At 36.2% G+C, this 103,337-nt stretch overlaps 2 protein-coding genes and 1 long non-coding RNA gene across 10 annotated transcripts; 2 read left to right on the forward strand and 1 right to left on the reverse strand.

The window, feature by feature from the left end:
• Positions 1 to 4,468: 4,468 nt before the first annotated feature.
• On the forward strand, positions 4,469 to 7,240 carry LOC121415726. The gene is made up of 2 exons (XR_005970038.1): positions 4,469 to 4,775; positions 5,348 to 7,240. It is a non-coding gene; the product is annotated as an uncharacterized LOC121415726 (long non-coding RNA).
• Positions 7,241 to 9,404: 2,164 nt separating this feature from the next.
• Positions 9,405 to 35,771, reverse strand: LOC121415727 (heterogeneous nuclear ribonucleoproteins A2/B1-like). Of its 4 annotated transcripts, none has more exons than XM_041609049.1 (13): positions 35,589 to 35,771; positions 29,822 to 29,862; positions 28,372 to 28,547; positions 27,080 to 27,226; positions 23,464 to 23,512; positions 21,800 to 21,882; positions 18,930 to 19,113; positions 17,802 to 17,996; positions 17,107 to 17,157; positions 14,774 to 14,875; positions 13,376 to 13,462; positions 11,369 to 11,398; positions 9,405 to 10,522 (listed from the first exon to the last, which is right to left on the reverse strand). In XM_041609049.1, the coding sequence occupies exons 1-12, from the start codon at positions 35,645 to 35,647 to the stop codon at positions 11,373 to 11,375; spliced, it is 1,200 nt and encodes a 399-aa protein (XP_041464983.1). In that variant the 5' UTR covers positions 35,648 to 35,771; the 3' UTR covers positions 9,405 to 10,522; positions 11,369 to 11,372. The 4 variants fall into 4 exon arrangements, with proteins under 4 accessions (XP_041464983.1, XP_041464981.1, XP_041464982.1 ...); XM_041609050.1 differs by having other exon boundaries at positions 10,483 to 10,542; XM_041609047.1 differs by lacking the exon at positions 11,369 to 11,398.
• An 8,551-nt stretch (positions 35,772 to 44,322) lies between these two features.
• On the forward strand, positions 44,323 to 100,630 carry LOC121415728 (myosin-11-like). 5 transcript variants are annotated; one of them, XM_041609051.1, is made up of 37 exons: positions 44,323 to 44,391; positions 52,378 to 52,611; positions 54,847 to 55,019; positions 55,575 to 55,911; positions 56,645 to 56,728; positions 57,225 to 57,322; positions 58,511 to 58,655; positions 58,990 to 59,103; positions 59,650 to 59,775; positions 60,106 to 60,273; positions 60,940 to 61,065; positions 61,540 to 61,707; positions 63,012 to 63,149; positions 65,833 to 65,994; positions 66,839 to 67,018; positions 67,449 to 67,528; positions 68,849 to 69,014; positions 69,596 to 69,804; positions 70,411 to 70,580; positions 71,325 to 71,447; positions 74,401 to 74,421; positions 77,385 to 77,436; positions 77,818 to 78,073; positions 78,500 to 78,652; positions 79,568 to 79,795; positions 80,177 to 80,308; positions 80,702 to 80,917; positions 81,517 to 81,648; positions 82,698 to 82,762; positions 83,601 to 83,694; positions 85,872 to 85,900; positions 87,806 to 87,942; positions 92,951 to 93,107; positions 93,992 to 94,349; positions 94,706 to 94,866; positions 95,784 to 95,798; positions 96,225 to 100,630. In XM_041609051.1, the coding sequence occupies exons 2-37, from the start codon at positions 52,465 to 52,467 to the stop codon at positions 96,250 to 96,252; spliced, it is 5,148 nt and encodes a 1,715-aa protein (XP_041464985.1). In that variant the 5' UTR covers positions 44,323 to 44,391; positions 52,378 to 52,464; the 3' UTR covers positions 96,253 to 100,630. The 5 variants fall into 5 exon arrangements, with proteins under 5 accessions (XP_041464985.1, XP_041464986.1, XP_041464987.1 ...); XM_041609052.1 differs by having other exon boundaries at positions 70,411 to 70,571; XM_041609053.1 differs by lacking the exon at positions 95,784 to 95,798.
• The last annotated feature ends 2,707 nt before the right edge of the window (positions 100,631 to 103,337 follow it).

The raw sequence follows: 103,337 nt of genomic DNA on the forward strand, positions 1-103,337 counted from the left end.
CGGAGAAGTTTGGATATGCAAAAAAAAAACCTCACCTCGGGTGGAAAGAGCACGACCCCAATACTAATTTCGATCTAGATGACAATAATAAATAATGGTAATATCTTACATCTCATGCCACTTTATATGTCTTTCCATAATATCCTCATGCACAAGGCAGATCCTGTCATGTCATTGTCACCCCTCGTTATAACTTGAACAAATGGGCGTCTGTCACTCCACTTCTATGACGATCAATATTTTCCTTTACCGGTATATTGTTTCTATGATGGTTCTATTGTCACTTGAAACTAATTGTCAATGACCGTGGACCACAGGTCCAGATCAGGGGTTCTATGAGAAAGAGAACAAACACGAAAGAAATGGTGGAAGTTCCAAAGAGTTCGTGAATCCAGGCTATACCACTGATCTCTCCCCTATATACACGCAACAGGAAGAGATTTAGATTCTCTTTGATAAGAGCAAAATGCACTATTTATAGCATCTAACAATTATCACAGAAGTCGATAAAATTGTTTGTCGTATCAGTTCACATTTATGAATCAAAAGCAAGAATGTCATAGATGAGTGATAAAAAATAATGCAACGAATAACATGAATATAACAGCTCCACGTGAAAGCATTTCGAGGGGAAAACCTAACATCGTATTGCACAGGGGCGGATCCAGGATCTTTCGAAGGGGAGGGCACATTTTCCCCGCGAGCAAAAAATTGACAAGCAGGCAAGAAGAAAAAAAAGAAAAGAAAAGGGTTTCAACTAAAAATTAAAGGGATTACGTCAACTAAAAAATTTGACAAGCAAAAAAAAAGAGGCCTCCACATAAAAGGGCAGGGGCACACTTTTGCTTCAACGGTATTTTTACATTACAAAATTTGATTGTGCCTCTCAAGGGGGGGGGGGGTGTGGTGGGGCACGAGCCGGTTGTGCCCCTGAATCCGCCACTGGTATTGTATATGAAGGGGACTTAAGATGTATACAATTCTAAAAAAGATATGACGCATTGATTAGCAGCTATCCAGTATTTATTTTTCATTAGATCAATACAAGTGTTAAGCAAGGTAATAGAACACAGAAAAACCATAGCAAATGTTAAAAATGAGAGAGAAACAGAGGGACTCATCTGAAAGACACACGCCTGCCTGCCCCAGGACGCCTGCATAATATTTATGGTCCGATAGCTCGCAAAGAGGAAATAAAATCGCATTAATCATTTTGCAAATACGTACAAATGTTTAAATAGACATATTATTTTGGTAATCCATGCACCAAAATATAAGAAAAAAATGAAACCATTGCACCGTTGACTCGCGATTTGCTATTGGGAAGCACATGGGTGGGGCCAGTATATTTTGATATAGGGAGAGGGGTGGGATGGGGGTATTAAGACTACCACCAAGTGACGTCTTTTTTTTCAACGGAATTATTGGGATATTATTGAGTTAGACGGCCAAGATCTCACCTTTTTTATACACTTTCTTCCCACTTCTCCCTATTGTCTTTTTTCTTTTCTCCCTTTTTTCATTAATAATTCATTTCATTCTTGAAAAATCAAGTTGTACCTGACATGCCTAAGGAAGCATATACCAATCTTACAATTTAGATTTGTCTTTGATTATCGTTGTATCTTGGAGGCTTTAGGGGGGAGGGGAATAAATCCTCACGATGCCCTGATTCTGTTTCCAAAAAAAAATAGTACGCAGTGCTATTTTTTTTAACTTATTGCCTCGCTTGTGTAGTTCACTCTACAAACCGCCTATTTACGGGGGGGGGGGGACTTGCCTTGTACCATAGAATGATACGTTATGTTTCATATGCAAATTACGAACTAAAAAACATACTTGCTTAAAAAAGGCATCGTTGGTGTTGATAAAGCACGTCAAAGTCTTTCCTTTTTTCTTTCATATAAACATTTCTTAAGTCCAGTTTAACACATTTTCGACATTGATTCATACAAAATAAATGTTGTGCTTTATAAGTTTATATACTTGAGCATCGTCTAATGTTTCGATCAGGATCTGCGAATTATGATATGAATCAGGGGGGGGGACACCGTTATCTACCTCCATATGTTTCAATGGTCATTTAGCAAGATAATTTGCGACGTTGTGTGAGTGAGCGAAGCAAACAAACCGAAACATTTTGCAAAACATTATTTGAAAGAGGTAAATTGTCATCGAAATTAGAAATCTTATTCTAAGAGATTTGGCTAACTTTGGAATGTTTGCTCAAAACAGAAAATGCTTAAACCTTAAAATTATTGGTTATGTACGACACAAAAAAAAAGTTCGAAAAGAACTCTCACTCATATTCTTTCAATAATTCCACGCAATGTGGTCCGGCTTGCGAAAATAAATTTTACCATTTATGTACAACCATTCTACCCCAGTTAACCTGCTTGGTTAATCGACCCCCCCTCCATCACCTTAATCTTCGGAGCTTAAAATATGTCGAGACGGATACTATTTATGTCCCAGTTAAGTCCCCTTTTTTACTCTGTTGCTAGGAGGAAGCCCCTGCATGCACCAACAAATAAAGAATCGAGTGAGAGGGCAAATTTACTATTCTTTGTCAAAATTCACATTGAATAGATTGTTGTAGAACACTACAGTGGGTCATTTATACAGTTTGGAATGTCGAGGAACACTACTGTTGAAAAGGATTTGCAATTCGCGGAAATCTTATCTTTAAATTGCCTCTTCTTTGCATATTCAATCGCATAAATTTGGTTGAAGTTTGCATTGGTTATAGCAAATGCATATAGGTGTCCGATTTCTTGTGATGATCAGTGTCCGAGTCCCGGTGGGTGAGGGTGTGGGAGGAGGGTCCCTACCATGGTATTTAGGGACTTTTTAAGAAATTGACATGCGAAAATAGCATTTTAGCTTACTAAAATCACTTTTTAGGCCACTGTAGTCTACTTGCACTATTAAATTACCCAACATTGTAACACACGACAAGTTTCAAATTTACAAGTAGTCTATTTCAAGAAGAAAAAACCCCCTCAAAACATTAACAGTAAAATGAAAGCATGCCTCCTTGTATACGAAATAGCATTAGTAACGCTTAAAACAACCAAGAATAGATTTATTTATCATAAGGTAAACCATGAAAACCAGTTCTGTGTAAGGTAAATGTCATTTTTATGAGATAACTACATGATTTTTTTTATCTCGTGTCAGATTCTGACATATTGTTAAAGGACAAGTCTACCTCAACAAAAAGTTAATTTGAATGAAAAGAGAAAACCTCAAAAGCATAACACTAATAAAAATGGATGTAAAATAAGAAATTTTGACACTTAAGTTTCGCTTAATTTCACAAGAGTTATATGCATATCCTGGTCGGTATGCAGATGAAAACTCCTGATGACGTCATCCACTCTCTATTTCTTTTGTATTTCATATGACATTTGAAATATTCTAATTTACTCCTCATTGTTAGGTGAAACAAAGATTATTTCCTCCCTGAACATGAGGAATCCGCATTATATAGGTCAGTCAGGTTGATCTTTGTCAAATCTGTAAAAAAAGAAGAAATATTGTATATTTTTTTTATGTCTTAATAAATTAATCGTTTTTTTTCTGGAGAAATACATTTTTTTTCATGCCCTTGAAATATGGGGGGGGGGGGGAGATTGTACAAGCCCCCCCCCCTGAACTTTTTTTGGATATTATTCCTCTATCCCCGGGGATCGACCCTCATGAGCCAATATCAATTTTGAAATAGCAAGTAGAATTGGTAATGGCGCAGTCTCATTTCCCCACGGCGAGCAGAAAGCAGCCGTTAACATTTTTTTGTAATAGCTACATATATGAGGTGGTTTGAATAAAAATGAATAAACGGGCCTTTTTCGACTCGCCATACAGCCGCCGGAGGGTAAATGTGACTGCCATAATAAAAGTGTACAGGCCCGTCTCTCTCTTCAAATCCTCTTTCTTTTCCCTCTCTATCGCCACCAATCTTCTCTTTTCTCTCAACCGAACTTCGCCTTCTCTCTTGCATCCCTTTGAGATAAGCTCTTGCACTCGCAAGTTGAACTCACAACTTAAGGAGTTGATTTCACAATTTTAAGGAGTTGTTCTCACATATTCAAGGAGTTGATATCATAAATCTAAGGAGTTGATTGATCTCACAAATTTAAGGAGTTGATCTCATACATTTAAGGAGTTGATTTAAAAGTCTTGGTTTAAGTATACAGATAGCCAATTTTGATTCTAAACAGTAGGCCTATAGCTTCAATTTTTCATCACATTTGGTACACAATGCATTCCTTAACGGGAAACTAAACTAATTCTCTTCACCGTTAAAAAATGAAAACACAGACAAGAAAAATATAATATGAACAAATTTTGGTTCCCCATAATTTTACCAGACTTAAGACCTTGGCCTGGACCATAGCTTGGACCTATATCTGAAGACCAATCCTCCACTTTCTATGAAATTTATGGCTACTGAAGAATGCACAATAAACCAATGCATAATGTAATATAGGTTTAAAAACAGGTGGAATCTTTAATCAATATTCTCTTTTAAAAATATATCACATGAAAATAAAGTGAAATAGAATCTTACTTTTTTTGGCAAACTGATAAACAAATATGAACTAACCAACAGTTGTTTTGTAAAGCACAATGACAACAACCATCTATATATTTAAAAAAAACTCTTTAACAAACCCAAATCGACATCCGTAATCTTTTCTAATCTGTAATTCTTGTATTAACAAATATGTTGAAATGCCGACCCATTAAACAATGTTTACCTTAAAGGGATGGTCCGGGCTGAAAATATTTATATCTTAATACATAGAGTAGAATTCACTGAGCAAAATGCCGAAAATTTAATCAAAATCGGATGACAAATGATAAAGTTATTGAAGTTTAAAGTTTCGCAGTATATTGTGAAAACAGTCATCATGAATATTCATTAGGTGGGCTGATGTCACATCTCCACTTTCCGTTTTCTTATGTTATTACATAATTGTTATTTCATTATTTCATACTTGTGTGAATAATATGTCTCCTTTATAATGAAATAAGTTGCAGCAATAAATGTCTCATGCACTAAATCAGTTGTCAATCCAATTTTTCTAGTTCTTGGAGGAAAAAAATTGAATAAACCTCATTTCATATAATACAAAATAAAAAGTGGAGATGTGACATCATCCGCCCGCCTAATGAATATTCATGACGTCTGTTTTCACAAAATATTGCTTAACTTTAAAATTCAATAACTTTGTGATTTGTTATCCGATTTTGATGAAATTTTCGTCATTTTGCTCAGTGAATTCTACTCTACTTAATAAGTTTTAAATACTTTCAGCCCGGACCATCCCTTTAACTGCAGATTATAGGGATTTTATTGGAAATTTGACACCATTTGAATATAAATCACTGATAATAGAACAAGATGTATGACCAGCAAAGGTTATGTAATGGCACTTTAAGTCACTGTCTCATGTTTCCCTGGCCTGACAGGCTTGGCTGAGGAATTTCTCAATGGTACACCAAATTTGCCCCCCCCCCCCCCCGGACGTCTCTGTTACAGGCATTTCTAATGATTTGCACAAATCTGAGGTAATATGACTTTAAAAGCCCTTCCGTATATCTTCCTCAAAGCAAGTAGACAACTAATCTCAAATCTAAGCCATTCTAGCTGTCCAATTGGATTGTAACATGGGGAGTCAACTCTAGATAACATTCAAGGCCCTGTTGCATAAAAGATATTATAACTTCAGTAACTACCATGGTAAAATATTCACCAACCAATCAAAATCAAGGATTCCATGGAAGTAACAATTGGATGATGTCAAAGCTATCATAACAACATATTTTATGCAACAGGATCTTAGGTAACCCTGGCCAAGTCACATCTCCTGGGAGTACCACGACTTAGAATAACATGTTTCACATGATCAAACAGCCCATTGTAGAATGAAAGAGTGGTGTTTACACAATTCATCAAAACAAGTCCCAAATGCAAATTTCTGATTAGTTGAAATATGAATTGTATTGATTTTAACAATTATATCTGCTTGCAAGTCTTTTTGCGATTAGCCCAAGAAAAATTATTTTGACTTAATTTATGAAGGATTCATTTGCACACTCAATTGTGCAATGAGGGTTGATTTTTTTTCTTTTAATTAAAATTTGTGTTTACTTAATTTCCAACAGAATTATAAGAGCACAAGCAAATCAAGAGGAACAAAATCGTATTTCCATGATCCTTTGCACCATATCAAGCAACTCCCTTGACATGTAAATCATTAAAGAAAAAATATAACATCAGACTACTAAAGAATGAATTTCAGAAGTCTGCATCAATTTGCAAAGTCAAATAATCAAGGCAAAGGAATTTTCAGATAAAATTTGGGCAAATTTACCTGCATACGAAGAGCTAGGGCCTTGTTTCACATTATAGTTATGCATAATAATGCTGACAAAATCGTTCTTATCCAATCAAATGACACCATATCAGAATTAAAGCATCTTGTAACCAAGCTAAAATTTCTCTTCTGATTGATAATAATCTCTTGTAACGATAGAAATTAGTTAGTCGGCAAAATATACATGCATATACAACTCTTCACATTATATACATGATATTTAATATGTATAGATTTTACAGCATAAGTTTTAGTACTATAAAAAGAAAAGGGAACCATGTTAATATGATTCTCTGACATTATATCATAATCAAATAATTCTACAGGACAATTGATGACAGCAATGAATGCCAAAGTGAATATACAAATCATATGAAACTACTTGTGATAAAAATGTTGGCAAGTTTCATAAAAACATGACAATTTTTTTAGTGTGATGTGACGCCGAGGTGATCAAACCCCCATAGCAAAACATTCACTTCATAATCTAAACTCGACAGAAAATATGCAACAAAATGGTACAAATACCACAAAGATCTCATTTGATGAGTCTTACGTGCATGGACGTCTTACAGCCAGGAAAAAAAAATCAAGTCAGCTCTTTATCCAAGTTTGAGTTTAAATAAGTTTTTACAAGGATAATACTTCCTCCAAGAATATATTACTGAGTAAAAGAAAACTTCTCATTCATGATTAAAAACTTCGGATAACCCCCCCCCACAATTGCCACAGTTGTTATAAGTTCGAACAGAATCCAATTAAATGACCATCCATGTATTTGTACGTATATGTATAAACAAAGATAAAGAATTTGTGCCAAACGATTTGGTACAAAATGTTGGAATTGCTGAGAACAAGAAATAAAAAAAATAAGCCTGGCATTCAATCCTGGTTGGTGATATTTTTCCAACCAAAAATAATACACTACATGTATGACTATCCCACATGTATTTATCTTTGTTAGGGATCTTCAGCATGTCTGTTTTCAGCTCTAATTTGATATTTTCACAAAATGAAATGTATCAGATTCATATATTCATGATATGGTAAGAATTAGTCTTGATTTAAAAGCTTGATAATGAATTCATTGTCTGCTGGCGGCAATTACTTTAATTCAACTTCAATACACTGTATGAATTAAACTACATACATGTCCATGAATAGCTTAATATCCCTACTGAATTTCCAACCATATTGGCACAATAACCTTTTCATTCAGAATCTTAGAATTTAACATACATGCACACACTTCACAAGAAAGATAATAAAATAAACCCCAACAGTGCCTAGTTTAAATGCATAAGTATACAACATTGAATAAAAAAGAATAATGAAGAGATCTCTTAAATATTCAAATTGGAAATGCCACGGCCCACAGATACATTGATATTGCCGTTTTTCACATGAAAACTTGCAAACTCTAAACTTGTATCAAAATATCCACTATCAATCTCTTTTTATTTCCAATACTATACTTTATCACAAAAATGAATCAGTGATATAAAAATCCAAACGTTGCCAATTTGAATTTGAGGAATAAAAGCTTATCAAATAGGGATCCATATAATTAATTGTCCTGGAGAACATTTCATGAAACTAATAGTAAATTTTGGTTGGGTTTTTCCAAAAAATTGTCACTATGCTACTCCGTGTCCATCAAATGTGACATTCAGCGGACACCATGCTGCATAGAAGTGATTAGTGACAAATTTTCTTGTAAATGATAGAACTATGCATAGAAAATCTGCAGTATTTGGCTCCCTGACCTTAACAGGTAAATGTGCATACTGTTTCAAGTTTTGGTCAACTTATAATTGCCATAATTTCACTTTTAGGACCATTAATGTAAAAACCCTGATGCTACATGTACACCGTGTCTACATAACAGCATTTTGCCGTTTTGCTCAATACACGGTACCTTCAAAGAAATTGGGTCTAATGGCACAAAATATCAAGTAAAACATATGGTCTACAAATGTAGAGCATACAAACAATGAATGTACAATACATTTGTATTGATTTATGCAGAAATGTTACAATTTGTGCCCCATATTCATGTGAAAGACCCGATTGTCAATGACAATTGTTATAAGCTACTGAAATCCTTGCTTCAGATTGGCTCAGAACAAATTAGTTTGTAAAAATCACTATTTGCTTCATGAAATACACCTTCCAATTAACAGCTGCATGCTTGTCTGATCAACATAATGAGATTTCTCAATCAAGAGCCACACATACAAACGATGAAAAAATATAACATGTAAAAAGGCATGCCTTGGGCATTAATTATTTCTGACAAGAAAACACGCACATTACATTTCAGTGACAAACAAAAGTAGCCTCTTGCCATGCAAGAGAGACTCCACTTGAGGACTGAAGTGGAAAACCTTCTGAAAATAATAATTTGTGTCTAAAGGCTAAAATTTGGGGAAGGAACTTGAAGTATCTAATATTTGTTATATGTTTAAATGGTACAAAGAACAGAGGCATGATAGCTCAGATTGGAAAGTGGGGGTTTCTGGATTCCGGTGAACTGGGTTCAATTCCCACTTGCAGACCTGCCAACCTCTGGGAATGAAAAATTGTATTCTGTGATAAAAAACCTGTATTTTTCCAAAAAAAAGTGTATTTCATAATAAAATGCGTGGCGCATTCACTCATCGCGGTGCTCAAGCTGCATGCAAGCTAAAATGCGCACTGCTCTTGCAGATGAAAAAAAAAACATTGAAACATGTGTATATCTCACCCTGGTTTTAACAAAATGAATGAAAAAAATACAAATTACCTGAAATTACAATGTACATTGATCTAATAATCATATTTGTGTAAGTTTTATGAACTAGAGACATGAAGAGATGATTTTTTTTTTATTTACAAAAAACATAGTTTTTTAAGAAAAAAAGTACTGCTATATTTTGGTTGCAAAAACGTACTAAATACGCCAAAAATGTACTGGTTGGCAGGTCTGCACTTGGTGCGCTAGTGCCCTTTGGTAAGGCATTTATCCTCATTACTAGGTCCCTCAGAAAGGACTTTAAGCTTTCGGTCCTATGGTTAATTGTTTATAAGCATTAATGCTTTCTTAGCAAGCAGGTAAAAAATTGCAAACATCCATCGACAGCATTTAAGTGCTCTATTACAGCAATGCTCGAAGTATTAAATAATAATATTCATTTATATAATAGCATTGCAAAAGGATGTGGGGGTGTTTCACAAAGATCTGAGAGTGACTATTCATTAATTTATTTTGACAAATAGCATCCCATGTAATGTTATTTTCATAACAAACAGTGGACAATTTTTTTCTATTGGCATGAATGTTCACAAAAAGACCGCTTTCTTTGCTAAAACCTGTACAAAAAGGCAATCAGTGAAGGAACAATATCATTTTCCTTTTTTTATTTTTAACAATTAATATATTTACATAATAGTCTATATTATATAGTTCATAAAATAGAACCAGCATCTTGGCGAAATGTAGATATAAAACAAAGTGCCGATATATATACATTGATCGTGAATTCATCCACTTTTCAACAAGAGGAATAATCATAACATGTTAATAAATGTTTCTGGTATTTCTGTAAGACTGTTTCTTTAATTCTTGTATTTCAATTATACATTTCCTTCAGTGAAAGTTTGAAGAGATTGGTTAAACCTTTAGTACAAACAGCAGCTGCCTACATAAGAACAAATAGTCATACCATACATAGCAGCCAGCATCAACAATTGCATGAAAATAAATACAGAGAGCACAGCCCCTTACGTCAATAAACATGTGAAATGGCTTGAGACAAGAAATGACACCCACATTAAGGTAACCTACTATTTTATAGCAATGAGAACATTCCCTTGGGGGCGAAACACTCGCTCCTATGACAAAGCAAAGGAACGTTTCCATTGCCAGCGTTACTGAACCTGATTGCCTTGGAATCGTCTGTACGGATGGAACTGGTTCCCTCCTCCCAAGTTGCCTCTTCCGTAGTTGTTGTTGCCGTACATGTCGGGGCCCCCTTCAACCGGTTGCCCGTACCCTTGTGGTGGTTGCTGTTGCTGTGGTGGCTGTGGTGGTGGTGGTTGCTGCTGCTGCTGAGGTGGACCAAAGTTCTGACCTGGCATGTCGTTACCGAATTGTCCTGCAGGGGAAATTAAGGAGCTACTACAAGTCACACTTTCATTTTGAGCTTAAACAATCATAGCAGGTTGAAGTACTGGAGAATAGTGCACTGAATAGAGCAAAATGAAAGGGGAAAAAGGGAATTTATAAAAGAGCCATTTGCATCATGAACAATTAATCTTTCCTATTGACTCAGTGGTGTAATAAGACATAGTCGGTTTATAGGCAAAAATGTGTTTTGCACAAATGAGAAGTAGACAACATGGTAAAATGGTTTTGTGGTACTTATAGTTAGTGGCACAATGGGAAAAGGCCATCTAGGATGAGACTAAATGGAATGAAGACAGAGAGTGTGTACATACTACATAGAGTGGCAATTTACCACTATAACATTGCAGTAGCACGTTCAAAATAGCATATTCATTCAAGATTTTTGACTAGAGGGGGAGATTCTGGGACCCTTCAACCATTGTGAGATGGGTCCAATTTACCCAGCTCTTTTATCTATCAGGGGTAACTATACAAATAAACATCCTATCAAGCAAATTGGGTATATTCCAGTAAACATGAAGAAAAATTGTTGGGAAATCGCACATTCATATTTTATTCAATATATCAAATCTAAATGCAGATCTGAGAGAAAACACGTCAGAAGAATTATTCAGGAACATCAACAAAGGAAGCCTATTTAATATTGCAAAAAAAAAATGAAATAAAAATAAGCCGGCATGTATACATTAGGGTGACTGTCACATTAAAAGTTAAGAGATTGAGCTTTTAAAGTCCATGTACAGTATCTTGAAGTACAAAACGATCAATTTGTTAGTTCTCTCAAAATTTAGTAATAAAATAGGAGGATACTCACAATGTTAAAAGGCCGGGTAGTTTAGGGATTCTGAAGTGGGGTAAATAAACAAATTACATGAAAATGAATCACAGCCATACACAAAGTTTGGGTTTTCAATTTCAATATTGAAACTTTCATACCTTGAAGAGTTAAAATTTGTTAGTAAAATGAAAATTTGGGAGGGCTATTTGCGGAATTTTAAAATCAATTCCAATGAAGAGGGCATATTACTGTACATGGCCTTTAAATTTGCAGGTCCATCAGTTTCTAGCAATATTCATACACAAAACAAAACAAAAGCATACTGAAAGGAAACATACATACTGTACATTCAAAAGAGCAAATTTTTTTAAGTTGTAACATCTTGTTAAAAGTCTATGTTAGAAAACATTTTGGCAAATAAATATGTACATATATGGCATGTCTTACAAACATGGCCGTGCACAGCAGGGGGGCAGTTGCCCCCCCCCCCCAAAAAATTTTTTTTTGAAAACTTACATATTTACAGAAAATTTTCACAAAATTCACCCAAAGTATGCAAGAAATCCTTCAATTCTACTTTAAAAGGGCAAATGCGACCCAATGACAAGCTCGGTCGCTTTGCTGCCTCACTTTTGAGTTTCTTCGAAAAAGTTTATGCGTGCTCCCCCTCACCCAGCAAAAAATTTCTGCGTACGGCCATGCTTACAAACGGGAAAGTTAAGCGAAAATAAAAATTTATGTACAAATATATGAATATGAATACACCTGCTTTAAAAGCACCAATAGTCAACAAAATATTTTAAGGGTTATTAAATGGAGATGAAGAAAGCGAAAATCAAATTCAAACTGAGAGTTGTGGGTTTGAATCCCAGCCATGGCGTAATTTCTTTCAGCAAGAAATTGATTCACAATATGCTACACTCAACCCAGGTGAAGTAAATAGGTACCAGCAGGAAGAATTTTTTTAAAAAGCTGTTAGCACCGGAACTGGTAGCCTAGCATAGCAGGGTAAATATGGGAGCACTTCAAGCACCTAATAAGGTGGAAATGTGCACAATATTGAATTATTAGTTGTAGTCCACAGATTGTATAGAAGTCCACTGTGAGCTCTGTGCTACCTTGATTAGAATATAATTTTCTGCTTAAATAGGTGTCATTGCTAGTATGTTCAATAAAAAAATACTACAATTTAAAGTAATAATCACTTCTACAAGTCATTCCATTCACTATGATAAAAATATTACAATAATAATGATTGATAATGAAATTGGTAAAAACAGTAATAATGATAACAATATTACTCATAAAGCTACTACTCAAAATAAAAATCATAATAGATATAATAAGAGAAAAGTAATCAAATTAAAAAAATTGAAAATGACTATCAACAGCAATAAAAATAATGGACATTCATTTAATGCACACGTCCACCAAACATGGCACTCACCGTACTCGAAAAATTACTCTGCTAATCTAGGCTATCTATTACAGTGCTTAAAGCATTCAAGGAATCTTTTTCCCGGCCAGTATCCATTTTCACCTGGGTCGAGAGTGGCAAGTGGGAAAATGTTTCTTGGCAAATAAAACTTGATGTACTGGAAGTACATGCAACATATACCAAATCAAAGTTACTTATATTGGGCCTTGTTGCACAAACCTAGCCAATTGCTTGTCCAGTTGATTTGTAAAATTGATCATGAATGCTGATCAATCGTACAAGTCAGTCCTGGGGCCCGTCTTACAAAGAGTTGCGATTGATCCGATCAATCGCAACTACGGAAAGCCGGCAAAAACAACATATACAATGCATGTTTGCTCAAATTTTTTTCTAGATATAAATGTATATCGATGAATTCATTGATTTCTTGACAGTTCAGTGTGTTCTCCTTAGTTTACAAAGGACATTACGAGTTACGATTGATTGGATCAATCGTAACTCTTTGTAAAACGGGCCCTGCAATCATTGGCGAAGGTTAATGTTACAGGGCACTGGTGATCGGCAACGCATTAAAATATATTGTTGTTTTTGTGGGTTGGACTGACCTTGATTGTAGCCTTGTTGTTGTTGGTTGTAGTTCACTCGCTGAGGACCATACCCTGATGCTTCTTGGGGATAGTTACCCATTGAACCTAGTGTATCATCAAACAAACAAATAAAAAAAGAAACAATGATTTTACTCTTTAGGAGAGTTAAACCCAGACCTATAACCAGTACATGTCAGAACTATAAACCCCACATATGGATGTAGACGAGGTTTTTTTTTTAAAGATTCAAAGAAGGAAACATGGAATTCAAGTGAAAGTTCCTCTCAATTATGAGGCAGGCAAAATGTGCATGATCAGTCAAACCCTCAAAAGTCCAAATAAATTTGATATTTTGACAGGTTAGCAAAGAGCAAACATTTTCCTAAATTTCGATAGCCCAGCCCGAAATTACTATTATGACTTCACACGTACATGTAGAGCCCAGCTGAGTTTGAAATACTATGGTATATTGGCCATGTGGTCAGGTGTGAGAGGCTGGGAAGGGAAGGAGACTGACATATAACAGTTGCAAAGAAACTAAATCTATTTTCAAGTCCCTGTATTAAACCTAAATCTTAGCACATAAACTTGGGTCTGATATTTTTATGTCATATCTATCTATCTACATTATCTATCTATCTATCTATTCATTCTTTCATTTATTTAATAGTTCATTTATTCATTTATTTATCTATTTATCACATATTATTCAAACAGGGTAATGCCATCAGTAGTCAAATACTGTTGTACTTGGGGCCCTGTATAACATAGAACAAAACAAAATACAAGCATAAAACAATACAAATGGAAAATACAAATCCCAAACATAAACAGATGGAAATGTCAGGTTTACATCTAATAACGGAAAATTGTATACGAGATTGAGAACAATAATAAACAAAACACATATAATTATAAAAAATAATAATGCAGTGTGCCACATAACTTTTTAGAAGCACTTGCCCAGTCGGGCAAGTAAATCTTTAAATAGTTGGAATATACTTGCTCTAAATATTATTCACTTGCCCGAAAATCCTTGAAAAAAAGTTTTACCTCTTCAAAGGAAAGTTTTGCGGTTATTTAAACCATTGACCCTTTTTCTCTCTTTTGACATGAACTGATCTACCTTGTTATTGCATTTCTTTTTCCAAAGTGATTTTATCTTGCCTGCCATGAACAAAAATAGGGTCAATATCATATCATATTGACCCCAATTTTGGTCATTCTACTGTGAAAATTTTGCTTGCCCAATATGGGCAAGTAGTTTTGGTCTTTACTTCAAATCACTTGCCCGACTCTAACTTTTACTTGCCCCGGGCAATCTGGCAAGTGCTTTAACATGTAGCACCCTAATGAATGTAATCCATCCCCACAATAAACTTAGGTTATGGGCCCTGACCAAGGAGAAATACAGACCTTGGTTTCCATATTGCTGTTGCTGTTGTTGTTGTTGTCCATACGGGTCCTGTTGAGATTGTCCATATCCACCTCCTCCATAATTACTATAGCCCTGTCCACCTACATGAATAATGATTCATAAATATAATAAAGTCATAATAGGGAAGCTCCACTTCTGTTACATTTAGAGAAAGAGTTATTCCAATTACAAAAAATGTGCATCATTTGTTTTATATAATGGTTTGGCAGATAAATAACTTGTTATGGAAAGTTTGTTTCTCAGGGCCCTCAAGGACAGCAGTTTGTTAACTGATGAGGCCACCCTGATTAAATAAATAAACACTTTTCCTATTTGAACTTATTCCAGATAGTCAATGCTTTTGACGTACTGTGAGTTATGAACTGGATGTCCTCATAGAAATAATGCTATGTACACTGTGTGTCATACAAATAATGCACAGTTTGAGTGTGTTGTGGCGATTGTGACAATATTTACAATATGTAACACGCAAAAGGCATTCGAGCCAAGTGATTTTAGCATAATGTTATTAATACCTGAAATGCCTGCATCATCACAAATCTAAAAATGTGCATCATTTGTTTTATATGGTTTGCCAGAATGAGCTTGTTATGGGAAAGTTTGTTTCTAAGATAACACAGACAAAGAGTATGGACTCATGGCCTTTTCTTTGAAAGAGCATGTATTTTAGACGGCATCTCAGTTTTCAAGTGATATGAGATAAATGATGCACCCAAAATGCAGTGCTGCACCCAAAACTGCAAGGCTAGTGTTGCATACATATAATTAAAGCATTAACTTGTGACCTGCATACACACTTTCTATTGGCTACATCATTGAACCTCTTTTTTACAAAGAACTCTAGAATATTGTAAAGAAAACATCAACAAGAACATTACATGGTAAAAACAGAAAAAGCCTAAATAGACTTTGGTTCAACACTTAAAACAAAAACCAAATTAGAGGACAGCAACACGAACTTATAGTGAATTTCAAACAAGACAAAAACAAAGTATAAGTCCTATCAGCCAGTCATTCTTCCCTTCTTCAACACTAATACCCTTTTCATATAGTTGTGGATGCAAACTGGATGAAAGGTCAAGGACCAGGATAATTAAGATAATGAGTGCTACTGTGAGGACTACTAAATCCACACTCCATCTCAACTGCGATTGTACGTCACTCATTTCTTGCGCAACGCGGCACAAATATGTGTGCATATGAACAACAACCGAACAACAATACTGTGTGCCTTATCACTAGTGGTTACCATGACGATAATTTGCAATAAATAATACAGACTATTGATGTATTTAAACACAAAATTGTTATTACCGATCCACATTCACTATGAATTTAGGGGTGAATTCATATAAGGGGTATTATCTTTACTCCATAGGAATGGGAGAGGAAAGTGGTGGTTGAAGAGATAATTAACAGATAATTCTGAACTCTGGTTACAATATCAACAAAGAAGGAACATAATAGAGTATGCAAGTAAAAAAATATGATAATTCCACTTTACATTACAAAACAGAAAGTTGCATCCTTGGGATTTAAATTAAATGAAATATGCAGCCTCAACGTATCAGGGGAAGATTGGGGTGATGGTGGGTAAGGTTGAATCAATCCCCCTTTAACATTTCCCGTTACCATTCTGCCGTGCAATTTTTTCCACCGCACTATTCACTGACAATTAACTTTCAGGACTTGTGCATCTTTTGAGACCAAATTTGCAATGCCCTGGTATTACCCAATATCTTGTAAATTCATTTCACTCCCAACATTGCTCAAAAAGGTGTTTCAGTCTACAAAGTCAATGTAAATGGAATTTTCTTATCTTATTTATCAAGACATGATTACCTTAATATTCATCAGCTGAAATAAATAGATTTTAGCATAATAATGCCTGAAAAAGGTTCTGCAAGAATTTTGGTGAAAAACCAAGAAAAACAAAAGGACGAAAAAGAAATGCACAAGAAATTCATTAAAAAAAAAAATCATAAGAAATTGATTTTCAAACCAAAATCTTCTTTTTTTACACACAATTGTTAGGAATGCTAAATATTTCCAACAAAATAAGTATTTTAGGAGTGAGTGAATTAGAGAAAAAAGTATGATATATGTATAAATTAGTATAACAAATTCAGATAAACTAAAATAAATTATTTCAGAAAATAAAAAAGATATAGCAGCTGAGATCTCAAGGGGGAGATGGGTTGTTGATTCAACCACCCCTCTTTCCTCCCCCTAAGAGAAAACCAAAAAGCCCAACATGGTTAGGATGAATTAAGACTGTCTGAATTAAAACAACTTCTAACGATAATGTTACCAAGGCGAGGATTTTTGGTTCCATAATTATCACCTCCTGCACTGGGCTTCCCTGTTGGATAGGACATTTTACAATCTGAACAAAATCAAACATTCTACGCAAACCTAGTTATAGGCAACAAATATTACAAAGCTTCCATACGGATTGACATAAAATAAGTGAATATTTTTTGTGCAAAGTTCAATAAGAGAAATTCATAATTTCAATGAAAATTGATGCACAAGAAGCAATATAGCTTGGCACGTTTTGTATTAAGCTGAATGTTTTAGTTTCGATTCAAATGCAGGAATTGGCAATTAATTGGAAGAAATTAAAGTTGTATAGTCAAGCAGAGCATGCAAGCTTATTCAAAAGAATTTGGGGCTGTTGATATATAGCTACATGTACATTTCTGCTTAATTGTTGACAAATAATAATTTGCAACAGAAACAGTTCTTTAAGTGCTGAATATTATCATCCAAGCTGTAGCATAGCTGCCAAAAGGGCACTTTTCACCAGACACCCATTTGAGCACAGCAAGATGCATCAAAGGAGGTTTGTACCGAGGCGGGTATTGAATTCCAAACAATGTGATCTACAGTCCGGAGACATAACCACTAGACCACCGTTTCTCCATCAAGCTGCCACACGCACATGCAGCACTCTGAATCAATTTGAATCTATTCTAGTAGCAAGCCACCCCCCACTCATCTTACCTCCATAGTTATGTTGCTGCTGTGGCTGTTGTTGCTGCTGCTGCCCCGCATAACCTCCTCCTTGTTGACCGTATTGTGGTCCCCCCTGACCTTGTTGCCGGTAGCCATTGTTGTACCCTTGTTGCTGGCTGCCGTACCCCTGGCCTGGGCCACCTCTCTGCTGAAACCCTCCTTGCTGCTGCTGCCCAAATTGGCCTACAGCAAAGTAACAATGAAATAAGTTTGTCACAAAGAATATTGTCAGACAAATTTGTCCTTAAGCCAAGTAGATTTATGGATTTCACAAGCTTAAAAGAAGTAACAAACAGTCAGTGAATTTTTTTTCATGAAATGCTACCCAGTTTTAACCTCATAGTCATTGAAATCAATCACTGATATCAACTGAGACCCATTTCTTGTTTTACAAACATGGGTGATACTGGTATTCCCATAATATTGATTAATCAAACCCTGGGTCTATGGAATGCCAGTTACCCTCTCTTTCAGTAATTTTATCATTTTATTCCTGTGCAAAGCGAGTAAATAACATCTAGAAATAAATCTACAATGAAATAAGAAATTTGTGAGTTTTAATGAATTCTTGAATCCTAAATCTTTGTGAATATTGAACTTTTATTACACTTAGTATTCTACAGACGTGTGTGGTATTATAATTTTTTCACTTGAATGGGTTCACTTTTTTCATTTAAAAATTATGGTTTATTGTAAATGAAAGGCCGACATGCCATGTTGTAAGGGTGAGGAAAATGTAATAATTCAAAGAAAGATTTTGATGGATAAATGTGCTAATAGTAAGAACCACCACAATAAGATATATCTGTTCCATTTGACTATCCAAAGTCAAACCCTAACATTAGATGATAATTACACCTGAAGTCGAGTCAGGCAAAGTTTCAAGACAAGTGTTGTTGACTTTCATTGCATATGTTATACCGGTAAGCTACCACAAATCCTTGCCTCTGATTGGCTGTAAGCTCAATATTCAATGAAAATTACTGACAAAACTTTTCATGAAATGCCCCCCCAATACTTTTCACAGTGTCTCAACTATTAGGGCCTGGGATACTATAGAAATGATACCAAATCTTTATTAAAAGTACGATTTTCTTTTTTTTAAATCCAGCCTACCCATGGGTTGACCCATGTTCCACTGGCTGCCCCCTCCGAATCCACCAAAGCCTGGCTGCCCCCCTTGGTTCCAGCTACCACCTCCTTGTGGGAAGCCTCCTCCTCCTCCACCCATAGGTCCTCCTGGTCCACCTGGCCCTCCGAACCCTCTGTTCATCTTCGGCTGGGCCTTTTTAATCTCCATCTAAAGGTTGGGCAAATGCATGAAAACACTGAATTAACAGGGAGATATCACTGAAGGAGCAGACTGGTTAATAAATGGTCTACCATGGAAGCGTTTCATGAAACAGGTTAATTTCTTCTAAGCTACTGAGATCCTTGCATCTGATTGGCTAAGAGCGAAATTGCCATTGAAAATCACTGTTTGCTTCATGAAATTCCCCCCAAACAAGCAAGCCCCATTAACCCATTTTTACCATACATGAGTATGACCTAGAGAGCCCAGGGAAACTATATTGTGCCCAAGTCGAATAAAATGACCTAGCTGCGTTTATCCTTTTCAGCATAAGATCTACATACAGCCAAAGGAGACTATTACGATATTGAGCCCCATCTCAAAGCCTTTAAATATGAAGCCTGCCCTAGGATCGTTCAAACAAGAAAAATCAGCATCTTTATGTCAATTGAAGAAAAATGATTTGATTCCATTTTTCCATCAAATAACAAAAAATTTAAAGGCTAGTAAGATCATCTAAAAGTATTTGTAAATTTACTCCTGGGATTTTGCTTCTTTAATAATTCATTTCCAATTTAAATAATATGCTTATGTGGCATGTTATGGTGTCAATTATGCACAAATACATATTAAATACTTTTTATCAATAAAGGAATTTTTAAATAAAGAAAAATTAAAGTAAAATTAATTTCTATTTTGCTTATCAACAGAAAAAGAAACATTCTCAATTATGAAATTCTAACAAATCAAACATGAAAGTATTATTCTGCATCTGAGATAATAATTATAAGGTGCAAAATTGCAAAATTTTAAATTAGTTGAAAATAAGTAAAACAAAACATATTCTTCTATATAAAAGAAAGAAAAACAGGATACAATTGAATCAATCAGTTTGATTGATTTAAAAGGACAAGAAATTAAAAAGTTAAATTTCAAAATAGATGAACTTTATGACAACGATAAGTGAATATTATATCAATATGTCATCAAAATGATGAAATTTGCATTTTTATGATAAGTGTGAGTAGAATAGCACAGCCCAGTATCACAAGGGTTTGCAGTCAATTACAAAAGACCAATCACAGTCAGTATTGCATGCACACATGGTGCAGCACATACTCACTATCAATCGATTACTATTCTTGATTGGAAAATGCAATTGATCACAAATCTTCGTTTAACATGGCCCAGATGATCTGGATTTTGCAAGTTTTGTTCTCTCCATAATATATCTAAGCAATATAATCTTTAAATTGTAAGGAAATGAAAGAAGAAATGTATCATTGGATGGAATAGCTTATGAGGCCCACCCCCTTTAATAGTGAATGTGGTGACCCATCATTTGCTCCAGTGACATTTGCTCAGGACTGTTTTCTTTTATATCTCATGAAGCATAGCGATAGAGGGTTTCTGGTTAAGATTAAGGGCTACATGTTACATTCTAAGTTAAATTTCAAATGTACAGATTTCCATCAGAGCAAATATCACGGAACCGTAAATGTTGGCACTTAATACCAGAATATAGCAATCACTCAATAAACATACAATAAATGCAATAAATGACATAGCTAACACATAAGAATTCTTGATAATCTTAACACTTTAAAAGGGTTAGTTAAAAGTTGCTAGAGGCATACAAGGCATGGACAATGATTTGAAAATAAGTTGAAAGGAAAGCTGTGTTTTTAGGACAAGGTGGATGTTCAACTACATGTACAATACCCTAATTAAATAAGCCTTTTTTTTAAGTTGAACGGTTTTGTGATCATGAGCTTTTACTATCTAAGCTTGTTATTCTGAAACTCGTGATGATATGCATCTATGTACTTTTTGAGCAATGTACATTTCATATTCGAGTTTACAACATCCACCTTGTCTTCATTTTAATATGAAATGGAATGCAAATTCTTTTAAAAATAAATTAAACTACTTGGAGCATGCCGAGAGTACAATTACTTTGTCCAATATGGTACTTAATTTATGTCTGGAAACTATAAGATTTTAGTTACACATTGTCATAACTAACATAATTGTATAAAGCACACATATACACTTCAAATTCTTTGAAGTTGGAGTACATACTTGTCCATAAAAAAGTGACAATAGCCCTAGTACACATACTGAAGTTAAAGTTACACTCTTTTTCACATGCATTAAGCAAATTCAGATTGTTATTTCTGTGATAAATACACACTTCAACTTAAAATGAGTACTGTGATGCAACTTACACTTACAGTGATAAGTTATTTGCTTATTCAATAAGTACTGCTTAAAATTACAGCTTACTTTGCTCCAAGTACTTTAACTTATCAATAACATTAGCTGCCCGGTGCCAGAATAAATTCGAACTCGCACATGCATATCACTCTCTCTCTCAACAGTTTGAATAATTGAAAATAAAAGATTAAAAAATAATGGCATCTAAGAAAAGAACACATTTTCTAATCTCTTCTGTGATTTGGCATAAGAATTTCTTAGTCTTTAGAAAAATGAAAGCTTAACGATTGATCAATCACTATGCCTGGTTGTATTATCCCTCAAGGGAAAAAAAGATAACCTCTACACTGCCCCACAAACCAGTCTTCACCACTCAAAACTTAAAACCCAATTTCTGTATGCCTCTACTTTACGTTATTCTCTCTCGTCTCATACACATTGCAAAAGAAATAGTTAAGATAATAGCTTAAAACTCTACCGATTTTCCCTTCAGCTCCAGATGGCGTATTTGGACCAATTTCTCTACGGCTTCTTCACTATCCAACGTCACAAAGCCGAAGCCTAGAATACATGGTAGGTAGGTAGGTACGTAGATAGGTAGATACATGCCATTCCATAATAATGTAAACATTACGCTTACTGGTACAAGTACGAAGGCTCTATCATTTCTACAGTGCATGCAATCAAGGGTTTTTTCTTTGATATCATTCTGAAGTTATCTGAACTTTCTTCTTTAATTAATACAAGGCATATTCATATCCCTAAATGTATTCCATTCTAAATGAAATTTACTGCACACATACCAGCCAAGATTGAAATTTTTTGGCAGTACAATCACATCATGGTCACCTTAATGCCATCTTAATTTCAAATTATCTGCCACTACAAATCTTAATGGTGTTGTCTTCTTTGGAAAATGATTTTTGCGATGCACTGTAGAAAAAAGTATAAAGTCTTACTGCTTACTCTCCCAATACCTACATGAAAACAGAAAACTTAGGAAAGAATACATTACAGTTAAGATAATTAGAATAAAAATCTACTTTAATGACAAAATAAGAATAATGATAGCTCAATACAGTCAATCTTGTAAAAATCAACACTTGTTAAAATATCTAATCTAAGTACTCATAGAGCTGTTTCTCATTAAATTGTGACTTTATAAAATTCATGCTTAAATACCAGTGTGGTACCCATAACCTTGAATTTCTTAATTGATGACTGCACTGTAGAAATATTCTCCGGAGCAATACAGAGCAACTTGAAATTATACTTAAATCTTGATGAAAACTCCCCAGTTTTTAAGAATGTAAATCCCAAGTCCTTTTTCTCTGTTGCAATAACTTAACTCTAAGACTAATTTTCATAAAAGCCATTGGTTGATTCAAGGTTGACTGTATAGTTTTAAGAAGATCTCATATTCAAACTACAATCCAGCAAACACCTGTGAGAATACATTATATTCCAGATATCTTAGATTAATCTTATTCATATCTTTGAACTTTACATTTGGACAGTTTTCTATTCCATGCTCATTCAAATGGATTTTCATAAAACTAAGCCCTGACGGAATGGTTTGATGGTACGATAATTTTCACAATACACATTCAGTGCCTAGTAAACAGAAAAAAAAGAATATCCAAACTTTGATATTCCTCTTTCTACACCAAATTACCATTTTAATATAGTAGATAATATTCCATAATATAGTAGTAGGAGAGCAGTAATGAAATAAAAACAGTAAATTATTACTAAATTAAGATTGAAAGAAATGTAATATGAAGGAACAACCTCTAAACCATCTCTGGGGCTGTTTCAAAAAACTATTTGTACGTTACAAATGACTTTGTGCATGACTGGTGAACCTTCTTGTGCTGCATGATCTATCCCTATGTAGTTTACTTCATATGTAAGAACATGTTCCAGTCACGCATAAAGTCACTCGTAACGTTACAATCAGCTTTATGAAACACCCGCCCTGGTGGTATCATTGATTCATTAGCCATTTTAATTCCTACTTCAGAGAGGGTAAAAACATGCAAATGGTTATGACACAGTACATGTACATTGCATTCTTACCAGAAAGTCTTACTTCTGGGATCATAGTCATTAATAACTTTAGAAAAAAGTCTCCCAACATACCTCTGTGCTTTCCTGTGGCATTGTCTGTCATAATGTGCACATCTTCTACCTGGAAGTAAAAAAAAGTATTGAAAAGGAAATAAAAACAGTCATAGCTATTCAAGAGTATGTAAATACTATATACACATCATTGACACACAACAATCCAACACTGCAAGTCCATAAATAGGGACGGAGGATTGCAAAACTTATCTTTAACAAGTTGAGCACCCCTGGCAGTCTCGCCTGCATTACATGATTCAATATAGCAGCAGTGCTGACTTTGAAAATTATGAAATGATTATTAAAAAGACCCTCACAATTCATATAATAGAATAATACTATATATGTTCACTGACCCTAAATGACATTTGACCGTAATTATTTGACCTAAGACTTGTGCAAGATGATCCGTGATATTTGATTACCCCTATCTTCACATTTCAAAGTTATGAAGGCAATTCAATGATTACCCCAAACATTGCCGAAGTTCATTGACCTTAAATATTTGACTTTGGTCATGTGACTTGAAACTCGTGCAGGATGTTCAGTGATATTTTATTACTTGTATGTCCATGTTTTATGAACTAGATACATAAACTTTAAAAGCTATGGTAATTCAACAAGTACCCCAACATGACCAAATTTCATTAACCATAAGTGACCATGTGACCTGAAATGCATACAGGATGTTCGATGATACTTGATTTCTTTTATGTCCAAGTTTTATGAACTAGACCAATAAACTTTTAAAGTTATAGGCCTAATGGTAATTCAACAAATACCCTCAATTTGGCCAAATTTCATAGACCATAAATGACCTTTGACCTTATTCATGTGACCTGAAACTTGCACAGGATGTTCAGTGATACTTGATTTCTCTTATGTCCAAGTTCCATGAATCAGATCCATAAACTTTCAAAGTTATGATGGTAATTCAACAGATACCCCCAATTTGGCCAAAGTTCATTGACCCTAAATGACCTTTGACCTTGGTCATGTGACATGAAACTCAAGCAGGATGTTCAGTAATACTTGATTAACCTTATGTCCAAGTTTCATGAACTAGGTCCATATATTTTCTAAGTTTTGATTACTTTTCAAAAACTTAACCTTGGGTTAAGATTTTGATGTTGATTGTCCCATCATAGTCTAAGTTCATTGACCTCAAATGACCTTTGACCTTGGTCATGTGACCTGAAAATCAGGCAGGGTATTCAGTAACACTTTATTACCCTCATGTCCAAGTTTCATGAATTAGGTCCAAGTACTCTCTAAGTTATGCTGTCATTTCAAAAACTTAACTTTCTGTTAAAATTTGGTGTTGACGCCGCCGCGCCGCCATCGGAAAAGCGGCGCCTATAGTCTCACTCTGCTATATTTGCAGGTGAGACAAAAATGGAAATAGACAAAAGCTCATTTTATCCATCACAGACTGATCACCTTCCTGACGTAAAGGTCGGAATGGAAGAAATAAGCGAGAGTGGCGGCCGCTACAGTACGTTATTCTAGTCACCTGCTCTATGGAATTTCTGCATCCAGCTATGTAAGGCATGCTTACATACACTGTAATATCTTGCTTTGAAACTTGCCTATCATATAATACTAGTAATGCAGGGCTCCACAGTCCACACTAACCCATTTTTTCTACTGGTCCAACCTATTCATGTCGGACCAGTAGATACCCAGTTTTTCAAATTTTTACTGGTCCGAACCTAAAATCTACTGGTCCCAAAAAGTAAAGAAAACATTTAAAAAAAGGCGCAAGTTTATTTTTCTAGCCTTTCGTGACCCCCCCCTCCCGTAAAACAAAGGAATGAAGGACAAAAAGAAAGCAAGACAGAAACGAAGAGAGTAAGAAAGAAAGAAAGAAGGAAAGAAGGAAGGAAGGAAAGTCAGAAAGAAAGAAAGGATGGAAGGAAAGAAGGAAGGAAAGAAGTAAGGAAAGAAGGAAGGAAGGAAAGTAAGAAAGAAAGGATGGAAGGAAGGAAAGTAAGAAAGAAAGGATGGAAGGAAGGAGGGAGGAAGGAAGGGAGGAAAGAAGGGAGGAAAGAAGGAAGGAAAGAAGGAAGGAAGGAAAGTAAGAAAGGATGGAAGGAAAGAAGGAAGGAAAGAAGGAAGGAAGGAAGGAAAGAAAGAAGGAAGGAAAGAAGGAAGGAAAGTCAGAAAGGAAGGAAGGAAAGAAGGAAGGAAGGAAGGAAGGAAAGAAGGAAGGAAAGAAGTAAGGAAAGAAGGAAGGAAGGAAAGTAAGAAAGAAAGAAAGGATGGAAGGAAGGAGGGAGGGAGGAAGGAAGGAAGGAAGGAAGGAAGGAGGGAGGAAGGAAGGAAAGAAGGAAGGAAAGGAGGAAGGAAGGAAAGAAGGAAGGAAGGAAAGAAGGAAGGAAAGAAGGAAGGAAAGAAGGAAGGAAGGAAGGAAAGAAGGAAGGAAAGAAGGAAGGAAAGAAGGAAGGAAGGAAAGAAGGAAGGAAAGAAGGAAGGAAAGTAAGAAAGAAAGAAAGGATGGAAGGAAGGAAGGAGGAAGGAAGGGAGGAAAGAAGGGAGGAAAGAAGGAAGGAAAGAAGGAAGGAAAGAAGGAAAGAAAGGATGGAAGGAAAGAAGGAATGAAAGAAGGAAGGAAAGAAGGAAGGAAAGAAGGAAGGAAAGAAGGAAGGAAAGAAGGAAGGAAGGAAAGAAGGAAGGAAAGAAGGAAGGAAAAAAGGAAGGAAAGGAAGGAAAAAAGGAAGGAAAGAAGGAAGGAAAGAAGGAAAGAAGGAAGGAAGGAAAGAAATAGAGAAAAAAAATCAAAGATTGAAAAGAAAGGAAAGAAAACAGGAAGAAAACAGAGGAAGAAAGCTAAAACTATTATCATAAATAATTTATGTTTCTTTTTTGGCTCAATTAAAATAGCTACGAAAGAAAGTCAGAAACCAAGTGTATCAACACACATAAATGCATATGTGGGGCTAATATGTATTCAGACGATACCACCCGAGACCCGATCTGTTTGAACCAAACAGAAGTGAAAATTTACCCTTTTACTGCTTACAGATGACAGAGTTACTCCAATTTTTAGGAAATATGGACATTATAAGAGCCTTTCATGAGTACGGAACCGTGAATTTTGACAGTTCTGTGAGAGATTTCTGCCAGAGTTTAGCCAGGCTTCGTTCGTGCGGCCAGTGGAGAATTCACCATGTGGATTGTGTGGCTGACTACATGTACACTGTATGCATGCTGTATAGTACTCTAGTAACACGTGCGATTCATTCTGTGTGTATTCTGTGTGTGAATTGCAGAATTTAACGGGGGGGCAATGGTTTGCTGTGAATTTGACCATTTCTGGAAAAGTTATTGGCCCAACAATGGTTTTTATTACTGGTCATGTCGGACCCTTAAATCTTGCTATTTTTGGAAAAATTACTAGCCCAACAATGATATTTTTTACTGGTCATGTCGGACCAGTAAATCTTCCAATTTCTGAAAATCTACTGGCCCAACAGCGATTTTTACCGGTCTGGGACCGTCGCTAGTGTCGAGCCCTGAGTAATGACAGAAAAGGTTGTTTGACCAAAACTGCCCATGAGATAAATACAAACTGGTCTATTATTACCCCACACCCCCCCCCAAAAAAAAAAAAAATCACAATCCTGTTTCTCACCATTCCAAAGGGTTTGAAGACATCATAAAGATCCTGCTTGCCTGCCTGCTGTGAGATACCCCCAACAAAGATTTTCTTGGTTCTGTTATCGTCAGGTATGCCACCTCTTGGTCTAGATCCTCGGGCATTGCAAGGTTTTGTGTCCAGCTGCAACAGAGAGGAAACCCGTAAGGGTAATGTTTACCACGACATAAAAATTGTGAAAATTCCACACACTAATCAAATGACCAACTTCAACCCCGGGTTTAGCACTAAAACCTACCCTAAACCTAACATAAAACCTAATTGTATCCCTGACCTACATCTTAGATAAGATCAAACCCGCAACAATTGTCGCAGTCTGAGCAAATGTTGTGTCACCAAAATTTTTAGGAAATCTATCTACAGGTGAATCAGCTCCAGTCGACCCTCTTATGACCACAATATTCTGTTTGATTTTGGAGAAATTTTACTTAGAGGGCATAACTATTGCATGATTGGCTTTTTCTGGGGCCCTTTAAATGCAACTCAAATGTCAAGTGAAGTCCTAATTACAGTTTTTTTTTATTAGGTGAGAATCAAGTTGCTTTGATTTCTAGTGTTGCTTTCTGCAAAGGGCACCAGGTTGAAAATTGCAAACATATTTCTTACAGTATCACACTCTTGCTAATTTTAGAAACATTTTGAATTGTAATATTTTAAAGCAGCTATTACTTCAGTTACCTAAAAGCTCTCTAAACTCTTTCCCTGACACAGCAACAAGGGGATTTCAAGAAGTTTCATTAGTTCACTAGAAAATGCATTGGCCTACTGAAAGAACGCCTGAGCCCATATTCATAAAACCTGAAGAAATCTAATTATCCTAATTGCACAAAAGTCCATATCATAAAATTTTAGGTGATTCCTAAACTTTTAGGCCGGTATTCAGAAGTTGGGTTTAAATCAAACCCTGGTTTAAAGTTGTGGTTTAACTACAGAGAGCCAATTGGGGCAAAAAACCCTAACAGTACACATCCAATTTATTAACTCATTTGACACTAATTTTGTCCATGATTGTCTCTGAATGATACCTGAAGTATTTTTCTTCACTATGAAAGCAAAAGGAAACTAAATAGTCAACATAAGAAATATTCAAAATAACAAGAAATTTTTAATCATGGCTCCCCATAATTTTAGTACAGGGTTAGACTGAGGTCTATTAAGTTAAACCTGCCTTCAGAATACGGGCCATAAGGATTAATATGGGCCCAAAGGTCCAAAACATTTATGGATTAGACTAGAGTAAAAGTAAACTAGTTGGACATGGAACTGACCTCTTTGCCATCAAGTTTATGCTGGCCTTTCTTTAAAATGACATCATCTGCACAGCGTGGATCATCATATTTCACAAAGCCATAGCCCTTATTCATGCCATTGTTGTTGTCCTTATCCATCATCAAAACGATATCGTTGATCTTTCCAAATGACTCAAAATATGCCCGGAATGCATCTAAAGATTTTGAAAAATAAGACATTTTCTTCTGATAAATATAAAATATTTTTTATGATTCAATTTCTGTGTACCGGTAGCTTATAATTTGAAATGTATTTCTTTCTGTTGAATAATTTTTATAAACAATAAGGGAAACAAAGCAATATCTATATGCTGTCACCACTTATCTTTATCTTATGAATGTCATGGTAAAAAAAAGAATAAATATATAAAGATTATGAACAGTAAGGGCAAGTCCCAATTAACATTCATTTTAAATGGCTGAATAGAAAATTTGTTGTAGAGACAATGGAGCAATTACAATTAATGAAAGGATTTGAGCACCCTATGAAACAAACAGTCCAATCCAATGACAAACAGTTTCATGAAATCCTCCCTGGATTGTATGAAAAAGAAATTAAGAACATTGGCTATCCGAGGATGGCAACTCAAACAGCCAGATTACTGACTTCCAGAAACATACAAATTTTTTTGTTTGTTTACATCTAGCTTCAAATCAGTGTCAGTTTGCCATCACACGATCATACAATGTAGCTGCAAGGGTCATGATCGTTATATTAGATTTCTGACGTCACCTGGAATTTATTTTCATAGTCATTAGGTGGCAACATTTACCAGGGTCTCGTACAATAAATTAAATGCTATAATCTCATTGGTAATTACTACTAGGTGGTTCGTAACCACAAGTCTCGCCTGATTTCATGGTCAATGAAAGATGTAATAAGATTCTTTGACCCTGAGATGACCTTTGACCCCATCATCCTCAACAGCACACATGTGGTATTATCCAAGGATCAAATTTGCACCAAGTGTGAACATAACTGGTGAAGATAAAGATAATAAGAGCAAGTTCAACAAAAAATTGAAAAAAGGAGTAACATGTTCAGATGACCTCACGTCGTGACCTTTTGACCCCCAGATGACCTTGACTCCATCATTCTCATGAGGTCACATGTGCTATTACCTAAGGATCATATGTACTTGTATGAAACATAATTGATGCAAAAATTAAAATGAGAGCAAGTTTAACAAAATCTTTTGCATTTTCGAACAGACCAACACAAAAAGTGATAACTAGGTCTCTTCCGAACTTCATTCAGCCGAGACAAAAAGATGATTACAACCATCACTGTTGTGTTGAAACTTGGAATCTAAGTGTGATTTTGTTTAGATGCATGAAATAAATTGCAAAATAACCCCCCCCCCTTCCCCTCTCAGGCCCATCCCAACACAAAGTACCAGATACGCTAACTGTTCTTGGATTCACTTACCTATAGTAGTTTCCCGGTTCACGCCACCAACAAATATTTTTCTAAAAGAAGGTATAAAAAGATAATTTGGTTAAATCATATGATGGAATTCAGATAAATGAATTCAGAGTTTTTGTATAATCATGATTGGTATTCATATCTGCTCATATAAAACACATACACTGACAAAGCAAAACTCAAGTTGGTTTAGCTGCTTAGTGCTTACGAATCAGTTATGTATCATTCATTCAACAAAATTCAAATATTTGATCAAGTTCATCAACCCCACTCAAAACATCAAAACTGGAGAAAAAATTTGACTTTGAAAAGTGAAAAGTAAATAGTGCCCATGATGTCATGACAAAATGTCCCAGGGGGGCCAGTCAAATATATTGCTGTACACACGCGTGGCCAAATTATTTCCAAACACCCCCTAACCAGTTTTTCGCAGGCTTTATTTACACATTTTGGCCCCTAACAAGTTGCCGCCAGAATATGACCCCGGGTAAAAAGCTTGGGGGGAAAAACATACCCTAATCGTGTTTGGCTAATCTGGAAAAAGAGCTTTGGAAAAAATACCTACATATATTTGACCCTGCGATTGACCATCTGTATTACATGCCCTCATATAGATTTATAGATGAATAAGACGACATGATCTAGAATCTACCGTCAATATACAGTAGAGCCTCGAGGTGCATGGCCAATATGCAATAAGCATATAGTATTAAAAAAATGCTCATTCCACATGTTCAGGGAGGAATTAATCATCATTCTACTCGACATTAGGCAGTTTCAAACCGCCTCGATCACAAGAATCCCCGTTAAATTACGAGAACTTTCTTAGGCTGAAAAATACCCGTTAATTATTCCTGCATTCACACCGCCCTGAAACATACCCTTCGGGATAAGTTCCTGAAGTTACGAGCATGCGCAGTATGGTCTGATAAGCAGGCAAGGCGCGAGATTCAAAATCACTAGCCCAGCAGCCACCCACAGCTCCCGCGCCCAACGACGACCAACGACACGCTGGGCTAAAAGTTCCCGTAATTTGCTTTCACATCGCCAAAATACCTGCGACCTTGGAAAAATCCCCGCGAAAGTTCTCGTAATTTCGCCAAGTACCTACTATTTAGCGGGTATTTTCTTTCGGGGAGATTACGCGTAGTTTGCTTTCACATTACCAAAATACCTGGTATTTTCTGATCGGGGTAAATTTCCCGATCAGAGAATACCTGGAACTGGCGAACTTCAAGTGAGAAGATTAGAATATTTTTTATTTCATATATTGAAATACAAAGAAATAGTGAGTGGATTCAATTCAATTCAATTCAATTTTATTTATTTCACTTCCATCAAACAAAAACAAATTGTATACCATACATATAAAAATAAGTATTTGTATCCATTGCAAAGAACCAAAATAATACATATGTTGTGGAAAAAAACTTACACGATGACATCATCAGTCTCCTCATTTGCATACAGACCAGGATGTGCATATAACTGTTTTGTGGAATTAAGCGAAACTTTAAAATGTCATAACTTTCTTATTTTACATCCAATTTTGATGAAATTTTCAGTGTTGTGCTTGTTGGATTTTTCTCTTCATATTCAAATAAATTATTTGTTTGGGGGGGACTTGTCCTATAAGTGAAATAAACAAAAAGTAATAATGTTGTTCACACGTGACACCACAAACTGGACCCTCAAAAAAAAGGAAAAGTTAGAGTTAGACCTTTATGTTGCGTTCATTCTCGGTAACGATCGGCCATTTTTGTTTCAATTTTGATAGAAAAACAAACGAGACAGAACTTTTCCTTTTTTGAGGGTCCAGTTTGTGCCTCAATGTCAGGTCTCTGTGACTGTGTCACGATTGACCCGGGTGGGGTCACTCTCCACATGGACTGCTACCCACCCATGTCCGACAACCTCAGAAATGCACCCTAAACGGCGTAACTACAATAACTAAATTTGCAATTGCAACCCTAAATGGCGATAGACCTTCATCCATTATAATCAAGTATGTGCAAGTAAGCACGCATTTGTAACGCTGGCGAAGAACAATCATAGGAAACAAGATGGCAGCGTAAACATCGGGCAAGTCTCTTCCTTCTTTTCACAAACAATATTTTTCTCATTTTTTGATGAATTCTTGTTCAAAAATAACGAGAGCGTAGAAATGTCGGAATGAAGTTTTATCCCCTTTAAATTATTTAGGGCTAGATCTTTTAGAAGGAAAGTAGAAATCTCAGACAGGGGTGACAGTTTCAGGTTTTGGCGTCCTCCGTGTACGGTGTAGGTGAATGAGAAGGAAGACCTGGCTTCATTGAGAGTAAGTAAGCCTATGTTAGTAAATGATTTTTCAGCATTATCGTGATATAGGGAACCACCGTTCACTTCATACAGCAGCGCTTTATTCAGTCACACGCACGGTTCCCTATTTCCACCTCCATTCACTTTGTACACAAGTGCACGTACACAAATCTAAGAGTGGTTCCCAAAACCACGATTTGGCCGATTTTTCCTCTCAAGAAGCCGCCTGGCTAGGGAGGCGTAAGAGAGAACAAGGTGGCCATATCGTGAATACTGACTCTGGAGCCATAAAGTATACAGTACCTGAATTTCACTAAGCACGACTACGCCTCGTTGACTTTCAATAGATTTATTTCGTTCAATGCAAGCTCACTCGGCTCGCTCTCCGCGGACAAGACTCTCGCATGTGGGACAATTTCTCCGTTGACACGACATTGCATGATAACTCTCGCATCATCACACCCCCAAATCATAATGGATCATCCCAGATGATATGATATCATACACAGTCACACACAATAATTTTCAGCGTACTATTACTTTATCTTCCTTTTTGACTCCAGCGCGTGTTATTGTGTTGCCAAAACCCATTGACGGAGCCAAAAAGGAGGATAAAACCTAGAATCTTAGTTTTATCGTTCTTTTTGGCTCCGTCTATGGGTTTTGGCCACGCGATAACACGCGCTGGAGTCAAAAAGGAAGATAAATAATAAGCTTGTTGAAATTGTAGTGGATGGATAGCCAACTGTCTAAAAGTGGCAGAGTGGTTTTGAAGAGAAGGGAAAAGAGGGGTTGATGGAATATATACAGGTTAATTACCGTGCGTATCATTAAAAAAGTGGAGTCAAAAAGGAGGATAAAGATATAGACAGTTTGAATTGATTTATTTAGTGGATAGCCTACTGTCTAAAAGTGGCAGAGTGGTTTTGAAGAGAAGGGAAAAGAGGGGTTGATGGAATATATACAGGTTAATTACCGTGCGTATCATTAAAAAAGTGGAGTCAAAAAGGAGGATAAAGATATAGACAGTTTGAATTGATTTATTTAGTGGATAGCCTACTGTCTAAAAGTGGCAGAGTGGTTTTGAAGAGAAGGGGTTGACGGAATAAACAGGTTAATTACCGTGCGTATCGTTAAAAAAGTGGAGTCAAAAAGGAGGATAAAGATATAGACAGTTTGAATTGATTTATTTAGTGGATAGCCTACTGTCTAAAAGTGGCAGAGTGGTTTTGAAGAGAAGGGAAAAGAGGGGTTGATGGAATATATACAGGTTAATTACCGTGCGTATCATTAAAAAAGTGGAGTCAAAAAGGAGGATAAAGATATAGACAGTTTGAATTGATTTATTTAGTTGATAGCCTACTGTCTAAAAGTGGCAGAGTGGTTTTGAAGAGAAGGGAAAAGAGGGGTTGATGGAATATATACAGGTTAATTACCGTGCGTATCATTAAAAAAGTGGAGTCAAAAAGGAGGATAAAGATATAGACAGTTTGAATTGATTTATTTAGTGGATAGCCTACTGTCTAAAAGTGGCAGAGTGGTTTTGAAGAGAAGGGAAAAGAGGGGTTGATGGAATATATACAGGTTAATTACCGTGCGTATCATTAAAAAAGTGGAGTCAAAAAGGAGGATAAAGATATAGACAGTTTGAATTGATTTATTTAGTGGATAGCCTACTGTCTAAAAGTGGCAGAGTGGTTTTGAAGAGAAGGGAAAAGAGGGGTTGGTGGAATATATACAGGTTAATTACCGTGCGTATCGTTAAAAAAAGTGGAGTCAAAAAGGAGGATAAAGATATAGACAGTTTGAATTGATTTATTTAGTGGATAGCCCACTGTCTAAAAGTGGCAGAGTGGTTTTGAAGAGAAGGGGTTGACGGAATAAACAGGTTAATTACCGTGCGTATCGTTAAAAAAGTGGAGTCAAAAAGGAGGATAAAGATATAGACAGTTTGAATTGATTTATTTAGTGGATAGCCTACTGTCTAAAAGTGGCAGAGTGGTTTTGAAGAGAAGGGAAAAGAGGGGTTGATGGAATATATACAGGGCGTGCGTATCGTTAAAAAAGTGGAGTCAAAAAGGAGGATAAAGATATAGACAGTTTGAATTGATTTATTTAGTGGATAGCTCACTGTCTAAAAGTGGCAGAGTGGTTTTGAAGAGAAGGGAAAAGAGGGGTTGATGGAATATATACAGGTTAATTACCGTGCGTATTTAGTTGGAAAAGTGGAGCCAAATAGAACGATAAATATATAGACAGTTGATATACTGTGACTTATAAAAAGTTGAAGAGTGAAGAAGAAAAAAACGATGGGTTAATTAAATGACAGTGAAATTTCTATGAATAGCGGAGTAAAAATGTAAACTTGGCTTAATTATCGCTGACTAAATAAAATGTAAGATTGCATATGATAGGGTTATTTTATAATTCGATTTTTTTTCCCTTTCCTACATTTAAGATAGATTGTTAGTAGGTTAATAAAATTTGTGGCACTGACTAAATAAATAGGCCGATCATTTTATTCAGTCAGTCAATTAAGTCAGTCAGTCATGAGGCCTGACTTGGCTGACAAAATAAGACAGAACTATGAATTGGGAAGATCATCAATGTGATTTTTGCTGACTAAATAAATTTAGGACGATTTTGATTTTATCAACTTTTAGTAGACAACTGTAAATTCTGCTTTCTGTCAATCAACAGGTGTGCATGAGAAATTAACAAGCATGCATGTGGCACAAGCACTTCAAGCCGTGAAATTTACATGTCTATTGAATTAGGCATTCCTGCACACTTGTAATATACATATCATGTAAATATCATTTTTGGTGAAGTAATTATTTTGTGAAAGCTGTGTATCGAGCTGCAGGGATTATTGATATTCATTTAGTTTGTTGAAAGTCAGAAATGATTTGACAAAGTGTGAGGTATATTCCTAAACACGAATTTTACTTTTAGTCAGTATTATCCCGTCAGTGAAAACAACGTTCTGAAAAAAAGAGCAGAATCAAACAAACAACTTTCCAATATGTTTTTCTTTATTTTAGTCCAAGCCAACACTCGAAAAGCGAAGAAGAAAATGAGATATTTGAGAGAGAGAGGATAAGAAAGTATAGCCTCGATCGTGCGGACGCACATATTTTGATGACTCTATGATCGTGAGCCAACTCGAGCGCGGATGGAACTTCAGACCCTTTGTCGAGACTATAGTATAGGCGTTGTAAGAAATTTTGGACCCTAGATCTTTTTTGTCTCCGGAGTCAGAAAGCACGATAATGCCACCAACGTTATATCATAACCTTGTTCATAGAATGAGCCCCCCCCCCCCCCCATGACTGCACACAATTCACAAACATCTGAACAGCTACACAATGCAGTCCCACTCGTTGTGTTTCTTGCCCTTTTTAAAAAGTTCAGCCATTTCACTTTTCAGCCTCACGCATACCGGCATTTGCCGAGTTTTCGCGTTTCTTACCCCACTTCTTCGCCCATTCTCTTCCCAATGTTAGTTGGAGGATTAAGGACAATGTTCATCAGTCTCCTTGACGCGACACTGAATCGGCTTGTTCAAACACCTTTTGGAAAAGAAAACGAAATTCCTACGAGTTCACGAACACATCGACGACGTGGAAAGGTGACGGGTTTCTGCGCCAGCTGTACTATATACTGTACGTACGGTACGTACAGAAATGTGCGATCGGCGCGGCGCATGGATATGCATGCATCGCTGATCATCACGCCTTCACTTCACGGCCCCTCCCCCTCCTCTAGTCCCACCGTACCAGGGTACGGTGCGGTGGTGGGGGCAGGTCCCGGGGCAGGTGGGGGTACCTACCACAATGACCTACCACCACCACCACCTAGTCTGCTGTGCAAACCCTTCACTCGAATTAATTGGGGATAGAGGTATAAACGTGCAGCCTACTCATATGCCTTGTGTACTTGTGTAGTGAATTGAAATCCCTGAGCACGTGCTAGTCTCAGGGCTAGTCTTTAAATGGACACACTGTTAAGGGACAAGTCCATCCCAACAAAAACTTGATTTGAATAAAAAGAGAAAAATTCAACAAGCATAACACTGAAAATTTCATCAAAATCGGATGTAAAATAAGAAAGTTATGGCATTTTAAAGTTTCGCTTCATTTCACAAAACAGTTATATGCACATCTCGGTCGGGATGCAAATGAGGAATTGATGACATCACTCACTCACTATTTCTTTTGTATTTTATTACATGAAATATGAAATATTTTTATTTTCTCGTCGTTGTCATGTGAAATGAAGTTTCATTCCTCCCTGAACACGTGGAATTCCATTATTTTAACATTTTGTGCTTCAGGCAAGGAGGTTCTAATTGTCAAATTCGTAAAAATTGAAATATTGTATAATTCAAACAATAAAAAACAAAAGAAATAGTGAGTGAGTGACATCATCAACTCTCTCATTTGGATGTAACTGGCTCGTTCATATAACTATTTTGTTAAAAATAAGCGAAACTTTGAAATGTCATAACTTTCTTATTTTACATCCGATTTTGATGAAATTTTCAGCATTGTGCTTGTCTGATTTTTCTCTATTGATTCAAATCAACATTTTTCTGAGGTGGACTTGACCTTTAAGTTTCATGCAAGGTCTGTGCCTGCAGATTAACTACCACCTGTCCAGTACACCTCCATCTATTCTCTCTCTATATAGGCCTATCGTTCTCTATGAGGATTTTCTGGTATTTTTTGTTTGCTTTAAAAGTGATACTCCAGGCTGAAGATATTTATAATTCAATAAATAAAGTAAAATTCACAAAGCAAAATGAAAAAAAAGATTGATCAAAATCGGATAAGATTTGCATTATTCGGGTGAAACATTTCTAGGCCTTTCATTCAGGTGGCCTGATGATCTGGCCACCACCATCATCACCAAGAATCACTCTCAGCATTATTATTTATTCCATCATAAGGGGTACACATATTTACACATGCATGGAAAAATTAAACAAATATGATTTCATGTAAAAAGAAAAGGAATTTTGGGATGTGCATCGATCAGCTCACGTAATGACTCATGACGACGTGCATAATAACTGTTTTCACAATTTATGCAAAACTTAAAAATTCAATAGCTTCTTTATTTGTTATCCGATAGCATTTTGCTCTGTAAATTTTACTCTATTTATTCAGATATAAATATATTCTCAGCCCGGAGCATCCCAAGGGGGGTTAACAAGTTTAATGAGCTAAGATTTTTTTCGGAGGCCAGACGGCGCGGGGTAATTCATTTTCATTATGTGAGCGAAAGAAACGCCGGGAAAATAAAAAGAAAACGGGAAGGGAAAACTGAAGAAAAATGAAGGAAAATGTAGGAGAGAAGAAGTGTGAGAAAGAATATATCACCCCGAAGAAAGGCTGGAGAAATGAATTAAAATTGTGGCAAAATCCGGGCAAAAGGAACGAGAAAGCTAAGATGAAGGCGCCACGGGAGAGAAAAGAGAAAAAGGAAGGGAGAAATGAGGATAGAATGGGATGAGATAAAATGCTAAGGGAAATTCAATCTGAATTTCTAAATGAAGAAAAAAGACAAGAAACCAAAAATAATAAAGCATATAGGGCCTATAAGAAGGAAGAATTAATGGGATATGGCTATTTAATAGTCCGGGAGCAAGGCCCATCAGTGAAAGATGAGTTACAACCCACACCACAGCAAAGGTTTGATACCATAGGTAGCATATAGTGATCCTTTTCACTGCTAGGTATGTAGTCTCAAATTGTGGTATCACTTTTTAACACAGCAAAAACTGTGGTGTTAAACGGTGTACATATAGAGGACCACGTGTTCACCAGTTATTTTACACCGGTGTTAAATTGGTGGTGTTAGTTTTACACCTATAGGTGTTATTACAACACCTTTGTTACATTTACACTCTTTGGTGTTATGCTTAATCTCCAGTCTAGGGTGTAATTTTAACACCGCATGCAGTTTTTACAGTGTACTAAAATAGCAAAAAGATGAGAGAAAAAAATCAGTAACTTTAAGGGGAAGGTGAAATGTATAACTGCCATATCTCCGCTTGTATAAATACGTCATTCATGTGTCAAAATGACGCTGGGTGACAACTCTAACGTTACAGCAACATTCAAAAGTGAAAGTGAGATATCGAACCTTCAAAATAGGAACACACCAATGGCCAGTGACCATTTCCATCTCAAGTAGATATGAAAAAATTGGGACGATAAATTGATTTTTGTGTTCACATATTATATGGCGCTCTATATAAATCTATACTTGAATTAAATGTTATTCACAACAACATGAAGATTTTTAAACATTTTCAGATATGTCCTAAAGAGCCTGCGGGCTACTATTTACAATCTTATAGTGTCGTTAGTTTGGGATTCAACGCTGTTTAAATCAATTAGATTTACTTTTCACTGGCGATATAATCTGATCTAAACCAAATGTATTACCACTGGCGTAGGACTCCGCCCTCAAAAATTAAGATGATGGGGCCAGACATGGAGTTTGGAGCAAAACGTCTAAGGAACTGCGCGAGACCGAAGCGATTGAGACAAAAATTACGTTTTTAATACACCAATATTTGTTTTACAGATTATGACATATCATCCAGAAAATATTCTATTTCCTCCTTTTCCTTTCTTCCAACTTCATTTTGTGGAGCATTGTGGCCCAGTGGATTAGTCTTCGGACTTTGAAACAGAGGGTCGTGGGTTCGAATCCCAGCCATGGCATAATTTCCTTCAGCAAGAAACTGATCCACAATATGGTGGACTCAACCCAGGTGAGGTAAATGGGTACCGGTAGGAAATAATTCTTTAAAAACCTGTGTGCGCTATATGAACGCCTAGCTTAGCCGGGAAAATAGAAGCGCCTTGAGCACCTAACATTATTATTTTTTATCTTGACATTTTTTAGGGGTCAACGGCCCCAAGCTCCCTTTTCTCACAGCAGTATTTATTATTGAACATCATAAAATGTAAATATTTTCAAGTCGACCCCCCCCCCTCATATAGTCTTTGTTCATATCAAATCCCCCCCCATATGATGATCTCCGCTACCCGATAACAAGTATCAAAATGATACTGAATGACAGGTCCAATGATACGACAAACATTTTGGAAGTGAAAATCTCTATTTCGTGATAATTTTCAAACAAAGTTTACATGCAAATTCTGATGATCAGGTTCAATTCTCAGATGAATGTTACTATACTCAGTATTCCAATTCATTTGAATTGAATAAAGTAATTGAAGAAAATGTCGCAGGTTTTTGTTGTATTATTTGACTTTATTTCATTTCAGTTAAACATCTATTTTATTCTAATTGATATTTAATTAATTTTCATGTATACACATCGATAATATCATTAATATAGTAGAGAAAACAATGAATGTAAAATGCAGTATGTAAATTGTACATGGAAGAAAATCCCAGAAAGCAGGTGCCTTTGTCGGACTTCGGGATACCTCTAAACCATGAGTAAACAATTAACAATTAAAAAAGAAAGGGCTAAGAGAAGGAAAATGAAAACAAGAGAGAAGAGCATACAATAATATAGAGGCGAGCAAGCATGCAGTATAATAAGAAAGGGCATGAACTAATGACCCAGGAGTAGATTTAACGCATACTTTAATGAAGCAGCTTTTTTTATCTTTATTGATCCCCAGCAAATTATTGAGATATTTGCTCAAAATATTATTATCCGGCATAATAAACAATATTTTACCGGACCTGTTGAAATTTACCTCACCCTTTTTCATACTTGACATGTATTTGGAAATATCGTCTTTTGGCATCGGAAATTGGAGCAAAATGGCATTTTTGCTGTATCGAAAACAGCGGTAGTATCTTTTTTGCCTCAATAGGGGCTCCAAAATGGCAGATTTTCCCCATGGTAAATAGAAAAGGGGTGGGTAGCTTCGGCAGTCCCCCGGGAGGGGTATTTAATTCCCTAGAAATTCTCTATTATGTAACTATAATATCAACTCTTTTATCTCCAAGTAATTTTAAGACGATTTAGGGTGTTGCTCATAGCGGAAACAGCTTTTTGCATATAGGTGCTCCAAAATGGCAGAGTTTCCCATAAATAGGCAAAATACGGAATAGGGGTGAGTAATTCTGGCAGCCCTCTGAGTATAACCTCCATTCCCTTGCACTTCTCAAGTTTATAAAATGTATCATGTATATGTACCTGATAGAGAAAAGATTACTCTTTTATCTCCATATAGTTTCAGACGATGTGGCGGCTTGCTTTACAGCGGGAACAGCTTTTTGTCGGCTCAATATGGGGGCTCCAAACTAAAGATTTTCCCATGAGGCAAAATACGAAAAAGGCCGGGGGTGTGCAACTTCGTCAGCCCCTCTGTGTGGTAGAGGCTTCGATGTCCCAGCACTTCTTTATATGTATATAGCTAATAGAGAAATACTGTTTTGTCCCCAAGTGATTTCATGACGATAAAAGTGGCTTTACTACGTAGCAGAAACGTTCTTTTTACCTTAATGGGGCCTCGTGCAAAATGGCAGATTTTTACATAAATAGACAATACTGAAAATGGCTGGGTGACTTTGGCAGTCTTCCTGGGCGAGAAGGTTGCCAGCACCTCTTCATTAATAACATATAGATAAAAGGTTACTCCTTAAAGTGGTTTCAAATGAATAAAAGAGGGTTTAATACAATTTTTATATAGTAGAATAATTGCTAGCTGCCTCAATAGGGACTTCAAAATGACAAATTTTCCAAGCTATATATAGACAAACTTCGGAAAAGGATGGGGTAATCGACTTTGGCAGCCCCACCCCCTCCCCTTGGGGAAGGCCTTTCGGCCAATGCACCCTATAAAAGAATTTACAATTTAAAGAAATTAGAAAAATATCGGAGTCTGAAGAAAGAAAATGGAATATTGTTTGCATCAGATTATATCCCCAGTGAACAAGAAATGCTAATTGATTCATGCAGCGTTTGATCTCAAACTAACGACACTACAAGATTGCAAATAGTAGCCCACAAATGCTAGTTAGAATGAAATGTTTAAAAATATTGCCAAAATATTTATTTTGTTATGAATAACGCATATTTAGTTCCACTGTAGTTATATATACATAAAATTGATACGATAAAACAAAATTACTTTATCGTATCAATTTTGTTTATATCTACTTGAGATGGAAGTGGATATTGGCCATGAGTGTATTAATATCTTATTGGTTTGTTATCTATATTTCACTCTTAAATGTTACTGTTATATTGGAGCTGTCACCCAGCAACAGTTTGATACATGAATGACGTATTTATGGCATATACATACATTTCATTTTACCCTTAAAGGTTATTGATTTTTTTTTATGGTTGTTGCTATTTTACATCGCTCCTTGAATTCTACTATCCACAAATTGAGACTACTATATACCTGTAGCGGTCCACCCCAAGCCTCCTACCCCTATACGGTGTGAAAGTTGTACGAACTTCTTAAAGGTATTGTTTAACTTTGTGAGCAGCAGATTAAAAAAATTCTCAAACCAAGATGAAACATGTGTACAAGTGCATGTATTAGAACTAATAAACACTGAAAACAACCATTATTGAGAATGAAAAGCTAAAACTACAAGGCAAACCCCGATTTTGTAAATAGGTGTCTTATAGACACCTAAATAGTACACATAAGTGTATGGGATGAAATTAAGATGGTGTTTCTGGTCACTTTATATTTCAATTTTTGAAGCACTAAATAATTATTTTTGAACGCAATTTTTTCTGGGCTTCATTTTTGTAACATATCACAGACACAGGTGACAAGTGTGAACTTCTAGCTCAGATTTTTTAAAAGTCAAACCAATGTTAACCAATCACTTTAAATAGGACCCCTATATGAGATTTTGCTCCCGGACACCCCGGGGGGCCGGGGGGCACTTCCATTGACGAGTGGATAAATAGGCCTACCATGTGCGACCATGGGGTTTCGAAAAGCATCCTCACGTATTTTCCAATAGTAAAAATGCACCCCTGAAACCGTATACCCTAATTCACAAATATTGGAAACAAAACTCTTGGCAATTAAGTATTCCCTGAAATTAACCCCTAAACAAGTACAGCGATATTTCATTGTTATGTCCGTCGGTCGTCGGCCGCACACCATTTTAGTCCGGGGGCTAGCTGGGAGAGTTTATTCAGCTGATCGGGCACAAAAGGTTTGATGGCCCCCAAGATGTTGGCATGATATCAGTGGTCAAGAAAATGTGTTGCTGCCGGGTCATATCCTGTACGGAAGGCCCAGAGGACCCCATTTTTGCCGACCATCTTGAATTTTTCATGAAAATCAATTATTTTCATATTTTTGCACAAAAAAAAAGAAAAATATTAAATGAATACGCATTTCCAATTGATTTAGACAGTAGAAATCGATTGCAAGTGTTTTCATGACAGTCCGGTTAATATTTTTTGAAAAATATAAGAATTTATGCCAAAATTTTCATGTCCCCTTAGGCAAAAATTTGCATGTGCATTGATATCTTTCTGTTTTGTCATTAATATCAGCAATCAATGCAAAATATCAACATTCAACACGAAAGAGAATATATTTACGAGAGCATTGATATGCTTCATGATATAGTATTAAAGGAGAATGAAACCATTGGAACAAGATAGCTTGTGTGAAAACAGAAAAATCAAAGAAACAGATCAACAAAAGTTTGAGAAAAATCGGACAAATAATGAGAAAGTTATGAGCATTTGAATATTGCGATCACTATTGCTATGGAGATAGCAAATTGGCAATGCGACAAAGATGTGTGATGTCACTGATGAACAACTCTCCCCATTACTTTAGTATATATTTCACTTGAATTGCCTCTTTTATCACATCTATCCATAGATCATGTGTTCTTTCTACATGAGGGCATGTAATACATATTTTTTAAGAATACATAATGGATAAAGAGTTTGTATCATCGTAAGAAAAAGCAAAAAGAGACATTTTGAGGGTATTTTATAGTCCACCAAAGGGAAAGTTGTTCATCAGTGACATCACACATCCTTGTCGCATTGCCAATGGGAGGATCTCCATAGCATTAGTGATTGCAATATTCAAATGCTCATAACTTTCTCACTATTAGTCCGATTTTTCTCAAACTTTATTTATTCTTATTCTTTGATTTTTAATTCTGTTTCTACACAAGCCAATTTGTTCCAAAGGTTTCATTCCCCTTTGATTATATAGGGAAAATACCTGCAAATGCATTCCCCGATATTGCGATAAAATGGCACCAAAAAGCAACCTCCGTCACTAGTCACACTAGTGATACCGACTTCAATGCACTCGCTAGCTTGCCTTTCAAAAGAGTACAATAGACTCAATCGGTCTTGCCTGCCTTTGTTGTTGGTGTGACTAGCACGCATTAACGCATGTAATGAGCGTCGCGATAGAAAAGTGAATGTTACATAATTATGATGGGTATGAGGACAAAAGGCGTTTATTTATTACATGTTTAAGCAACTTTTATGTTCATGAAACCTCTTGGAAAAGTTAGAGGAGGAATGCTCTGCATGTCGCAAGCAATTACATTTGGACACCTTAAAACATAGTCCCGCAAGAGCCTGTCGAAGGTATTTAAACAACTTTTATTGTTTTAAACCACTTGAAGACAAAAGAGTAGACTTTCTTCTATCTGTTACATAAAGAATTACTGGAAAATGGAAACCACCCCCGTCAGTGGGATGCCAATATTTTTTATTATTTTTTCTGCTATTTTTACAATAAACTTAGTTTTTGTCAGGGTGAACTTCCCCTTTAAATAAAGAGGGGGGAAATCTACTTTCCACATTTTAAGACCGCTGTTGATGGATTTTTAAAGGGAATTTGTTCTCGAAATGCTTGACTGCTACTTGGAGTTGAAAGCAGCTAAGCCGCTGCATTTTTCGTAGTGAGAATTAGAAGAATAACGCATCATCGATACATTTTCAATCACTTAATCATCAACGCCCGTTCGAACAAGGAAGAGTTTATTTTAGCTATCGGTTTCAATGTAATATTTTAAGCAATCATTTCACCTCAAATTTTATTTAATTAAATATTTTGATATTGTTATTAAAAAAACATAATAATTTTAGGTAGTATTTTGATAAGAAGTATCTTCATTTGTATTTATCAGCAGGAAATCCAAAGAAAATGAATTTTGATTCCCCTCCAGACAAATAGAATATTCCAAATCTAGTTTACAAACATTACAATATGGCGACGCGTCCCTAGTTCCCAGAAAAATGAGCCGAGTGTTAGGTTTGTAATATTTTCTACATTTTATTGACTTTAATCTTATGAATTCTTAATGATCATTGTCTAAATTAATTCTTCTTCGAATTGTTCAGTTTGCTGCTTGTCTTAATGAAGTTTGTCAATGTTGTATTGATTCTTGTACTGGCTGTAGTCTAGATTTATGTTGTAACTTGTAAGTTGTAGTCTACGCCAGTACCGTACGGTACGACAAGTTAGGCATAGGCCTACATGTAGCAGCGGCCAGCGCGGCGGGGGCCCGCATGCCCGCATGTATATGCTGAACCAAAGCAAGGAGCTGGAACGAAGGCAGCTTCTTGGCTGAACGTAGACAGCTGGCAGCCGTCTGTTTCGAGGAGTTTTTTAACATTTTTTTAAAAATTTCTCCTCGTACACAGACGGCTCGCTATTGTGCAGCCACCATTAGGCATTAGGGGACTTGCAATGCAAAATCCCCCCGTCGCCGTCGGGGCTCTTCTACATGTATTTTTGTCTTTAATGAATAAAAATTTTGAAAATTAATGCGACCAAAATGCAAATTAATATTCCCTCTTGGCATTAATTGCCAAAAAAAGGAGAAAAATCAAGTTGAAAGGAACAAAAACAGTGACTTACCTCGGCTGTCGCGCAAATTCACTTCCCCGTTTTATCCGATCTTAAGTACCGTACATACATGACATAAACATATGGCCGTTGAGTCCCCTGTACAGATCGCGCTAGAACTTCAGTCTCTGTATTTGGTGAGTGAAGCCAACAGAGTTCAGATGAACAACCAAAGTAACAGAGACCGAAGCTTTTGGTCTAGGCTGAACGTAGAACCCACCGGCCACCCGCTCGCCGCTCACCAGACCATGTCCATGGTCACTGTTTCTGGCAGAAATAATTTTGGGGGGTGGCTAAAGCCTAAGCTGGCCTAAGCAGAATTTAAAAAAAAATTCAGCTTAGCCTTAGGCCAGCTTAGCCACCCCCCAAAAATTGTTGTATTGGCATAACCTGCCATACACTAAAAATTAGCTGCCACTAGTGCCAGGCTATAGTAGTAGAACTTAGAAAAGTAACTTAGAAGATGGTCATTCATGCCAGTCAATGTCTGTTGGCATCAGTGCGTCATGTCGGTATCCACTCACACTAGTACGAGGTTAGTATTGTACATGTATACTAACCTCGTAGTACACCGGACTGCGTTTGACCCTGGATTTCGAAGTAGTCGGCAAACATCGCTTCATAGCTGAAGTAATATTTGCTGAAACTCTTTCTCACTACTCACTGGGGCTCTTTCCGGTAAGTAGCAATCCAAAAGTATACACTAAAAAATTGAAATTTAATTTGGAAATAATAATCGTACAAAAAGAGCAAACTCGCTTACCTCGGCCTGGAAAGTGACTTCGCTTGTCTCTCCTACGGAAATACAAAAAAGCCCGATGGTGGCGCTAATAAACTTCACAACCTTGATTCAGCTCCTCGGTAATTTTATAACTGTGTCTAAATTCTTTGAATGCGCAATTCTTATGATTAATTGACTAAGTATGGGCACCAATAAATGAAATACCTTCAAAACATAATTCAAGATTATTATTGGCGATGATAACACTTTTTTGCAAATAAGTTAAAATGATGACTAATAAAAAATTGAAAAAAAATATACGTGCCTGGAACGAAACCAGTGGTACAGGCTTTAACGACTTTAACAACTGGGCGTTGTGGCGTGTGCCTGTAATCCAAGCTGTGGGGAAGTTACAAATTGATGCAGAGGTTCGAGCCCTGGTCACGTCTTTCGGATGGTGACGTTAAAGGTCGGTCCCAGACGTAAATAATCATATCTGATTGATACACGTCTGACAAAACTCAAATACACACACACACACACACACAAATGTCAATAATACGTTATACCAAAGTCTATACAATGAAAAGTTTAGGTGCCTAGTCTTTCCCTTGTCGTATCTTTGATATGAATATAAATCGCACGCCCTCTTTTGGCCAAAAATTGATATCATTGCTGATCAATTTTTATCTCTGTGAAATTTTCACTGAAGATCAAGAAAAAAATACATATTTTTTAAAAGAAACTTCAAGGAGAAGTCACCAAAGGATCTAAATAGTTCGGTAGTGTCATAGCAGAATGTGAAATCCCAAATTATGTGTTATGTTTTATTTGGGCAAAAGCCCATTAATATTTGCATGTGTCGTGTTTGTTGCGTGCATATGAATGATATTCCTTCGCACGCAAGATGAAAGGAATCCATGGGTGGTCAGTATCTTGACTGGATTACTGTGGACAGCTGGCAGACGTCTGTTTCAAGGAGTTTTTTAAACATTTTAATCTTTTTTATTTCTACTTGTACACAGTCACAGATGGCTTGCGATCATGTCGCCGCCATACAATGCAAAATCCCCCTGATGGGGCTTATCGATTTTTGTCTTTATTTCATAGAAATAGATCTAGATTTTTCTACAAAAAGAACTGGACCAAAATAAAGATTTTGATTCTGTTTTGACCTGAAATGCACCAAAACAGGAATAAAGTAAGTGCAGAGGCAGTATCATTGTCTTTGACCTTGGGGTAAAAGATTTCAGAATTTTCTAACAGGAGGGAAGCATTTTGTGCAAGTTTAAAGAAAATCAAAGAGGGTTGAACCTTGAAGAGTAATCCCTTTCAGCAGCTTCAAAGCTATCTAGGGATCCCGGTTGAGTGACAAGTTTTCTGGAAATTGTTTGATTTGAACTTTTGAAGTGGATAGACCCATGGTTTCAATTTTCTCCCTGATTGATCAGCCCATAGATTACACAATTTCTTTCCTAGATAAAAGGAATCGCTTGGAAATTTGGGCAGGCCAAGGCAGGATTCAATAACATAAGTGCATAAGATTATATTTATGCCAAATGTTCCTCTTTTTTTATACATTTAGTTGGATTGGAGGAGATTTTTAGACACATGGGCCCGAATTCACAAAGGTGGTTTTGAAAACTATGAGTCCATGGTTTATGCAGATTTCCTGTATAAATTACACTCAATTTATTGCGTATCTGGCGCATGTATAAAAAATGGCCAATATTGATGCATGCTTTTGTCACAGTGCGCCAAATTGACACCTGTGCAATTCCATGATAAAGTGGACATGACCATCAAATTTTAGAAATGGTCAAACCTGAACAAGTTTGGTATCATATTAAAGCTAAAAGACTGAATTTTTCAATTCTGTCCATAATAACGAAAAATTTGGTCCTTAAGATGCCAAATATGCAAATTAAATTAGCATAATTAATTTTTGTTTAAATGTGTGAAAAATGCATTAAAATTAAATATGTGTAGCAAGTGTTCCATTGAAAGATTCATAAAAATCTAAATGTGTTTTTCTGTGTTTTAGGGCTGAATTTCATAACAGGTTCACCAAAGTTCAAAATTTTCTTTGCGTTATGCTTCAGCGAACATTTAAACTCTCATGATAAATAATGTCACGGTGTTACAGTAAAAACTGATGTTTTTTAAATTTTATGAAAACTATAACTATAAGGATCTTTTAGTGCCCAAATCATTCTCACATATAACTATCATATACAAGTACTTACAAGTTAATTAGTCAGTTTGTTAATTAATTAAAAGTTACTTAAATCATGTCACGGTGTTACAATAACTGTAACACCGTGACTATAACACCGTGACCTACATTGCTATTGCACAGAAAGCATAGTAGGTTCCTGCCAAATGATGTTTGTTGAAGTGACCAGCTGATTTCTGTCAGTTGGGATGGAGGCTTGGCTGTTTCCAGGAAAGGTATAAACAAAGAGACCATGGAGAAAACCACAAGAAGATGAAACCCATGCTTTTATTGCAGGTTTGGATTCGGGGGGGGGGGGCACTTACATTGACGAGTGGATACCATGCGCGACCAAAAAAACACGTAAAAAGGATGTCCTTTTCACGATAGGGCACGTTACGTACGTAACGTGATAAGGGTGTCAAAAACACGAAAATTATGAAAAAAGGGTATCTATTTCGCTAGGAAAATTACGTGTTAAGGGTCGAATTTACGGGGATGATTAACATGTTTTATAAATTAACATGTTTTATAAAGGATGTCCTTTTTGCCCCAACACTTCGTGTTTAGAGTCCGATTTGCGCGAGGTGTAAAAGGTGGGGTCGTACTAAACCAAATAAGGTAAAGCCGACGACCGAAGGACCCGTAACAATAAAACATTCCTGTACTTGTTTAGGGGTTCATTTCAGGAATATTTGCCAAGAGTATCGATTTGTTTCCTATACTTGTTAAGGGTAGGGTTTCATACGCCAATACTTGTTAAGGGGTGCATTTTCAGAATATGGAAATTACGTGTTTAGGGTGCTTTTCGAGACCCCATGGTCGCGCATGGTATCCACTCGTAAATGGAAGTGGCCCCCCTGGGGTTTGGATACATCAAAGACAAGAATGACTGATGCACCACCATCTGAGGATGCAATCAAGATCGGAGACTGCATCTTGGTGCAGTATGAAGGTGCTCGGCAGAAATCGCTCAAATATGTGGCACAATTGATTGATATCCAAGACGGTGAATTTCATGTCATACACTATCATAAGAGTGATGAAAGGGGTACTCTTTTTGTTGCAAAGGATGTCACTGACAAGTATGGTTGGGTTGAAGAAAAACAAATAGTTTTGGATAACAGAGAGCGGTACCACTTTGCAATGCCAATCCAGGAAGCAAACTAAAAAAGACTTCAAGAAATCTTACAAATTTCTATAACATCTTGGAAATTGAGCGAATATCTACATGCAAGTCTGTAGATGCTGTGTGTTAATTTTTCTTCCTGTAATTGTTATGGGCTCAACTTATCTTTGTATACGTACATGTACATGCATAATTACCATAAAGTTGCAATTAAAAGTATAAATCAGTTTGCTGAGTGTTTCTATTAAGCTTTTTTTCTTTGTCTTCTTGTAAAATTGTATTTCAATTAATCTGCATATTTACATTAAAGTTTTTCTGCATTAGAGAGAGTTCATAACTTTTTTGAGTAAAACTTTTCCCATATCTTATGAATGAAACATGGGGGCCTACAAGAACCGTCACAGTGTTACAGTGTATATAGTTTTATTTTTTGTTGTTTTTGTTAGTGAAATTTTTAACTAGATTTTTCATCCTCATTAATTACATGTACTCTGATGTATGACATAAATTTTATTGATAAAAGATTGCTCAATGATACCTTTTAGATTACTATAGGTTAAAGTAGAAATATATTGAAAATCGTAAAACTGGAGAATCATATATCACAATAAAGGAGAAAATAAGGAGAACACGATGGTGTACATCATTTATCATGGAGACGGATGAAACTCAGTTAATTAATAGTTTGAAGTTCTCTCTCTCTGAATGCTTCAAACACGCAGAATTTCGTCCGCGAAATTGGGGATTTTTTATGACGTCACTGTCTGTACGAGAGGCGTGATTGGCTCTCCCACATGAAGCTCCACTTGCATGCAAAACCTGTTGCAAGGGTAGATTTTCTCCACATTGTCACTGAATATTTCGATCCCGAAATGATCGAAAGAAAACCCAGAATTTTATCTAGATTTGGATTTTCAAATTGATGATTTTGAGATGAAGAGAATGATGATGAAGTGAAACAACACAGTGACGTAGTTGGAGGTAAATTGGGGGAATTACGCCGATTATGAGGATGAAAATTCAACTTGCAACACAATCACAAGTAAAGTCATGTACATGCCGATTCGCTACCAATTCATGCTGCTGGAAGTGCTAGCTACACCGCGCGGGCCAAATTGAATTCATGCTGAACATGAATAACCACATCCAAACAGAGTCTATCATAAGAAGGAAAATGATATAACTGTACTTACAAACAAGTGAATAATCCGAACCTGAAGGCAAATCAACTCAACTAATAGTAGCAGACGATATGGCAAATGCACTGACGATAAACTTCGTGTGGCTGGATAGATTGTCACTCGTTCTGTTAGATGTAACTTTTTTCTCATTAATTTGACAAAATTACGAAACTCGTGGAATTATTTATCTATGTAAAAATAAAGTAACATCTCTTATTATTTTTTGAATTACGATAAAACCTGTTTTGAAGGAAAACGTTGAGGTAAATTAAAATTAGATGTAAAAGATCATCCCATCATGCGTAGCATTATGTGATCGTAAACAAACCATCACAACAACACATGCCGTATTGTTTGCTCGCCTTGGCTGAGACTGAGAGAATAGATCTATGCACGTGTTGCACAGCTCTCAATCAGCAAGGAAGGAATACGTGCATGTTTGCGATGGTTTGTTTGCAATGACATACAAGCTACGCATGTTGGGGGTGATCTTTTACATGTAATTTTAGTTTACCTCAACGTTTTCCTTCAAAACAGGTTTTATCGTAATACAAAAAATAATAAGAGATGTTACTATATTTTTATATATATAAATAATTCCCAGAGTTTCGTAATTTTGTCAAATTTATGAGTTACAAATTGCATCTAACAGAACGAGTGACGATCTATCCCAGCCACATGAAGTTTATCGTCGGTGCATATCGTCTGCTGCTATTCGTTGAGTTGATTTGCTTTCAGGTTCGAATTATTCACTTGTTTGTAAGTACAGTTATATCATTATTTTCCTTCTTATGATAGACTCTGTCTGGATGTGGTTATTCATTTTCATGGATTTAATTTGGCCCGCGCGGTGTACGTAGCTACCACTTGTAGCAGCAGCTGAGTTGGTAGCGAATCGGCATGTACATGACTTGTGATCGTCAGGCAAGTTGAATTTTCATCATAATCACCGGCATTGTTCCCCCATTATTTACCTCCAACTACCTCACTGTGTTGTTCACTTCATCATCATTCTCTTCATCTTTAAAATCATCAATTTGAGATGAAATTCTGGGTTTTCTTTCATTTCATGATAGAAGTATTCAGTGACAGTGTGGAGAAAACGTACCCACGCAACAGGTTTTGCATGCAAGTGGAGCTTCACGTGGGAGAGCCAATCACGCCTCTCGTACAGACAGTGACGTCATCAAATTCCAGTCAATTCAGAGACCGATGCGAGGCATATTTCGGAGGGGCATTTTAGCGTTTTTTAATCGGCGATTTTCACCTTTTTGTATTATTTTCGGATTTTTTGAATGACCCACTGATGATCCCCACATCATTACCTTTCCATTGATATATAAAAAGACCACATTCATAATCAATATATTTCTCCTTTAAGTAAGAATTTTGTGATAATTCTACATACGTTTTGTACATGCAGTTCAGAAGTCACGGTGTTACAGTCATGGTGTTACAGTGCATTTGTTTATAATATGTATCATCATTGTCATGTTTATTGATTATTTTTCTATAAACTACTTGGTTATTACTGTCAAGTCTCTACTGTATCTCAACAACATAATCTCTTTTTAAAATGTTCAGTAACGTCACAGAGTTTATTAAATGAATCAAGTACGAGAAAATGCATGTCCATTTTGAGTCACGGTGTTACAGTTGTAATTAATTATGCATAATTCATTAATTAGCATTAAGTTAAAGAGTTTTGTTGTTGTTGTAGGTTACTTGTGATTAGAGTCATAGTTACATAATCCAATTTTTTTCAAAAGATAAATAGTTTGTTGGTATTCCACATTTAATGAGTAAATACCGTAGGTGTTCCAAAATGTCACAGTGTTATCGTGGAATTGCCCACCTGTTACCATGGTTAGATATGCTATTTTATTCATGACTCCACTGTTTTTATTCATGCGTCCACACTGAGACAAAAGCGCGCATCAACATTGGAATTTTTTATACACGCGTCAGATACGCGCTAAATCAAGCGTAATTCATACAGGAAATATGCATACATGTAAACCATGGACTCAACTGTGTGTTTTCAAAACCACCTTTGTGAAATTGGGCCATGTGGTCTTGAAATCATTCAGATTAATTGTTTCTAGATCTAGACTGACAGTTTTTTACGTTTTATTTTCTCCAGATTTTGCAACAGGGATGTTTGATTATCATGGCACACAGATGAAAGTATAGAAAGTAAAGGTCTGAAACGCCTATATAGGAAGAGACAATGGATATGAGAGTTCGGGATCCAGGGATAATTACCTCATCACCAGTGAATTATGAGGTAGAGTCAAGTGTTGGGTTTGGTTCCAATGCTAATTTGGATACAAGTTTTGAGCTGATGTCTGCCAGCCAATTACGGGATCAACTTAGGGTAAGTGATGAAATCAATAACATCTTCTTTTTCTTTTTTCTCCTTTGTCTTTCTTTTTTTTCTTCATTTTGTTCTCTTTCTCTTCCTGATTTTCTCTCTCCTCATTCCCATTCTCTTTAATCATTGTTCTTTTCCTTCTTAATCCCTCAATGTTTTCCTCCTTCTAAGGATTGCCTTCTGTTTTCATGGGGAATTTGATGCCATTCAGATATAAATCACACACTATGGTATGTTGAGATTTATGACTAGTTTACATTGGATAATGCCGTGCTGGAATATATGGTCAAGTTCCCTAGGCTGGCAGTTGCCCAAGGCTAACCTGGCTTGACCAAATAATTTCTTCTGGAACACATGAGTTTCTCCCCCCCGGGCCCCAGATTCCTCTGAATAGATATATTTCATATGTTTTTTACATGTACACTGTAGTCTAGGATAGGTCAGCAAATGATAATCTATTCCCAATGGAAGCTGATTAATGGATAACTGACTTTAATCTCTCCTCCTCTGACTTCCTCTTTTTTTTAATATAAATTTACAGCTTTGAACAGTAGTAGTGAATATAAGTCAATTTCTTTAAGAAATAGATACATCACCATATACTGCACCAATTCTAGGTCTAACACCTACATGTACTTTGTTGAAGGGGTCTTATTTAAGCTCTTTTTGTTCTGTAAATTTTTAATATATATTTTTTTAACTGTCGGAATATCAGAATTTAAAGAAAAATCAAGAAATTGTTCCAAATTTTCTGTGGAGCTGTGGAGCTCCAGTTATGGGTAAAAAGCTTAATCTGTTGGCCAATGTGTACACTTCGAAGTCAAAGTTAGGGAAGGAAACAGCAAAAAATGTGCATACATATATAAGTAACAATCCAGGCATTTTATTTGATGTGTGTGGGTGGGGAGGGGGGGGGGGTAATTGTACTGATTGTTGATCATTTTGTTTGAAAAATACATGATTTTCCAAGTCATGTGTGCTCTTCTCAGATTGAAACTCCCCAAATTCAAACCAAATAACAATAACTTACTAAAGGATGTCAACACTTAGCCCTTGTCAGTTGTGCCCCCCCTGTCCTATATTGGACTTCACCTTGGGCTTGATGTCACCTTTGGCCCTGTACATATGAGGGACTTAATCACAAGTTTACATAACAAACAAAGGACATGTACAAGATTAATCAGCAACACCGTTTGCTCAAACTTTAATGCACATTTTTGGACTTCAGTATAAAGCCTCCATAGCAAACTGTATGATATGATACAATATGATCATAATTTTTTGTTATATCAATTTTTTTACTTTTCAAATATTGAAAACTGCTTAAAGGATAGTTTGAATATAATCATCTTTCTTTAAATAGTTGTAAATGAAGAATTTCCCTAATTCTTAGTTAGGTGTAGAAGCTGGTTTACACTGGAACTGATCATGAGATTCAACATTGCTTCTAGACATTGCAAGATGACTTCGGTTTTATGAATCCAAAAGTGCAGACAGTTGCTCGTTTTAAAAGACTTAGAAGTATTGTCTGTATCCAAATTATCCACCAGATCAGAAATTTGGGGAGTATGATTTGCAATAAAAAGTTAAAGACTTGTATCTTTCAAATTCAATATTTCATTCTTGGAGAACTATGAAGCACATGGAAGAGTTTTTTTTATTGGTGGACTTATGCACTATATCATTTTATTGCTATAGCTCATCCAGCCTGAAATAATCACTATAAGCATAGCAGTTTACGGTACAGTTGATTACAATTAATTGCACGTAATGATGAATTATATCATTTATAAACTAAAAATGAGCCCTGCAATCACATATTAAGTTTGTGTTGATAGGTTCCACCCTATTTATTATTTATTTATTCACATCCATTAAAATACATTGAGCATACAAAAAACATCAAAAATACATTAAAAAAAACAAGGAAACAAAGACACATAGCAAGATGCAAGAAAGATTTTAGAAAAGGGCTAAGATTGTATAAGGATAATTACAGTACATTTATAAAAAATGAACATGAAATTGGAAACTGCAAAAGAACAAAGCAAATGTTCTGTCGAGGCAGTCCCTATGGACAGTAAAATATAAAATTCAAGACTTGTACTGATAAAATAAACATAATAATTAGGAAATATGATGGGATAAATTAAATTAAGATGTCTGTGATGTGTTAGCAGGTTTGTCATGTGAAAGTGACTAATCAATATATGTTGTTCATTTAATTTCCAATCACAGAGAGAGCAAGGTAAAAGAAGAGAGAAGGAAGCAGAGATAGACGTTTTGAAAAGAACGACTGGCTCAAGTCTTTATGGAGGGAGCTCCACCCCTAAATCTTCCTCGCCTATCCATAGTAGAACCTATGGGGATCATGTACCAAGTAATAGCCAAGACTCAGACTCGGGAATAAGGTAATATATTTTTTTCTTTTTTTTTTTAATTGGTACATATATAAAAGATATAATGAATAACATGAATTCATGTATAGAAATAAAAGCTAAATTAACTAATGTCCACTCTTTCCCCTGAAAGAGAAAGAACTTATTACCGGTATGTCACAAGAAAATAACTTGCCTGGCTCAATCTAGTTTATGAAAACATGGGATGCAATGCCTTGTTTGTCTTTTTTATGCATTGTATGTACACTAAGTATCCTGTCCAATTATTTATCAAAGCATGGGCAGTGCTAACTTTTTTGTGAATAATTTCAGTATACTTCTGGATGTTTTAACCTGTCCATGATTTTAATTCATATTTGTGACGTTCACCCACAGTGGAAAATCATTATATTCTATGACAATTTTGTTTCTAGTCCCCCCTTCACACCCTCCCCCCAAAAAAAAAATTGTTTTCATAGTCTTCAGAAAAAAAGTACCGGTAAAGACTTTTTACAGCTAACAATTTTTTTTGTAAAATTGTGTTATTAGTTAAATGTATAAATGAATGAATTTTTTGCTTCTTTCTAGCCATGGTGGGTCAAGGAAATCCCCCTACCACCATTTGACCCCGCCCCATCAATCAAGCTCGCTCCCCCAAGTCTCCAGTCACACTGCCTATGGAAGCCACTCATCTGCTGCACCTACCATGCCCCGCACCGTCCGGTCGTCCCCCTATCTTTCCTCAGGCTATGATGGCATAGGAGGAGGAGGGGTGTTGCCAGGGGGTAATACCAGCACAAGTGGGGCGGAGTTCTGGAATACGTCCCCGTCGTCGATGAAAAACATGAAAGATGCTATGTACGAGAGTGAGCAGAGGAGACTGGCGTTGGTTGAGAAACTGAGAGAAGCTCATGACACATTGCAGGTTTGATTTTATTGGATTTAATAATAAATAATAATAATAGGCATTTATATAGCGTCATCTATCTAGAAATATTCTATTCCGAGGCGCGTTGTTATTATTACCCCGGCTTTAGCTCGAGCTGCCTCTCAGCGCTCATGCATTCAAGGAATTAATCCTGCCGGGTACCCATTGACCTCACCTGGGTCGAGTGCAGCACAATGTGGATAAATTTCTTGCTAAAGGGGATTAGGCCATGGCTGGGATTCGAACCCACGACCCTCTGTTTCAAAGTCAGAAGACTTATTCACTGGGCCACAACGCTCCACTTAATTTGATTTGATTTTTTTTCTCTTTCTTTTGTCTCTCTCTCACTCTCCTCCATCACAAACATATTCACATTGTACATGGCATATGTATTGAATTCCTTCATTGTCATGATAAGACAAGTGCTAATATAAAAACAAAGTTTTTAGCAATATTTAGAGTGACATAAATTTACAATTGTATTATCTTTTAAACAGCATATCAGAAACTTGATCTCAAATTGATTGACAATTCTCCAGCTCTCTCTCCTTGTTTTTCTTCCCTGTCTTGTATCATTATCATTATTATTTCCATAGAACAAGACAAACATCTATTTGAAATATGTAATCATTGTTAGGAAATGGGGTGTGGGCATGATTCCTGAAGAGTGAATCCTTATTATCTACCTTTAAAATACTCAGACTTTACATTTTATGATTTCATTTGACAGAATCAGACAGAGAAATTATGTAACAGTGAAGGATTGCTGAACGATACTCATCATACGTTATCAAGTCTATCGGCTACAAATGAGGTAAGTTCACTTTGACAATAAGTTGGTTTTTATAAAAGCAGAATAGTTATGGGAAAAATGTTGGTGAAGGTTTGATGAAATTCAGAATTTCAAAGTTTGACATCCTAGATGAGTAGGTCCTCCATATGTTGTTTGATATAAATTCGCCAAAATATATTTTCTCTAAAATTTTATAGTGATCTTATTTGGGACGTGGATATATCATCAGACACATCATTTCATACTCCCTTCAATAAGAAAAATATATATATTCATTATTTTCCATAACAAAATAGAAATTTATGGAATTATTAGTATAATGATATATTGGGGAGCTGCTCCCATATGACGTCACAAATTCAAATTTTCACATCTGAAGATTCATAACTCTCTTTTTCTGTATTGTATTTTCATGCAAGTGCTTAGAATCGAGCCCCAACCTTGTGATTCATAGTCTGGAGGAATATTCAGAAGACAACAATTTTACAATGGTGCTTTGCTTTTTTTTAAATCTTAGGCCCTTCAGAAGAGATTAGTAGAAGTCCAGAAAGAGAGAGACGGGTCTGTGACAGACAAGATGGATGCCTTGAGACAACAAGGTCTTCTTCAACAAAGGTTTGTATTTTCTGTTCTCTTACCATTATCTCATTCTAATACATGTAGTGAGAAAAATACATGTACGCCCTTCTTGCAATAAATGGACAATAACCTATATACCTAGTTCAGCTGTCGCGATTTTTGCCATGATTCGAACAGCGTACTTATTCATGAAGTATTTGTAGTGATCTTATTATCAGCTCAGTCGTGGGAGTCATATTGATATTAGAAAAAATGTTAATGGTTCAAAACTTTGCAAACTTTTAGTTCTTTGCAATCTAGACAACAAGGTCTCCTTCAACAAAGGTTTGTATTTTCTGTTCTCTTATTATCTCATTCTAATAGCAGTACATGCAGTGAGAAAAATACATTTACGCCCTTCTTGCAATAAATGGACAATAACCTATTTACCTAGTTCAGCTGTCGCGATTTTTGCCATGATTCGAACAGCGTACTTATTCATGAAGTATTTGTAGTGATCTTATTATCAGCTCAGTCGTGGGAGTCATATTGATATTAGAAAAAATGTTAATGGTTCAAAACTTTGCAATCAGTTACAAAAGGCCAATAGTGGCTTTCACAAAGGATTGCACAGCAGTGGAAGCGAGGTAGTACACATGTTTGGATGTGAAAAGAAGCAAACAATCAAATTCTTTTATACATGGGGGGGGGAATAATCTGTTGGGTAGGTTAACTAGTAAGTACCAGAGAAAATGAGTTACCGGACATAGACCTACCGGTATGCATATTTTTATTCTTTCTATTTTCTTATTTTTCCCTCCTATTTTAGAAGAAGCGTTGTAAAAAACAACAGAAGATGCATGGTTCTATTTGTCCATTATATGACCTGCCCACTCTCGTCCAGACTTTGTTCAACTCATTTCTTGCATATTTTGAACAGATCCTGAGTGAGGATAGATCACAGAATTCATTCATGTGCTGACATATTATACCCATTAGCCATTTCCCAAGCCCTTTACTCATTATCCAATGAATATTCCTGTTATAATGCCCATTATCCATTGTCAATTTCCTTACCCATTACCAATTAACCCATTACTAATCACCTTTACCAATTACCCATTACGAGATGTCTTATTACCTGTTATCAAATACCCAGTTTCCAATATCCATCATTTACAGTGTTAGATTTTTCTTCTAGATTTTGAAAGCCAACTTAAAGATAATTGTTCTGTTCCTTTGCAGGGTGGTTGATCTGGAGCAAGAACTAAAAAGCCTACGGGCTTCTAACTCTGCTCTCCAGGCCGAGAACCGGAAACGGGACGTCCTGGTAGATCAGACGTCTCGAGCCATGAGTCTCTTGGATGAAGAAAACAAGACATTTCAGCAGGTGGGTCCTGCAATGAATCTTCAGTCACATAGACCAGTGCTGCGTCTCAGTCACGCCAATGAAACCAACTCCACACCAACCGATTGTATATCTTTGAAAATATCTTTTTTTTTTCTCAGTCTGGAGATGGTTTCTTCAGGGAGGCTGCGACATAACCTCTCCACTTTCCAGGAGAGTCTTGGTGAATAATTCTTTACTGCATCTTGGTCTTAAAGAAAATATTTATATTTTTACGTCTTATGGTCTTATTGTACATCATTGTAGAGCTGTATTGTATGAAAATAGTGTGCCGTGGATATGAAAATTGATATTCATTTCTTGTTCCCATCTGTAGACAAAGGACACTATGTTGAAGGAAGCCCTTGCCCTGAAAGAATCCATCATGATAGCTAAGGCCAAGAACGAGAAACTGGAATCCGAAGTGAGAGAATTAGAAAAACTCAATGAGGTAAGCAAGAATCCTGAGAATCGTCAAATTAAAGTTATCATTATTTGTGACTCTGCCACTAGAGTCAAATGTTATACCAAACCAGCTCAACTACCAATGAAAGCCAAGGATTCTATGGTTGGCATCAGTGATGCTAAATACGTCATCAATGGCATTTTTTTTCGGCAACAAGTCCTTAGAGTTTTTTTTAAGCTTTTGTATGTTTTAATTTTTTCTGGATTGTGAATACATGGTCTAAAACCACTTGGTCTAAGTTCAAGATATTCTGTCTACATTTGTGTTTAACTGTTTTGATCCATGTTCTATTTTTGTCTAACTTTTTGTAATTACCAGAAAGTTAGATAATGATTTTGGTGTATTATCACTTTTAATGCCACAAATGATGATGAAATAATATAAAGAACACTACCTTTCTATCAAAATAAAAACTATGAAACTATGAAATAGAAATCCTGTTGCACCTGTATGCATTAAAGTAGAATGTAAAGTTGAAAGATAATATTTTATATTTATATTCTGTTTTATATTAATCTTTTTGGTTGGCAGAGCCGTGAGATGCTTGCAGCGCGAAACACAGAGCTTAACGCCTACCTGATGGATGAGAGACGGCAGGTAGCTGAGCTCATGCATCAGGTTGATCTACTTAAAGGAGATTTCATGAGAGCCAGTGAGGTCAGTCTCAATCTTCACATACTCTTTGTCATGGTCTAGTGGTTTGGGCATGTTTTAGGGTCTAAAACCTTTTGGTCTACTTTTTTTCTAGATGGGCTATTCAAAGATGAAAATGTAAGATTTCAAAGTTCACTAACTCCGTACCACAGTCAAGTGGTTTTTGGATGTTATGTCAAGGTGACAGTTTTGCAGTGAATGGCTAATTTGTGGGTGTAAGCAAATTTGTTTTGTGATGCACTGTATATATAGGATATATAAGGAATATACTAACTGAAATTTGTGAGAATTTGTAAGTGACTTCTTTACATTGTGCTAATTTGTTCTCTTTAGGAGAGAGATGTTTTCCAGAGTAGAGCTATAGATCTGGAGGATAAATGCTCGGATCTGAATGCTAGGTGTGTCAGTTCATCGGCCTCCAAGGAAAGACTGATGCAAGAGAAGTTAGACCTCCAGCAATCACTTAATCAAACCATGCATGAGAAAGAAGATCTCATTAAGGTAAATGAAATTAGACTTAGATTTCAGCAAAAAGCACTTAGATGGTGCTCCATAAAACATTTCTGTGGTCATGAGATTGCTTTTTGCTTGATAAATGTTTCAAAGTGATTGGAAAAAACCTGACAACCAAACCATGCATGAGTAAAAAGACATCATTAAGGTGAAGAAATTCTGACACCTTTGACCTAAAGGTAAACCCAAGTTCTTGGGAGTATTTTATGAAATTAATAATGGTGATCTTCACTAACTTTATTTATAAACTACTGCAAATCCTTGCATCTGATTGTCTGAGAGTAGATTAGTCAGTGAAATAAACTGACTAAACTTGTCATGAAATATTTCACTGGAGTCCCTCCGAGTCAACAGTCAATTAAAAGTACTCTTTTTTGTACTTTGTGATAAAAACACCTTGTGATGAAAATATTATCATTTTTTAAGCACATCTGCTACTGACTCTGCCTGAATTGACAGTCTTATTTAAAAATGTAGTGTTTGAGTTCTGCTGTTTCTATACATCAGTGTAATTTCCTCCAAATCCAAGAGCTGTTTCTGATGTCTATTTCAATTCAACCCATTACCTTATCACAGACATGCCTGTCAAAGCCCTTCCGCACCTCCTTCAGCCTTTATAGGGAATAATCATATCTTTTATGTTTCACTCCTCAGATCAAACAAGACATCGATAGCCAGCTAACCCAGGCCCAGCTATCAGTCACTCAACATAAGCTTATGGTGGATAAGAAGGATGAAGAATTAGAAAAACTGGAAGAGGAGCTTAATGCAACTAAAAAGGTATGGTAGCTTGGAATGAGGATATCACATGTGTGTTTGTAAGGGAAATTCCAGGATCTTTAAGTTTTTACTATGTGGTAGTCAAATCAGCCCCTGAATCATTCTTTATGACTTTTTTTTTATCTGGCTAGGGATTTATAACTTTGCAAAGAGTTTGCAAACATTGTATAAAGTTTGCAAAGGTCCTGCATACGTGACTGGGCTTATGAGAAATGTTTGCAAACAAAACACAAAGAAAAGCATCCCATGATGCAGGAAATATTCAGGAGATTTTTGAAAATGAAAAGAATAATTTATATTATTTATTTTGCCATGTTAAATGTGAATGTAAGACTATGCCAATGTTTGACAATTGTGTCATTGTAAAATGTTCATGAGCCTATTGAAAAACGCACTGAAAGAAATGACAATATACACTTTCATAGCAACATGAGCTGTATCATTATTAACGGATGATTTGTATTTTTGTGATAGGTAAGCGAGGTATTGTCAACAGAGCTTTCGCTGGTAAAGAACAATCAGGAAAGACTCCAGGAAGAATTCAAACAGCTGAACGCTGACAAGAGAGCCGTAACTCAGCAGCAGTCTTACTGGGAAGGGGAGGCAAGGAGGATAGCAGGGGAAAGGGATATCCTTACGAAGGTATGTATTATAGCAAGGGTAGAAATCTTGGCCCCATCGTACAAAGAGTTACGATTGATCCGATCATTCACAACTATGGACGGCCAGCAATGTCAATATCTAAAATGCAAATTTGTTCAAAATATTTTCTCGGTAATAATGTATATTCATACATTTGTCATTCTCTTGAAGATTCAATGTGATTTTCCTTGTTTACTAGGGAGATTGTGCAAATTTCCTGCAGAAAAAAATTACGGTATGGATGGATTTCCATACAGTTGAGATTGATGGAATCAATTGTAACTCTTTGTTAGAGTGGGCCCTGACTGGCTTATTTACTGGTATTACAGTTACACCAATGAACTTGACCCCAGATTGATAAAAGCTATTACATTAATTTTGAATGGCATACCCTTGGTTGGTTTGGAGTCAGTTTCATTTGTATGACTGTAGCGTTAGATATATATGATAGAACTTTATGTGCTATTGATTGAAGTATTGTGTGCTATTATTGATGGGTGGGTGCGGGGTTAAGTTAGGAGTCTAAACAGGGAGAAGTGAGTGGAGTTTGGGAGGTTTTCTTCGGAGGAAGAGAACAAAGGTGTTTAGAAGAGAGAAAGAGAAAGAGGGGGAAAGAAGAAGTGGGATAAGAAAGAAGGAATATGAATATAAAGGAAGAAAAGAGGGATAGGCGGAAGGAAGAATGAAAGGGGAGAAAGGAAGAGAAAAAAGCACAAATGTTTTCAGTGAGAATAAGGGAAAATGAAGAAAGGAAGGAAGTGGGATAAGAAAAGGAGGAATGTAAATATGAAGGAAGATAAGAGCAAGAGAGGGGGGGTAGAGAAAGATAATAAAGGTGTTTAGAGCGATAAAGAAAGAGGGGTAAAGAGAAAGGAAGTAAGTGGGATAAGAAAAGAAGGAATATGAATATAAAGGAAGAAAATAGGGGGAGGAGGAAGAAGAATGAAAGAGGGGGAAGGAAAAGGAGGAGAGCAAAGGTTTTCAGAGAGAAAGAAAGATGGGAAAAGGGACAAGAAAAGAAGGATTTAGAGGAATATGAAGGAAGAGAAGAGGAGGGGGAAGGCAGAATGAAAGATAAGAAAGGAAGAGCACAGGAGGGAAGAGGAGGAGGAGGAAAAAGGAAGGGGAGAACAAGAATACAGACTGAAAAAGATGAAACAAAGGAAGAACTGTTAGAAGATGTGATATGCTCCACAAGTGTACAGTGTCTTTAAATCATATTATTTCTCATTTTCCCTATGCTCTTTACAGTGTACAGTGTCTTTAAATCATATTATTTCTCATTTTCCCTATGCTCTTTACAGGCCATGGAACAATTGAAATCTGATTTCATGAAGGAGAAAGATCAGTTTGAAGAACAGCTCCAGTCTCACAGGGAGGGTACCAGGGAAGCCAGGAGTGAGAAGACAAAGGCATCAGCTAGGGTCCAGGAACTAGAAACAGTAAGTGGTTCTTGAGAATATTATCTTTAAGAAGACTTTGTCTTGCCTTTCAATAAGTAAATAGGGAGTTTAAGATTTGAAAGTTGACCTAGTCTGCCATGAAGTGACATCAATTCAGAACATTGTCCATGAGCCACAATTTTTCCCTCCAGTATCAAAATTGTGAAAATAAAATAGGATATAATGTGAAAATGAATGGAAAGATAATGAAAACTTTGTACCGTATTTGCCGGCGTAAAGGCCGCGGCGGCGTATAAGCCGCACCCCCGATTTTGCGAATCATCTTTGAAAAAAAAAAAAAATGCATGACAGAATTCCCGGCGAAGTCGGACCAAAAATTTGGTTGGAAAATTGTTCAACAATTGCCGCGGAATGGGAAATAATGAACACGCATGCTTTAATTCTTCTTACCACCGGTATTTCATCTTTCCCGGAAGGCGACGCAAGGAAAATAATCCACCATCGGCGTGAAGAAGCGGCCGAGGTAATCAAGCGCTGCGGAGGTAAACAAGAGCTGCGGAGGTAAACAAGCGCTGCGGAGGTAAACAAGTGCTGCGGAGGTAAACAAGCGCTGCGGAGGTAAACAAGCGTGGCGGAGATAAACAAGCGCTGCGGAGGTAAACAAGAGCTGCGGAGCTCGGAGGTAAACAAGCGTGGCGGAGATAAACAAGCGCGGCGAATATTTTATTTCTTTCAATTAACGTCTTAATTCTTTTCTTACAAATAAAGTTGAATAAATACACAAGCACGGGCATGACGGGCGGTGTTTCAATGTTTTTTTTATTGAAGTCGGCGATGTCATATGAGAGAAATAAAGACTGAGAGGTAAAGACCAAGTGAAATAAAGACGAACACTGATTCTTTCTTGGAGGTTTGTGGTCTTGAAAAAGACCGTTATTAATTCACGCACAAAGCAATTTCAAATTACATACCTTGTCATGGTTCCGGGACAGCCCGACCACCGGACAGCCCGACCCTGGACAGCCCGACCCGCTGCCCTGGACAACTCGTTCCGGACCCCCCTTGGGATGTTCCCTCGATCTCTTCCTGAGCGGGAAAATATTGAAGGCGGCATGATTCTTTTTCAATACTTACGCTATTTTTCCACCTGCAATAAACTATTAAATTGCATGCAAACATCGTGTATCACCGTGTCATCATTATTATCGCACGCAAATCGTGCATCATCATTTACTGTTGTCAACATAAACACGCTCTATCATCATCCTCGTCGTCATCATCATCATAATCCATAATGCCTAACATCACTCATCTCAATGTTGTAACTTTAATTATCATTTTCAAATAGCAATTCATTGACACATTGGCGGCGGAAGCCAACAAAATTAGGAGGGTCCACATGAAATTTTGTGATGGACACAGGTAAAAAATTGGACAAGGAAAAAAAAGGGGGGGGGGTCATCAACCTAAATTTTAGGGGGGGCAAACACATTTTAGGGGGGGGTCCATATGAATTTAGGGGGGGGCGCAGGAAACAAAATTGACAAGCAAAAAAAAAAGGTTATCAGCTAACATTTTAGCTATGCATTGACACAATCGTACTTATATCATTATTGTTACCATTATCATCACATAATTCATCCAAAATATTTGTATTCACAACCAACCAGCCTATATGTATTTAATAAATCATCACCACTACCGCCATTTCCCGCAGCAGACCACAGCACACATCGCAAGGTAGGTTTTTATTATTATTTATTGGCCGATGAGACTTGGAGATGCAAAACAAAAGAAAAGATCAAAAGGTAAATATTTTCATTTTATTTTCCATTACGATCGATGACGATGTAAAAATAAATTTAAAAAATGTAGAGCGAGGTGCTGCTAATCTTCCTGGCTCCTGCAAGGAAGATAGAAATGAAAACATGTTAAATCAATGTTCCACATAATTTCATAAATAAATAGTAATGACAATAATGACATTCATTACAATTACATAGCTTTTTGCCGACAAAAGTCTACTAGTACATGTCTTGTTAGCGCGCATGAAATAATTGCCGCGAACAAGCTGCCTGCGATTGGCAATTACCCCGGTGCGCGGTACGGTGACGTGACCGGTGCGAGCGGTAGCCATTGCATACACATACCATTGCCGGCCCCAAACAGAGTCAGATCGCTGGCACGGTCTCTGAGCTCTGCTGCGTTAATGGAAACAAATATAGACCTAAAAAGAATTCAAGTTTGAAAAGTAAGTTATCATGTATCGGTACTGAAAATGTTTTCTTATATAGGAATTAATAATTTCATCCTATAAACGCGCTGTTTTAACTACCATTACAATGGAAGCGTCACTGTAGTCCCATACGTACGCATACGTGCTGTTTTGACCACGTATTCAGCGTTCGCGGGACACGGCTTTTGACTATCGTCACGTATAGGCCGCACCCCGACTTTGCTTCATTTTCTCATCAAAAAATAGTGCGGCCTATACGCCGGCAAATACGGTACTTGTTTTTTAATTCCTAAATTAAGTGACTGCAAAGTTTATGGGGGGAGGGGGTGACCTTGACTTGAAGCTTGTGCTTTCGTTAGAGACCTCAAAACTTGTTATAAGGGAATGAAGATATGTTCAACCTGGCAAAGAAAAACAAAAATGTCATTTTTCAGATTAATTATTAGTTCAGGATTTTTTTTCTTTCCTTGATGTCATGAATTTCAGATGCTACACAGAGCTAATGAAGATCTGAAGGAAGCCACCCTAAAGCAGCAGGAAGAGATGGAGGAATGGAAGGGCTCCTGTGATAGGCTGTCTAGCAGTGTGGCTCGCAAGGAGAACGAATCAGCAGCCCTGAAAGAAAAGCTCAGGGAGGCCAGTGATCAGGTAAAGTAGATGCTACAGTGATGGCCTGTGTTTACTGACATGTGTTGTGTTATAGTGATGACATGTATCATATTACACGATGTGAGATATCATCACCTAAGTTATCATTGAGGATGTTATTTATGATAATGATATAGTCAAACCTTTATTTAAAGACAGCCCAAGGGAGAAAACAATATCAGAATTTGATGTATGTAGACACCTACAATGCATATTTCAGAGGGGAATACGATTCATGGGAAACCAAAATCATGATCTTTTTAGAAATAGTGATAGGTGTAGATTGTGGTTACCATTTAGACCCGGTGGGTGTTTCATAGGCTGTTCGTGATTTACGAGCGACTTTATGAATGATCCTTTCTTGTGGTAAATGATATAAACCAAAGTTTCATTGATATTGAGTAAGCACCTAAAAAAGGATCACCAGTCTCTGAAAACTTACAAATAGCTTGATGAAACACCTACCAGAACCAATAATACTTGGTTTTCAAACAGCCAATGTCATAATCTTCTAGTATGATACTGACTGGCCTTAGGGGGAGGGGGGATTAGTGAATGTTGTCTATAAAAGAATCATTTTTTCCCAAGTTTGATAAAGGCAGTATGGTTCTAAGGACAATATCATAAATCTCACAGCTCATTCTATCCAGGAAGAAGTTTTTGACCTGCATTGATCAGTAGGCTTCTCATGATGATGAGCATTGATGTGCAATTGAAATGCTATAATTGCCATCATCTACATCTCTTTCTTATTCAATCTCTCTATCCGTGTTTCCTTTCCCCCCTCTCTCTATCCCTTGCTGTCCTCTCTGTGTCCCATGATACTTTCCCCTTCCTCTCCTAGATCTCTGAGATGCGAGCCCAGATCCAGTCCCTGGAGAATTCTGTGGAGGAGCTGAGCCGTTTCAAGGAGACGGCCAGTGAGCTGGAGGAGGAGAACAAGAGACTTGCCCAGGAGCATGGCGAGGATCAACAGGTCATCCAACTCCTGGAGATGCAGAAGACTATCCTGTCTAAACATCAGGTGACGTTTTTTGTTTGTGCAATAATTATATAATGGCTTTTTAGAAGAAAATATATGGTGCGGCGTAACCGGGCTCTGCCTGGGTAGCGTTCAGTTGTTTTGCAGCCTTGCAAGAACCCGGTCTCTTACCGAAGTCCGCTGAGCATAGTTAGCAAATATGTCAATCTGCAAATTTGGAAGATATCAACTAAGACTAGATTACCAAGATCTATTGTTCTAAATTAAAGAATGGAATTAAACCAAATATACCAGAATGCTAGAAAGTATAGTGGAAATTTTCTTCATTCTCTGATAGAGTGACAATATACTATTTAAACCTGCAGAAAAAAAGTAATCGCCAGACAAAGATAGATAATTTCTCACTATGATTTCTCACAGTGTGGTGTATTTTGTAAAATGAGAATTAACTTTGTTTCCCCCTTTAATCTAGACTACTGGAGTACCCAAACAAGCAGCTGAGAAGCTCCAAGCTGAAATAGATCATCTGAAAGCAGAACTTGGTTTATCTGAGTAAGTAAAAACATTATTGTTTTCTTGGTTTTCTCCTTGTTTTTCTCTTCTTATTTGGTTCTTGACAGATGTGCTGAAAATGTTGTGTTAACAATACATCAGTGATGAGAAAGAGTAAACCTTTGCCCCCTCCCTTCCTCATTGCTTATTGATTTAAACATACTTTTCTGTTCATTATTTGGTGGTGGGGGAAGGGAATCCCGGGGGGGGGCACTCAGTATATAACGCATAGTGGGTATGTGCCGCGGAGGGGACCCCCATTTTTACACTCAAATTTCCGTTCCAAGGCATAGCATTTTTGCCTTGTTGAGAAAAAGAACAAAGAAAGCCGCTCCAAGGCATAGCATTTTCTTCTTATCGAGAAAAAAGAAGAGAGAAATCCGCTCCAAAGCTTCGCATATTTTTTGTTACGCCGCTCCGATCGCGTTGAATGAGCTGCAATTTTGGTGAAAAGCAGCCGCAGAGCTCCCCGGCGGAGGCCGCGCTAGCTGCATCATGCACGCATGACCGTTCCGTAGGGATGCATACGCGCTCACACGCTGGCGATCCGTTCCAAGGACCCCCGTTTTCACAAACATTTGTCGTTCCGAAGCCCGTTCCAAGGACCCTCCTTTTTACAATAAGCCCGCTCCAAGGCCCCCGTTTTTTGTCTCGCCCGCGGCACACCCCCACCACTTTTTTGGTCGAGTGCCCCCCCGGAAGGGAATACACAATGTTCTTTACACTATAAAGTATTATATTTCGGATCTTATCCTTGAAATATAGCATAGTTATGTATTATAAAAATATTTAAATGTAATGATAATGATATGGCATGATAATGAAAATGATGGAAATAATAACAGTGATAATTGTATGAAATAATTTGTATGGCACCACATTTCATTTTAGAAATGATAAGGATGCTGAAAACAAAAAGGAAAGCATGAGGAAGGAGAAAAGGAAGACGAAAAATAAGATAAGATAAGAAGACAACGAGGAACAAGAAGACGGGGAAGGGTGGGGGTTGAGGGAGGAAAGGGGGAGGAAGAAGAAGAGGAAGAAATAGTAGAATTAGGAATACATTTGACCCGATATGGGAGACATTCCTAAAATTATTTGTCTATGTTTCGTATTTCATATGAATAGTTGTAATATTCTCAGATTATAGCAATACATTCAGTGAAGAAGAATGGAGATAAATGGGGGTCTGACATACCAAAAAGAGGTTGATTGCTTCACTAGGATAAGAAAATGGACGGGAAGAAGTACTGAACCATAGATAGAAAACCAAACAAATTCAAAACCCTTCATATTTGAAATATTCTATCTCCTATGCAGAGACAAGATAGAGGAGTTGAAGGAGGAGTTATCTCGGGAGAGAACGCCGGGTGGCTATCGATCAGCACGGGCCACACCCATTGCCTTTGACCGAAGCGCTGACCAAGATGATCATATCAAGAACCTGAAAGAGATGAACAAACTCCTGCAAGAGAAGATTAGCAAGGTAAGAATTTCTATTCATTTGGATTGACTTTTATGCTATCTCTACCATTTAGTCAATCCTTGCGCTCATGTTGCACCCCTATTGTGATGTCACTCTTTTGCGTTCATCCTGAAAGATTGGTTGGTAGCAGTGTACTAAACCATGCAATGGCTCATACATCAGTATTTCTCTCATATTCTGATTGATTACAAATCTCATGTAATCACTACAGTTTCATGGGATCTCACTGCTTTATCGCTGGTGGGCTGATAAAACCTCATACCTAAAAATTTGAATATTTTGATGACAGCTCAGAATTAGCTAGATTTCAAAGTTATTAACATTGTTAGTAACCTTCTTTTGCCTCAAAAGAGTCCTTCACAGTTTATAAGGAGACTGTTTTCAGGCAATAAGAGACTGTCACCATTGCTATATATATATTTATATGCAGCCTTTCTAAGCTACAAGGTTTTATCAGCCCACCAGCAATATGTTCATTCTTTCCTGCGCTTGAAATTCATCATTCAGTTAGATATTTGATTTTCTCATTCTTACTAAGACCTACTAGACTATTGATTGATGCCATATATTTTGTCCTCCAGCTTGAAGCAAGCCTTCTGCAGCAATCCCTGCGGGCCAAGGCAGCCGATGACACGGAGGTCAGGAATCGTGACCTTGATGAACAGGTCAGGTCAATGAATGACCTTAATCAGATGCTAGGCGAGAAAGTGAGCCGACTTGAGAAGGACAACGCAGAGCTCATGATCAGGACACCAAAAGAAGATTGGGTGCCCAAGTTCGATTATGATACGTAAGTTGATCTCTGCACCTGCTCATACACATTGATTCATAATCTAGCATATCTTGGTGTAGTGGTTCTGGCTTTTGCCTTTCAATCGAGGGGCTTAAGTTCAAATCATAATCAAAACATTAATTTTGTTCGGCAAGAAATCTATCCAACATTTTTCTGCACTCAACCAAGATGAGGTGAATGGGTAATACCATGAAGAAATTATGTTTTAAAATATACAATAAGTAGATATCAGTATGTAATTTTGTTACATTATTATCAGTAAATTTAGATTGGTTTGAATGATGGTGATAAGGTTGTGCTAATGCTATAGCCCATCCTCAACACATTATTAATTATTTCTAATACAACATTTGCATTATTTGAACCACTTTTAACCCTTATATATTTGAAATACTCCAATTCTTTGTTTCACATGTTTGTTTGCAAATACCATATTTTTCTGCTAGTATTTTGTATGTTCAAAATAGGAAATAGATGAAGAGTTGGTGAGGTGTTAAGCAATGAACCTTTCAAATTTATACAGGATGATTGAATAATACTCTTGAACTCCTCTTGATTTTTTTTGTAAATACCCAAATCTCTTTATAATGGTTTTACTTGTAGGATTGAGAAAGATAAGATCAAACTTGAAGCAGACTATGAGATCTTGAAGGCTGAGTATGCTGAGCTTGAGGCCAGACATCAAAAGTTCCTTCAGGACCATCTCTCTAGGACTCTGGACTCTTCAGGTCTAGGACTATCCCTCAGCAACCTCGATAGGAGAGGTGAGTCATGTGACACCCACTTCATTTTACCTTCTGTTGTCTGGAAGTGTCTTCCTACATGGTCTAGTCCTATTTCGTCAGTTCGTCTACTAACCGTTTGGTCTAATTGCCATGTAGCCCATTTGCTATGTTGTCTATTATATGACACCTAGATAGATCCTTGTTATTTGATGGGTTGTTTGATATCGATCATTCAGCCCATTTTACAATGATGTCATTCACTGCAATTTTGGATCCATTCACAATTTTGGATCCTTACGATTTTGTCCATTGCACGTGCACACTGAGACTGCTGCATACTGTACGCGACAATCAACAGACTGAGCTCGCACTGCATGAACATATTTTGTATCGAAATTCATAAATGTCATATGAAAAGGAATCAATTTTAGGTGTCATATAAACCAAATAATGAATATTCATATCATTCGTGCAATGGACACAATACTTCATTTGGTGAAAGATGAAATTTATGATCCATTCAATGAGGCGTAGCCGAGTTGAATGGATCATTTCATCTTTCACCTCGTGAAGTATTCTGTCCATTGCACTCATAAATATTAATTATTTGTATATAGTGGATAGGTTATACCCCTGTAATCTAATGTCCGCTTGGTCCATCTCCACTTAGTCTATATGGTCAGTTGCACTGTTTTTAACCAATATTTTTTTACCTTACAGGTTGCATTATTTAAAGTCAGAACAATGCCATGAGCTTTTTCTCTCTCTTTGCCTCTCATTCTTCCTGTTTAGATGACTTAGGTGAGCTTCACAAACTTCGGCGGGACAACAGCTCCTTGGAGCGACAGGTGGAGGTGCTTCGGGGACAGAGCAACCTGGCTGAGAATGGCAAAAAGAGGGCCGAGGATCGATTGCGTAAGAACCTTAGATTTAATTTGGCGACCTAACTGACCACAGGGACTTGCAGGGTTGAGGGTCAAAACACAAAATAACACAGGAAAATAGTACAAGTGAAATTTGTGCATTGTTCCATTTTGTAAGAAGGAATATTTCACCTGTCAGGGTTAAGGGTCAGAGATGGTCTTGTAATACAAAAGAGCACAGAAGAAACTTAACAGTGAAATATGTGCATTGTTTCATTTTGGAAGAAGGAATGTATCACTTGCAGTGTGAGGGTCAAAGAAGGTATTGTCAAAATTCAAAATAACACAGAAAAATAAGCTGTAAAATTTGTGATTTGTCCAATTAAAAAAAAATCGCAAGATGAAAAGCAACTTAAATTTGTTGTAAACTTATGAATTAGCCCATTTCCTGTACTCTGTTTACAAACATCATTCTAGGAAGACCTTAAGTCTTTCTGTTTATATTCATTTTCACAGTCATAACGGTTAAATTATGACAGTCTTGAGACAATTATATTTTGTACATCTTACTTTCTTAAAATAAAGCTGATGGCTTCAAGAAACAGTATTCTTTTCAAATCTCTGCAAGTCTCTTTAACTGTGATGCGCATGGCATGTTTGTGGTTTACTAATTCAATTGGATTCTACCCTCTAACATTGGTTTAATATATGAAATGTTTCCAACAGTATTTACATGTTATATGTGAATGTAAATCATGTCTAGTTTAGGATGCAGATATCATGGCTCTGTGCCATGAAAGGTAAATTAATTACAATTGTGCGAAGCTGTATCTGAGTTAATGGCAAACCGTTTGAAAGTTACGGTACACTCAATTATTGAGTTAATTTGATTATCTTACAGGCCCCAGAACTAATAACCTTGATCTCAAAATTTGATTTGATAGGAATTCAAATCATTGTACAGTAAAATTTAGGTACTAGGTAACATTATTTTAAACAAAACAAGGTGGCAATTTAGAAAGGATAATGTTTTTTTTCTGTGCAAATTTGAAGAACACTCTTTTCGATCAGCTCAGAGCAGTTGCATATCTGTTAATCTCATATTTTCTTTCAACCATGACTGTTGGTATTAATCAAAATAAAAATATTTCAAGATAATAATTGATCAAATGGATGAATATTTGGTCTGTTGCAGGTGATAGTTTTTATCTTTCTTGTTCTACATGTATATCTGATAAAATAATCTTTATCCTGCAAAATGTACAATATGTTCATGAAATTTTGGGAAGATTTTTCTTAAAAGCAAAACATGAACTTGATAGAAATATTTTGAACTAATTGATGACATGACAACTCTTAGTAATTTTTTACCGTCTTTCACAATCATATTACATTTCAATTAATATGAAAAAGAAAATAATAATTCTGTACCATAAACTGAAATGAATTATATATTCACTTAGATAAAAAATTACTTCATTACTCAATCCTTTAATTATCACCCAAAACACTTAAAATGGAACATCAGTGCAATGTAGTGATGGTACACATTTTATTGTTATTTTCTTTCTTCTGAAGGTTTCCATGGTAAAGGAAGAATTAGTGTAGAGGTGTCTTTGGTACACCATTATAATCTTTTGGGATGTGTTGGTTCTGAAAAGGACCACCCAAACTCGACATTTCAACAGGTATTTTTTGGTCGTCTTCAGTAGAATGAGCAAAAGTTGTTGGCAATTACCATTTTTGCTGAATTGCAAGCCACCCATATGTGTCATCACTGACTTCCCCAACTCTGTCACTTGGTCCGCACATGTGAACGTCCATGTGACTTCTCTAGCCAATCAGAGACACGCACCCTGCAGGGTACCCTGATACATGTACAACACCCTGACTTAGTATATGTATATAGCTTGCTTTTACAACTTTTGCTCAATCTCTTGAAGAGGATAAGAACATACTTGTTGAAAAGTCATATTTAGATGGTCCTTTCAGGACCAACACATGCCCTCAAAAGTATGCCAGTTGTACCGTGAAGCCTGTACTCTCAGTCCTTTTTGTTTTGTTTTGTGGTGACAGGAATATTCATTATTTATTATGTCAGTGATCATTGCAATTATAGTTAACTAGAGACTATAGGTATTTAGCATATTTCTAATGAAGGAATTGAAAGGCAACGTCAATGTTATGTTTTATATATTCGAATTATATGATTATGAAAAAAGTCAAGTCCACCCCAACAAAATGTTGAGTTGAATAAGTAAAGAAAATTAAAGGAGCATAATACTGAAAATTCCATGTAAATCGGATGTAAAATAGGAAAGCACAATCATGATATTTTCTATTTTCCCTTGTTTTCACAAAGCAGTGATATGTACATCATTTGCAATGTGCAAATGGGAGAGCCTACATTGTTACACACTTTCTTTATATGGAGTATTTTATTATTTAGAATATCAAATATTTTCATTTTTTCCTCCATTAATGTAAAACTTGTTTTGATTCCTAATGTAACATGTTAAGCTACATTATTCATTTTATTATGCATCACTGAAGAGCTTCTCTATGACCAAAGCCATGAATAATGAAATACTTGATATAACATAAAAGATACATAAAAATAGTGGGTGTGTGACATCATCACTTCCCTCATTGCCTAAAGGCCAATATGTACGTATAAATGTGTAGTGAAATTATAAAGACAAACCTTATATCATAACTTAACTATTTTATATTCAATTCTGATGAAATTCAGTGTTATGCTTGTTTTTACTTTTCCCCAATTTATTCAAATTAGATATTTGTTTGGATGAACTTGGCCTTTCATTTTGATTTTTGCATCGTGGCACTCAACATTTGTATATTGAATACCTCCATTCCCCTATGTACATTGTATACCCCTCCCTCACACACATCTATGCATGCACAGTGCAAGATAACAATTTTTCTGATCTCATATATTCATGTCTGCTGTATATATTCATTCATGCCCTCATTGCATGCCACAGGCCCCAATACATCTCAGGATCGTAAGTAATTATCCACATTTGCACCAAATAACAAAAAAAGGGAAAAATATATATAATCTGCACGGTATTTTTTTTTTTACTCCTACATGTATGTTGGTAGATGATGCACATTATTATCACACAGTGGGTGTGAAAATGTAAAGGATGCTAACTCTGCTTTAAAGATGGGAAATGGTGGTTATGGTGCCGATATGGAAATATTACAGTACAGTCTACATTTGTGGTGTTTGCTTTAGTGAATTTTGCATTTGCTATGACTTCATTTGATAAAATAATAGGAATGTAACAGTGTTAAGTTATATGCTATTTATACCAATGCCATATTTTTTCATGAAAGTCTGAATATTTTAGCGATTTTAGCGAGTGAAGCCATCGAGGGTTGGTAATTTGTTTATTTACCATGAATGGTCATTCATTGAGATGGAACTCTTCTTAAGGATCAATTCTTAAAGTTCCTGGAAATGATAACTTGTTCTTGGTGAATCCTAAAAGAAAATATTCAAGTATTTCTGTGTGAAAATAATTTAGTTATAAAGTGCAATCCCAGCCACGGAGCATAATTAAATGATTATCATTTTAATAAATAAACTTTTTACATTTTTGTGGAATGTTTCTATGGCTCTTGCTTGCTGTATTCTGTTGTAATGTGTGGTTCTAGATTAGGTCTCTTCAAGTGGTATCTTAGTTTATTTAGTACAATGTAATTTTCTAAAATCAATCCAAAAGTAAGCTTTTGAGGTGGAAAGTAAATCATGACTTTGCAATTCAAACCCTTCGGTTTCCATACTACTAATCTTAATGTGTTTGACCCTTTTCTTCCTGTACTGTATTATTTCACACATTATTTCAAAAAAATGACTAATCTTGCAAAGATTTTTCTTATTTTTTTCCAGTTTAAATGCATAATTTCTTTTAAATTGTGTAGGCTTATGGGGGAAGTGAAAATTGTCCTGTTGTGCAGTTGCAAAGTTTTCTCAAAATAGCACCATTGTGAACTTATATATTCTGCTGCCTTAAACAATATCTAAATTTATATAACTCAGTTTGCCACATAGTTTTATTTCTCCATCATTCTCTCTTTCTTTCTCGTTCTCCCCCTTTGTACTTCTTCCATAGTCCCAATTGGCGTGCTCCCACTTTATCTTTGTGTTTCTATATCTTTATTCCTCTCTCTCTTCATCAACCTCACATCCTTTTTTTTACCTTTGCCGTTTTGATTTTGCTGAAATTTTGAAGTCCCTTCCCATAATAACCTGTCTCTCCTTTGATGTGCTATCCCTGGGCTTGGTAATACAATTGTTTGCAATCAATCACAAAGTTTGTATGGCCAATCAGGATCAGTGTTGTATGTACAGTCCCTTTACAGTGACCCTGTCTCTCCTTTGATGTTTCATCCCTGGGTTTGGTAACACAGATGTTTGCAACCAATCACAAAGTGTGTATGGTCATTCAAGATTAGTGAACCTGTCTCTCCTTTGATATGCTCTCCCTGGGCTTGGCAACATGAATGCTTGCAATCAATCACAAATTGGCAATGCCCAAGTAATATCAGTGTCGAATGTGCATTCCCTTCCCACTGACATTTCTTTCCTTTGATATACCTATCCCTGGGCTTGATAACACAATTATTTGCAATCAGTCATAAAGTGTGTATGGCCAATCAGGATCAGTGATGCATGAGTGGCTTTGGTTGATTATTATCAACACCTTTAGAACAAAGTTAACAGTAAAACCCCCATTCCACAGAGAGCAAGACCTCTGAAATACCAATGTAAGATCATGAAATTTGCTTGATCTTTCAGAGGTCAACAAAGATATCCAAGGTCTTTCAGTGATCTTCGTTGTCTCCATGATCTCCAAATTTTTTTGAAACGGTTCAAATCATTCCTTCAGCAGTCTGTTGATGAACTTTCAAAGTTCTTATTAGTCTTTCCATGATCTTTTGACAGTCTCTAAAGATTTTGTGGAAATCCCTGAAATGTTTGTGAGAGATCATGGAAAGATCAGTGAAAGATCATGGAAAGACAAGGAAAAGTCCATGGAAAGAATTCTGAAAGATCACTTGTTACATAAAAGATCCCTTAAAGACCAATGAAAGATCTCTATAGGACTAGTCTAAGACCAGTGAAACAAGAAATATCCCATCAGTCTTTCAGAGTTCTCTGAGGGGTTTTTCGGAATCATTCCACAGAGATGACAAATATCATTGATCTTCGAGACTGCTGTAAGACCTTACCAAGTTAAGGTCCTTCAAAGGTCTCCCTTCTGTGGAATGGGGGCCTTAGGAATATCAGGCATGGAAGGGATGTGGCGATGTCCAGACACAGAAGACCCTCTCTATGGCCTTTTGATCCCCCAAAATATGTCCTACACAACCACTGCCGTACATTTAAGCAGCCTACCTATCATTCAGGGATTTTTTTGAGGGGGGGAACTGGGGGAGGGAGTTAACTTTTGTGTCATCTTCTTCACTTGAATTTACATGAATATACCCAATTGTCATATATGCTATAACTGCAGATCTATCCATAATCATCAACTTTAAGTTAATCAAAACCAACCTAATAATATAATCATGTAATATATTCAACTATCATCTTAATCAAACCCAACCTATGCATATTCTTAATCATAAACCCTAGGTTTTCCAAACCTAATTCCACCCCATTCTACATATATTGTACATTCATAAATATACCCTTAGCTGTAGACCTGAAGTTGATTCCAGCTTACGTACAACATTTTTTATCTCAATACACAAAATGAGGTAACTCCTCCTGAAGAAAAAATTCTCTAGAAATATTACGAAGTGTTCATGTTGTGTCACCCAAACTTGGTCAAGCATGGTGGCAATCCCTACATCAAATTATGCTCTTTCACTGCTTATTCTAAATTAATGGCAGTCAGGATCTTTGAACGCTTCACACAAACTCTTGTAATCATTGTATCACTTGCTTATACAGGTCAAATAGAAGGAGAGTTAGTGGAACTACAAGACAAAATGTCAAAAGAAAGGTAGGTTCTCTTTCAGATAAGTATTATAAATATGATGATGATGATGATGCTGCAGATCATGATGGTGATGATGACAATGCTGATGATGATAGTAACAATTATGATCAAGATTGTGATGATGATGATGATAAGGGGATAAATTGAAATATTTTGCTCAATTATGACAATAAAAGAATTACTTCAACTGTTGGAATCTCAAATGTACTTGCTCTTTTTGGAAAATTAATTTAATTAATTTAAAGTGAACTCATCAATTAAATCATGAAAGGATGACTGTGCATTGAAAAGAAAGCCTGCAATAGCATGTGCTCTTGCCAATAAAAACTTTCTTCAGTGTGTGAAATGTATTCGTCTCAGTCCATCTATGGGTTCTCATTGCAGGGAAAAGAATCAGTACATCGCCAACCTGGAGATAGAGACCATACTCCGATCCCAGTTGGACGAACACAAGCAGATCATCAAGCAGCTCCAGACGGAGGTTGCCACCAAGAACGTTGCCCTGGAGAATGCTACCGTCGGTATGGAGGAGAGAATGGTTGACAAGGCTCGTGAGATGGAGAGGGTTATCAAGGAGAGGGATGAGCACTGTGATGCGAGGAGGAGATTGGAACAGGAGAAGCTGGTTCTAGAAATTAAGGTAGATGGAAAAGTCCCCAGTTTTCCGGTTTTTATAAAATGCTAATTCTTGTTCTTCCTATGCTAAAATTCTGTATTCTTAGGTCACATAAAAAAAAATAGTTTTAAACCAAAATTAGCCTATTGGAAGCATAATTTATTGATAGAAAAAAAGAACAGTAAAAATTGAATTTCATGCATAGATTACAATATAATTAGCATAATTAAGAAAAGTATGTTGTATTTGTAAAAATTCACTGTAGGGGTTATGGAGATAACCTCTAAATGTATGGCATGTGCTGATTTTCAACATGGGTGCATGTTCAATGGGTGTAAGCTTAAGAGGAGACTAGGATCTCCCACACCATGTATTTTCATGGAGTCAAATAGCTCAGTTCAGAAAGGGTTAAAGCTTACAAAACTGATTTGCTTTTCATTTTGGTTGTAGATCAAGGAACAGAAGATGCTGTTGGAGCAGCTAAGAGATGAGAAACCAAGATTACTTCAGGAGAGACAAGGAGAGATCAGCACCCTACAGGAGCAACTCATGAGTGCCAACAAGAACGTCAGGAAACTAGAAAATGATGTCAGGAATCTAGAGGTATGAAACTTATTGGTAGCATCTAGGAAAAAACAGTGCTTGGGTCAAGTACTGAAATCACACCTTTCTACCTGCTGATGTCAGTGACAGTGGCTTCTTTGGTTCTTTGTCAGATTGAACTTCCCCAACTAGAAAAAAAATTCTTTACATTTTCTTTTTTGCGCACCAGGTGGGTGTTTCATAAAGCTGTTCGTAAGATATTAATGACTTTACGCGCGACTGGTGACCCCTTGTGCTAAATGATATATCCCTATGTCATTCATTTAGGACATAAGAACATGTTCCAGTCATGTGTAAAGTTGTGCGTTGTGCTTTATGAAACACATACCTGAATATGTTCAGTTTGTCACCAGAATTTATATAGCAATTGTCAAGTGCTATTTATACAGTTGCCTGTTCAAACAGGCACTAAATACCCTGGCTTCAGTTGCTGTTTTTCAGCACTTACAGTGGTGTATTCAAGATATTGGGTACCCTTGAATGCAGCACAACGATATGATGCTTTTAAACATAAATGTAAATTGTGAATGTGAATCCAGAGAAATTACCATCCAATTTTTTATGTATATTAAAGAAAATGTGTGCCAAATAATGTTGGTGTAAAGGGGGTCATTGCTGAGAAAAAGACAAAATAGGCATGCCAGTCCTGCCAGAAGTTGGGTTTCTTTCCAAGCAATAACAATGCATTGTAACACATGTGCTTATTGGAGTTGGCAATTTTCAGTATGATCATGTTTCAGCTTAGATTTCATTACCTCACATTTAGGTTAGTGTAAATGTACCGGATCTAATTCTACAAAGATATTGTGACAATTACTCTTGAATTTAAAGACTCTTTCCTGGTATCGTTAGCAGCAACTGCATGTACGTAGCTTTGAACCCAAAACTAAAAAAAGATGTGACATGTTTCTCCAGGAGCAACTGTCTGACAAGGATCATCAGCTGCGCAGGATCCAGCTGAGCCAGTCGTCGGAGATCGAGGGGATGCATGAGGAGGCCACCAAGCAAATCAAGGAGCTCCAGCTTCAGCTCCTTAAGAAGGAGAATGAAGGATCCGAGATGAGGCAGGAGCTGAACAGGAGAGAGGATGAAATGAGACAGGTTCTCCAGGGAAAGACTAAGCAGGAACTGGAACTTGAACAGGTACTGTTTGTTTGGTTGATATATAATGAATATATCTTTTGAAGGCAACAATTACTATTTATGAGCTGCAATTTATGTGTCCCACATTTTTTTTGTGATATGTTGTAAAAATGAAAGCCTGAGGAAAAAAATCTCCAGTTATTATTTCATAGTACATCAAAGTCACTTGAAACATCAACCCAATGCTACATGCACTTTAATTAGACCTCTCAGCAGATAAAAATTAAGATTTTTCAGTCCAACTTAGCTGTTATACCTGAGATGAAAGGAGAAGAAAGCTTCACTGTGAAGAAGAAGTAACCAACTTCCTTTTACAAAATGTTATCTTCAAAGATTCTTGTCAGTGTATGATCACAGCAATTAAAATGCATTACCTTCTAGATCCGTGGTGAAGCAGGCCGAACCGTAGAGCACCTGACAAGCATCGTTGAGAAACAGGAAAGTGAAATCATTAGATTGAAGAGTGAGGTAGAAAATAAGATGGAAGAACTCAAGAGGCTCAGGACTGCACAGGTATGCTATCTCCATGATTATGTTTTTAATACCAATGATAGTAATAGTAGGCATCATTTAGCACTTCTACAATGTTTCCACATTGAGTGCTGCATTCTATTTCTCTGGCTTTAGCATGGTTTACAGGTGCTCGAGGAATCAAAAAATAATTTGTAAGGTACCCATTTACTGCACATGGGTGGAGAGTGGCAAATGTAGGTATATTAATTTCCAGTGTATTTTTTATGTAATGATCTATCTGTCATTTATGGACCATAGACCCAAATACTTTATAGCAGCCAGTGAGAACATGACATGGCTTAACCCTCCAAAGTTGGATGCACAGACTCAATGTTGAGGATGAAGAATAGCAAGGATTTTGATCCCCCTGTCCCAATCTCCATCTCTCATCAGGAGAACGATGTAGAATCTTTGAAAGAGATGCTGTCCGACACCAACAAGAAGTATTCCAGATTGAAAGAAGAGAAGGAGATGAACGAGACTGAATTGCAACATAGCATGACAAGACAACTGCAGGATCTACGCAGAGAGATTGATAGAAAAGAACAACTCATCAAGAACATGAGTGAAGAACTGGAGGAAGAGAGGATGCAAAAGCCTAAGTTGAAGGTGGGTGATGTTTGTAGATAGGTAGATGGGTGGGTATAGGTGGATAGACGGATGGATAGATAGAAAGAGAGAGATAGACAGACAGACAGATAGTTAGATAGATAGATAGATAGATAGACAGACAGACAGACAGATAGACAGACAGACAGACAGACAGACAGACAGATAGATAGATAGATAGATAGACAGTTAGATAGATAGATAGATAGACAGTTAGATAGATAGATAAATAGATGGGTGGATGGGTGGACAGATGGATAATAGATTTGTTGATAGATATATCTGTGAATAAATAAAGCTTGATACATAGGTAGCAAGGCAGAACATACAGACAAAATGACAGATACATACACAGGCCATGAGACAGATGGGAAAAAGATAGATAGACATGCAAATAGATGAATACAAAAATGTATACAAAGTTTGGTCAATATATAGGTAGAACAATAGATATATGGATGGATGGATTGATTTGGTAGATGTGTAAGTAGATGTGATAAGTGGATGGCTGGTTAGGATAGATAAGTAGACAAAAAGATACAAATTGTTTGACAACATTTACTGATCACTGATGCATTCTTTTTGCTTTTGAATTTCAGGAGTCGATGAATGAGGTAGAAGATGAATTGATGAGTGTGAGAGCGGAACTAGCTAGGGTCAATGGCACCATAAAGATCAAAGAGACTCAGATTCAAGATCAGGATAACCAGCTCAGAGAATCGCATGATAAGGTACACATGAACCAGCTCTCTTTCAAATTACTAACGTATGTAAAGCTAGCAGTCACTTGTTGAAACTCTCATCTGCCGTTTTTTTTTAATTTCTAATTTTTTGTTAGAGCAGCTTCAAAGGCTTAAAATATCTCTCTATCAATAAGAGAGGTTTCTAGTAATCTTGCCTTCAAATCATCCCATATTACTCACTTTTTTTCCTCAGTAATCTATTCCTCAGTTTTTCTCAGAATGTTTGATTGTCCATTTTTACTCATTTTTTATTTAGTGCTTCTAACTGTTTGTTATGGGCCAAAATTCACAAAGATGGTAATGTACATGTGGGTGTTTCACAATGCATTTTGTTAAGTTCTACACAACTATATACACGACTGGGACATGTTCTTAGGTGATAAGTCAGCTTCATTAGGAATATATCATGTAGCACAAAAAGGGTCACCAGTCATGACTGGATCATGTTCTTAGGTGCCGAGCAGCTACATAGGGATATATCATGTAGCACAAAAAGGGTCACCAGTCATGACTGGATCATGTTCTTAGGTGCTAAGCAGTTACATAGGGATATATCATGTAGCATAAGAAAGGGTCACCAGCCGTGCATAAAGTCATTTGCAACGTATGAATGGCTCTATGAAACACCAAACCGACCCCTTGTATTGTCAGTGATTTTACTAACCGGCTCAAACCACAGCTGGTCTCCAAAACATAATTTTGTGATAATCACGTTTTTTCAGAGGCTCATAACTTTGCACGTTGAAAGAAACTAGGTCAGTTGTTTGTACCATTTAAAGCATACATTCTACTCTTTTATAAATAATAATAATTTTATTTGCAATTCAAATTCAGTTTTTCAATATTTGAAATGAAGCACAGGTATGCATTTCAGAAACTGATACTTTTTACTGAAAACAGGATTTGAGTCAGTTTGTAAAATCACGTGCAATTGAAAGCAATTGTTTTAGTTTTTGAGACCTCATCCTTTTTAAGTTCTGCAACTGAGTGACATTTAGAATTCATATCTAGTATATTTTACCGTTTTATTTTCACAGTATGACAATTTGATGAGAGAGAAGATGGACCTGAAACGAAGGCTAGATTCACTACAAGACAATGCGTCAGTGTTGAGTATTCTTTTTCTCAGCTTTCATCAGTATTATAAGACTTATGTGGAGTTGCTTTGTCTGCATCATGTTTGGTATAGAAAAAAACTTATTTTATAATATTGCAAAGACAACAAAGCTAATGAGGATAATGTAATAAAAGTCTGAAGAAACAAATGTTTACAATAGCTGATAGCAGCTATGATGATGAAATTCTAATTATGATAAAATTGTGATTAGATAAAAGATGAAAGACAAGCAATCACACTATGTCACGACAGTGGTCGTTATTGATGATAAATCATTTGTTATCATTTTCATGTCTAACATTTAGAATATGATTCATTGGTCGATTTAAGTGATGCTTTTTTGTCAACAAAAAGTAATCCAGTTTTCTCAATGCTCCTGTAGTTGTAACATGCCATCTACCCAACAAGATAGCAAGATGGGTAATATTGCCAAGTCAACTTAGAAAAAGTTACAAGTCATCATAGCGAGTTACATTATCGCTATCTACGTGTACTGCATATCTTGCCATGACAACATAAAACCAGTAAGTCAACTGTACGAGATACCTTTTCTTGTCACGTCGGCTTACAAATGTTTATATGTTGATTTGGCAAAATAATATATCTCTCCATGTCAACCTTAAAATGCTATCAAGTTGACTTGGTAAGATAATGTATCTCCCAATGACGATAACAATTCTTTACATGTACAACATACCTTGCCCTGTTTATATGGCTATTAAGTCGACAAGGTGAGATATGATATCTTACCTTCTGGTCAAGTAGATGGCCTTTTAGAGATTCCGTCCACACCTTGTGATCTATTACTTTACTCTGTCTATAGGGATGATGAGCTGAGAGATCTGAGGAAAAAACTTGATACACAAAAGAATGAACTGACCATCCTTGAAGACATGAACAGAGCAATGGAAGGAAAGGTATGTCAACAGATTTTAAGATATTGTTGATGAAGTCATAGATGGAGAAAGGTAGAGAAAGTATCCATACCGGGGCATATGTACTCCTCTTTTAAGGTATCATTACTCTCATGTTGCAAAAAATCAATAAAGTGCATCAACAAAAAATTGTTAATAAAAATGAAAGAAAAATCAATATAATTTTCAATAAAATATGCAAATTTGTATAGGAATTGTAGGAAAGAAAGATTCTAATAGGAGTTCTATGTACTATCAATACCTCCACTGTGCTAAATTAAAACATACAAAGTAGTGACTAAATTGGGACATAAAGACATGGATGAATACAAAATTACTGCATCATAAAATTCATGTCATATTCATGACCACTTCTAGAATTACAAAAACAAGTATAAAAGTTATGAAACATTAGAAAGTACACCGTCTCATCTCTGTGTATCGGCTTCAATGTTCTAACAGAACTGATGTGCATTGAGAATTCAGACCACAGAAATGTTATGTATAAATTGCCTTTGCATTACATAAATTGCGTAAGGAAAATTAAATCCAGCATCCATAAAAGTTTGATCTAAAATTTGGTTGAGTCTGGATTAAAATCCAGGTTAACATATGGAAATACCACCTAATATCTCATTAAAAGTTTGCTTAGTGTTCAACATTCCTTAGGTAGTCATATCAACATTTTTATCAAAGCTTGAAGCCTTGAAAACAAATTTTAGCTCGAAAGGGGATGCTGTATTTTAAATTAATGAATAAACATATAAATGCAAACACTCTTTTTTTTCCCCATTTATTTTTTCATCAAAGAAATTTTCAAAAGTTAGATTTAAAGAACCCAATGGGATACTTAAGGTAAGGTGAAAGGTGCTGGTATTTTACTCTGCCAGTGTTTCCAATAAATTTTACAACAGGGTGATTGTTTGAGGTTTCTTTTCCATACCACCAAGGCATTGAAAAGCATTTTGTGGGACTAATAATAGGTCTTTGAGGGATGCTGTGACTGGGATTGAGCTCATCAGGGTACGATAAGACACTGGTTCATACCAGTAATATAATATATCAGCCTTTATCTATACGGTGGTTTGCCAAAAGTATCTGTTAAATTGCGTGCAAGGATGAGTTTGGCAGGTCATTGCATCCGACATGCTGAACTCTCTGCAAATCACCTCATCCTCTGGGAACCTTAAACAAAGCACAGCAAGAAGAGGGAGAAGTCGGGCCACTTATATCGATGCTATGAAGAAAGACTCTGGCCTTGATAGCATTAATGAATTGAGGACAGCCATGCTGGACAGAGAGGTCTGGAAGTGCTTCTATGTTCATGCTACCTGAGATGGCATCGGCTTTAAAGTCATTGCATACCTTCAAACTGACTTGACTTGACTTATTTTAGGAAAATACAGGTGATTCTGCCGAAGCCAAAATCTCCCAGAAATCTGCTTCCAGTTTGGCATTTATTCCTAGACAAAGTGGTTATACACTGATCGGCAATTTAGCGAATTTTTTACTTTTGTTTTTTGTGTGTTTGTATTTTGATGGGCACACATATAATGGATTTCAGAAAGGAGACACATTCCCGCTGATTGGTTTCATGTTGGCAGTGTTAGATTCTGGTTTTCTGCACCCTGCACCACAAGCATTATAGTGATTGATATTACACTTCATTAGCATGCTTGAATTTACATATGGTAATGATCAGTGGGATTAGTCATTCAGATCTGCATTACGATCAATTGCTAAGCTACATGTAGGTGTTTAAGGGCCTGGAGTGTTCTAAGGTATTGTTGGTTACTTGTGTCTTTGTTAGGCTTTTTTACACAGGAGTTAAACTTAGCCCATCCCCCTTTTCACACTCATTTTGTTTTTACCAAAGTGCACTATCTTTGCAATTTCTTTTTCAATTTGAGACAAGGAAGGTTGGTACACCTATCTTGGTGCTGTTCAATTAAAGCATGCCTTGATCATATGATAGTACATATATAAAAATGGTAAATATGAAATAAAATAAATAGTATGGGGTTTAGGAGCGATTGGGGGAAGAAAGAAAATAAAAATGTAAAAAGCATATTTGGGTTTTCCTTTGTCGGTGACTTTAATATTGTGCTTGAACTAGCCAAACAGAAATTATTTGATGTTAATGATTTCTTTTGATATTCTTTCATTCATTTAATTTTCAGTCCGAAGATAGCAATTTGAAAGTGAAGAGGTAAGTCAGGTTTTCCATTCTTAATAGATTATTACTTAGGAACTATCTCTCACAAGTGTGCTTATCACTCACTATACGTGCATGTCTTCTTCATTATAGGTCACAAGTTTGAATTCATCACTTAAGTTGCCAATTTGGTGACCAAAAGCCACAGACTTCATAATGCTATCCATTAACTTCTCATTAAAGTAGCTAGTGAAATTGGCTACAAACATCAGAAAAAAAATATACAGTCCTATGTTTCAAGTTAAAAAAAAAATTGTAGGGGAGATTCACAGTAGGGGAGACCGGGGTTAGTTGGAACAAAGGGTAAGTTGAAACAATGTAATTTTCTTTAGAGCCTGTAAATTTATGCAATACTGCCCTCAATTTATTGCTATTAATAATACAACAGTGTTATTATTGCAATAAATTGAGGGCAGTATTGCATAAATTTATTTTACAGGCTCTAAAGAAAATTACATTGTTTCAACTTATCCCACGTTCCAACTAACCCCGGTCTCCCCTACATGTATACAGTGCGTCCCAGAAAAAACGAAACCGAGATTTAGCGATCATTTATCATTACTTAATCATAAATAAAATAGACAAATGACCTACCAATGTAAAGCTTAGAATCTCCTCTTTCATCTGATATTACTTAGATCATTTTTCATTCATGCATGAGTGAGCAAAAACAATTTGAAGGAAGGATATCAAAAACTCATTTGGCGGGGGGTATCTGGGTTTCAAAAAGAAAACCACATTTTTGAAAAGTTCAATATCTCCTCTTTAATTTGATACCTAAATTACAGAAAATAGTCAAGAAATAACAAAGTTCTGGTCATTTGAAATAAGGCTTGAATTTCAATAATTTCATAAAATGAAGAGGTTCTCCAGGCTGGCTTTCAAACTCACTCGACACTCCGTTTTGTTGACGATCAGCCATGCATTAAATCTTTTGTTCACCATGCGAAAGCTTCTGTAGGAAATCGGTGAAAACTCGTTCATCTCATGAAATTATGGAAATACAAGCCTTATTTCAAATGAACAGAACTTTTTTATTTCTTGACCATTTTCTGTAATTGAGGTACCAAATTAAAGAGCAGATATTGAACTTTTCAGAAATGTGGTTTTCTCTTTGAAACCCAGATACCCCCCGCCAAATGAGTTTTTGGTATCCTTTCTTCAAATTGTTTTTGCTCACTCATGCGTGAATAAGAAATAACCTAAGTAATATCAGATGAAAGAGGAGATTCTAAGCTTTAAATTGGTAGGTCATTTGTCTATTATATTTATGATTAAGTTATGATAAATGATCGCTAAATCTCGGTTTCGTTTATTCTGGGACGCACTGTATAGTATGTAATTTTTGACGATGATGATCCACATCATTTATATTGTGCCATATTTCTGATAAAACATTCAAAGGGGCAGGCTCATCCATTTAAGCTAATTACTACACATCAGCAGATGTGTAGTAATTAGCTTAATTGGATCTGCCAATTCATTTTATAGTAAATTATATTAATTGATAATATCTAATTAATTAATATTTAATGAATTATTATAAATTAAGTGATATATTTAATTAATAAAGGTTTACTATTTTTCTTTTTAATACGAACATTCAATGTCAATGGAACAATTCAAACAAAACAAGAAGACCTATCTTTTCTAATATTGTGATCCTGTGTGCACTGGACTTAGAACAATACTGTCACTGCCTTGTAATTTACATATTCGAAGGATGGCATCTCCAAGACAAACGCTTTGTATATCATTGAAAAGGGGCTATAGAAACATGTGCTATTATTGTTAAATTCATCTTATTTCAAGTGTATTTTAGTTTATCCTTGATTCCTTACCCCCCCCCCCCCCCCCATCCTCTCCACTATGATTCAAAATACATTGCATTCCATCCAGGTATGAGGACAAGGTCAAAGGTCTCCAGGAAGAGATTGGTAACCTGAATAGAATGGTGAATAATCTACAGAGTAGAAACAAGAGATTGGAGGAAAGCAAAGACAATCTTATCAAAGATATGGATACACTCAGGGATGGTAAGAAATATTTGCCCGTCAAATGAAAACTTCAAATTTTTTATGTGAAAAATATATCTTTTTTTTTTCAGAACCAGCCGGTTGGTTTAAGATTTTTTCTGACTTCTTTTTCAGATTGAATGAATTGTCATATTTTCTGGGTGCATGACATAAATGGTATTACATTAAGTACTGATTATTCTGTTATTGACACATGGAATCACTCTTTATACATAAATATATGCCTCCTTTTTCTCCCATATCCATTCCCTTTTCTGTAGTCTTCTTTAACATTTTGCTATCGATATTCTTATGTTATTTTTATTTCACAAGGCAATGTGCTTCAAAATTTTTTACAATCTTATCTTGACTTCATACTTTATAGACTGTACTTACATGTAATCCTAGAGTGATTAATCTTGAATACCATAGCTTTTTGGTTCCTCATTTATCGTATAAGTTGTAACTGCCTATGTCAAATATTTTGAATATGAATATCAATGAGGTATTGCCAACATGTTTCTGTTAAATGTACATTATTTTGTTGCATTATACGCCAAGGGTTAATAAAGTAAGGCTTAAGTAAATAAACTAGACAACTTTGAGGTTACGTGTGACTGTCTTTAATGACCATGGCCAAGAGACCAACACAAGGTGGCGCGCTTACACTTAGCGGTTGCAACATCGAATCATCATTATTATACTAATACAACATACTGGCGTGACTGCCTTTTACTTTTCTCTCCTCTTTTACAATATAATCTGTATAACAAAATCATGATGATTCGTAACTAGCTCACTATTGAATAAAAGGGTTAGATCTCCGTTGGTGTAAGACTGATAAATCTAGACACCAATGTATCATAACGAGTTGAAAACTAAACTAACATATTAATACAACAAAGGTCACAATTCAAATAACATCAAACGGCATCACCACTTCCCATCTCTCTCCATCATCAAGAATGGGAAAACCAAATTCGTGGGCTTAAAAAGGAGTAAACAACAAATCATTATCCCTATCTAGGCATCAAATTATCAAAAGCAATTTGACCCTAATCTAGTCCAAAACACAAGGCTCAATTAATGCTGTGCACCAAAAACAATTTGACACAAATTGAACAACCATAAATTTGCATTAAAAAGAACTTACATATCGGCAATAGTTCAAATAATGAAACAAAAGCAATATAGTGACCTCAGTGCAACATGTCCCCATAACAATTAATGCACAGTTCGACAGTCTTACCCTAATAGCAATAACATTATTTTGTAATGATCATCAAAAAGGATGGCACAACAAGACAAAAAAATAATAAATTATAAGCAGTCTCATACCATCTCAATGCCATCAAAATTGCTAGCAAAAGGGAATCAAATACAAAAAACAGCCACTTACCCACAATTTATGACTGTTCAACATTACTAGGCACAATACATGATACACAAAGATACAATGTCTGAAAACAAGGCATATAAATCATTACGTAAAACAAAAGTACACAAATATCAGAACGAAGCAGAAATCATTTTCTCAAATATCACTGTAGGCACATAAATACTGTTATGAAAGGATTATATTCGCAAATTTCAAATAATCATCACCAGCATAAAATCATAAAAATATACATTCATGAAATCAACAAAACTCATAATTGGCAAAATTACTTACCCAAAATACACCACACAAATCAATGACAAACATCATAGAGCTGTTTATTGTGATCAACCAAAATCACTTATCAAAATGCAATCCTGTAACATAAAAATACCTGCAAAGAAATAAAATTAAACATTTCGACATAAGAACACAATCAAAATCACTATCAATGATATAAAGAAAGCATTTTAACGCCAGTTGATCGCAGCAAATATACCTGCAAATAAACATAACAAATCATCACGGTAATTGGTATATAAAATCAATTAGGCATCAGTTGATAACTCAAAAGGCAAATCCGAATCAAGCGATGAAACTCCTGTTAGTCCATTCCTCATGATCACATGGTAAAATTGGGAGTCAAATCAAAATAAAAACATATTGTCCACATCTGTAATGGTCACTATCCGACACAGAGGGCCTGTAAATGCTTGGGAAAGCTAGCCGAGCAGAACCGGGCTCAAGTAACAAATGTCTCTGTACCATCAATAGTTAGGTGATGGAGGCCTAAACCGCGAAGCGCTTCCACTGGGAGAGACAGACCAGCAGGACCATGCCCTAGGTTAGCATGGGGCCGGTCTGGTGGACGAGTGTTACGACAACCTCCAGGGACCACGGCAGACAGACCAGCAGGACCATGCCCTGGACTAGCATGGGGCTGATCTGGCGGACGAGCACATCCTTCAGGAACAGACAGATCAGCAGGACCATGCCCTGGAATAGCATGGGGCTGATCTGGCGGACGAGCATGATGACATCCTTCAGGAGTGGACAGTTCAGCAGGGCCAAGCTCTAAGGCAGCAATGGGCTGATCTGGAGGACGAGTATGGCAAGCGACATCCGTCCAGATGGACTGAACTTGCTTACTAGCGATCGAGATGCTAGCCGAGTATGGACATTCAGTTGAAAGTGACGCTTGCAGGGTGAACGACTGAAAGTTCTGCGAAATCAACCATTCCACGACAAATGGTACCCTTGCAAGATAGATAGCTTGCGAAGTAGAGCTACTGCTGCTGACGTTAGCCGGGCACAGAGGCATAGCGGTTACCCCAGTGTTTGCTCTGTGGCCGTGACTCGCGACAAAGGGTAACACCGAATCGGCCGATGCTGTAACGGTAACGGACATGCTATCAACACATCCAGGAGTGTCAAACCTTTGATCATGAGGCAGCACGGTACCTCCACGGTCAACGACACGGTTGCTACCAATGCAACGATCCAGTAGCATATCAGGCGACATGTTAGGCAAAGTCTGGTTAGGCAATACCGTCATGTCAGGCAAAGTTGTCACATCGGGCAAAGTCAAGGTAGACGTAACTGTCAAATCAGATAAAGTCAAGGTAGGCGAAACTGTCACATCCGGCAAAGTCAAGTTAGACAAAATTGTCACATCAGACAAAGAGTGAGAACAATAGTTCAGACTAAGATCAAAATCAAGGGACTCTGTGAAACTATAGATCACGTTGGATTGGCAACAATCCCAAAGTAACAAAGACTGAAAATCATCGGCAGAAAGTGGAGAGCGACTCGATCCACTCGAAGTAGGAGAGGCAACATTGCCATGCCAACAATCAATGCAATGAACTGAAGTTCTTAAATCACTCAAACGTGAAACTGGAGAACATGAACTGCTTTCATGACTGTCTGTAACAGTACACTCTTGGAACAATGAGGGCACACTGGCATCGGTATCCTGACCAATTACATCACCAACATTAGACCCTACATTATCTTTCCTTGTTTCTTTTACGTCTCTCGTGTGACCAATAAGCACATCAACAATAACATTAGCTTCATATCCATTTTCCTCATTCCATTGTTTCACATCACATTGGTCACTTTCATAAACCAAACCATCACAAGCTGCATACTCAACCTCTTCATTCCATCCTTTCATGTCAGCACTGTTTGTTACATTCACCTCATCATTAGTCATGTATCCATCATCTGCATTACATTGTTTCACATCAACTATGTTAGAGTCATGACCTCCATCATCACTACTCTCATAACCATCATCTACAATGCATGGTTTCACTTCACCTTTGTTAGTTTCATGAGCCTCACCATCACTAGTCTCATCTCTTTGGTCTTCATTCCAAGATTTACAATTATTACTTTTAGATTCATTCGTCTCACTATCACGTGTCTCATATTGAACATCTCCTTTGTGTATGTTAGTGTTTACTGGTGTGACCGTGATCCCTAATGTAACATGATTGTGAAATCCATGACTATCATTCACTTTACTCTCATTCTCTTCACGTTCCCGATCAAGGAGAGTGTGTGTTGGAATTGAATGTATGCCGGCGAGATCAACATCACGAAAACATGACAGAGCCGCTTGCGATGAGGAAGCATAGCAGAAAGTAACACTGTCTCCAAACATGATCAACTGCTTGGAGGGGCGAACCGAAATATCATTCTGCTCCATAAATGGAGCCCCGGCGACAATACTGCGAGAACCACGCAAGTAGTCATCATTGACTACCACACCATCAAACCAAAGTTCACAACCATCATAGAATAATGTGAACTGAGTCACACCCACAATGTGGGTCTGATCGACGAGACTAACAATGGAAACATCATCAACATAGTAATCATCAAAACCGAAATCATCAATAAGAATCTCAACACCAATATCATCTGCTACAGATTCAGTGATTAAATTGAGCTGTGATCCGCTCTTTAATTCCACATTAATCCGTGAATCATCAATTGTACGGGCACAAAAACAAGGTTTAAGCAACATCTGCCTGTTAGCAGGAAACTGACGCAACCCTGATGGTTGCGACGACCTGCTAGCCGCATCGTGAACGGCTGCCGCGGCGGTCAAGGCGGCCCTGGCCATGGTATATGTGGGACTACACAAATTTATCTTCCGACTTCGGGAAGTAACCCAACCTCTCGTCTACCACCGATAATATAAAACACGGCGTGCCTAGCCCCTATTTACAGGGTTAAATTAAACTTAGGAAGGCTTATTCATAATCGATGGGTGGATTGGATACAGCTGCCACCACGCCAAGGGTTAATAAAGTAAGACTTAAGTAAATAAACTAGACAACTTTGAGGTTACGTGTGACTGTCTTTAATGACCATGGCCAAGAGACCAACACAAGGTGGCGCGCTTACACTTAGCGGTTGCAACATCGAATCATCATTATTATACTAATACAACATACTGGCGATAATACATTGTTTGTTTTGGTATATACATGTATATGAGAAATAAATCAACTTGAACTTTCATTAAGTTTGAAGTTTGATAACTGGAAATCTCGAATGAATTTTAACTTGTTGGAATTGATACACATGGTCATCATCATCTCCCTCCCTCTCTGTCTCTTTCTCTGTCTCCTGTAGAGAAGTCGAGATGCTCCAAGTGCAGTCGTCTGGAAAGTCAGTACCAGGAGGTGCTGACGGAGAAGGAGAACCTGGAGGAGGATAATGAGGAGCTCCACAAAGAGGTGGAGAACCTCAACAACCTCCTGACACTGAAACAGAAAGATGCCAAAGAGAGGTAAGCTGGTATTAAAGGATCAGACGGTGGGATCAGACTCAAACGCATTTCATAATGCATTTAGTGAGTGATTCTTGAGACAAATTTGCTGTCAGCTAGTCAGGCAAGGATTTCAGTAGCTTATGTCAGTAAAAATGTCCAAGTAGTTTCATAAAACCCTCCAGTAGAGCTTTTCACGAATAGCTTTCTCATTGATTTACACTAAAAAGTTTGCGCTCAGCCAACCAGAGGCAAGGATTTCAGCAGCTTGTATCATTTGTCAGTTAAAATGACCATCACAATGTTTCATGAAAATCTTTAGGATCATGTCAAAACCAGTGTATCGTTGTGCATGCTGTAGTATGTCTTTGTTCACCTTCATACTTGTAAGAATCCTTTACCCAAAGTTTGCATAGTCAGAATTTAAAATTGAGGGACACAAGATGTTTGATCAAATTATGATTAGAAGTGGGGTAGCAAGCCAAATTTTTGAGGGAGCATGACAAGTCGCAATAGCCAAAAAAAATTTACCCTTTTATTTAAAGGGAAATCTACTTTTTGTAAATTTTGTTGATATAATCAGAAAATAATACCTATTTTTTGCTATTCCTTTTTCTTTTTTTTCTCCTTTTTATTGCTCAATGAACTGTGCCCCCAAGCCCCCCCCGCTATCTACACACCAGTAACAGTGATGGCAAATATTCTGTGATTGATTCCTTGGTCCTTCCATATTTATGATATTTATGTACCACTTCATAACACCTGTGGAAAGCATGGTGAATATGGTGTAAATTGTCATGAAGCAGCTTTTTACTAGAAAAGGTCAATCAAATTGTCATGGTATTCAAGCAAGTTGACGAAATGCATGTTTATGTACTGTTTGTATGTTGTTTGTTTATCACCAGTCAAAAGGTAAAAGAGTCACCACTAAAGAGAACTCCAAACTCCACCCTTGCCTTGGAACGCTCTCAAACCTCCAGCAGGGCGTCACCCATCTCATCGACCACACCCTCGCCAAAACCTGGGTCGGGTAGAGCGGCCACACCCCAGCAGCTTGCCGCTGCTCTCAAGAGGCTATCGGTAAAGCAGAGTCCGCAGGGCGGTGCTGCAGGAGGAGGTGGTGGAGACGAGAAGCGGGCGTTGTCACCGGAACCAAAGGATCGTAAAGGTCTCAAGGACTTGGGGAAGGTCAGTGGGTATGAGGATAGGAGGAAGTCACTGAACAGCATGGAGTCCAGACTACAAGCTCTCAGGAGTTCACAGGTAGGTGTGTTCTGTCATTGATGATGGCAAAAGAAACTGTGTTGATTCTCAAATAATATATATACAATACTACTCTTTGGAAGAGTTTTAAAATGCCTGAGGCATAGTGCACTTAGTGTGGGCACTTTTCACGGGATCGGTATCATGTATAAAAAGTAATCATTGTGTCTTCTATGCAATCGTAGAAATTGCATGGCAAATGTTTTTCCTCTCTTGTGGATTTCCACAACCCACGTAATCAGTTACTTTTTGTATTTTATATGTAGGATATTACAGTTTATGGCATGAACTTTATCTATAAAACAAAAGAATGGGCAGTTTTCACAGAGGGGTATCCTTGCTTTTTTTACATGTAGGATAAGACAATCAAGGACATGAAGAAACCAGCTGTGAAACCTGATTTGAATTCGACGGGAGGAAGCGGGGATGGAGGAAAGAAACAAGCTAGATTTGTCTTGCCATCGAGTAAAAAATTTGAAAAATCACTCGGCTCCACCGGAGGCTCATCCAGATCAAAGTGAGTATTCCTGCAATTACTCTTTCAAGTGTTTTATACAAAATTGGTTAACATTACAAATGTCTTGCTTAAAAATATCCTGAACTTTAATTGTAACTATTGCTCATTTGATCACAAAACATCCAGGAAGAAAACAAATTAAATTCGTACAGACAAATTTCTCAGATGTGACTGCAAAATTATAATTTGATTTCTCTGCTGGGAGCAATAATTGTAATACATGTAGAATATGGAATGAAATTTGGATAGTACATGTCACTGTTTTGAAGTAGAAAATAATGGCTTTCAGGTGAAATTTTTTCATGGCTAAATTTTTTCAATTTATCACAGACACAGGTGACAAAAGGCACCTTACAGCACAAATTTCTAAAAGTTAAATCAATGTCTGTCAATGCCTTTAGGATATCTACATGTATACGTTCCAGGGTTGGAGAGTTAGTCTTGGTACAAATACCCATTTTCAAAATATAATGTGAAATATTGTGAGGTCAATGAGAAATACAGGAATGGAGAGAAAGGATTTATGAGACAATTGATAGAAGATTCAGTACCATTGATCCAATTGTATGAAAACAAAGAATAAATAGGAAAGTAAAATTGCTGACATTATTGCATATAGATTTGAAGTAATATAATTTGTACCCTTTCTCCATTTAATTGAAAAAATGCTTTTACTACAACTATCATCTAAGCCAGGTATGATAAGAATGCCTACGTATTTGTATGAAAATAGAACCCCCCCCCCAAAAAAAATATATACATATAGCTATTGGGGTATGAATACAAATAAGATACAATGTATCTGTGTAAATCAGTGAATCAATTTAGATTTGATAGGAGTCAAGTGCATCTTGTTTTCAGTGTACATTAACACTTCTTTTTTTATCCTTATTTTATTTGTTTCTCCCATTTTGCAGACTCAACAGCACTAGGTGAAGAATTCAAATGTGTTTTTACTGAACATTCAGCTTTCTTTTCATGTTCACATTATTTTTATAACCTTCAATACATAGTATTATGAGCGTAAAAACAACAAAACACGCTTTAAATTTCTTCATATTCAAACATTGATTAAGTTTTTAAATCATCTTGAGAACAAATGTATGTGTCATGTCAATAATCAGGCCCCTTAACACAAAACAAAGTGATTGATCATAAGTCTGATTTTTGCAATTGATTGCATTGGTCAATATGTGTACTCACTTGTCAAAATCAACTATACGATCACTCACTAAGTTGTGTGTAAGTTGCCCCAGAACAAAAATGTATGTCTTTCTAATTTTTATGTACTATTGTATGATGATGTCTTTCAATGTTCTGCCTTTCTTTCTTGTATTTTGTCTTTCTGAATTCTATAGGCCTCCGATGGATGATAATGAAGTTTGAAAATAGTAAAGTATTCTGTAATAATGTGTTGTGTTCAAATTCTTCTAATACAATCATCCATGCATTATGTGAATTTTGATGGAATTACATGTATGTGCTGTAATACACACCCATGTTGTACATGTATCACATAACTACCCGTGGCACATATCATTGTGTACATTTGGTCGGGTTGCTGACATTCTTTTTACTAACAATAATATAAGATGGCGGTTCATGTATAGCAGAGTGGTGCTAAAATTCATTAAGAATGCAAGAGCTGATAACACATTGCCAAGAAGTTTGATACGAGTTGATTTTTTTTATATGCAGCATGATGAATATATTGTGCAATGTGAACAGATCCATGTATTCATATCAGTGTTCAGTGTAGTGGTCAAAATAAAAGTGATATTTTTTTGGCAGCAGTTGCACAAACTAATACCCAAGTCACACTAATGAGCTTTGATGCCAAAGATATAATCAATATTTGCAAGTAAATATGATAATTGTGAATGGGTGCTGTAGATTACAAGTTCAATCAGTTGTACATGTATGATTGATTGTACATTATGTTACCAGGTCAAAATATTAAGCAAAATCCTACATTATTTCAAATTATTAGTCAAATGGTTACATCTATATGTTACACGGTCATACTGGCTGAGCTTCTAAACCACAGAAATTACTCTTAGGCCTCATAATATTTTTTTATTTAAGAGGAAATAATGGCCGAACAGGGATTCGCACACTCAAACTCACAATCATGAAACCATTGCTCTGACCACTAGACCACATGATGCTTTTTATAAAGTCTACTGAGATTAAAGAATTGAGTCATCCACGGTTAAATTCAACAGATGCATTGTTTGTTGCAGATAAAATCATTGTCATTATAAGCATTTAAAATGTTGTGTAAAGAGGACTAATCTATTTTGAATATATTGCATACTAATACAATCATATGACCATGGTTCATTGCTGCTTGTGTGGAAATATATCAGTCGCCTCATACTTACTCAGAAAATGATCCCCAAATAAAGAGCTCGAAATATTCATGACTTTTATATGTCTTATAATCCTGCAACAAAAGATGAAATAAAGTCAAAGTAATTATAATTGGGAAAAAAAATCAACATATTCTGTTCCACAATAATTACGTCTCATTTTGGAATGCAAAGGGTTTATCCCAGAGATTGTATCACATCAATTTCACTTATTAACTTTTTTTTTTTTGCACATTCATTAAGTTCAGATACATTTTTTCAGTCAATAAAATCATGCTGCTCATTTTTAAACCTTTTTTTTTTGCATTTTGTTTTGAAAAAAATGATTTAATCAGTATTTTGCTGGACACTTTTAACTTTATAATGTTTTTAACATATGTGTGAAAAATTTGTATATTAGTTAGCACAATCACTATTAATACATGTACAATGTACATTTTGAGTATTTCTGATAGGATACAGAATATTACTCATTTTTATAGCTTTTAAAAAAATACTCATTTTGAATTCCTAAGATATTATATGACATCAAATTTATTCATGCAGCTTTATTTACATTTGTCACTTATTTTTGTGTTATGGGTGTCTAAATTGCATTTACTAACAATTTTGGCACATTGATAGTTATATGCATTAGATTTTGATTTGGTACCATGCAAATTAGATGTGTTATGTCATCGTGTGCAGGCCAGTTCATGCAAGATCATGTTATCAAACATGTTAGAAGACCTGGTTATGATTAGAAGACCGCATTAGCAAAGTTTCTGGAGGGGAACATTATTTGTATTGATTACAAGTACTTGTATTCAGTGGTTAAAAAAGGGGAGAAATTGATTTTTTTACCCATACTACAAATCGTTAAAATATAAATGCAGTTGAAAATTAATAAAGATTTCATTACAATGCAGTTCATCTGAATTAAATAAAAGCCAGGACACTACATGTGTTTTATACTCCTAGAGTGATCATATTTGACGTAAAAGAAAATTGTATGCAGTTCAGGAATATTTTGTAATTTCTTCATGGATGATATATTTTTCTTATATTTTCTTGTTTTCTCTGTTTTTTCTTGCTTCAAAATTCAAAGCCATAAGAACAAAAAAAAAGTTGATTAAATGTATGCAAAACATTATGCAGATCACATAGAACAAGAGAGCTAAAATTATGCAAGTTTTCTGATGAACACTCCATATATCTATTATGCATTTTTTTCTCAGAATTTCTAATATCAAAGTTGAAAATATTCATTGTTTTTACAAACATTTCAGATTGAGTTTGACTAGGTTTTATGATATTTTCATACTGTTTTTTCTCATGTGGGCCTTCTGAGATGATTGGAATAGAACAAACAAAATGAGACCTCCATATTTAGATATTATACTGCTTTATCTGCTACTATATTGTAATGTATACAAATGTAACCTATTTGTTTACCAGTAGTAATGAATATTCAAACCTTTATATTGAATAATCATATATCACATCAATTTTTTGTATCGACCCCCCAAAAAATAAAATTACATGCAGGCATGTATCTATTATGAAAAAATATATAGTATAATGAATGCACTGCCTTATTGAGTTCATACTAGAATAATTGAACATGTTAGTAATTCTTATTCTTTGTAGCCTCAATATGAGTCTCAATTTTTGAAATATATGGACAAGGATATGCCTGTTTACCTGTACAAGAGCCAGTAGTTCAACATAACCTTGCCAAATATCTATTGTGAAGAAATTGTTAACCGTCCCATATTTATAAAAGATTTTTTTATGTGCCTGCATGAGGTGTAGAGGTATTTTCTCACTATCAGGATTATGAAGAATGTACATGTATATTAATGACTAATGAGAAAGGTGTATTTATGATATTGGGCGGAGTTGATGTAAAATTAGAGATATTACAATAATTACTGGGAAAGTTGTCCTATAAAACCCCATATAATTGATATTGTTATGAAATTGCAATAATTTCTTAGAAAGTTATGTTGATTTTCTGACATTCCAGAAAGGGGAAGTGAGGAGGGTCCATTCATCTGTTGACATGAAAACACTTTTCAGTTAACTCTTCAGCCAGGCACACACTCTATGCGATTTGTTGCGATCTGAATTTCAAAGAAATTGTTTTAACATTTGATATGAACATTCCAGCCGATAAAATCTTAGCGTTCAGAGTTCAGAATAGTGGTAGGACTACTGAAATCAAAATTATGTCTTCATGTAGTTTGATTCTCCCTGTAGGAATGAAAAATTTCAAATCCATATCATAATGACACCATCATCGGTTGCGGCTTGATGCCGATTTGGACTTTACTCTGACCACAGGGCTTGCTGCAAAGCAAAGTTATGATTTTATTATTTCTTACATTTTTCCGAACTTCAAATGAAGATAATTTACTTCTTGGAACTTCCACATATTATGCAATATGTGATTTATTAGAAAATCATGTTGTATCGTGTCACATAATGTGCGATGGGCTTAATGATGCAGTCATACTGATCAGCAAAACCAACTCTAGACAGTCCAAAACTTTCCCATCATTACCAACGAGTCAATTTCCTTGATGGGACTGTGACATTAGACTATTTCATTGTGCTAGGGTCTGTGGAAAACATGCCGAAATCAAGTCACGTTCAATGGCTTCAAAGTTTAAAATGATGACCATGTAAATAAATCTTATATCCTTTCCGAAAAGGGATGCACACAGTTTATATAAATGATGTATTCTCTTCACTGTTGGGGTGAATTCAGATAGCGATTTTGTGTTCACAATGGCAGTGGTGTTTGAAGATATCCGTCCAAATTACGTACAAGTTCTTTCAGAAGCATATTTGGTACTCATGCTAGGAAATTAATTCTAAGACTTCTCTGTGTAGTGAAAGTGGTTGATGTTACGATAAAAAGAACAATGTAAGGCAGTAAAATTTGTGGTGAACAATACATGAAAATGTATCTGTAATTGCACATGCTAATGGAATTATTTCCCAGAACAAGTAACATCCACTGTCCATTACTAGTATGATGGTGTTTTTTTTCTCTCTCTCTCATTATTCTGTGTATCAATGCAATGTACCTGTATAAAGGTGTTTTAGCTGCTTTTGTCACATAATCTATTGAAAATCTAAACATTAATGAAATGTGTTTGAATTGCCTTTGTTAGCTTAAATTTAGTGTTGATTTTGTAATATAATGTGATGTAAATTATTTCTTTGTTTTCAATCAGATCTTTGTTCTATTTAGAATGTGTGCTACAGAAATGAAGTTTGAAAATATTTACCTTGTGTGTACTTATGATCATCCAGAGTAAACATTCATTCTTTGCTTGATAAGAGTGGGGAAAATAATTTTTTTTAGTATCATTATAGAGAAGAAAATATTTTGAGGATTTTGGTGATATTTCGAAAGCTTGTAGCTTTCAGATCAGTTTAGATTAATAAATTATGTAAATGTACAGTGTATACAGTAAATAGTCTTAGGGGGCACTGCTAGAAACTTCCACTTTGCAATCAAAGAATATTTTAGTGAATTCAAAACTTTCTATCGAGTATCTAAAAATGACAGTTGAATGCTACTTATCATTGATAAATCAGTAGCAAATTTGTTATTGATATTTAGCATGAATTGTTAATATTTCTTTGCAACACCCCCTAATTCTGATACTTATTCTATGATAGGAAGCAGATGAAGCTGGATATGTTCACAGGAGTTGGTATTTTTATCAGAAAGTGTAGTTGGATAAAAGTAGGTACTCCAAAGTTTAGCAGATAAGATGTTTAATAAGTATGGGTCTTTCGGCCAAGGTAGATATGTTGACAAAAAACATGTGAAGTTTCTTATTTCCAGCCAAATCACATATTGACAACTCTTATGTTTTGTGTAAAAAAAAAATGTCTCGTTAAGAAATTATGATAAAAATTGAAGTGAAATTCATGTATGGCTTCTTTTTGTTTTTGGTTGTTTTATGGCTTTATTTAAACTTGTTTTGAAAAGTATCAAGAAATACAGAAGAAAAAAAGTTTCATAACATTCATTACAAGGTGAACCTGTTGAACAAATAAGCTTTCATTCTTTTCTTTTGGTGCTTATTAATTAAGAAAGAGGGAATGCTGTACTTGCTATTTCACCATGGAAGCAGGAAACTCCCACTTCCCTGGAGGAAGCATACTGAATCTTAAGGTTTGTTTCATAAAGCTATTCCTAAATTATCAATAACTTTATTATTACACAGGGCTCTACACACGATTGGATCAAATCCGTCAGTGTTGAATCAGGCCGTTATCATTTTGGTTTCCAGCAGAAACATTGAAATATGATCTGTATAGATTCAAGTTATTGCTGTTAACAAGCGTTTGAATGCAAACTTTATTATGCAGTCATAATTCAAACAGGGTGTTGGGAAATTCTGTCCCGCTGGAATTCAACAGGGGAAACTTTGGTATCTCGTTTGGCACAAGAACATGTTCCAGACTTCACAAGTCTCTTGTAAAATCATACATAACTTTAGAAATTGTTTTTTGGAAGAGATCTCAGATGGGTGTTTCATAAAGCTGCTTTTTCAGTTATGCATGACTTTATGCACGACTGGAACATGTTCTCAGGTGCTGAGTCAGCTTCATAGGGATAGATCATGTCACACAAGAAAGGGTTACCCGTCTTGCGTAAAGTTATTAGTAACTTTACAAATAGCTTCATGAAACAGGTACCAGGTCATTATGATGGTGTCTAACAGAACAATTCCAAACTTTCCAAACTGGAGGCTGATATCTGATCTTCCAACATAAAATAAAAGATGCACCTCAAATACTACAAGGGTCGCTGAACAAAATGGACTTACAAGGTCATTTGTGAACAAAATTGTCAGATTTGTGGATTATTGTTATTTATACATGTGTGTAAATGTAGAATAATTTGGGGCTATATACTGTACAGTTCACAGGAGTAATTTAAAAAAAAAGATTTGATCATGTGATTTGTATGAATTACTATCGCTTACATGATGAGAAAATATGTCCATTCCATTTGAATATCAAATGAACCCTTGCTTTTTAATCAAATCATTCCATGAACACATCTTGCTTGGTATACATACATGTACCATGTTGCTATTAGTCTTTGAAAGGATGACTTCATTGCACGTTGTATTTGACATGTAGGTAAAATGTTTAAAATTTTACAATTCATTCCAGTAGGATAGCTTTGAAGCTGACCCACGATCCAAATGTTGTTAAAGTGAATTGTTATAAAAAATCTTCGAAATTGTTTGATATTACATTCTTATGATCAATTTGTTGTAATATCACGATTGAAATATTCAAGTCTGGTTAAATATGAAAATAGTAATAACTTATTTGGTAGGCAACAGTGTGCCTATATATGGTACTATTTCAATGTTGACAAGCAGTACCATTACATTATTGTATATTATCCATTTTATCATTCCAAATATCTTACTTTAAAGGGAAAGTTCACCCTGAAGAAAACTTTGTTGTAAAAATAGCAGAAAAAATAGTAAAAAATATTGGTGAAGGTTTGAGGAAAATCCGTTAAAGAGTAAGAGAGTTATCAGACTTCAAAGTTTTGGATTTGTGACGTCATAAACGAGCAGCTGCCCCATGTGTTATGTAATATAAAATGCATGAATTTCAAATTTTGTATGGTTCCTGATGACTTAATTTTGTTTTCTATTCATGATCAGGTGTGAAATGATTGATCTATTGATATACAAAAGGTACAGTGAAAACCATTTTCAATTTTCTGAGAAAATGACATTTCATTGATTTTTTACCATTCGCTATGTAGGAATGCTGCTCGCATATGACGTCACAAATCAAATAATTGAAATTCTAATAACTTTTTAATTAGTTGATGAATTTTTCTCAAACCTTCGGCAATATTTTTCATTATTTTTTCTGCTATTTTTACAATAAACTTTTTGTCAGGGTGAACTTCCCCTTTCATAGCTGCTTTGTGAAATTTAAGTACAAGTCATTAAAACTTTATCAGAATAGAGCCCTGTTTACATAAAAGATAAAATCAAATGTACAATTGATTGTAACCAGGGGCCCGTTTCATAAAGGACTTGCAACTGTTGTTACTCT

This window comes from Lytechinus variegatus, chromosome 5 (assembly GCF_018143015.1).
Source record: "Lytechinus variegatus isolate NC3 chromosome 5, Lvar_3.0, whole genome shotgun sequence".
NCBI lineage: Eukaryota > Metazoa > Echinodermata > Echinoidea > Temnopleuroida > Toxopneustidae > Lytechinus > Lytechinus variegatus.

What these genes read in the sequence shown, in the direction of transcription:
- LOC121415728 (XM_041609051.1), top strand. Translation starts at nt 52,465, where the DNA reads ATGGATATGAGAGTTCGGGATCCAGGGATAATTACCTCATCACCAGTG. An exon ending in GTCTATCGGCTACAAATGAG is followed by an intron (nt 56,729 to 57,224) that starts GTAAGTTCACTT and finishes TTTAAATCTTAG; the next exon opens with GCCCTTCAGAAGAGATTAGT. An exon ending in ATGATGTCAGGAATCTAGAG is followed by an intron (nt 78,653 to 79,567) that starts GTATGAAACTTA and finishes ATGTTTCTCCAG; the next exon opens with GAGCAACTGTCTGACAAGGA.
- LOC121415727 (XM_041609047.1), bottom strand. Translation starts at nt 35,647, where the DNA reads ATGAACATTGTCCTTAATCCTCCAACTAACATTGGGAAGAGAATGGGC. An exon ending in TCTTCAAACCCTTTGGAATG is followed by an intron (nt 23,513 to 27,079) that starts GTGAGAAACAGG and finishes TTTTACTTCCAG; the next exon opens with GTAGAAGATGTGCACATTAT. An exon ending in ACAACAAGGCTACAATCAAG is followed by an intron (nt 10,523 to 13,375) that starts GTCAGTCCAACC and finishes TTTCCCCTGCAG; the next exon opens with GACAATTCGGTAACGACATG.